The following is a 144,179-nucleotide window of genomic DNA, read 5'->3' on the forward strand; positions in this document are numbered from 1 at the left end:
TAGAGGCTTGTTCTTTCAAAATGAGAGTTTTAAGTGCACAATGTTCTGCCCTAAAATATTTCAATTCTAGCCTGAATTCCTATGCCAGTGGGGATTATGAGATCATACTGTCTGTCAACTCCTCTTTCGTCCATCTGTTCCCCTCCTCCTTCCCTTGATAACTTTTGAACCTTCAGGCTAATTTTCACCAAATTTGACAAAGCAGAGATAGGATGGAGGCTGCAACGATAATCCGTGGTGAAAACTTCCAGGAAAATTCCATGTCTGAGCAGAAAGAGAAATAAATTATTTCCTGCACTGCCCATTGCCCAAAGGCTGGTCCAGTTGAGCTCTTCACTGTTTTTGAGCAGTGGCTACTGGCCAGCACGCATGTAGCTCCAAACCAGCTACAGGATGAGCATATAGTCCTGCTTGCCCAGCTAAACAGATGGGAATGTAGGTTTTGTGAAAGGCCACGAGGGAGGTGGGACATCATATGAGTGTGAGTCTGCAAAGAGGGAGAGGAACTGGTCACACAGGGAACTGAAGGCATTAGTTGCAGCAATCCAGATAGACAATTTGATAGCCAAAAGACAGACAATCTTTTATCAGATGTGTCTTCTTTCGCCTAAGATGAATTGCTCTCAGGACAGGAGAATTTTAGAAAGTTTTCTAGGTGTTTAAAATTTGCTTTTACTCAGGTATTTTTTACATGAGTAACACTGATATTTATGAAATTTGAAAAAAACCCAATACTGTGAAGCACAAGCCTCCAAAATACTACTGTAGGACAAGTTGATTTTAGTAACTGACTGAACTGAAACAGCATAGTCTTATGAAATAAGCTAGTGAATGCTTTTGTTCCTTCCTCATCGGAAAGACGCAATGAACTTTATCTGCAAGACGATTTGAAAACTTCAGCTAGCCAAAATTGCAGCTGCATATCAGGCTGTAATCTGATGGGGAGGAATTCAACACTACAGCTCTTTTTACCCATGAGAACCCACTGCCAGTTCAGGGTTTAATTTAAAGGTGTCTTGCACAGACCACATTATACCAGAAATCAACATAATGCACTTTGCAGGCCATACAGGTGCTGATTTTGATCTAGAAAACCTCCTGTGAGTTAGTCTTAGCTGTGCTGAGCTGCAAGGTTGCTCGTTTCCCCGTGTTGATTCATTTCAACAATTGCATTAAGTGAGATTAGAGAAGCTGCACATTTAGGACATGTAGTAGGAGGGCTCAGCCACCCACATACAGACTGGGTCAATGTCTCATCAGGGTGAAATATGCAGATAACATTTCTGGATGCAATAAATTATTTCTTTCTAGAATAACTGGCCTTAGAAACCACAAGAAAAAAATGCCATTCTGAATTTAGTCTTCAGCAGTGCAGAGGATCTAATTCAAGAGCTATTAGTGGGTGAGCTGCTCCATAGTGGCAACCGCAATATAATTAAGCTTAACACTGTAAGAAGAGAGCAAGACAAATAAAGCAAACAGATACTCAATTTAAAGAAAATGACCTATGCAAAAATGGGGAAGAATGCCCAAAAACTTAAAATGAGCAGTACAAAAGCAAGAAGCCTACATATACCCAGAAGGCTTAAAAAACAGCGTACTAGAAGCCCAGGTAAAATGTCTGACACAAATAGAAAATGGCGGCCCAAACGTCCCCCCTGCACAACTCAATGAGAAAGTTAAGGAGGCTATCACGAGGCAAATAAGGAAGCCCAGAAAAACGTGGCACGCAAAGCGTAAACAGGAAATGAAGACGGCTAAACTCGAGGAGCGGCTGATAAAGGATGCTCAAAGCCTTAATTTACATGATGCTCGACCCAGAACCAGTCCTCACAATGCAGAAGAGGTCCCGCAACCATTGCTGAGAGCTTTCTGGTGGCTCCGTGGGCACCAGCAGCCGAAGAGCCAAGAAAACAGGGAGCATCGTAAGGAAAGGTATTAGAAAGAAGGGTTTTGTAGAAAACCTTGAGGTCCGTGTGCAGTCTCATCTCGGCACCTCAAGCAAGGTGCGGCGATGGTACAGAAGAGGGCAACTGAAATCGTTGAGGGAATGGAGCGCTTGCTTTAGAGGCCAAATTTTGGAGCTCTCCAAACTGGGGAAGAGAAAGCTGGAGGGCGATGTACTGGGGGTTTCTAAATTGCTATGAAGGCCACAGGTAAATGCACAGGTGGTATTCACCAAATCCTGCAATGCTAGAGCTGGGGGTCATTTGATGGGATTAGGGGAGGGTTAAAAAACAACTAAGAAAGTGCTTTTTTAAGCAGCAGCTAGTGACATTTTGGAATTTGTTGCCTTGAGAAGTTTTGGGGAGTTATGAGCAGGTTCAAAAAGGCATTAGGCAAATTCATGGACATAAAGTCCATGAAAAAATACTAAAAGGACTAAGCAGGGATGAATCACGAACACAGCAACTGTGGACAGAGGACTGGTAGAAGCGGCCACCATTAGCCCCGTCTCTCAGCTTCGGGGAGGCTGGTGGCCACACGCGTCTGAGTCCCGGTTTTGGTCCAAGCTGAGCAATGTCAAATCGTAGTCAGGTCTCCCCCATCCTCTCCCTCCCGGGAGCAACGGGCCCCAGAAAAATGACAGGCTACGACGGAGGGGAGCGGAGGGAACCGAACGGCGCCTCAGCCGACCGGCCCTGAGGTGAGGGACGGCCCCTGAGGTGAGGGACGGCCCCGCCGCCCAGACCCCGCCCCCGCTCCCTGTGGAGCCGCGTGACGTCACTGGTCAGCGGGCCGGCGCCGGCCAACCCCCTCCTTCCCCCCCTCGCCGCGCAGGCCCCCCTCGTCCCCCGTTAGCGCGAGGCGGGGGCCTCTGCGGGAGGAGGGAGGGGCGAGGAGCACGCGCGCAGGCGCAGTCGGCGGCTGGGCGGCCCTGGGCGGCGGGGAGGCCGCGCGAGAGTAGCGCGTGGCGGGCGTTTCGAGCCGTTGGCGCCCTAACGGCCGGCGGCCCCGCCCCCCTTCGCGCGGGGCTCGGGCCCGGCTCCTTCTCCCTGGGGCGGGGACGCTGCCGACGCGCTTCCTCTGTCTTCCCGCCATTTTCTGCGTCTCTCTCCCCCTCCCCTCCCCTCCGAGCGGTGGCTGAGGCAGAGCGCTGTGGTGAGTATCGGGCGGTGTGGGGTAGGGGCTCGCCCGCGCCGGGGGGTGGAGGGGACAGCCTCTCCCCTCCGTCTCCTCGTCCTGCCCTGTCCTGCTCCGGGGCGGCTCTTGGCCGAGACCCCTTTGGGGGGCTGCAGGCAGCAGCCGCCCCGGAGTTGGGACTTGGCCGGCGGGCGTTTGGGCTCCTCGGCGCTGGGAGGAAGCCCCCGAGGGCCCCGCTCGGGCGGGCGGGGCGGGATGTGGTGGTCGGGCGTCCCCGCGCTGCGGACGGGGATGGCGGGTGGCTCCCTCAGGGGTCCCAGGATGCTGTCGGTGGTGTCTGATGGCGGCTTGAGCGGCAGCGTCAGCGTGCCTTAATGGCCTGCGCACACGTACATAAAGCTATGTGCGCTCCCTTTTATTTATTTATTTTGGCGACAGCCCTTTTTTAGCATGGAAGGCAGAGGGCAGTTGGAAGGCTGCCTTGTGACATGAAATTTGCATAACAAAGTCTATTCCTTATATAATCTGTAACTCTAAGCTAAATCAAATACACACAGAATTTTAAAAGGATATGCTTACTTGTTCAGCATACATGCCCTCCAGGCCGGCTGGCAAAGCCAGGTGTTCTGGTGGAATGTATGTTTTAGAAACAAAGTATTAAGTAATGCTAAACTAAAGCCAAAACAAACAAACCCTGGGTATTACCAGAGTATTGCAGACAAGGCCTCCTGACTTTATTGATAATTTGTCCTATTTGCTGTCTGTTGCACACACTTTAGGATCCCAAAGCTGATTGTTTGCTGGGAAACAGCGAAACAGCAAACTCCTTTTTCTTGTAACTTTGAAGTTGTGACTATTTTCACAGGAGTATTTACACTGATCTTAATTTTATTTTTTTATAATCCGTCAAAAATACATCATTATGTTGAGATATTTTTATGTTAAAGGATTTCTTGTTCCATTTTCAGAGGAAACTTTAAGGTTTAGAGGACAAGATTCTGCTTGCTGCTGAAGTAAAAAAATATAAGCAAGATCTTGAAGTGCAGTGTAACATCACTGTAGTTTTGTTTTTAGGACAAGCTGAAAGCTCCTCTCATTTTGGAAGAGTTAAAATGATTGTGGGTGGGTTTTTTGTTTAATGTGAGGAAAACTGTACAAGTAAATCATTTTTGCAGGCCAATGAAGTACTCAATATTTATACCTGTTGCTTTTAAATTAATAGTAGTATTCTATTTTATTAGTAAATTTATGTGAATTAAGGAAAAACGTGGTTGCAAAGATAAGGGATTTAATTGGTGTAAAAATACGTATCCTGATTTGGTGAACAAAATATATTAATATATCCCTGAAATAAAAATTGTTTTCTAGTCTTTGAATAGCCACTCTAATCCAGAACAGCATTCAGTTTTCTGGTGTGATCTGACATTTCCTTTTTCCTGTGCAGACTCTTTTTGTTAAAATACAGAATATTCATTTAAAATGACAAAAAAATTACAACTGGAATAATACCCCAGATTTTTTTCATGTATTTGGATCTTTTCTGCTTACAAAAAATATTTTAACCATGAGCTGTGGAAATGATTTTGTGGAAACTCTTAAGAAAATTGGATATCCAAAAGCTGATGAGCTTAATGGAGAAGATTTTGATTGGTTGTTTGAGTCTTTGGAAGACAATTCATTTCTGGAGTGGTTTTGTGGAAATGTAAATGAACAGCATGTGGTATCTGAAAAAGAACTGCAAGATTTTGATAATCTTCTTCAGTCTGGTAAGCCCATTTTGGAAGGAAATGCACTGGATGAAGTCCTTAAAACCTTGAAGCCCATGGATTCAAAGAACAGTAGCCAAGAGGAGGAGGAGGAACTGAAGAAATTAGAGGATGAGCTTCAAACTCTTCAGAAGTTAAAGAAACTTCAAATTCATCGGCATAATAAGCTTCAAATGATGGTTTCTGCAAACAGCCATATGTTACAAACATTAAAAAGCAGAGAGGAAGCAGCACATAAAGATTTGAAAGAAGGACTGGAAGTGTTTACTGCAGCAAATACTAAGCTTAATAATGAACTGCTGTCTCTTACGGATGCAGCTAAGAAATTGGCCTCTTTCTTCACTGCTTCAGATTCAGAACAAGGGCCAGGCCTACATCCAGTGTTTTTTTCCCAACTTTCTTTGGACAAGTATTTGTCTCAGGAAGAACGAAGCACTGCAGCACTTACCTCATACATAAAAAAACATTTTTATCAAGGTATGTCTGAATGGGTTGAAAATTCACATGAAGGCAGCTTTCAGCTTGCGGATATAAGCAGGGAAGTTGCTTGTGACAAGACTAATGAAGTTTGCGAAGATAGTCAAGAGATGGCCAGGCTCCAGACAGCATATATTTGTGCTCAACATCAGCTAATTCAGATGCAAGCTAAAGAGCAGAGCATGAATTTGGCTATAAAATGTGCAGAAAGCATGCTGCAGTCCTTAGACAACAAGGTAAGCCACAAAAGGTAGAAGGTAGTGGAGTTTTAAACAGGCAGGTGTGTTCAACTGGATCTAGTAAAAGGAATTGCTGAGTTATTGTTATTTCAACTATTTTTACATAGAGAAATTGTACTTTTATGAAGTTTTAGTCTTGCTCAGAAAACTCCTTTTGTGAAGTAGCTCCAGTTTTTATAGTTAGAAACTCTTCAGTATGGCAGAGTATCTTTAATTCTACTTTCCAGAGTTACTACCTTAAAAAACCTGGAACTTAGTAGTACCTTTCTAGTTTAGTTTAACTTTGAAATTTCGAATTATAACTGGCTCTTAGATCTTTGTATAACAAAAAAAGCTTAACTTCAGTTGAAATTTTGTGGTATTGAGGAGCTAATATGATAAATGTATTCCTGTTTATATTCTGTAGCATAACCTTAAAGTTTTAGTTCACTGACTCTTTTGAAACTCAAGTATTTGTAAATGAATCTGATAGTTGAAGCCCCAGAAATCTCTTAACAAGTGAGTGACAGGCAGATATGGCTACTAGAATTTAAGAATGTGAAGAAATCATAACAGAAGGAAAAATAATAGCTTATGCCAGTCATGGAATAACTTGCGGCATCATGTCAGTTTGTATATTTTCGTTTATGGATGACTAGCATATACGACTTGATTGATTAGAGTCATTTGAAAAAGATTGATTCTGATAGCAGTGTTGATAGTCATCTGATTGAATATATAAAATTATGTTTGCATGTGAGATTTCAGTTAGACATGCTTGAAAGCTGGTTGCTGAGGAAAATACAGCTCTTCTATTTTTAACATGATAAACTGTTTCCTGGCCCTGCAATAGAATGAAATTACTATTTATTCAGACATGTTTATTTGATATCTAGTTGTAAATCTGTGTTTGCCTTATGTTGTAAACTTCTGTAAAACTGCTTGTGGAGTTTTCATTTAATTTTGTAGATACAAAAGATGCAGTGATTTTAATATACCATATATATGTGAATCTTGTGTGAACTGAAGAAATGTGTTAGGGAAGTGGCTTGGAGGAGACCATGAAGAAATTGACAAATACTTTGTTTTATGCAGGATATTGGAAAACAAGAAAACCTTGATGCTAAAATATCTAGTTTAAATTATGAAATTTCAACAATTAAACAAGATATAACTCAGATAAACAATGAAGAACTCCTTCCCCTTCTGAAAGAGAATGCACGACTTTTGAGTGCGCCAGTGGTGAAAGCTTACCTGGATCATCAGATTGCTCAGCAGGACCATTATGCTTCAGGTCAAGATGAAATATGCAGGCATTTGGTAAGACAGAAAGCATCATTTGAACTTATTGAGCTAGCCCATGAAATGGAGTTGAAGAAACATAAGGAGATCTGCTGTCGACTTGAGAATTTGGTAGAATCTCTGAAACAGAGCAATGATGAGTTGCAACAGAGACTACAGGTGATAACTGAGCGAACTCAACATGCGAAGCCAAGAAACATTATTAGTTCAAAAGATGGTTTCTCTTGCAGGTAAGTGTTATAGTCACTATTGAACTTTGACTTACTTTGAGATAATACTGGGGAGATAAAGGCTTAGTTTGCCTAAGCCTTTTCTATTGCTAAGTTCTTAGTTACTCACTATAGCTAGTTAGTATTTTGAATTCTCCAGAACTGAAGCCTTCACGATAGGAGACTTGCCTCTTGCTTATCCTTTGAAATTCTTTTCAGGTTTGCCTGAGGAAAAACTGTTCAGTTATCCATCTTGTTAATATTGCTGAAGCATTCCTAAGCAATATCCAGAATATAATGAAAGTTTAAAGCCAAACCTGTCTTACGGTGCCCTGATCTAGGACCTCTTGAAAGTTATTCTAGAACTATAGATGTAAAGAGCTGTTGGTAACAGTGGTTTGCCGGGTCATGTGCATGGCCTCATCAGCTTAGCCTGCAAAATCCCCCGTGTGGTAGAGAAGAGGAATGACTCCTTCAATATATGAAACATGTTTAGCTCATTTTTACTGCTTGATTTGCCATTTGCTTCAGTGTTTTGTCACTCATGTAGAGGTGTGGTTTTGTAGCTCAGATGATACAGTAGGAATGTGTGCTGTGTTGGCTGTCACTTCAAGACTCTACACCTTTTGATGAGGTGTATTGTATACTTATAGATGTGTTAATGTCAGACTTTTTCTCCTTCCTCAAAATGGTGCTTTAAGTGTTTTTTAATAATTGTTAAGTGGTAGCTGAGTATGGTGTTGCACAATGAATAACTGCAAGAATTAGGCAGTGTTAATTTCACTCCTGTTGTGTATTTACATTGGCAACTTGTAACATTTTTAAACTCAGTTACTTTTGACATATAGCTCTTCCTCTTATTAAAGCCAATCTGATTCTATATTGGGGCTCAATGAAAGTTTTTAATATGCAGAGGTGGTAGTAGCAACTGAGCAAAGTTATCTGTAATTGTATGAGATTCTTCCTGATGGGGTGTAAGGGTACAGTTTGGTACAGTAGGTATTGCTGCCTTTTGCATGACTCGTAACTAATTGGAGAATTCTTAGCAGTCTCTTCATAGATAGAAAATGGGAAATACTCCAGTAAGCTTGAAAAGGTTATAAAGATTGCTCTTACTTCTCATTGGTCATTGAAGTCTGCTGTTTTTCAGCACTTAAAAAAAAAAAAATTGTATCTTACTTTGCAGCCCTTGAAATGTTGGGAAATAGTTGGCAAAAGCACATTGTCCAATTCTATTTGCATTCATTGTGTACTTGCTAACTGTTACTTTAGTATTTCATTGCTGTTAATTTAATATTGAAATATTTTGGAGTCCTGTTAATCACATACCAGCTATATATGGATAGAATCACAAGATCAGTGGGAGATACAGTAGTGTAGTAAGAGTACCCTGAGCAGTACTGTCCTTTACTAGTCCTCGGACTTCTCAACATGAACATCTTCTCTTGATTAATAATAACAGGAGTGCTTAGGAAACTTAAAAATGCTTGTGTGTCTAACTTCATTTGTTACAGGCTATATCAGCTTCTGGAAGGAGAAAATAAAAAGCAACAATTGTTTAAAACATACGAAAGCCTGGAGCAGATGGCTCAGAAGTTAAAGCAGGACTGTGCTACAGTACAAGATCAGATAGCAGCATCTTCTCAAGAACAGTCTCTCCTTTTGTCCAAGCTAAAAAGTGATGTAGATAGCCTTCATGATGTTCTGTATTGTGGAGGAAATCAAATACAGCTCAGTAGTCGGGTAAGCCCTTATCTGGTTATTAAAATTATTGCATTAACCTGTGTCATTTTTTTACTGAGAGAAATGTCGTATGAAGGCTGTAGACACACAAACTAGCTCCCACATCAGCAACAGATTTATTAGCATAATGATGATGGGCTCAGTATTTACATTGTTCTTAGCAAATGTTAGATTTTATAAATGTTGGCAGGTGATAATTTTTTGTTTCTGAGCAAGTCATTGCATCTAACCTTTCATTTCTTTCAAAGGCATATATAGTCGTGTATTACTAGTAAGTTTATGGTGTGGGAAATATGTCATTTGGATATGGTGTCACTGGAAAATTTGCTTAAATTTCCCTTTATTTCAGACGGGTTTTTTTCCCCGTTACCTGTAATACCTGAATAGTACAGTTTGGCCCCTTAAAAAGCCTGGCCATGGGTGGCTCACTTGGACAAAATAAGAATATCAGAATTTTGAAGGACAGTCGTAGTAAGACAGTCCTGCTACAGAGCTCCCAGGTGTTGGGTTTAGAGCCTCTTTTAAATGGGAATAGAGATCGTAAAATGCAATTTGTTATACTTATAAAATAATTGTAGGTATCTCAAAAGTGGATTGAGGGATGTCTTCTGTTACATAATACTTCCTTGGTTAACTACATGAAAATATATTTAACACTTCCATCCGTGAAGTGAATTTGCAACATACAGAACAGTTTTTAATAAAAATGAAACTTTGTAATTGGAACAATATGTATTTAGGGATTACACGTTATTAAATCAATCAAATACCTTGCTGTTGATTCCAGTTACCTCTTAAACCATAGTGACATCTCTTTCTATTGCTACTGTTTATGAAGAAAAGTAATTCCTTTAATAAGGAAATAATGTGCAAGTAGATGACTGGCCTGCTTACACTGAACTATGATAGGAATGATAGTTGGGAAGATTGTAGCTGGTAATTAATGATTTAATTTTAAAATTAAATTGGCTTTGTTGTGGTGTTTTTTTCCCTTTTAAGATTTGACTAGATACAAAAACTTGTAATTGAGTGAAAATGTCATTCAACCGTCTATCTCATTGAGGGCTAGATTTTTATGTTCTTAACTCATCTGGTTTAGTAAACAAGTAAATGAAATTACATTTTCATAACCTGATGCAAGTACCATTACAGGGAGCTCAAAAGTTACATAGATGGAATGGAGTCACTTATCACCTGTGTTTCTATTCAAAAGAAACTGGCTTCCAAAAGCAAAAAACTTTTATGTTTCTAGTTCAGCTAGTGTATTAACAATATAAAGGTAATAATTTTTTGTCTTGTATTTTTTGTTAGGAACTTACTGAGCAGTTTCATCAACTGGAAGTTGATTTAAATAAACTAAATCAACTCCTTATGGATTTGATTGCTGACGTGAAGTCAAAGAGAAACTTTTTAGAGTCCAATAAGCTGCATCAGATGGAAAGAAATTTGTATGTGTATTTTTTCAAAGACGAAGACCGCTTGAAAGAGATGGTGGAAGAGCTTGAGCAGCAGTCTGAAGCTAAAGCTAGCGGTCTGGAAGATTCGAATTTCACCACCAGTGGAGTTCTTAATGTTTAAACTTCAGTGTACTTTTAAGAAAGGAAAGCATGTTAATGTAAACTGTCTACAGGTTTATGGAATGATAAGTATTAGCTGATCAAGGCTAACATTTATCTATCATTGCAATGTTATGTTTAGCTGCCACGATTACCAAGTTTGGACTGTATGCTGTTTTATGGCTTTTGGCATCTGCCCGGCAAGTTCAAATCTCAGTTTTTGTCAAAGTTCTTTGATATGAAGTAATATGTTGGTTATTTGAATGAATTACATTCAGGCTGCTCTTCTGCTAGCCTGTATGTTGAGTTCCACTGCACACAGCATAGCACAAAGAGGAACATTTCCTACCCTTGAGATAAGTTTTCTTGCATGCTAAGAACCTTTGATACGTGAACTGAAAAATAAATGTGGAGAAGGCATTCCAGATTTTGGAACATGAATGTAATGTGTTCCTTCTGAAGAGGAGAGTTCTCCAAGGCAGATATTCCGTGATTGTTTCCCTTAGAGTTCTCCAAAGAAGATTTGATTTTGTTAAAAATGCATTGGAATATGTACCAGAATCTGTCTCACGTATGAAGAACATCTGTTTTAAGACCATTCTGGTATCTCTTAATTTAACTTGCAGCCTATCTTCTCCGTTGAAACCAGTCTATACTTACACTGCGCTCTTCAAAGAAAAAGAATTTTAAATTTACTCTTTGGACTTCTGAGTTTGCTCTATTATTTATAATGATAGGCGTTTCAATTCAGAGTCCTGATGCTTTCATACTTCTGCTTTCATATCTATTGTTAGACAGTTTATCAAATTTTTATATAGCTTCCTAATACACCAATGGAACTAAATAGGCTTTTATAGTATGATAACGTCCAGTCTTTTATGTTTTGATGGGATCGTCTGTGCTTCCTTTCAAGCATTGTACATATTGATGAAGGTTAATAAATTAGCTTTAACTTCAGTAACAGTAGTGTTAAAACTATTTTAATGGCAGACTTTTAACTTACGTGAGTATAACTTATTTTTAGATGTTTAAATTTTTTTTAACTTACTGATTGGATGTCATTATATCTGGATTTCATGCTGCTTAACTCTATACTTTGTGTTTATTATTAAATGCCAAACACTGTAAATTCAGTTCAGTGTTGTCAGTATTTATGGTGAATCTGTGTGTTGGTTTTGGGTGTATTCTCATGCATAGTGTCTTGTTTATATCTAGTCTTCTAGGTTCTCATTTTGATATGCCCCTGAGGCTTTAAGGCTGCTGCTTCCCACATTGAGAAGTCAGGGAGTGTTTTTGCCCTGTGTACGAAAGAAGCGTTACTCTTAATTATAAAAGTTAGGAGGAGTTGTGCATGGAGAAAGCTTATACTTCTGACTCCTGGAATATCAGGGAAAAGAAAGCCATTCTGCCTCTCTCTCCCTTTTGCATGCTTACTATAGAATTTGAGCTAGATAGGTGTAGCCAATACTAATGCAGCCTGATGGATGTTCCTCTTTGAATCTGGACACAAATTTTTGTACTTGTAAGTATTCAAACTTGCAATCTGCCTATGGTGTTGAGCTAAGAAAAATATTTCCATCTAAGCGGAGGAAATGAGTTTAACCATCAAGTAAACAATGACTTGAAAGTCTACTCATGCATTGGATTTAGTGGAAGAAGACCAGAGTAACAGGACTCCAGTTACTACCTTGCGTAGGAATAATTTATTTAACACCAGTTTTTGGTAGAGCAATTGACTTGTACAGCTTGAATCCTTTTAAGTGTTTTGAAAATGTTGGTTATTTATCTTGTGTTTGTGTAAGTTTTATGCATTGTTCTGGTCTCACTACATAAAGTCAACAAAGGCATCAGTATGGACACCATTGTTTATAATTCTCCCATATGCATTGTATCTAGGGGTTCCCCAAGTATTTTGTACGTATTATAGAATATGGCTACAGGTCAACTTGAAAAGCATCTGCTTTTCAAAAAGGGATAAAATTTAGAACAGCAATATTGTGCAGTCAAAGCTTGTTGAGACTTTAGATGTTGTTGACCTGTTTCTTAAATTGACAAACTATACTATTTTAATGTTATTAGTATTTAATAGTACTTGAGTACATCAATTATACAAAGTTTAAGGAGTAAAGGTCTTATGTATTTTCTGAAACAACACGTCACTAATGTTTGTATATCATGATAGTAATACTTGTTTCTTCCATCTTGTGTTGGCACTATTTTGGTAGTTACTTGAAAGGGTTTTTTCTTGATAAAATCTGAGCACCAGTAACAGTAAATGTATGCATATGCTAGATACAGCCTAGTTTAAAGATGTTGAGGGAGGAAGTATTTCAGACATAAAGGATAATTCTTGTTTTATTTGTCAGATTTTTTATTAGAAGTCAGCTTTACTTAGTAGGACTGCTTAATTTTTTATTATTGTATTAAAACACTATTTCAAAGAAGTTTCACTTAGTGGGTTTTGTAAATTACTACAATTCGCTAATTTTTATTTACAATACTTTGATAGGCATGTCAGGAAGGAAATTTAATTTTCTGTCCAGAATGAATGGCTCAACATGTTCACTATATTTTGTTTTTAATTTCAACAGAATCGTAAGTGCCGATTGTTCTGTGGCTCTGATATGCACAATTTGTGTGTGTTCTTTGTTTAGGTTTAATCTTAAAAATGGAACGGTACACATCATACATAGGATGTGAGGCTTCTAAAGTACCTTTATCTGATATCGCTCAGAGGATTATGACAGCTTTGCAGTCTATTCCTGTAGAAGTTCAGACTAGCAGAAAGAATTACCAGAGTGAGTAAATCTTAGCATATTTAAGTGTTTCTATTTTCAGTTGAAAAACTGAAACCCAAACAAACAAAACAATATCAAACCTCTAGTCCCTCTTTAAAAAGGAAAAAAAGATGAGAGTTTAGGTTTCCAGGTTTAGAAAAGGAATTAAGCTGTAACTCTGACATTTGCTGGGACTTTTCAGATTAAATAACGCTATGTGAGTGCAAGGAACTAGGATATTACCAGTACCCTCAATTTCATTGTGGTTTTTTTTTTTTTTTATTTCCTGTTCCTGCTATGTAATATACAAGTAGATGAGAATTTCAAACTAATTAACCAGTACTGTGAATTAAATGTATATGTTAACTTGACTCTGGACTGGTTATTTATTTAAAGATCACTAGAGGTACTGGGAATTTGCCAGAAGGCCTGTGAACTCTCCAGACTCAAGTCTGTCCTTTAAACACATGTTCATTAGCAACTCACTTCTTGTGAAATTCTAGGGGGAAAAGTGAAAAGTCCCAGTGGTAGAGCAAATTAGGTAATGTTAAAAGTGCCTCAGCAGATCTTTGTCTGTTGAGCAAATCTTAACTCAATGTTGTGGATACCAGGGAGGTTTTGCAAGATGGAGTTTTTATTATTAATTCTGTGCATTTCATAGTTTGCCAGTCTTGTAGCTCTGTAAAGAAGCAGATAACGGAGTTTTGCTCAATTTCAGTTGTCTGTTTTTTCCCTGAGAACTAGATCCTGGAACATTATCTGGTTGATGGGATTGAAATCTAGCATTTGTTGAGTGCGTGGTGTTTGTTGCAGCCTCGGTTTTATGTAAATAACAGTTTAGGCTCTTCTTTCAGTAGTAACGTATTGGATCAGTGGAGCCTTATGGTGTAGCCATAAAAAGGGTAGTAGTTCATTGCTGTGTAAATCATTGATTCACATTTGAAGAAATATGGAATGGGTTCATTCTAAAATGGTACATTTGGACCAAACCCCAGATTATTTTAAAGAAAATCAGATCTCTTTTCTGCCTCGGTTTAATTGCCATTCTACTTCTCTTGCTACCTTGTCATTTTCCCTTCCTTAATTTTCCTGTGTAATGTCTTTTGTCTTAGACTGGGGAACTCTGTACTGTGCAATATATGTATCATGTTGTCCACTCTTGATCCATTCACTCTCTGTCAAGCTGTAAAATTACAGATTCTCTTTTTTTTTAAAAACACCATGAAGGTACCTGGTATCTTTAGCCAAATGACCTTGCTGTCGTCTTCGTAGTGCTGCTAAATCCTTATTCACTGGGGAGTGAAAGAGCAGTATAAGCATTAGTGGTGGCAGGTCACGTGACTTGCTTTTCTTGCTCTTGTTTTCCATGTAGTAATTACTCACAATTTTTTCTAGTGTACAGGCTTAAGAACAAATTTATTTGAATTGCTTTTAGGAAATTGCCGGTATATATAGCCTTAGCTGGTTAGGGTGGATCTGCAGAGAGGAAAAAGTTTGCCTCCCTTAAAAAAACCAAACCCCAAACCTGTCATGTTTGTTGGTCTGTTTCAAACTGTATTGAACTGTACTTTAGTAATAGAACTCTAAAGATTAAATTGTACTTAATGGAAAAACTGGTTGTCTTTAGAAGGTAAATACTGGGTTCAAATAGGACAGATATCTGCGATGTTGAATTAGTAGGTGAAATTCTGTGGTTATCCTGGCAGCAGAACTTGTAATGGTTCTATCTAGCCTTAAGGAGTTTGAAGGCAAGGATGGGTTTCTACTGCCATCTGGTGATACTTTTTCATAAACCAGCAATTTGAGGTTGCATAGCTCTTTACATAGCTGTCACTGTGTGCTGAAGGAGAGAAATGTAATCCTCATCATCATCTCTGAAGGGTGAATTTGACAAGAAAAAGTATCTAGCTGTGAACAATTAAAAGCACTAAATGTAAACTCAGTTACTGTCATTCTTAAATTATAATTCTATTGTTGTAGGAAGTGTCAAGCAAATAATACCTAAAATGTTTGAAGCTACGAATAGAGCTATGTCATATTTGCTATTGTAACAGCTTAGGTTAGAAGTCTGAGCTGGAGATAAGTAACCGATTATAGACATACACCAACATGAATCTGCATGTAATACTGTGAAGTAATAAGCTTAGTTTCTTCTGGAGACTAAGCTAGTTAGTCTTTGAAAATGCATTTTTAGTATTTTAAGTACAGGGTCCTGGTTTGCCTAGACAAAATTTTTTTAAAACAGTTTCAGTAAATAGAAATAGATCACCTTATGCTTTGTTTGACATTGGTCATCAGCACATTAGATTCAGAAAGTGTCCTGCTGCTGGTAATGCAAATTTCATAGTTAAATAACAGCAACGGAGCATTGTACTCGGTATAGACCAGGAGTTAGAAGGGGACAAAATACATATTTGGCCCATGAGGTGTCTTTTGGCTGGGCAGTAAAAGAATCTAGAGATAAAGGAATGCTAACTAATTGCAAACTCTGGAGAGACCTGTGCTTCAGTGGAGTTCTCTTTTTCCCTGTTCCTCTTCCTGTTTCCCTACAAACCTACTGATTTTGTAATTATTGCTAGCCTGTTGCCCCTTGTTCTTTTATTCCAGTCTTCTCTTACTTCTCCTGTTGGGGCTACTGGGCAGTATAGAGGGCAGAAAAGAGAAGGTATGTCCTAACTGTTTCATTTAGCTTGGTGCAGAGTCCTGAGGTGCATTTACAAAACCTTCCTTAAACTGCAGTATCTGTCTGCTTTCAGAGCTGTAGGCAAATACCACTGGTAGTTCAGTGGTGGGCCCCGGCTAATGGCTCTGGGCCTGGTTAGTGGTACAGAGCTCTGTCTTAGACCCAGCACTGACAGCCATCCTGCTTCTTGTGGTGCTTCTCATTATCTTACCTTTCTGTCAATTTGATAGGTCTGACTTCTCCTTGCTATCTCTTCTTGTCTGGTCTTCCAATACCTGTTCTATCATGAGGATGAACAATGTGAAAAAACCTCTGCAGATGAAGCATGGTCAGTTGTCTGTAGGGCATGATATGCTAAAGCTGTATATGCAAATAGTGTTTTACTGAAGAAAATTATTGTGGAATAATACTGCCTAATTCCAAGAAAACAGTTAAACTGTGTGAAGTGTGTGGAGTTCGGGGTTTTTTTGTTTTGTTTGTGTTTGTTTTTTTTTTAATTCTCACCCATGCCCCCAGCTTTATTTTGACCAAGATGGGATGTGTTTTCATGAAAGAAGGAAATATGCATATTTATGGTATTATAGTAATGCCTCTTCTGAATACCATGCAAAATGTTTGTCTGCTTTTTAGCAAATTTGAATTAATTTTTTCTTAATGCGGACAGACCATGCTTTTGCATATGTATATTTAGGAATCTGCAGGGCCCTTTTATTAATCTGAGGAAAATGGTTGTCATGGAAAATTTTATTGCAGTTGTTTTAGGTTTGGTAAAAGCGTCAGTATTGTAATGCTGTATGTAACCTAAGTTATGTGTACTGTTCTCAGATTCATTTGTATTGTAAAATGTTTTCCATTCTTTTTTTAAAGGTATAGAGAAGACAAAAGAAAATAAACTAGGTGATAAGGATGCACATCTGAAAAATGAAAAGGCAAGCGTATTGTAAGATTGAAGATCACTAAAAGCAGTCTTTTTATAGCAGGTTTGAAGTTGTTATAGACTGGCTCTTTCATAACAATCTTTATCACAATATATTGCATACACTTACACTTCAGATAACTTTCATCTTATTTTGCACTTGGCATCTATTCATCTATGAGAGTCTTGGCCCCGCTTTTATAGAAAGTTAGACTTTTGTGACAGATTGATCAGAAATAAATGAGGTTGCCACGTTTAGATAGTTACCAGGTTTAAAAATGTTCTCAAACTTCTGTCACTGAACAATCACTAGCACATAATCACAAAGTGAGCTGATTCATATGAAAAATTACTTTGTATTAGGAATTTTAATTTTTGGTTTAATCATCTCTCTGAATTTGGTGTAATGTGCATGTGAGTGAGTGCCAGCGCAAGACTGGGAATGGATAGCTGCGGCAGCCCCAACTCAGGCTGTGGATATAAGATCCGTTGAGTTGATCAATGAGTTGTGGATACTGCAAGTATACTCCTGTCCTAGCTGCATATTTCACAGCCTTCCTTACTCTGACTCTGGTGCATGTTGCACACTTCAGCAAGTCCATTCAGGTTGCTCAGGATTCAGTAAACTGGTTTCTTTTGTGGGGTGGGATACTTTCCTACAAATTAAATTGGCTCATAGGCATGCAGCTGTGGGTGCACATGGGTAGTAATGGAACCCCTTTTTGTGATGATGAAGTGCTAATTTTGACTCTCTGCATCTAGTGAAATTTTCCTACATCCACATAAATTATGAAACTACATCCTGGGAGTTTTCTCTACTTCCAGCCATGTCATTACTTCTAGCAGAAGATCAGTTCTTCCTGGAAGCTGCTGCTTCTCTCTGTGGTTAGTTGTAGTTCCAGCTGTATTATTCTGACTTGATAATTAAATTGCTTTGTTCTTATTTTTGAACCTCTAAAAGAGAATTGCTTATTCCTGATTCTATAATTACTTGACTATTCAAATTCTGCTGTGTTAAACAATAAAATTATTTGCAGTTTGACTGGAGAATACACTTGAGTGAATTAGTTGTCTTCCTATGGCTCTTAAACATTTGGGCCTTCTGTGATACTATTTTTCCACTTATGGTAACTTTTTATAGTGTTCATTTTTTGATTAGCATTGCCTAAGTCCAATTATTTTGTCTTCGTTCAGAACAACCACCATTCATTTTGGTAGTAGTAAAAGCTTAATTAGCTCCCTTTTTCTATTTACTTAGAAACCTGTTAATTGTACTTTTGCTGTAGAGTTGATTCTGTGAAGTATGTTCTCAAGCAGTCTAAGCCTTTTTCATCTTTTGACTCCATAGATCTGAGGTTTGGGAACACAGGAACTGCATTGAGGAATATTGCAAAACCAGGGAGAAAAAAAAATCATTAGCTTTGTTGTTCTGGCTTGCTCAATCAGTACAGATTGAGTAGAGATGAATGATATCCTTTGATCAATGAAAATTGTTGTTTTGGGGAATGGATGGGAGCCCTGCACAGCAGCAACTTGTGGTTCTTTTGAAGTTTGAAGGCCTTAGTTTTTGGAATGGTAGTGACTGCAGAGGTACTGAAGGAGACTGGCTGTGCTACAAGAGCAGAAAATGTAGTAAATATGAGAGGCTTCAGTTACTTTTCAATGGGAGTGGGTGAATAGTATGCTTATGCATGATGCTGAGACTAAAAATTAGGAGACAGCTGCGTTGTGGAATGGTTAGAGAACTCGCAAGAGAAATTGATTTTTATTTGATTCTGTGTGAGATCAGGTTCAAAATCTTTCTGCTGGAAGATCCTCTGACAGGGACTGTAATCTTTCGAAGGCATTAAAAGATAGATTAGTCGCTACAGGAATGCTTCATTTCAAAAATGGAAATTACATAAAAAGGAAGGAGCTTTTAAAAGAAAATATATGGAATTTCCTCTCCAAAACGGAAACTTTTGTAGGTAGTGTAGGGATTTATTCAAATCAGAATATTGGAGACTTAAAATGAATAGTAAAATCTGTCTGGGAAAAAGAAGTATGGCTAAGCAACAGTATGAAGGAGACTACTAAAAACTGTCATCATGCAAAAAGCTGAACTTACGAGAGTGTATTCTTTTATAGTTACCTCATTTGAGTAAGTTAAATGGAAATATACAATAGTATAGTCCAAATAAACTTTGAGAAGCAGCTTGCAAATGCATCGCTAATAATACATAATTTTTTTAAGTGCCTCAGGATTCAAAAGCTTGCCAGCTCCTGTAAGACCTGTTGCTGATCAAGGCGTAAGAGGAATATTGAGGGAAGATACAACTCTGTATATCTGTAAATAGTTAAACACCCATTTGCCTTGGGGAATCTTGGAAAGGTTGCTGGTTGCCGTTCCAGAGTCCTTGTTTATGAAATCAAGACAGAGGATCTATCTTGGCTGAAGAGGTTGTAGAAGAAACTAGCAAAATAAACAGTAAGGAAATACTAGGGCCAGTAGCATACCAAGGAAATTTCTAAAGGAAATCAACGATGAAGGAGTAGAATCATAACATTACCATACAACTTCTTGTTTGATCCTGGGACTATCTGAAGTAGGAAAGCTGTTCTGGGATTAGTGGATTAAACAGAATAGAATATAATACATATTAATACACCTGATAATACTTCTTCAGTGCAACTTTCATATATATTTTTGTTACGTCTTACAATCTTGTAGGTCGTTTGAAGAAAATGGAGAGATCCAGTTAACTTGGTGTACTTTTTTTTCCAAAGCCGTCATTATGGTCCCTTGCCAGAAGTTCTTTAATAAACTAAGCTGTCATAAAAAAGCTCTGAATATTGAAGCTAAAGAGGGAAATGAATGGTCTCTTCTCTCTTCAGACAAAGGTTGCTAATAACCTAGTCACTATGGAAGACAGGCTATTGGACTAGATGCATCTTACAGTTGTTAACGTGCCATTTTTAGTGTTGGACTAAGACTAAAAAAAACCCCAGTGGTTTTGTATGTAAGCAATATAAATCAACAAAATAATGTTTACTGATAAATACTTGAATTTTGTTTTATGTAGTGTCGTTCCCCTAAACTGACTTTGTTTTGTTTGCATCGACATTTTTTTCATAGAATATCACTTCCTTCAAAGCTTATCTAAATTAACTCATGTCAATTTATTTTTATTTGTCCTAATAAGTTGAACAATTGGTTCACTAAAAAATTTCGAATTTTTCCAGGAGATCCATGATTCCACAATTGCCTTATTAAAAACATCTGCCAGCCCTGAAAAAAGTACTGCTGGTGAGATAGTCAGGACAGTACATACCGATGAAATACTTTGCTGTCAAGATGCCAAAATAGCGAGCAATTACCAGGATTTAGACTTGCCAACATGGGGATATAGAGAAAGAAATCTTTCAGTAGAAGCAAAAAACCTGAAGGATGGTGAAAAGAATATAGCTACTCCTCTTAAAAGAAAGCAAGATGTGCCTACATGTTGTTCAGAGAAAACAAGAAGGTTACCTGTAAAGACCTATGCTTCTTCACATGAAAGAAGATACAACTGCACTTCTGGACAAATGGAGTCTTCTAAAAATTATCCTTGTGATATCAGGAGTCTGGGATGTGAAGAAAAAAGAGAATTGCTTGCAACTATAGAACAGGCAAAGGCTTTTGTAACTACTATGATATTTCAAGATGGTTCTTCACAGCTCAACTCGGAGCAGGTTAGTGAATGACGTGTTTTGCTTAGAGTCAGTTTTGTAGAACCATTTGAACTGTGCATATGACTGATAAACACAAAACCATGTTCATTGGGAGCCTAGAACCTGGACCAGTTTTGTGGTAAACCTTAATGCTTCTGACTACGTTTTATTTTTAGTTACCAAGTAAAACTTAAAAAAAAATGAAACCACTTGGGCTAAACAGGCATTTGTATACTTAAAGTGAGACTGTTTGAATTAGAATATTTTTCCTGCTTTTTACTGTGTTTGTCACTGGATTTTTGTTTCAAGGCTGAAACACTTGCATGCTCCTCTACTGTGTTAATGGTGTATGCAATAACTCTAGCGTACATAATATGTTTCATATTGTAAAATATTTGGGACGTTTTCTTTATGGGATTGCATAAAATCTGTCAGAAGAAACACTGTTGTAATTAATACTTAACAGGTCTTAACCTCATCAGTAAAAGGCGTTGTTGTGTTAGTGAAGAATGGGGCTGATCAACCTTGCCCTCCCAGTTACTCTTCAACTGACTATACTTGGAATGCTGCTAATGAAAATGATAAATTAATTTATGTAAAAACTGAATGGTCGTCTCTTTGGGAACAAGAACAACAGGACCACAAGAAATTTGCTTGGTGAGAGCATGTAGGAAAAAATACAGTTTTGCTTTACGTATGCTTTTAGCAACAGTGATGTTGGTTACATGCCATAGCCTTAATCTCCTTACACGTCAAGCTCATTGAATTTCATATTAGCTGTATTAGTTCTGTGTCAAGCCTGGGCTAGTGTAAACCAAATAAGTATAGTCTATTCCTTTGGGCTCAGCAGATCACTAACTGCAGCCCTGCAGAACTAGGTTGGGATTCTGGTGTGAGGTGTTTACATTCACCTAGAAATCCTTTATGAATAGCTTACAGCTATGTGGCACCAAAAAATATGATTCATCCAGGTTTCTCTTTTTTGTATCTTAACTTCCATTTCCTGAACTTCATTTCTTATCTAGTACGTTTTTGATGGATGTTATTACGGTGAACATCCTTTTTGAGCTCTGCTAATATGTTTAATTTTTTGAGCACAACAGGCTTTTTTAGTGGCTTTTGAGATCCTGAATGAAGTTTTCCTAATATTCAGTAATAATGTTACATCAAAATTACAAGATAGTTTTTTAAAGTAAATGCTTTATGTATCTGTCTAATAGTTGGACTAAATTTAAGAAAAAGTTGGATTATGTTTTAAACTTCCAGTTAATATAACCAAGATCCTTTTTTATTCCTTACTATTAACTTTGAAATAGTATCCCATTAAGGGAGAAATGAGAACTGAATCTGATTCTTAGATATTAATAGTCGAATTTTAAAACTTCATTAGAATGTTTTACAACTTCCAGTAATAACTGCTTTATTGCAAACTGCTGAGTTTGGGTTATTAAATCACAAAGCATTCATTTTAAAGTTGTTGGACTTGGTTGTTAGTTGCATCTCTGCCACTGCTCCACTGTGACTTGAAACAAATCACTTCACTTACCTGTACTTCTCCAGCTGTAATATCAGAGTTATATGACAACTAGTTTAATAACTAGCTGTTGGTTTGAATACAGGTTGTTCTGAATTGAGAATAACACATCAATAAAGCATGTACATATTAACAGTAAAAATTCAATAATAAACAAGTTGAATAAGTGTATTAGCATTTAGATGAAACCTATAAGTAATTATTTGTTGTAAGAGCGGTGCACTTGTTTAGTAGTGGATCTACGCTGTATACAATGATACCTTATGATCTACACAACTTCTAATATGTCCAAAAACTTGGTACTGTGGTTTCACACTACCAGAGATAACTGTGAAAGCTCTATAAAAAATTACTATTTTTCTATATTGCCCAAAATAGAGCTTATAAAAAAAGTCACAAATAATTAGTAAAATCTATATACTAATATCTATAATTGGTAAAATCTATTTAAAATAGTATGGATGTGGGAACTATAGACATTTTCAAAAAGCATGGAAAAATGTGTCAAAGATGAAGCATTCTAGATTTAAATAGCATATTAACACTAGGCAATTATGGCGATTTAGATTGTCTAGTAACTTTTAAATCATGATTTTACAATACTATATTAACTCAGAAGCCTCTCTGATCTTACTTGGGTATATTAAGGTATTACAAGGATGCAAGTTGCTGTTTTGGATTAAGATTGCATTTAATTTTGAGTGTCACCTAAGGATTTGTTTTCTTTATGAATGCATGATAAGGTATATCTGCTAGGATGTTCAATTTATTACAGAATGAAGCTTCAGGTATTATTGAATTGAGAATTTAATATTCAAATACAGTATTCTGTTCTTACAGGAATAGAGAAATGTTAAGTGTTTAGTATTAGGTGCTAATTAAATGTATAAAGTAAATAGATTCACTAAATCTAGTAGCAATATATTGTGTGTTAATGAACTACTTTTGTGCAGGCGAGTGTTGTTTCAAATGCTACATTGCAAAGTTCCGATTATTTGCTTCAACGCAAAAGATTTCCTGAGGACTTTACTTCAAGTTTATGGTAATGAAATTAGCTGGAAACAAGGTAATTAATCTAATCTGTGATCTAATCCTAAAATATCTGTGCTTGTGATGTTTCTGTTAAAATCACTAGGTGTAGAAGTAACTAGATTGGTGGTTAAGTAATATATTGGAAAACAGAGTTTTAGTACCATGCAAAAGAACACCCTTCATGGGGAAGGTTGTGACCAGAGGCTTGGCATGTCAAGATGATGTATTTCTTCTCAGAGTAGGAATTAAATCATTGAATAATTTAAGGATAGCTTCCAATGGGAACAAAAGCTTTCAACACAGTCCTGACTATAGCTGGAAAGGTCAAACTACTTCATGTTTCATGTTCCCTAGAAAAACTTTCTCTGCTCAAGAGAAAAGGCTAAAATAAATTCCAGTGGTGCTCATAGTTGTCAGAATTAGGAATCACTTGAATGGGTCCTTGGTTTTTTGACAGGAACAAATAAGACTCTTTCGTATGGATTTAAAAGCAACTACAAATGGAAGATATAAGATGTAAATATAATGTGTTTTTTTTTCTTGGTTCTACGTATTGGATTATTGCTGAGTGAATTACAAAAATAAGTGTTGACCTTTCAGAAAGGACCTTGTATATGGAGAGTCTTCAGCTTGTGTTCAGCATCTGAGAAGTTTCATGAGTAAATCACAGTAAACTGATGATGATTTAGAACCTGGTGGGAAGATCTACACAAAAGACACTTAGCCCTGGGAATGGGAAGGGGGGGGCGGGGAGAAATATCGTGATGGTACTGGCACTAGTGACAGTTTTATAACCTGTACACACAGGAAATACTAGATCTAGGTTAGATCCTATCTGATGCATAGGACTTGAATCTGAAGTTGCTAGTATCCAAAAGCATTCTTGTGTAGGTTTTTTTAAACTTTGGAAGTTGATGCTTCCTCACCCATTATTTCTGCTATGGTAAAAAACAAAACAAAACCCCTGCCTTTTTTAATGTAAAAAAAATTACATCATGGTAAATCAAGCAAACACTGAAATTTCTGTCTGTCATATTGACTGCAATCACTTGAATGATAGCACTCGTTCTCAAAATAGTGTACTAACCAATGGAATACATACAGATAGAATAGCCCTGACTAGTAAAATATGGCATGCTTTGCCATTGGGATCCAGTAATGTTTCAGAGTAGAAGGACAGGACTTGAGTACAATTTCACAATCTTGAGGAAAGTATGCTTTTATCAGCACAGATTCTTCACTTCATCCCAGCTTGACCCTGGTTTTGCTTCACTCCTTTCAGCTTTGTTCTGTCTTGGTTCTGTATGTGCCGCCTCCTCAGCTTGAAGGTGTCATCCTTGTTCCAAGACTGAATTGGTGGCTATAACTCATTGCTGCTACCCTCACCTTTGGTGAAAATTTTAGTTGGGAAGGAAGGGAGGGATGGATGGATGGGGGTTTGATTCTTTATCCTTTTTCAGCTAGAGACTGTCTTGTGCTCATTGTAAATAGAGATATGAGAAAAGGATCTTTGAGGTATCTCAGAGACTATTTGGTAACAGGATTCTCTTCCATGTATCCTTGGTAAGATGTAGTTGTTATTACTAGAAAAATCAGTGCTCATTTCATGGAGTCTTCACATGAGCTTGTGAATGTCCAGCATCTCACTAGGCAGAGCCTTCCTGCGGCCTCTGGGCATTTTCCAACAGCCATCAGCTGCAAGTGTTACTGCCCATCAGTGAGGCTGAGTTGCTTAGTCTGCCTCTTCACAGTGCATCATTTTTGTTCATGGCAAATATGTCCGTTACAGTTGTCAAAGTTTCATTTAATTCCTGTAGGGATTACTTCCTGCTGCAAGAGCAGTGGAAATCCCGGTGACACATCCAAAGTGTAGTTTTGGAGTGGATGCGGTTTGACATACTTTCTTAAGCTGCACGATTCCAAAGCTAAGACTGTCCTTCCAGTCACAGAAAGACTCTCTTAGTAGTACTGTTAGGATGGTATACTTGAGACAATTTCCGAGGCTGTTCCTTAGCATCTGTTAGTTTTTGAGGTGAATAGCTGTTTGCATTCAGAGAAAAGGATGGCAAGCTACGTAAAATCCTGGTATGAGACCATGCAGAGGAAGTATCCTTCAGTTATCTGGCCACTCCAGCAGAGCTCAAGCTGATTCAGGGACAAGATGCGTCCTTCCCTAACATCTGTTGAGCAGACACATGAAGCTCTTTTCAGCAACAGTTATATCAGTGGAAGTTAACAAGCCTGGTTCTCTTTAGAATAGTCCTGCAGCTGTAATTTGCGTTAGGGACATTAAAGTTTGCTTCCAGGTAACTGAGCCTGTAAGGTTGCATAGCATGGAGTTCTCTATAAATATACCTGTGGGTTGTCATTTGGACTTACTTGGGGGTTACTGAAGAGGATACTTAGATCTATCTTTGAATACATCACAAAGCATTCTAGTACTAGTTTCTTTCTCCTCTTCTTTGTAGTACTACAGTACATATGTTGAGACTGTAGTTCAAAGGGAAAAAAACCAGCACTAGGCTTGCTCCATCCTATGTATCTATGTGAACATGAGAGAAAGCGCAGTGTAAGCACATATGATCCTATAGGACAAAAGGTTCTGATTTGGGGGAATAGTGCATTGTGTACCCATATGTGAATTCATATATACATTAAAGATCTCAGAAGTCTGATTGTGAGGAAGTAAATCTTCTCTCCCCTGACCCCCAATAGCAATCTTGTGGATATCAATCAAGTTAACAGCAACAACAAAACTACCAGAGGGAGACACTCACAAGAAAAACTTCAGTTTGAAATTTTCCAGTGATAAGAAAGAGAGGCCTTTACAGTCAATCTTAAAAATCAAAGGTTTACTTATATTTTGAAACTTGGGGAAAAAAAACCCACAAACAAACCCCCAAAACAAACCCACAAAAAACCCCTGTTCAAAAATATTCAGTATTGAACTTACTCCTATGTAGTCATGATACTGACCATTTGTTATAGCTGTGAATTCAATGTTTAACATTTTCATAGGGTAAATGCTTGTCTGTTTATGATGTGCATCTACAGGAAAGATGGGCAAAACTTTAGAGGTATTTCTCAGCATGGGAGCTAATTTAAATATTTTGATTGTCAGAAATAACTTATTTTTGTAGTTGCTGATAGTGTTGTGTTAGATCCAAGGATTGCAGCGTGGCTGATAAACCCCAGCGACACAGTTCCCTCTTTTGAATGTTTAATACAGAAGTATTTTGAAAAGCCTTTTTCTGTGGGAACAATAAATACAGATACAGACACTTTGAGAAATGCATCAGTAAGTAGTTTGTTTTAAATTGTTTCTGGTTGGGTTAAAAGGGGAAGGAAATGATGAAAGAATTGCTTTTGCTTACAAAATATTGCAAAAAAAAGACAGATAATGCTTTTCTGATGGAAGAAAATTATTAATACTACTTGTTGGAAATTGAATTTTAAAGAAAGGGGAGAAGGGAAGGGTTCACTGCATTCTACCAAGATGGGATCATATTCTCCAGGAACAGTTGAAAAATTGTGCTTCAAAACTGTGAAGTTCAGTAACAATATTAATTAATGTATAATCTTTGTGTAGAATCTAATGTATGATGTGATCTTTTTTCTTTCCACCTCCCTGCAAACTGATTTCCAGCTTTCCTTTCCAAAATGTCTAGTGCCTTGTTCTCTAATTCCTGTGAACTTGTAGCCTGTATTTAGTTAATTATTATAAACAATTTTCCCAAATTTCACAGCTGGTAAGGATACCACATCATAGGCTGAGGAACATTAGGGAGTCAAATGTGAATCTTCAAGCATGTGTATAAAAAAATCTGTGAATTTTTACTCTAAGTAAGAGAGAATGTCTGATGAACTTCTTGAGATGTTATTCCCAGCACTATAGAAATGTCTTACTGTCTGTTGAAACTTAATTTACTGAATGTTACAAAATTTTGATATTTGTATTTTGGGGCATGGTGATCTACTCTGGACACAGCCTTCAGAAGTTGTTTGAATGGTAAAAAATAGGTGTGCAGCAACCTAAATGATGGCTTTTTTGGAAACCTTTAACTTTTCAGAGATCTTGCTTGTTCAGACACAAGTATTGTAGCATGATTGTAATAGGGCTTCTAGGATACAAATCCACAGATGTCAAGTGGGCTTAGAGCATGGGCAGAGGTCAGTAGTATCAGCACATACCCATCAGCATAGACATTTCTGAGAAAACCAGAGTCAGTTTCCTTTAAAACACTAGCTGTAAACTGCAGTTGTTCAGAAGCTACTTGATGATTTAAGCTGTTAGTGTAGGGAATGGACAGGCAAACAGGCAGAAGCTATAAACTTGTTGGTTATTTCTATATGTGATATCCCCTCCTGTGAGTCAGCATCCTTAATCTTCTCTCTTTCCTTAGCTTGACTCCGTCTTTTGTTCTTCATATATCATATTTATTCTTAGTTACCATTTCTCAATTTTGTCATCCTGATTCCCACCTCTGAGTTAAATATTGAAGTCCTCCTTCCTGCCCTACTTCAGGTCTAGTTTGCTTCCTTCCCCAAACCATCTCCAGTGCCTTTATGCTGACTTGTTCACCCAAGTCCTGGTTAATGGCTCCCTCTAACATCCTGTGACTATTCCCCTCCATTCCTTATGCAATTATTTGTTCCCTGGACTCTCCCACTTTCTTTTTGGCTTCTCTGTTTGCTCAGTGAGTCCCAGTTCTTCCTAAGAGTCCTAGCTCTTTGCCAGATTTCTCTCTTCAGCCTTCTTTCTCTGACTTTACTGGTAGGTTCCTAACAGTTGTCTGTACTCCCAGAGGGATCCATGCCAGGTGATCTATCATGTCTTGTGCCCCACTACTTCAGTTAAGCTCCCTCTATATCGTACTAGTCTTTTCCACCTGGCCTAGTACTTAGAAGAATGATTACTATTTTATTCTGTAGCCCACCTCTCACCCACACACCTCTCTAGCACAGAATATACACTACTTGCTGCTTGTCTGTATATTTGATGCTGTGTCAGAAGGCTTAGTAAAAGGGGTCATAGTCCATATACCTTGAAACCTTTGCTGAAAGAAACAGGTGCTAAACATCGTACTGCCTTGTCGTTGCTGCATTTGCTGATGAGAAATCTTGGTGTCAATTGAAGCCTGTCGTTGGGCTTACTTCCACCTCCAGAATGGGATCAAGTAAGCTGTCTGTTGCTGAAAGTGTAGTATTTCACAGACAGCTCATTTGTTCCAGTACCAGTGGGTATGGACGAGGTTTCTTGGAGACAGGTTGATGGCTTTTCACTGAAGTATGGGCCTGCTTAAATTAATCTGTCTGGGGTAGAGGGAAGTCCTCACTGATAGGACTAGACTGTTATAAAAGAAGGATGACTACCAGTGGATCTAGGTACTTCAGCGTTGAAGAGAGCCCTCTGCATCCTACCTTCAAGGGCCTACTGTTTCTCAGTCTTGCAGTCTTCAGGTCTGCTGTAGGCCAAGGGGAAGCCTGTACAGTAGGTGTCCGTATTGTCTACTCACAAATGACCAACACAAACAACGCTGAAGTTGTATAGGCTAATAGCCCTTGAGCAGATGGGGAATCTGCATGGGCTGTCAGTGGAATTGATTACCCCTGTTACCTCTTCTCTGCTGCTGGGGCTTTGCCAGGACATGCTTCCCACTAACAGACATCTGATTGCCTAGAATCTGTTCAGTTTTATCTGCTGTTATCTTGAGTCATATGGTCATTTCAAGATGAGAAGAACTATGATCCAGGCTTAAGCGTGTTCCGAATGACTGCAATGCTAGTGCCCCTTTGTTTTATGGTATGTGGTAGGAAAATACGTCTGCAGCAAAGATTATTGCAAAACTCGGGTAATTCTGTTTTTAGCATGAAACATAACTTCTTGTAACTAATAGGTGTCTCCCACGCTTCTGTTATGCTCAGCAATTCTCTTATCTTAAAATTAGTTGGACCAATATGATAAAGTTCCCATGATGGTTCTTTCCCAGCTGTGTACCAGAATGCATGCCTCTATAGCAATAATGTGTTACAATTTGTCCTAATATAAACTAATTTTCAGTCAGTTCTGGTTCTATTGTGTTTGTACAGCAACAAGTAATTTGGATTCCTTTTGCATTCTGTTTGGATCAAATAATGGATGAAGCATTGCTTTTGTCAGTCTGCATCTGCTGTAATGCTTTCGTTCCAGACTTCTGTATTTCTTCAAATAATGGGGCTGTTTTGCAAACAGTAGGCCAAAATTGTGAGTTTTGTGTACAAGGCAGATTTTTATACACTGTTTGGAGGATGGGTTATGTTTACCTCTTGATTTACAGCTGACTTTCACTGTCAGGACACAGGATCAAGTGTTTGGATGTATTGGTGTCTCAGTCCGTGCCTACCCTCAATCCCTAGAAACACAGGCAGGCAGTTCTGAGAGTCATCATGAAGACAAGGAGGAGATAATGGCATCTAGCTCAGGGAGCAATTCCTGCAAAAGACCCTGTTCAGATGGAAAAAGGTGTCCAGAGATACCTTTTCACAAACTCAGAAGGGTCCTTACCTCCCTGAAGAGAGAAGGAAGATCCTCCTCTGTCTGTTAATTTTAATATGAATTTAATTTTTATTTCTTTTAGAAAAATCCTTAATTTGGAGATCTATTTAGACTATATAGACCCTTCTTTAGGAAGGATTTTGAAGATTTCCCAACCACTTTAATTATTCTTACCTGCTTTTGCTTCAAAAGAACTACCGTTCTGGCTGGACATATTAAAAGCCCCGGAGGAATATATTTCTTTTGGAGCAGATTTTTTCTCCCAACTGTAGGTATTTTGTGAGAGCAGTAAGGTAAGAAACCTGTAGAATAGCGGCAGGTCTGTAGCAGAGAGACTTCTGCAGCTCATAGCATGAGGGTCCCTCTTGGTGTTCCATCAGCTCCAAGATAGGAATGCAAATAATAAAGTGAGTGTAGAATAATTAGGATTCCTTTAAAATACACATAGGGTGTATGATAAACCTGAAGATAGATTGCCTACAAGATGCCTAAGAAACCTTCTCAGTGCTTTTTCAATTGAGAAGCTTTCCATGTGATTTCACGGCCATTTGGTTTCCTGTCAATATATTCTTTTTTAAAAAAACTTTTCTACTGTTCTTGACAGAAAGATGTAATTCACTTGGGAAGCAGATTTTAAATTTCTTTTCAGCACTGTCTATGCGTATTAATTTAGTAGAAATTATCTCGGAATACCCTGTTCACCAAGAATTTAGCCAAATGTAGGTCAGTCTTCAGCAATGTGGCTATTGAGAAAGAAAGAGCGAGTGTTAACAGATTATCTTCTAAAGTGGTTAGGGTTCTGTTGGCCTCAAAACTGATCTCTGCTCTGATGAGTCCTCCATGTGATGTACATTACAGTCACGTTGTCAAACATAAAATAGTAAGCTTAGGCATCCTGCAGTTCTTGCTATTGTTGTTTTTTGGTTGTTTTTTTTTTTTTCCCCAAACTATCGTGGACAGAAATCTGCAATCAGTACTGCACTCTGTCTGGGATATTTATCTTCCATTCTGGGTTTCTCTGCTTGCTCAAAATTCCATAGTCTTATGGAGTTTAATGAAGGTTTTCCCTGTCAGACTTCTCTCATCAGTCTTTCCTGTCAGGGTTTTTTTTTCTTCTTTTTTCCTTCCCATTTATTATATAAAACCAGAACTATACTAGAATCTTTCTTAGAAATCTTAATTACACTTTAAAATAATGCCTTATGTCAAATGAATCTCATTTACCTTTTTGGATAGTCAGATGCTGAGCTCAGGGTATGGAACTCTAGAGGATCTCACTAAATTGAGCGAGCATAAATTGAAAGTAATGCATGCAGAGTAGTTTCAATTTAAGAAGAGATCTTGGAATCACTGTTGCCAGTTTTATGTTGGTTCAATGTGTAGCAGCTGCCAAAGAGCCAACAAAGTATAGGCACCATAAGGAAAGGTATTGATAACAAGAAAAGGAACATGATTTTTTTGCCATAAAAAAACCTTGGTGCACCCACATCTTGAAGACTGTTCAGTTTTGGACTCTGCGTTTCAAGAAAGGCACAGTGGGCTTCTAAAAGGTCAGAGGATGGAACAGCTGCTTTATAAAAAGGATGTGGAAATATTTGTTGTTATTTAAGATGGAGATGGAAAGACTGAATGGCACTGTACTAGCAGTTATCTAAATTATTATGAAGACAGTGGATAAAGTGAATGCAGTGGTACTATTTGGCAAATCCTGCAGTACTAGAACTGTGAGTCATTTGATGAAACTAGGAGGAGATGGGGAGATGGTGTTAAAAACTGATAAATTTTTTTTGTATGTGGTTAGCTATGAAATCTGCAATCTAGAGATAAACAAGAAAATCTTAAACATATTTTTAAAGCAATCAAAACCTGGACTGTCCCTTAGAGATGCTAGTCTTAACTTCATGAAAAAATTTTGTAGTCTGCAGATTAAGCAGGTTCCATTAAGCTAATTGTTCTATACCTAGCGCACATGAAAATAATTGATATAAGATTTTCTTTGTAAAAACTTTTATGTTCTCCTCCTGCACCTTATTCTTCTAAACTAAATAAACATGATTAATCTCTTTCTCTGTAGGTCATGTTTTCTAAACTTACTATTATTTTTGGTTCTCCTCTTTAGCCTATCTGACATTTCTTAATGTCTGTCTTGAAGTATTGTGGCCAAGTTCAGAAGTATTTATCAACACAGACTAAATGCCTCTTTTTACACAAATAACCCTTAGTTTAATTTCACTGGTTTATGTAAAAAACTAAGAACAATCATAACATGTCATACTTAATTCCATGTAACCTGATTTCCTGCCTTCAACACAGACCAGTATGTGATTATCGGGGAAGAGTACATGGACAGGCAAGCGCGTAACTTTAGTCCTCTGGAATGCTGTCCAAGGTTCTATAGTTTGTGGTCCAGGAATTTTATGGGACAGTGCTAGTGTTTTTGCACTTAATGGCTTGGATGTAAATTTATTCCATAATTTTGATTGTTCAGCCATCATTGAAGATACAGGGTGCAAGAAAGAAAATGTACGTCTGCAGCATTTTTCACATTCCCATCTTTCCTCACAGGAATTTAATAATGAAAAACAGCATTTTATTGTTTACATTTTATGTATTAGCCTGATAAACAAATTTAATAGGTTGACATTAAGTTTATTTTTAGTGACCATGTTCTTGGAGCTAAGGATTGTATTCTCAGTGTCTGTGTGCATTTCAAAATGGTCTTCTAGCCAACTGAATGAGGTGGCATGGCTCTGTGCAGAACACTGCTGGAACAGAAGGGAAGGAACTGAATAGTTCAGGCACAGAAGAGTGGCAGTACTGATAGGAGAGAGAAAATTGGAAGGAATTTTTCTTCATTTTACAAGTAGTAGTAGAATTCTGACTTCAAGTCAAAGGGAGTCTAGTGATACTATTTCTCCATACTCGGTCTGTGGAAAATGTAAATAAAGGAACAGGTAAAATCTTGAATATTCATGATCTGTACTGCTCTGTTCATGAATTCTGCTTGTCAGAGGTCTAAGAACATTACTCAAATGTTAAATATAATAGGAGACATACAGAAAAATATCTTGATATAGCTTAATCCCTTTTAAAATATATAGTATTCTGACTATTTTTATGTTAGCATTAAAACTTGTTTGTTTTTTTTTTAAATTTATTTATATCAGTATCAAAATGTAGGTGTGAACTTGGAGAAGCTTTATAATGTAATGATGGACCTTGCTCATGACTTACAGGTAAGATATAAAAAATAGTTACTCAGATGTAACTTCGGAAGTATTGTCATGAATTTAAGAGAGTGAATGATGTGCTTCTCATTCAAATCAGAATCTCTACTTGAGTTAAATAGAAGGCTTCAATCCTTACTGGTTTACAGTGCTGGTCAACATTTAAAATAAAGTTGCCAATCAAATTTGCCATTTTTTCCAGAAGGAGGAAATGGTTAGTCTCAAGGTTAATCTTTAGAAGAAGCTTTTCCTCTGCAACGGTTAACCAAATATTTAAATGAAGATTCTAAGAACAGGAAATGTTCAGAATATTATGACTTTTCTTTTGGCATTTTAAAGCTATATGAAACAGTCTAAAAAGTGTTAACAGAGTTAAAACAGAGTGTCACTGGGTTTTTTCAATGTATTCCTTGGGTACAAAAACTCTCAGCATATCTTTTGCTCTAGGTTGTATTAGCCAAACACCAGTCAAACCCTGGAACAGGCTTCCTAGAGAGGTGGTTGATGCCCCAAGCCTGTCAGTGTTTAAGAGGCATTTGGACAATGCCCTTCACAACATGCTTTAACTTTTGGTCAGCCTTGAAGTGGTCAGGCAGTTGGACTAGATGATTGTTGTAGGTCCCTTCCAAGTGATCTAATTTATTCTATTTTAGCCCTTATTGCAGTTCGGAATGCATCTTAAGAAGTCTTTTAGTGTTTTTTTTTTGTGTGTGTTTGTTTTCTCCCTGTAATCATATACCTGGAAAAGTGTCAGAATTTAGGGGTATGCTCAGGTTCTGATGGAAGGTACATCATAGAATCCTAGGGGTTTTCCTTGAAATTGATGGTAGGAAGTGTAGGGCTTAGACCATTAGTTGATGGAGCTGTATTGATCTGGATATCTAAGTGGCCCAGCAGTATGATGAAACAATCTGTGAAGGAAGGCAAGAGCAAAACACCAAAGGCACAGAAATACCAAATGCACAGAAACACTGAGAGACAGCCTACTGGAGGAGTTTTTAGACAAGTGTTGCTGACCGATTGCTTCAGTGGTTAGAGAAAAAACAGACTTCCTGTTCATTGTAACTAAATTGGGTACATACCTGTATCATCTTTTATTTTCTTCCTAATGAAGACAAAGTTATGAATTCTGAATGGTTGCTTAATTGTTCAAGTGAATAAAGAAAAAGGGATAACTGTATGTTCTGTTATAATGGATCTTGCTCTAAAAAGAAACCATTTAGAAAAGTGAGGTATGTATATTTATTACTATTCCTGTACAAAATGATTACTATTACAAAATGTGTTACTATTCCCCACAAAATGGAGTGATAATGGGCTACAGTATTTAGATACTGTAATTCACACTAAGTAGTATTTCATTCCACAAACAGTGTTGCCATATGAAAAAGGATTATACAGAAAGTGAAATACTGCTTACTGGAAAATAGATCCACATAATGACACTACTATATGTTTTAAGATTAAAATTGGCTGAAGAATTTATTTGTATCTTGCTTTACAGGTTCAAGGTTTGTGGAAATTATTTTGCACATTAGAGCTTCCACTTATCAAAATTCTGGCAGGTATGAAAGTTCAGTTCAAAATAAGAATCTTCACTATTTTCACACAGCTGCTGACTATGCTCAAGTAGAATGTTATACCTCAGAATAATAAATGTTATCTTAGCCTTGTAACAGCTGTGTGAGTCTAAGTTTCCATTTTACAGTCTATGAAGCATGTAAGATCGAAATTGTCAACTGTAAGTGTTCTCAGTACATAATTGTATTTACAGTGATGGAAACACACAAAATACATGTGAACAAAGAAGAACTGAAAAAAACATCAGAGATTCTGGGGGTAAATTTTGTCTTTATTTTTTCTTTTGGAAATTTTATAGCATCATCTTTCTGCTTTTACTGAGGATAAGTGATTAAAAAGAGGAGGAATCTTTTTGTTTTGTCATGTTTGCATAACAGTTTGGCGTTTCTAGTATTTTTATTATTATAAATATAACTAGTGATATTTACATTTTAGGATACTTCCATGTTTATTTAGGCAAGCAAAAAAGAGACATTTGCTTCATTAGCCTTGCCACAGAAATGAGATTGCTTTGCAAAATGCACAGGTCCTTTTGGGTTATGTGTTGTAGAGTAAAAATTGTAATGACTCTTTCTGAATGTACAGTTGTCAGTAACCATCCTCCTGAGAAATGATAGATATTTCTCTCTCTCTTTAAAAATAAAACAGTCTTTAAGACTTACGTGTTCTGAGAGTTCTAAGTTTGCCATTTCCCCATTGATAAAAATAGCTACAAGAGAATCCTATTTTGTGGCATAAAATGTGACTAGATAATAATAGTGGTCTGACAGATTATTAATTTACCAGAATAATTTGCACAGCTGTCTTTCTCACAGATCTCTATAGTCTTCAGTAACCTAAATTATTTTCCCACAAATGTTGGTACTTTTTAGTATAGTAAATCCCCTTCCCCCGTCATGAAGAAATATAGATTAAAGAGTATATAAGCAGTCTGCTAAACCAGATGTTGATAGCCAGCAATGATTGCACATTATCAAGTACCATATTTTTAAATAGAAGTCCAATATACTCATTAACCTAGGAAGTAGCAGATATTTAAGAAAATAATGATGTAAACAGAATAATTCTGATGTACTAATTTATAGTTGCGACTCAAAGAGCTTGAACAGGAAGCTCATCAAGTTGCTGGAGAACAATTCCTTTTGACCAGCAGTAGTCAGCTCAGAGAGGTAGTATTTATACTAGTATTATTATGTAAGTTCTGTAAATTGTTATTGATACAGAAGTATTATGAAGCATATAAAATTGTCCTTAAAACTTAAGAATTCTTTTTCTTTGATATTAATTATCTTATTTTCTGATTTTAATGGAGGACATCTGGCAATGTTGGATAATCTGTATTTGAATGTATTTATATAAATTATGCATTTGATTTTAGTAAAAATACTACTTAATAGCTCAAAAATAAAGATTTGATCTTTTCAATTTTGTGTTCTCTTTACTACGGTATGCTCTATTTTCCTTGAAATCCATTTTCTTGACTTAAGTTCAGGCACCAAATAATTTTCCTTTCTGTTTTCAGCACTTGAAACACTGAAACATTTCTCTTGTGTGTTTTTTCTTACTGTAGGTACTATTTGAAAAGTTAAAACTGCATGCCCTGTGTGAGAAAGTTCACAGAACTGAAATACAACAACTTGTGTCCACCTCAGAAGTTGTGGTGAGATGGGGAGGGGTTTAAAAAATATCTGCATGATTTAGCAAAACTTCTAAGATATATTCCAGTGAAATTGTCATTTATCTAAAGTTTTCCTAACAATCTTTATTTATTTTTGTATTGTACTAATCACACTTCATTTTCTTATGCCAGAAATGAAAGTTGCACTCTGTGATGGGGAGAAACTAACTAGCTACTGAAGCTAAACTTTAGCTATAAACCAGGGTTAAAAACTTTAGTACAAACACGCATGTATGGCCATCTTCCTCAAAGGAGGGAGACTTTCTTACTGGTCAGATTTTGATAGCTCAGTGTGACTGACTGGTTGGGTGAAAGAGACCACTGGTGAAAGAAAAGAACATTAATGTAAAATCTGCTGGTGAAGGAAATAGCAACCCAGACTTTCTCTTTGCCATCAGGAGATTTGGGGTAAAACCATGTTGCCATCCTCTTATGGACCTAACTCATTCATTCATGCTAGTTAAACGGGTCTGTAGAAAATTATTTGATACCTGTGGTTTGAATTGGGAGTTGTCACTTTCTTTGTATGGTCCAGTGTTTTACTTGTTGTGTGCATGAATTTTCCTCAGGCTTTTTATTTTTCCCTCTGTGGAGATGCTTTTTTCAGTAAGAGCAGTTGCATTTGGAGTCAGATCTGCAAGATCTTGGTAGAATCTTGTTCCCTTAGAGCAATAATGACCAAAGAGTTTCGATACTTTGATACATCTGTACAAGAGATGAAATGTATCTTCAGATTCAGTGCAATAAATACTGCACATATGAAGCTTCTCCAGTTCTTCTGTTAGTGTTGGAGCAGATAATTTTCAGCAATGCAGACGTTCATGTGTGATCCCACGCAAGTGCAGAAACCTGCCAAAAACATTTGTCTAAAAACGATGAAGTCAAGACCAAACTGCAGGCTTCTTGGTAACTTGAGGCAAATATGGATGCCCCTTCCTTTTCATAGAATCATAGAATCATTTAGGTTAGAAAAGACATTTAAGATCAAGTCCAACTGTTAACTTAACACTGCCAAGCCCACCGCTAAACCATGTCCCCAAGCACCACATCTACATGTCTTTTAAATACCTCCAGGGATGGTGACTCAACCACTTCCCTGGGAAGCCTGTTCCAATGCTTGACAACCCTTTTGGTGAAGAAATTTTTTCCTAATATCCAATCTAAACCTCCCCTGGCACAACTTGAGGCTGTTTGCTCTCCTCCTGTCACTTGTTACTTGGGAAAAGAGACCAACACCCACCTCCCTACAACCTCCTTTCAGGTAGTCGATAAGGTCTCCTCTCAGCCTCCTTTTCTCCAGAATAAACAGCCCCAGTTCCCTCAGCCGCTCCTCATAGGACTTGTGCTCCAGACCCTTCACCAGCTCTGTTACTCTTCTTTGGACATGCTCCAGCACCTCCATGTCTTTCTTGTCGTGAGGGGCCCAAAACTGAACATGGTATTCAACATGCGGCCTCACCAGTGCCGAGTACAAAGGGACAATTACTCCTCTAGTCCTGCTGGCCACACGATTTCTGATGCAGGCCAGGATGCTGTTGGCCTTCTTGGCCACCTGGGCAACGCTGCTGGCTGATATTCAGCTGGCTGTTGACCAACACTCCCAGGTCATTTTCTGCTGGGCAGCTTTCCAGCCACTCTTCCCCAAGCCTGTGGTGTGGCATGGGGTTGCTGTGACCCAAGTGCAGGACCTGGTGCTTGGCCGTGTTGAATCTCGTACGACTGGCCTTGGCCCATTGATCCAGCCGTCCAGATCCCTCTGTAGACCCTTTCTGCCTTCAAGCAGATCAACACTCCCACCCAACTTGGTGTCGTCTACAAGCTTACTGAGGGTACACTCGATCCCCTTGTCCAGATCATCAATAGATCATTTTGTTAACATAATAATAGTAATGGAATTCCCTCTTAGAAGAGAAGAAGCCTCTGTGTAGCTGCACCAGTTTCTGATTTGGTGCCACAATGGTACTGCTCTAGTTTACATGGGAGTCAAAGTACACAACTCATTGCTGATGCATGATCACCTCTTGGGAAGATAGAAAGGTAGTATTTGTTTCTCATGTGTGGAAGAGGAAATTCAACTTTTGGGCCAAGTGCCTGAACTACCAGATACAGTCTCTGAGGTAATGTCAACAGTATAACCATAAAAATCACACACTACTCAAGGAGAAGGGGGTTTCATAGATCAAATATGTAATCTTGGAGAGTGACAGAGAGCCTTGGGAGATGGGAGGGTTCAGTGAAATAAGAGTGCATGTCATCTTTTTGTGGGAACATAAGATTTATTGCAAGTAATCAAAGCAATGCTTTTATCTAGTCCAGTACTCTCTTTCCAACAACTGCTGAGACTCGGTTATTTAGAGAAAGGTAGGCTGAAACCTTCCAACTGATAAATACTAGATAATTAATCTTAATATGTTGTCTCTCCCTGGTAGCAAGAAAAAAACTTATGCTTTTAAATCTCCATTCTGGTACAGTTGTACCTATTTTTTACCCTGAACTGTTGTAGTTCCAGATATTTTTGTTGTACTTATAAATATCCAATCTCTATTTTAATAATGTCATTCTTTTTCTTAACAAAATGTTATGGCAATTTACAATCAAAGTAATCGGAAACGTGCTTTATTTTATTGCTTTTGGATTTGACAATTTCAATTTTTCTTAAAGGTGTCCTGGAACTTGTATTAGGGGATGAACAGGATAAATTTACCTGTTGGATTTTGTGTGTGTCTGTGTATAAATATGTATATATGTATTATTTTGTATGCTTTTATCATGTTCTCTCTTGCATTGATGCTGTCTAGCACAAAAAGTAAACAAAGGACCATAAGTAAGCACACCCCTCCCCCCCACCCCCATGCCCATGTTTTCAAAGTTGTTGTGGAAAAGTTTTTATGTCTGCATGTCTTTTTGTCCCTGTCTGGGACAGGAAGGGAAATGAAACAGGAAGGGGTAATCGCCAGCCTTCCTGCTGAAAGCAGGAAAGAATGAAGGCTTCATTGGGCCTAGGGTGAGATTGCTTGAAAGACTTTAGTCAGTATTTTGTCCATTTAGCTTGGCAAGAAAATTTCTTCCTCCAAAACTTATTCTGGTAAGATTGTTAAATAATATTACTTAACAGAAAAGGATACCAATAATTCACATTCTTTATTTTGCAGCTAAATAAGTTGCAAGATCTTCATCCTTTGCCTAAGATAATTTTAGAATACCGTCAGGTGAGCTGATATTTTTCACATAATGTAGTTGCACTGAAGCAAAGTTAGCAAGAAAGATAACTTATTCACAGCTAAATAAATTTTTAAAAGTTGGCTCTAATGTAAGTTCATTCAAATATTCATTTAAATTTTGAAGTTGTAGGTATTCTTAAGGGTTTTTAGATTTAATGTTTTTCTGTTTTGCAGTATGTTAGGTTATAGCTAGCAAACAACTCTTGCAAAAACAATTGAAAAACTTCACTGTTAAATTTGTCTAGTGCTATAAAGCATACTCTTAGGGCAAAACATTGTTTTTTTGAGTTCTGAAGAAATACTCTGCAGAAAGTGAAGGAGATAACTAGTTATGGGGTTTTTGAGGTGACAAGGCTCCTGAAAATCCAAAATGACCTAGTTAGTCTGCTTTCACACTTAATGTTTGGGTTTTCAGTGGATGAGTTTCCAAGATTTAAAAAAAAAAAAAAAAGTGTTGGCGGTTTTGTGTGTGTGGCTTTTTTGTGTAGTTTATTGACCTGGGGATAAGATGTAAAAGAATAAATTCCAGTAGTTCATTTACTAGTATCTGCAAAGACCTGGCTTTAGGGTATAACTGAACTCTTACCTAATTTATGCTAATAGGTCAAGCTATTAGTGAGTATACATCCATTACTTACTAAGATAAAAGTGTCTTTTAAAAAAAGTCTACAAAAGAATTTAATATGCATTTGGAAATTAAGGTCTTTAATTTGAAAAGTCTCTTATTTTTATAAATAAGCATTTATTTAAACTTTTATGTAATTTAGGTTCGTAAGATGAAATCAACTTATGTGGATGGACTACAAATGTGCATGAGAAAGGTAGAAGTATAAAAAGTAGCCTGTAAAATGTGGTATTTCAAATAAATCATAAAAGGATTTTTACTTTACTTGACTACAGGGATTTATTTCCTCTACATGGAATCAGACAGGAACTGTGACTGGCAGACTTTCAGCCAAACATCCAGTAAGTGAGCCTATTAGAAGAATTATGGTTTAATTACCATTAAAAATTAATATTGTTTATATAAAATATGTAATATTTTTAACACAAAAAATGTTGTTTTCATCTAAGTCTAGCAGTTGCCATATTGTATGTAAATGGTGGACAGAAAAAGCTTATTAAATGGGTGGTTTACTCTAGAACATTTAGTCTTATTAATATTTTCTGTTATCTGTGGATCAGAATTTAATATTATTACCTGAAGTTTACCTGAAGTAGAGGGGTAGAATTGTGAGCCATGCATGAACACTCTAGACTTCCTGGAGTTCATGAATCACTCCTTGTAAAAGATTGGTGAGCCCTGGAAGGTACCCTGGGGATTGTGGAAAAAAAGGAAGCTCTTTTCTTCTAGAATTTGGCTTCATGTCTCATAGCAGCGAAGGGCTAAGCTGGCTATGCTGTTGCTCGGAAGTCTTGCCAGATGCTTATATGGCTGTGACACTTGGGCTCTTTGTGCTGCTTCTCTTTTCTTTGGCTATAATGATCTCTGTGTACATGCTTGTGGCTGGAATGTGTTTTATTTTACTTTCTGGATTGCTAAAGACTTGGGGGTTTTTTTTGCCAAAGTGGCCTTTTAAAGGGCATATTTGAATGTATTTTATTATAACATTTTACTTGGGGTTTAGGAAATATACTGACCTGTGACTGTAGGGACTGGTGAGACCTTTTGCGTTCCACTTCTGTCACAGCCTGTAGCTGCGTGGATAAGTGTGCAGGACCTGGTATGGGAGGAGACAGGGTCGCAGACTGCTTCAGGGGTCAAGTCAAGGCATAGGTGGGGGAATAGCAGTAGAAAAGTAGTGACTGCCTACCTGTGGAAATGTTCTGTTTGGTTTAATCATGGCCTTTCTTAGCAAAGACCTGACCTCTGGCCCTGTGGGAGAGGGGGAATAGATGCAGAAGTGAGACTTGGCTTATGAAGGCTAGAAGGAATCCATGAGGCTGTTGTCCTTTTAACTTGTGCCCAAAAGTATTGTCAGTTCTTATCCATGCAAATTTGAGTGCTGTTTATCTCTCCATGCCTCATACTAGCCTTAAGCTTCATGGGTACCAATGTCATTAGAAGCTTTCTGAAGTTTTGGGAGAAAGGCCGTGGTCTTCTACAGCTCTATGCAGGAGTAGAGAGGTTAGACAACAGTTATGTTGTGACCACTTTGCATGGGTGGGCTCATGTGGCACCTTGCGAGTCCTGACCGGTATGGTGACTTTTAGAGTTCTAGCAGAAACCTGTCCTGGGAGGTTTTCATCCTCACAATACTGATGACTTCCTTAGCTCTTCTTTTACCAGTCTTCACAGTTCAGATTTCATTTATATCTTCCTACCCTCATGGTATATATTTCCATACAATTTGTCATCAAACAATTTATAGGAAGTGTTTGTGCTTTTTGCTGAGTGAAAAACAAGCGTCTAGGATTCTGAATTAACAATAGGATGGAGGAGTGTTACTGCTGCTCCTGCTTCTCATGCACCCAGATGGGGGAAAATGATGGGAGAGAATGGAAAAGATGATCATGAAGGTCACAGTTTGCTAAATATTCTGATGGGATGCACAGGCCTTTACAAGTCAGAGCTGAACAGACAGCTGTCTTGAACAACTGCATACAACACAAGATGACCTTTGGCCCATCATGCTAACAATGACACATGAAATCTACTTTTCTTAAAGCTTGTTTTTCTCCAAAATAATGCCGCTAAATTTAGCATCCAGGGTTGCCTACAGCTGGCTTTTCCTCATAAGGAAAAACATTGACATTGCTTTTTTTGTGCAAAATGTTTATGGAACTTATACCACCTGTTTCTGAATCATTTATTGATATGGAATATATACTGCCATGCCCAATCACTTTACTAAATGTTAAAGGATTAGGAAGGTTCTTGCCAGAAATCATAAATATTGTAGATATTTTTGCACTTATGTCCTGGTTTTGGCAGGGATAGAGTTAATTGTCTTCCTAGTAGCTGGTATAGTGCTATGTTTTGGGTTCAGTGTGAGAAGAATGTTGATAACACACTGATGTTTTCAGTTGTTGCTAAGTAATGTGTAGTCTAAAGTCAGGGATTTTTCAGCTTCTCATGCCCAGCCACCAAGAAGGCTGGAGGGGCACAAGAAGTTGGGAGGGGACACAGCCAGGGCACCTGACCCCAACTGGCCAAAGGGGTATTCCATACCGTGTGATGTCATGCCCAGTATATTAACTGGGGGGAGTGGGGACGGAGGGGATTGCCACTCAGGAACCAACTGGGCGTCAGTTGGTGGGTGGTGAGCAATTGCACTGTGCATCACCTGCATATTCCAATCCTTTTATTATTATTGTCATTTTATTAGTGTTATTATTAGCATTGTTAGTTTCTTCCTTTCTGTTCTATTAAACTGTTCTTATCTCAACCTGCAAGTTTTACTTTATTTTTTTTCTCTGATTCTCTCCCCCATCCCACTGGGTTGGGGGGAAGTGAGTGAGAGGCTGCATGGTGCTTCGTTGCTGGCTGACGTTTAAACCATGACAAGTTACTATGATGTTATATCAAATTTTAGCTGAATATTTGTTGAGGTAGTTTATTTTTAACTTTGTTTTAAAACGCTTCAAGGAGTGATTAAAGCAAAAGATAAGTGTAAATCAGATAAAGTAAGAATTCAAATAGGAGGGATTTACTCAGTTTTAAGGGGAAATGACAAGACATTAGGTAGAGAGCAGGATTTCTTTTTCAGATAAACTCTTCTGTGATCTTTCAGACAAATCCACATCTGGTGTAAGGATGATGTATATTTTTGGCTTTATGTGGGTTTCTCTCAATAGATAAGCTTATTCACATGAATTTTTATTACTTCTGTGTTGCAGCAACTTAAAGGGGGTTTCTTGGTAGAACTTTACTTCAGTGTCTCTCCATGTATACATCTGTTTTAGTTTAACTGTGCACTCCCTTTCTTCTCATTTGGTTTCTTCTACAATATGTGTGCTGCATAATTAATGCATTTTTCCCAAATAACAAAGTGTTATATAATAACATAGTACATTGTTAAATAGGGACACATTTGATATTGTAGTCTCCTGCTATAGCATTGTAACTGTCTATTTGCTACTCCATGAAAATCTGCATGTCTGAAACCTAAAAGTAAATGTATAAACCCTGAAATTCTTCAGTCAAACTATTTTGTCATATATCCATAGGCTAGTTATTTTTTCCACTCTATGATGGATTGCTTCTGACTATTAGGGGAAGTTAATTAGGTTTATTATTTGAATATGTTATTTTTAATTAATTTTTGTATAAATATATTAGTCTTGTCTACATTAGGATACTTTATTATACTGCATATAGATAACTTTCTTATTAAATATATTTATTACATTCATAAAGACTTGTTTATGTTCTCCAAACCTACCTTGAAATACCACTTTCAGCCTCTCACCTTGTAAAGCAAAAATAAGTCATGACAGAGGTAGAAAGGCATAAAGCCAATTAAGATCAAGCCTCTTTCAGAATGAGCAGAGAGAAATCCTAACTCGACATATAAAGATTGCATATAATTGGATGTTATAATTTGGTTTAAGGTACAAACTTCAGTGCTAGAATCGGATATTCTGTATTAAGGTCTCTTTCCTCCAGCCTTCTGCAGCAGAGGCAACTGAAATGCTACTAATGAGTATATGCTTCTATACTTCTAAACTAGAAGGTGTTTGTATCATTAAACTAAAAAGCATTAAGTGGTGGGTTTCAGGGGGCATTTCCTTCCTTTTAGTAACAAAAAGTTATGCTGAAGTTAAGTGAAATTTTTTACCTTCTTAGACCAAGTGAAAAAAAAAAAGAAAGCATTCCTATTTCTCCCCAGGAAAAATGCTTTTACCAACTTGTCCAAAAAGGCAAAGAAATAAAATAATTCAACCTGTCAAAGAAGCATGTTAGCCTTTAATTTAGAAAGCAAGAGTGTAATTTGAAAGAGAAGCTAATTAGGGTGTGTGGAATGTTAATGTGCTCAAAGAAGGACTATAAAAAACCTGAAATATTGAATATACCTCAGTCTCTCCAACAGATGTAAGTAGTATTTTCTGATAGTGAATGCATGATAGAGAATTGTATGCTTGTTTATTAGAAAATGTGTGTTACTAATAGTGTTTGGAGTATGAATAATAAATAACCCATCTGGTTTTCATTCTAATGGGAGAGACAATCTCTTGAAGCAGACACCTCTCTGAACAATTGCCATCAAAAACGAGTCTTTTCTGTCAATTAACTTAGCAAACCACTTTTTCTGATTATCCACAGTGTATTACTTCCCTTCTGGGCTGTCTTCTGGAGTGAATGAACTAATTCTCTCTGAGATAAAACTCAAATGTACTTTTGGAATAGTTTTGGGATCACTTATGAACAGCGTGGATGAGATGCTGCCTGTTTGTCTCCCTTTTGTAACACTATCCCAATAGGTTTTACATCCTCAACATACCCACATGCGCACACCAAGCAGGGTGGACTGTCAGAATCATGCTGTCAAAACTCTTGTGACAGTTCTCCAATTTCAGGCATTTTTGTCCCTGGCCTCATTAAGGCTATGGGCTCATCTGTGATACTACCAATACTTTTTCTGAAAGTTTATAGTCACAATTGGATTCCAGCAAAAACAGGATCCACAAGGTATTTCAGCAGTGGTGAGCTGCTGTACAAATTTGAAGTGTACTATTTTTCCCCTGTCCCTTTCCTTCACAGCTTTTAGAAGGCTTTGGCAGAGCTGATGCAATGTAAGGAACCAGACACCAAGTCTGGGAGCAGGGATGTGATCACATCTTCCCTTTTTTTTTTTTTTTTTTTTTTTTTTCCCCCCAGAAATAAACCAATGCCTTGGCTGCTTTTGAAACTGCACTATTAGGAATATAACTTTTGTAAACTAGTTTTCATACGCTGTCCTACTGAAATGAATGTTGACTTAAAGTGGACAGACAGTATGGATCTTACATTTGCATTGATCTTACTTGAGTGTGTTTTCGTTTGTTTTTTTTTTTTTTTAAAAGTACGTTCATTGGAAAGCACTGGGGATAGAGACAAGTCAGACATATTACAGGTTCATATAAAACATCTTGTCAAAAGTCTTCTATAACATCATCTAGGGTAACAAAATCATTTATAGGTAAGTATGCTCTGATGTGGGCTTTGCTAAAATAATGGTAGGTTGTCTTAACAGGGGTGAGAATGCCTATGCATTTTCTTGGACCTTTGCATCAAAGCAATTTAGTGTCATATTTTCTAGTCAGTGCAAACAACTATCACTCAGATGAGCTGATATGCTATTAGAGAAAGTCAGAGCGTGCATTCCATTTGTTATGGTTGTTCTGTGTTCTGAGAGTACCTCTTGTATTCAGAATGTATTTTTGTGCCATGCTTCTTTTCAGTATATTTATTCCAATAGTCGAGTCATATGCTGATTATGACTGCACTAATAGCACTAAAATAGTATCTCATTTTATGAGTATTTAGAGTTTTGATGTTTTTACAATCTCTTTTGTTGTTGCTTTATTTTTTTAGAAGTATATTTCAGTGAAGGCTTTGGCATTTAAAGAAACTGTATTTACAACATTGGAGACAGAAATTCTCTATGTCCTCTCTTCCTCACTCATCACAGTTTTTGTTTTATGATTTTTTACTTAAAAATGAGTGAATGAGCATGTTGACAAGACTTTAGTTCAGTTGCATCCATGATGAAAATTTATACTACGTTAACATTACAATAGAATTTTCTTAGTTATTGGTGTGACAACTACAGTATGAAGAGTCACTGTTAGTCAGTTGTATGAGTGTTAACTCATGCCTGATGCCTCAGAACATCATGATGTTGATTTAATATCCAAATGCAGAAATAAGGTTTCTGCATCACAGAACTTTGTTCTCCTAGCATCTTGAGTACACAGTGTCCTTTTCTGTGACGTATGCATGTCTTTAGCATTCTCTGTAGTAATGCTCCTTATTTGTATAAATTCGTTAATCTCTTGGTGAGTGTGGTGTATCCAATACATGGACTCCGTTTTATAGCATAGTGTTTTCCATTTCGCTCAGTAAAGCTTGAAGCATCATCTGGGCTGTAATTCTGTAGTAGTAAGAGCAGTTCAATCACGTATATGACTTCTATTTGGGATTATCTTTGTATGTATAATTGTTCCTGTGTGTTATTTAAAGAAAGATAATGTGTAGCCAGTATAAATCTGCTCCTATGCGGTAATCAACATACAAAATGCTTGCATTTTATTTATGCGAGATAAGATAGGGAGTCTGTCATTATTTCTTCTACAAACTAAACATAAGCACAGAAATATAGAGAGCAATTAAAATTACAGCTCAAAAATTAAAGATTCTGTACAACTCAGAATAATATCGGCTAAAGTATTTTTAGCACATTATGAAATATTGACCGTGGAGAATGAATTCCTCCTTCACTCTCCTTTAGTTGCTGGCAAAAAGCTCCTCGGAGAAGCTTAGACTTGTAGAAATGAGAGGAAAAAAGTTCCTGTAAAACTTTCCTTTGCTAGAAAGATGATGGCACTGCATCCTTCTACTTGTTTCATTAAAATTCAAAGATACTATGTATAAATTAAATTGTCAGCACTTGAGTGCCTACTGCTGTTGAGTGGGCTTTGTTAAGGTAGTTGGTTATATGCTGATTCATTTTATGCTTTGAATGGCCTTTGCTAGTGGCATTTTGGGAATGCTGCAGGTAGAAGCCAAAACTACGCACTGATCATGTTTTAGAAATCCATGCTGGAATATAGCTAGTGCTACTGCCAGGTTATTTTTCTCTAATATGAATGTGACTGGAACACATAACTAACAAGAAACAAAATTAGTGTCATCTTTGATCAAAACAAGTGGTTTTTTAGCTATGTAGCTTTCACTACCTTAGAAATTAAATGGTGTTTTAAAGTGAATTATAGTAATGTCTATTACTTAAGAGTATTCTGTTACAGAAGTTAACCTATACACTATGTTGTGTCTCTTGGAATTGCATTAAGTCTTATTCCATGTAATTTTAGAATACTTTAAGAGCAATGTTAGCATGGTATTTTGGTTACAAGAAACAAGTACTGCTATTCACTTGTAGTCTGTCACCGTCTTTGTTTTCCGCTGTTTATCCATACAGATTTCAACTCCTGGATGAGCACTTTTCTTATACTTGAGATTGGCATATGCTAGCATCCCCTGAAGTCTCAATGTGGTCACAGTCATTGTACCTCTGTGCTGAGGCGTTTAACAGATCCCATGTCCTGCTGAGTTCATTTTCACTGTTCTCATCTGTAAGACAGTTGCTCAGATTGAATCTTCAGCAATGTGCAGAAACGCATGTATGATCTTTATATTAGTTTAAATATTTGTGTGCCTATTTGTTATGAAGTTATCTGTTGGTACCTCTTGTGAGTTGATTAAGATTTTAGAAATTCTGCTTGAAGATTTTTTTTTATTATTATTATTATTCTTCATAATGAAGTATTCCATTAGTGGCATTTTTAGATATACACTTTTAGGAAATACTCAAAGCTTGGAGACTTATGTTCTGAGAGGATGATTAAAAAAAAAAATTACAGGCACACAAATTATGTCTTGTCTTTTATAAGCTCTCAAAAGTGAGAGGTGTTAGCATATTCCTCTAATGTCTGAATTCCTTTTTGCAAGGATAAAATATAGTTTAATTCTTATCTCAACATGGGCTTCACTATGTTTTAACATAACAAAAGTATTTAAATAGTTTATTTTGCTATATAGCGTTCTTCTAGTGTACATAGTTCTTCTCCCATTCTGTATCTCAGCAAAAATTAGTTCAAAAAATCTGAGAGTTCTGACAAGACAAAAAATGGAGGAGACGGAAATGAAGAATAATAAAAAGAGAATGGATTATAGGGCAAGATCAAAATTTAGGTACAGTGAAAGAGATGCCTTGTATGGTCCAGTTTTCAGACAGTACTGATTTTCAAAAGCTTTGTCGTTGGCATCCCAAAGAATTTCAGGAAAATTATCTCTGTAGTTCTACATCCCTCCTACATTTAGCTTTCTCTGCTGACAGTTCTTTTTTTTTCTGTGTCAATGAGTGGAAAATTTGCCCATTCTTTATTTCCGCAGAATCCTTTCATAAAACCTCAGGAAATTTCACCCAGGGTTTTGAAGATGGAAACACTTTCTCAGATTTGGAACAACAGCAACAAAAAGTAGTGGTTTGTATAAGGGGCACTGAAGATAGAATAGGACAGAGGTCATCTTGCTGACTCCCACATGGCCTCATTGTCCTTAGTTCTCCTGTACTAGCATGATCATCTGCTTGCTGTGGCTCTTAGGAACTTAAAATTAAGGACCACTTGTATCAAATCAAGAATTGTCCTTTCCTCACTGTGAGCGAAGAAAGAGACATTGGTTATTTAGGTTTCCTTTAACTCCTTCAGTGAGCCTCCTATTCACAGTCTTTTGTAGCCTTTTAAGAGGAATTCCCTGCTAACATATGCTCAGTAAATTCCTCAGTATGTGAAACAATCTTGTTTGAGATGCTAAATTTTACCCTTTTGTAAAACAACTGTTACATCTTTTCTTTAGAAAGTACATTCCTCCAGTCTGGAGATCTTGTAATTTTTCATGTGTTTAAAGGTCTAGTATTTGTACCTTTGGGCAATATTCCCTTGACACTGTTTACTTGAAAGCTATAATATACAGCTAATATTCAATTAGTGCAATATTTACTAGCTCCAACAAAGCATTGTTCTCTCTATCCCTTAGCACTGTTTTTTTACCAAAACCAAATCATATCTTCTTGGAGTTCATCCCAGAGTTTAGTAGCCTCCCGTGTTAATGAACATTAGTTTAACAGAGCTTATGTTCTGAATATAATTTTCTTTCAGGAAAATGAAATTAAATAAGTAATTGAATTTAGTCAGTTTATATATGGGAAACAAAAGCAGTCTTTGTCTCTTTGACAGATGCGTACTCACTTGCTGTGCAAAGTTTAGTAATCTATCAGTATATAACGAAGCATATGGGCTGAACCCATGATTTGACAAAATAATTTGTCACAGAATATGTCAAATCAATAAGTTAGTAAAATTAAATATTTTTTGTTATTTTAAAAATCACTTATCAAGTCCTTTCTCATGTGCTGCTACAACATTACTACTTGAGGTCATCGCCAGGTCTGAATTTCAAAGAATATGGCAGAAAAAGGATTGGTCATAGGAAATCAAATACAGTCTTCTTACGGCCAACTCTCTAAAGTAAGAAGTCAGTGGTTTTGGTTGCCCTTTTCTTATCATAGAATCATAGAATGGTTTGGGGTGGAAAAGACCTTAAAGATCATCTAGTTTCAACCCCCCTGCCATGGGCAGGGACACCTTCCACTAGACCAGGTTGCTCAAAGCCCCATCCAACCTGGCCGTGAACACTTCCAGGGATGGGGCATCCACAGCTTCTCTGGGCAACCTGTTCCAGTGCCTCGCCACCCTCACAGTGAAGAACTTCCTCCTTACATCTAATCTAAACCTACCCTCTTTCAGTGTAAAACAGTTACCCCTTGTCCTGTCGCTACATGCCCTTGTAAAAAGTCCCTCTCCAGCTTTCCTGTAGGCCCCCTCTAGGTACTGGAAGGCTGCTATAAGGTCTCCCCAGAGCCTTCTCTTGTGCAGGCTGAACAACCCCAACTCTCTCAGCCTTTCCTCATAGGGGAGGTGCTCCGTCCCTCTGATCATCTTTGTGGCCCTCCTCTGGACCCGATCCAACAGGTCCATGTCTCTCCTGTGCTGAGGACTCCAGAGCTGGATGCAGTACTCCAGGTGGGATCTCATGAGAGCAGAGTAGAGGGGCAGAATCACCTCCCTTGACCTACTGGTCATGCTTCTTTTGATGCATCCCAGGATACGGTTGGCTCTCTGGGCTGTGAGCACACATTGCCAGGTCATGTTCAGCTTCTTGTTAACCAATACCCCCAAGTCCTTCTCCTCAGGGCTGCTCTCAATCCATTCTTCTTCCCTTGTATTCACTTTGAAAGCTGCTTAAGCCTGCGGGAAGGTGATGAATTACTTCTAAGTCTCCCACTTGACTGACATCTAAAACATTGATAATTCTGTGCTGCTGGGTAAAGCAAGAGGGGAGTGCATTACCTTTGAAAGATTGTTCACTGCTGAAAAACAGTAACTTATACCAAAAATGAAGAAATCCTTTACCAGAAGTCTATAATTCTGTGGTTTTTGACAAGGAAAATAAATGTGTCTAATTTTTAACTAGCCACTAGGTGGCAATTGCAGACAAGTCAAGATTTGCTTAGGAATGCATGTACACATACATACCAGACTGGTATTGCTATGGTGACCTTGTTCATTTTCTTATTTTCTCTATTTATGGAGCTACATGCTGTATTTTAAAAATTAGATCTTCAGACTGTCCTGGAATTGTGTCTCATATAGAAGCCACAGAAAATAACTGTTTTTTCTTTTATAATAATAAATAGATGCTGCTATGGACAATAATTAAATATGGCAATTTTCCAAAAGAGAAATCAGGAAGGGGTTGTTCTGGGTTTTTTTTTCTGCTGTGTAATTTCTTACGAGTTAGTTGCCACCAACTTTAGAGGTGCCAGACAAATTGAGTAAATTTGCTGATGTGAGTGCCCTCAGGACTGCATTGACTACTTTGGGCAGTGTGCAGTTTTCCTTGCTCTTTCTCCAGCAGCTTTGGCCTTTAACAAAGGAGCAAGCAGAGTATTGATGGTTAAGGAAGTAGCTCACTGAACCTGTTCTTGCATTTCTTCTCAAATTGATTAACTGAGGTATGAGTGCACAATTTACCAATAGGTGCTGTCCCAAGTAAACCAAGAAAAGAAAACTGAAAAAGAAGGAAAAGGAGTGAGAAAATTTTGAAGCAACAAATAAGCAGGGGAAAAATCCAATACAAGAATAAAAAGAAAAAAGTAATTAGATGTATAGAATATAAAACTTAAAGGAGTTGTCATCTACCTATCTGTTACCATTGTGATGAAGTCTGGTCTTGCAGACCAAAGTATTACTTCTGCTCCAGAAGTAATACAATGCTAGTCATCAAACAGATGCCATGAATTTAAAAGCTTACTTTGTGTTTCATTGTGTATAGCTGAGTACTTGTTCAAGGAGAACAGTTGTGGCCTAATTATTTTCGTAAACTTTCTGGAGAAGATACTAAGAGAAACTCCAGAAACTTTTGGACTTCTAATGCTTCAGTTTTTGCTGGAGTGCTACATTTCATGAGATAATCTAGAATTTCATTGCTCTGAACTTTTTTCGAACAGAAGAGAAAAATCTGTGTTTTTCTCAAGTATTAGGAAAGAATTGATTTCCTGAAGCAACAGCTATCAGAGTAATTAAATGTGACAGGATCACAGTCCCAGTAATTATTCTTGCTTATAAGAAATGCAACTGGTTTTTGCTATTTGCTGGTATTGGTAGTCACTGTAAAACAATATTTAATTCTTCTATTGTCTTTATTTTGCTCTAGTGTTTGGCACTTTGCCTTGCTGTAACAGCAGGTGGATTAGTCGCCAAATCAAAGGAGAGAGAGAGATATATATATATGTTATAACTTTACCTGGTCTAACTGCTTCCTTACATCTGTTCAGTCTAACTCCTTGGCTGTTTTTGATCTTCCTTTGTGACACATCCATACTGTATATATTTATGAATGGATACTATTATCTCAGTAGTAAGTTTTGTCTCTGTTCTATTTTTAAATAAGTCTTTACATCAGTGCAGGAATTAATTGGAATCAAATGTCCAAAGACTAGTCTGCAGCCACCTCTGCGCATTCCCATTTATTTCAGTAACTTACTCTTGGGGTTTTTTGGTTTTTTTTTTCTGTTCCCCTCCCTGCAGTTTGTAGGTCTTCAGACAGACATGTTCCATAGATATTTAAAAATGCACATCTGAGCAGTTAGTAGATTAATGAGCTATTTTCTAGTAAAAAAGAATATACATATGGCTATAGATGTGTGTGTATATATACACACACACACACACACATCTATTTCTAGGGAGTTACCAGGGTTGACTGAGGTTATTTGCTCAAAACATAGCAATTTATGCTACTGAAAATGTATATGAAGAGGAAGAGAAAGGTATGGGTTAGCTGAATCAATATAAATAACTGAAAGGGGAATTTAACATAGGAAATGTGATCAACAACCCTACTTGACATAGAGTAGGAAATAATTAAAATGCACCACCAGCCTCTGTGATTAGGTGAAGTCTAACTAGACTGACTTCAAAGGTAATTTATCTAATATATATCTGTATACTGTAATCCTTCAAAAGAACCAAAATAACGTACTGGTTTTTAACCTAGGAAGGAATAAAAAGATCAATTGTAGATGTAGAATTTTGGATACCAAAAATGGAAAGCTCAACAGAAAGTGTAGCTGACTGAGAATAAGCTCATCAAACTGGGAACTGTATATTATTTGTTGGATTTTGTTTTCATTGGTAATTCTAGTCTTGTTTGATACAATGACTTTCCTTATGGATTAGAGCATCCTTTTTGCAAGGCTTGAATGCTTTATGAGAAAGCTGTGTTTGCGAGGCTCGAACAGAGACGTCAAGAGTCAATCAATTCCGAGTCTCCTTGCCAAAGTGAAGTCTGTCATTGTTTCTGAAAGGCTCTGTATACAGCAGTTAACAGCATAGGCAAGAATCTACACTGTCTTCACCTGAAACAACAGGCAAAAATAGAACAACTTTTAATAGAGGTATTTTCAGAACCAAGAAAACAGATTTCTAACCTGTGCTAAAACACCACAGTAAGGAATGCATCAGGATCATCAGTCAGGATGGATTATAGTGGCAAAAAAATCAGATTATGGAGGTAAGAGAAAAACAGACTGCTGATTTCTTTCCAACATGTACAGTTTTAATCTAGTGTTCCTAGTAAGATTTTTTTTTTTCTGCCATGCCTATGGTCCCTTACCCAGCACGATGTTTTCTGAAGAGTTTAACTAAAAAACAGTGATCCAAGAACCATCTAGATGCTGGGAAAATGTGTTAAGCAACTGAAATTGTAAAAGAGGTGATGAATTGATGGAGTGCTAGGTCTCTGTGTGGCAGGTCCATTGCCAAAGAAAGGTGTCAGCTTTGGACATCCAGGAAAAAGACAGTCAGTCTGTGCTTCTCATACCCAAATTGACTCTAGTGCAGATAAGATTCAGTGCTTTTTTCTTTTAAGTGTGGTAACTATATTACAAAATTTAATCTTTAATGATTTAATGCGTGTAGGGGGAAGGGTGGGTGGGAAAAGGGGTTTCACTGACAACAAAAAGGTGAAAAAGAAAAGGGTACAACTGTAAGGTTGTATGTTTTTTTGGCTTTCTACCAGTCATGACCTGAGGTTCAACACGGCCAAGCACAATGTCCTGCACTTGGGTCACAGCAACCCCATGCCACACCACAGGCTTGGGGAAGAGTGGCTGGAAAGCTGCCCAGCAGAAAATGACCTGGGAGTGTTGGTCAACAGCCAGCTGAATATCAGCCGGCAGCGTTGCCCAGGTGGCCAAGAAGGCCAACAGCATCCTGGCCTGCATCAGAAATCGTGTGGCCAGCAGGACTAGAGGAGTAATTGTCCCTTTGTACTCGGCACTGGTGAGGCTGCATGTTGAATACCACGTTCAGTTTTGGGCCCCTCACGACAAGAAAGACATGGAGGTGCTGGAGCATGTCCAAAGAAGAGTAACAGAGCTGGTGAAGGGTCTGGAGCACAAGTCCTATGAGGAGCGGCTGAGGGAACTGGGGCTGTTTATTCTGGAGAAAAGGAGGCTGAGAGGAGACCTTATCGCTCTCTACAACTACCTGAAAGGAGGTTGTAGGGAGGTGGGTGTTGGTCTCTTTTCCCAAGTAACAAGTGACAGGAGGAGAGCAAACAGCCTCAAGTTGTGCCAGGGGAGGTTTAGATTGGATATTAGGAAAAAAATTCTTCACCAAAAGGGTTGTCAAGCATTGGAACAGGCTTCCCAGGGAATTGGTTGAGTCACCATCCCTGGAGGTATTTAAAAGACATGTAGATGTGGTGCTTGGGGACATGGTTTAGCGGTGGGCTTGGCAGTGTTAAGTTAACAGTTGGACTTGATCTTAAATGTCTTTTCTAACCTAAATGATTCTATGATTCTATGAAACCATAAAAAAATGGAAATTTCCATTTATGCAATCAAGTAGTTCTTACTAATCGTGTTGCAGGTTTACCAAAATTATTTATGAAGCTTGGCTCTATATTTTTGCATGCATTTTTCATAATCAAGACAATACAGTTCTTTTTCTCAGCTTGCATTTTAAGACATGATATACCATCTGACTGCAATTTCTGCAAAATATTTGTTTCTGTCCTGAATCTTTGAATTTTAATGTTATGCTACAAGTGTACTTTATATATTATATATATATTTTTTTTAAAAATGCTTGGGAATGAAACCAGAGTCTTTTCTATGGTTTTCCACTGCCTCATACCACTGAAGGCTTCAGTTCTGTCTCAGTCAGAAATCACGTGAAATAGAGAGAAGGCAATGGGTTGGCACTGGGATACATAGATTAATTGGTTACAGTAATGTTATAAAAACAGAATCATAGAATCAGAAGATAGTTGAGTTTGGACAGGACTGCTAGAGATTGTCTAGTCCAACCTCCCCTGCTCAAAGCAGGGTCCACTAGAGCAGGTTTCTTGGGACCATCTCTAGTCGGGGTTTGAATATCTGCAAGGATGGAGGCTTCACAACCTCTCTGTGTAAGCTGTCCCAATGTTTGACCACTGTCACAGTAGAAAAGTTTTTTCTTATGTTTAAGTGGAATTTTCTGTAATTGTGACCACTGCCTCCTGTCCTGTCATCGGGCACCAGTGAGAAGAATCTGGCTCCCTCTTCTTTACACCCTCTCATCAGGCATTCTGAGCAGAGGGGAAGGATCACCTCTCTTGACCTGCTGGTGACACTCTTCCTGATGTAGCCCAGGATGCTGTTGGCCTTCCTTGGTACAAAAGCTCATTGCTGGTTCATGTTCAACTTGTTTTTCACCAGGATCCACAGGTCTTTTTTTGCAAAAAAGCTGCTGTGAACTCTATGACTCTTGAGATGCCTCTGAATCGCAGAGCAGCCAACTCCTCCCAGTTTTGGATTGTCTGCCATCTTGCTGAGGTTACACTCAGTCCTGTTATCCAGGTTATTTATGGAGGTGTTGAGCAGTATTGGCCACTGGGGTACTTCACTAGCGCCTGGCCTCCAGCTGCAATTTGTGCCACTCATCAAAACCCTTTGAACCTGGCAGTTCAGCCACTTTTAGTCCACCTCACTGTCCACTTATCTAGTGTGTACTTCGTCAACTTGTCTATGAGGCTTTTATGAGAGATTGTTTTGAAAGCCTTGCTAAAGTCAAGGTAAACAACATCTGCTGCTCTCCATACATCCACCGAGCTAGTCACTTCATCGCAGAAGGCTATCATTGGTTAAGCACGATTTCCCCTTTGTAAATCCATGCTGACTACCCCAGATCATCATCTTGACTTTAATATGTTTGCAAATGTTTTCCAGGATTATTTGCTCCATCACCTTCCCAGGAATTGAGAGGCTGATGGCCTGTGGTTTTCTACATCCTCCGTGCCCTCCTGGAAGAAAGGAGTGACACTTGCTGTCTTCCAGCACTCAGGAACCTCCCCTGATCATCACAGCCTTTCAAACATAATTGAAATTGGGCCCTCGGCTTCATCTATCCCTCTATCCATTGGAACCTCTGGAAATGAATTTTGGATTATGGTGGTTTTTTATAAGTTTATTAATTTTTTTTTTAATCCAATGCTAGGGTTTTCTTGTTAATTGACCACTAGGATAGCTTGATTCCCTGTCCCTGCCCCCCCGCCCCAACCAATGAAGAGAAGTCTTAATAGTTAACTTTCACAACCAGCTTTTCCATCACACTGTTTCAAGTATATTCCTTCTTGTCTGTTGGAGCATAACTGTTCAGAGAGAGCAATTTTGTTTCTCTATAACTTCTGACAAGATGTGGATGCCCTTTTCTAACAATAAGGGATAACAGTCACGTCTCAGATTGGATCTGTGAAGGTTTTGCAGAAATATACCTGAAATTAATACATAAAAGCAAAAATACAGGCTCTATTATGTAGTCCAAGGTGGTAATAGTCATTTACCAAAGGCACATCAATCTACTTTTGATACAATAAAGCTGTCACCTAATTTTCAACTCAAGCAGAGGAAAGCTTTCCATTTGGAAGACTCTTCTGAGATTGTCTCCTTATTTCTTCATCCTTTTAAATATCTAAAGTACATTTATCTCATCAAATTTCATAATCTAAATCTTAGAAAACATCACCTCCAGGGGAATCTTAGGTCAACTCGTTGTAAGTATGTTACATACAGATAGATTGAATTACCCACTGGAGATTCCTGTCTTCATCTACTGACTACAGAGGGATTCTAGTCAGCTAGTTTAGACCAGTGACTAGCCTAAAGACGTCTAAAATTAGATGAGAGGAATCTATTAAGCTACTGCAATAGCTTAAAGATGAGCATTACCACTTTGATGTTTCTTGACTTCTTTTCTGAAGATTTATTCAAATTATGAGTTGTTAACTAATTTACAAGTGAAAGTACATTTTGCATTTGCAATTATTTACTAGTTTTTCTCAGAATTATTAGTAACACTTCTAAAACTCATTAAAAGCAGACTTTCTCCATATGCTGTCAGTGAAAACAAGATAGCAATATAGTGATTTATTTTTACCATTGTAGATAGATTTTGAAATAAATTTTTATTTATTTCACTTTGTTCAGGATTTTGAAGCTAATGAGTTAAGGAACAATAATCAGTTGTAATAACTATAAACAACTCTTTAACCTGTGCTGGAGGTTATCTTATTAAGTACGTGTCAATACCAGTATAGAGCCCATAAGAAGTCCATACAATGATCTCTACCATTAAAATTATTCAAGTCAGAATTAAAATGTTGTGATTTTGTTCTTTAAATGTGTAAAATTAGGCTCCCACATTCACGTCCAGATGCATAATAAAGGACTTAATTTTTTTAAACTTCTGAGGATCTACTAGCTTCCATGGCCACTTAAACTGCATATTATTCATACGAACAAGCACCGATCTTCCCCAACTTGTTATTGATAGAAATCAATACTTATTGATAGAAATCAATATTTATCAATAGAAATGTTAGTTTTGTGCACAGATTAAATAACCACTTATTTCAAAATATGGTTAGTAGCATTACAATAAGCATTGCCATAACTGTTTTTTCAAATGTTTCTGGAAACTGAAGAATAAAATACTAAAGATGGCAAGTGTTTCTTCTAGCTCAATCTTTGTATTGATGGATTGAGAGGAGTGTTCCTAGTTTATCCATGCTGTGAAAATATTATGTATATTATGTATTAGTTTCCTATCTCTCTCTCTGTATGGTGCTGTGGTGGATGTTCAACTTCAATACATTTAATTGTAGATCTTTAAGGGTGATACTAAGACTAGAAATGATGCTGTTGTGTTTTGGGGGTTTTGTTCTTTTACTTCTGCTTTAAATTTCCATAGCTTTTGCAGTCTGATCACATCCCTCTTAAGTTTAAAATAACAAATTTGAGTTCAAAATTACATAGAAAATGGTCATTCTGATTTGGAAATTATATAGCACTATTCCCATCTCCTGAATTCACAGTATTACATAATATTAGTATGCTCATCTAATTCCTGAACCAATTGCAAATTAATTGTGTGGAATTAGGAAAATTGAGTTTGATGCACATTATCTCATCATGTGTTACCTTTGTAGATGAAGAGGCATAATGACATAAAATAACAGAAGAAAGCTATCATGTGTCATCTTTCATGCTTTACTAGAGGTGTATGAACCCAGATCTTTAAAGAAAAATCTTCTATTGTTCCTAGTCCTGCATGTTTGTTGATAAACTTAGTTCTCGCTTTTAACCTTGACTGATACGCTGTAGTTAAGAGATCCTTCTTTATTTTATCATGCATTTCAAAAAAGTGGGAATAGACATTAGAAAAATTTCTAGAGGCTGAAGAAGAATCTGTTCTCTTAGCTTACGGCAGGGTTTATATGTATTCTTTTCTTGAAAGTAATGCACCATATCTAAAAAATACAGGCTAAAATAAGAAGAAAATTATTTTTAATGGGTTATTAATCATGTTCTGTGGTACATCCAGAGCTCAGGATTTGGAAAGGCTGCCAGTGAGAAATTGTTCTTAAAAGCTTCCAATTTTCAAGGAAGAAGAAATACTCAAAAGTATCAATAGTTACTCTGAAGACTCCTTTGAAAGGCAAAATGGTTAATCTTATTTATTATATGGGAAAAACTTGTTGGCGTTATTATCACTCATGATCTTATGCTGCTTATAAATTGTTCATAAACATGTTTTCATAAACTTTAACTTACTAAGCATTTTTATTCTTATTTGTAGAACATTCAAGGTGTCTCTAAACATCCAGTTAGAATTACAATGAAACAGTACATAAAAGGTAAACTATGTTTTTATTAACATGAAAAGGCAATTTTATCTAATTATTTTACTGAGTTCTATTATATTTTAAATCAGACCAATAGCTCCAGCATTAAAGAATAGAATATATTATTAGTGCTTAGTTATACATTAAAATTTAAACCAATTACTTCTTGCTGGTTGTTCCTGCAAAAAATTTGCTATTTCAGCACTAATCTAAATAGTCACAAACTTTTAGATTTGTTTGTTTCTCTCAGCTATCTTACTGTTCTGTTTTCCAGATGAAATTATGCTTCTTAACTCCATTAAATATCCTGGGGATGATTTTGTGTGCATTCAGCTCATAAGGCTTTTCCCGAGATGTTAAAGCTGGGTCATTTTGATCAAACTCACAACTAAACACCAATAGTCAGATGTGTTGTTTTTGATAACAGAAGCAGATTTAAGGCAGATGATTCAGAGAGAATCAAAGTAAAGTCTAGAAAAGCATGACCCAAGTGATAAAGAGAGAAACCCACAATAGTAGACCCAAATATAAGAGAGAGATTTACCAACATAAACTCTCCTTCTTGAATGCCTACAGCCACAGCTGGGAAATGCTGCTCATTTGTTGCACTTGGTTCTCAGATAAGGGCAGGCTTGCCTTTTCACAGCTGTTCACTCCCTGCATTTGAAATAATACAGATCATAAAACAGGAGTCTGTTGAAGACAATGTAAAACTTTGACAGCAGTTTTGTTTTATCTACCTGTTTCATTTTTATAAGTATTTTTTAAAGGTTATTATAAAAAAATGTGTGAGCAGTGGCTGTGTAAACCTGAGCTGCCATGCATAACTGTGGCACATAGGCCTTTCTGGAAACAGTCCAATCAATTTTGTTAATGATCTTATAATATGTGCTTCTCAAAAACATTTTTCTAAGTTTTTCATTCCTGTATCAAGACACTTATTTTTTCCACTTTTATGCTGATCAGATTAATTCTGTTGTATTTCAAACCACCATCCCTTTGTATACCAAGACAAGTGGTATTCCCGGGATGCACTGAGTTTCTAATACCTTGTTGATGTGTATTATTGCTTTGTGATATTATAGGGGATTTCTGTCATTAGAATTTGGATGCCTATATCAGCTGTATGTTCTCAATATTATATGCCCCTACCACCTGTAACTCAGAATTTGGTTATTAACACATTGCTGTGGTATGTTCGAAGATAAAATATATTTTTTTAGTTCATCTCCGTGGACCCTTCCTTATCTGAATGCCTCCTTTATTAAGTGATCTGTGAATAATGTTAGTTATTGTAGATATTTGTTAGCTAGTGTTTTGGGAAGGATTTGGTTTTGATAAAGGAGAAGTACGCAGTACTGCAAAGATGGAAGAGATAAAGACATTGTCCATGACTGATAGAGTAAAATAATGGTGGCGTTGGCAGTTGGTGCTCTGCTAGGTTGCTTACGTTGCCATTTGTGTGGTTTTGTGTGTTTGGTATGTCATTTACAACCTCCTATGGTTTGCAACACAATATTTTTGGACTGGGGTTTGGGACTTAAATGTCTATCTCCTCTCTAGGAAAAGAAGAGGAAATAGTAACTATTTCCCCAAGAACATTGTTTGTTTCAAAAAAAGGATATACGTTTTTAGCAGCAGGTAAGATACTATTTATTATTATTCTCATACATATTAATGTTCGCAGTTCTGTTATCTCTTTTTCCCCTCTCCTTTGGATGACATTATATTTTAGAAGGCTGTCAAGTCCCTTAGTATCAATTAATATTGTTATATGATGTATACTCCTTAGTGTGCTTTGGAAGTGGATGATATGTAAGCCTTGTCAGTAGAAACAAAGAGCTAATAAGATTAATTGACACCTGAAGATAATGAAGGAATCAGACACCTTGTGATCTGTAGCTGGAATATAACTTCTTTAGATGAGCTTTTTACAGGCATCTTTTTTTTGTGTGTGCAAGGAATTGACTGAACAGTCCAGGCTTACATTTCAATTTGTAATAGTTTGGTTAAAATGGAGGTATATTTTTATTTTAGAGTGATAGATTTATTTTAACACTGTTTACTAGATTTTTCCCATATTGAGTTAAGGATCCTTGCTGACTTGTCATCTGAACCAGAACTTTTGAAACTATTCCAAGAACCTGAAACCACTGATATCTTTTCCACACTGGCTTCTCAGTGGTAAGAGTAAATGTTGCTTTTTTTTTGATAGTAATTAGACAAAATAGTAAGAATAACTTAAACTATTGTACTACTGTGTAGTGATAACAAAAGACAGTATTTTGCTACAGTATCTATTGTTAATACTGTTTTAACACCGTGAATTATAATTCCTTTCTGTCTGTCTGAGTCTTTTCTTCTCCACTGTGGTAATTACTGTATGTCAAAATGTTGCAATCCAACTGACCTGTATGAATGAGCCTTGTGACTAAAGCTGGTGCAATAATATATTGTGAACAGTGCATGCTGATAACTGTCTTACTGTATTACTGTTCACCAATTCTATTTAAAAATCCAGAGCAGCAGTTAAGTAGGTTATCCATCTGAAAAATTGCAGAACAACTTTCTGCAGTAAAAGTACCAGCATTTTTGAAACCTGCTTGGTTATCCAGTAGAAGTATTGGAATCAAATTATGTATGACAAGAAGTAGATTGACTAGAGCTCATGAGATTCTTTTGAACTCATAGGGTTTAGTGCTTCCATCTTGTGATGGATGATTTGATACTCGGACAAAGTGGTGCTAGTAATAAAAAAACATATTTCTTATCTTTATTCCCAAATTATTATTTAATGATCTCTTCAGCATGCAGATAAAAAGATTAACTATCAAAAAGAAGGAATATTAGTTACTTAGCTGTTTGAAGGCATTTCTTATTACTGTTTGTATTATCGTGATGCCTAAAAATCTTCCTTGAGACTGGGACTCCCCTCATACTCTCAGTGCATGAGCATTTGATAAGTGACAGGATAGATGTCAAGAAGCTTAGAGTTTGAACAGATAGGTCAGGAAAAGATTGAATAAAATGCTATAACGTATAAGTAGATTGAACAGAATGATGTCGTGTAAATGTCATGCAATTTTCATATTTTCTTTTTGTTCCTCTCTCTCTCTTTTTTTAATTTTTTATCTCCGTTTTTTGTTGGAAGATTGTTAGCTGAAAATGAAAGCAAAAACAAATATGATGAACTCATCAGTCCTGATCTAGCTCAATTCCTATCCTACAGTTTCTAAATTTTTGCAGGCATAGCGTTCCCAACCACAGTATTTCCTACTCACTGCAATATTTGCTAATATACTCTGAAGTAGTACAAAGAAGCAAAATGGAGTTCAAATTATAATTATCCTGCTACCAACAACTGAATCAGTGCTTGAGGCATGTGCATTCTAGGAGAACGCAACTCAAGGTCACAAACATCCCAATGAATGTAGCTATGGAAAGATCGCCTTTCTCTTTAGAGTCACTTAGAAGCTTCTATTGATATTATAATCAACTCTTAGCTCTAACATGATATCACTAGAACCTCGTGATGGAGTTAAATCCTTATTTTAGTTTGGAGGTATATTGCAAATGTATGCATGAAGATGAGTCAAATTTTGTCTCAACTCTGGGCAAGGCTCCAGAAATACCATTCTATTCAGCAGCCTCACAGCTCTTGGCAGCCATCAACCTCTTATAGTTGCTACACAGTAACTTTAAATTTAATGAAATATTACAGGCAAATATTTTTATCAGACAGAAGTGTCATGATGTGTCTACAAAATCATTACATAATGATTCTGCTGACTCTTCTTTTAAGCTTCAGGAAAGCTAATGCTTGGAATTAACTTTCTATTGAATCTATTATATGACTTATTAATTACAGAAACATGAAAGGTGTGTTTTAATCTCATCTAACCTTGGACATCTGTTATATACCTGGAGAGATGCATTTGACCTATTGTTGATGTCCCCTGTGTAATAAGATCAATCACATATTAAAAGTGTTGACTTTGCACTCTTGAGAACAAAGTAGGTCTGGGGTGACCAGCTCACATGTAGACATCTGTATTTGTTCTGACAAATTCAGTTCCTCCTATTGGATGAGTTCCTAGTGAACTCACCTTGGGTTTTGGAATTTTGTCCTTGATTTAATTAGCGCCAAAGAGAAGACATAAAATCACAAACTTCACAGATACTTTCCTGTTCCAGATACTTATTCGTGTCTTGTAGTCCACTACTAATAAAAAAAAATCTTTAGGGCAAACAATTATTCATTCACTTTATTGTAGTTGATCCACTGAATTGGTATTAAAAACAAGTTATGAGAAGAAAGAGCAAAATAAACAACAAACCTTTTATCTCCTCTTGGTCTCCTGATTTTCTCTGGGTCTTAATCCTTTAAAATCTGTGCAAGTTATATACGAAGTGACATACCAAATGTTTTATGCTATTTGAAGGAATTGCACATTGTTGCTATTTGTAAATATTTTCTAATGCATTTTTGACAATTGTAAAACCTTGGCAAAAAAAGTTTTTTTTTTCTCTAACAGATCTATAAGGAATGAATTAGTTTCTGAAGCTCCCTCTCAGAAGAAAAAAATTAAGTTAGTGTCAGTGTCTGATAGCATTCCAGCTTCTGAATGTATGTCAGTTGGTATCTTTTAGCAGGTTTTCTGCATCTAAAAATCCTCAGACTAATGAATATTAAATCATAAACAGTAAAGAATATATTATTGGACAAAAATCTGAGCCACACCCCAGAGTCCAGCCAAGTTTTATACCAGTTTATTAACTTTTTTTTTCTTTCCTAAGCTTCATGGCTTCTCCACTGAAATGTGGACCTTCGGGCTAAAGCCTGAATATTTAGCCTTAAGGCTAAAGCCTTCTATCTGAAATCCAACCTTTTGAAAAATCTTTAGAGGCTTCTTATAGCATTTGGCAACAAATACATGTGGTGGGTAGTTTCTGCAAAGAGGTTAGCTGTATGAGTTTCTGATTGAATTAACATCTTACGTATAAAAGCTTTCCTTTCATAATTTGGTTAGGCATGCTCTACAGTGATGCAGTCTATCTCTGGGACCTTAGAGATGCGTCTCTCTTGGAAACCTGTTGGATCCATGTTTCTATTAAACATCATTTGTATGGAATCTTTATACTGGTCAACAGTGCAGTGTAGAGATGCATAAGTATGTGTCAACCCAAACTGTCTATACATTACAGCAAAAGGCTTAATGGAGGTACTAACTTTCATGCTAAAATTCAGTGTCACGTGCAACACCGTATCCAACCCAATAAACCTAGCTGAGAGGCAATCCTCTCTACAAGACCAGTCTGTAATCTTGTACTCATGGCTAGCTTACAGAGATAGCTCGTTTCAGAAGTAACACAGCCTCCACCGGTCAGGGCTTCCCTGCACTATGCTCAACTGTTTGCTGTAGATATTGCTTGCTGTAGATAGTTTTTTAAGTATTGTGTGTTCTGTTTGACAAAACTGTCTTGAAATTGATATTCAGAGAAAACTCTCAGAAGCTGGTGTTAACTAGTCACTTAATGGGAGTTTCTGGGTAATGTCATGCCTTGGTCTCATGTGTTTTATCCTTAAAGTGCTTTTTTCACACAGGAATAACGTTTGTGGAATTTTATTCCATGGAATTCATGGAATAAAATAAAAATGGCATCTGTTGGCCACTTTGCAATAGAGTTGCTTCTCTTGGCTTTTTTTGTCAGTGAAAAGTCCAAGCTCATCTCTGCTTTGTACATCCAGTATATTTTCTGGTCATCTAACATAGTTACCCCAGCTACAACTGAGATGATATAAATGGATTTTAATGTTCGCTTGTATATGCTTAGTACTGTTCCTACTCTTATCCTATCCTGTCTGTAATGATGATCATATGCTATTACCAACATTATCTTAAACCAAGTACTGTGTTATGGCCTATGAAAAGTAGGCCTTAAATGACAGGTCAACACCTGCTGTTACAAGAACACCAAGAATGCATTACATTAATGACCTACTTGCTACTGAACTCATAGTAAAGTTTCAAGGCTTGCCTAAACTTCTGAAAATTCATGATATAATGGATTCCAGCTACCTGCAAGTTCACCTTGTGTTATATTGTCTTGATGTCCTATGACAGTTACAGTCCTTTGAAGGCCAAATCATCATTCCAGTGCTGAAGATGATGAGAGCTGTCTTGGCAGCTGTCTGACCAACCAAGTGACCTAACTGCCATAAGACATCCAAATGACAACAAATCTTAGAATGAAATTGCTCTCACTTCTTTAATCTAGCTTTTACACAGTGAATGAAAAATAAGTAATTGTATTTAAAATGCTGTTGATGGGCATATCTTAAAATCACGTTCAAAGATAGAGGATGAAAAATAAGTTTAGTCTTTTAGGTTGTCTGCAATTTCTTTCTTAATTAGAGGCACAGTGATTACCAGTCTCTTTCAAACTGTTCATTTGTCACCCTTCTCAGTAGGCTGTTGTTCCTCTGTCACAGTATATGCTCATATTGACCATATTGAGTCAAAATCCAGGAAAAGTATCTTGATTTAGCAAAGCACTTAAGCACACCATAAACACGTGATTTCGTCCTACCTGACTGATGCCTACTGTCCTGCCTGAGTGCTTTTCTGAATTGGGGTAGTACTGCTTCAGAGTTCCTATGACTAAAGCATTAAGCTATACTTAAAATAATTGGATAAGTCCTTTCCCTTGCTTCTTTAGAATCTTCCGTAGAGAACTGGAGATCCCTAGTAGTGATGAGTTCAGCTGCATCCAGCAGAGCATAGTGGTACCCTCCATCAAGGGTCCTGAGCGCAGCCTAGCCATACAAATGCGACTATATTATTTATGGCTCTGGAACTAGCTTAGTCATTTTAATCTTGAAGATGTTATCACTGTGTTCCAATGTTTAATCCAGACATCTCTGATACCTGCAAATTGCATTTACTTCCTATGTTTTAGGTTTCTGAACCTGAAATAGAATACAAACCCCAACGTTGGGTTGCCAAGCTCCATGTACAGTGCCAAAGCGTGCACCTCAAAGGGTGAAAAAGGCTATATGCTGACTGCAGAGCTATCTAGGAGAAGTTAATGAGAAAGTCTAATCACAGAAGTTTGCATTTGAACTCCTCTTAGAAAGCTGGAACAGAATCACAAGGACAGCCAGTGATCCAAAGGCTGTACCTGAAGATACCTGCTAGATAGGTAGTGTTTGGAAAAAAGTGGGCAGGATTCACTCTTTTCAAGTGGCTGTGATGCCCAGCTTTTATATAAGAGCTAGGTGCTTGGAGACCTTAGTTCAACATTTTAAATCTTAGAGTGTTCAACCCTACATCTCTCTCCTCCCAGGAAAATACAAATCAAGGTTAGACTTTGTATGTTGCAGCTGATCCTGTTCAGCAAATATTGTAACATTGAAATAATTGGATTTTTTTAGTTGAGAGAAGATATGATTTAGGAAAAACATGCTAAAAGTCTTCAAATATATAAAAGGTTATTGCAGAGAGTTGGGCAGAGAGTGAACTAAGCATAATGAATGGGCTTACACTGTTGTAAGAGATGTTTCAGTTAAAGAAATCTTTTGAATACTAAAGGTGTATAAATATGGAGATGGGTTACCTATGAAGGCTGTGGGATTCCTATCACTGGAAGGAATGAGACAATTAGACAAATATTTCCAAGGATAGCTGAGGTGACTTCTTAGTTGCCTATGACACTATGATTTTATTGCAGATTGCTTAGAGCATTCAGTTGGAAGAGGGATTTCTTTATTTCAGTCCCGTTTCAGGGATTATTTGGTTTTTTACTTAATGATTGTCTAATTCTGTTTATTAGCAGTAGCTACAGGGACAAAAGTCAAAGATTTACGACTCTCACCTGAGTACTCTAAATGGAATAGTGTGTCCTTTCATGTTTGCTTTCCTTCTGAACTCATGAATTATGCTTTTTGTTGTTGTTGTTGTTTTGGGGTGGCTTGGGGTTTTGTTTTGGTTTTGGTTTTTTTTTGTGGTTTGGTTTGCTGGGGTTTTTTTTGCAGAGTAGTCCCATTTCCATGTGATCTTGGAGGATGCCAAACCTAGCTTGTGGTCTTGCAATTAGACCATGCTTTAATTGCATGTCACCAGGAGGCAGAGTTGTGGATGTGAATCCCACCAGGTGAAGAGACAACTGAGTTGCTGTCCCTTAGTAGCCAGGCAACTGTTCCAGGGTGGTACCTCCTCCACCTTATACTAAGAAAAAGCCAACAAATCCAAACCTGATAGCGAGAAGCTATCAGTGTGAATAATGAAGTAATCAGATTACATTTCCTAGATTGGGTCCTACAGGAATCACAGAGGAGGTCAGGTGGGCTCAGAGTGGGTCTATGATGAACACGTGCATAATGTAGCACTTTGGGAGCCTATTGAACTGTCAGGAGGGAAGAGTTCCCTGAGGTACGCAGAGAATTCAAGGACATCCAGGATTAAGGAGCCACTTAGTGGAGTGAAAGGGGTCGGTCACAGTTTTGGATATAGGCATCTGCATTAATTTCTTGAATTTTGTCTAGGTCTCACAGTTCCTTATGGAATTGCCAGTGTAGATTTGTGAGAGATGAATTTCCACTGACACTGTGTAATAGAAAACAGGCCAAAAAATAAATGTAAGGTTACTGCTCTGAGGTGAGCGTCATCCCAGTGGCCAATTCACTTAAACTAAGTGCGTAGATTGAGCTACAGGTGTCTGCTTTATATTTTAATCTGCAGAAAATTATTACTGGGTTATGCTTTTATCTAGTGAGTGGTTTCTAAGGCACACATTGGCAAGCATCAACAAGATATTGCAGGTATGTTTGCAGCCTCTAATCTTCTTAGTTTCTGTTTAGATATGTTTGTGTTATAAATGTCCTAGCAGATTTATGGAAACATTTTGCCCCCCTTTCTAAATTATAACTATGAACTAGAGATGTTAAAACATATAGACTATATAACCTCATAAACCAAGAGGTTCAGAGGAAAAGACCCTATAAGTAGGTTAGTTACAAATGGATTGAAGTGAAAATCCAGTACTTCTATATTCAGAAATTTAGGTATGGGAATACCGAGGTGATTTATAGTCTCTAGGAACAATACTAGCATATGAAACAAAGAACATTCTCTTGACCACATTATCTCTCTGAGATTAAATCAATGCAAACTTAATCTAGAAACATTATTAAATGTTGTCTTTTCAAGGTAAATATACCTTTTCTGTAGATGATATTTACTATTTGAGAAGGGGAGAGATTCAGAGGGGTCTTCAGTAAATTGTTTACAGTATGGTCTAATTGCGAGCATAAATCTATTACTACTGTAAACTGTGTATTTTCATTTCTGTGAGAGCAGAAAGGTAATTGTCCCTGTGCACAAACTTTTTCATGCAGTGATAAATTATCTAGGCATTTTCTGTCATACATTCTGTATCATAGGTTGTCTGTTGAGCCAGTGTAGATCCAGTGTCATGAAATCCATGTTGGTCTGTGCCTCAGAAAATTCCCTTTCTAGATAAGACTGTCAGACAGTTGTGACTTAGTATTTTAGCTTTTGTACACTGTAACTCCTTTCAGTTTGGAAATCATAATATGTGAATGAGAGAACACACAAAAGGTTTGCCCATATGCAATCAATTTTCCTTATATTCTGCAGCTAAAGAATAACAGAGTAGAGAAATTTTAATAATCTCTATTAAAAATATTTATGTAGTACTTTGTAGTACTATGTAGTGGAGGAATATCTCTAATACTGATAGTACTATCTAGTAGAGGAATATCAGTAATACTGTTCAGTATGCAGATGTATTGTATATTAAAAGATAATTACCTGAATAATCTGATAACTGCTGCCATTCCAGTATGAAAACAGGCATTCTCTTTAAACTATTGATTTCTACCTCTGAACTATAATTTAACCTGTACACATTAACTGCTGATGGTGAATTAAAGTAACAAGGTAATTAGTGGATACTGTTAAGGGTGATATTTACTCTGATTATACCAATGAAAGGACAATTTGTGACAGCTGTGAACAATGCTTACAGTCAAGGCTATGCTTGAAAGAAGGCTGGAGAATTTGATAGTGGTCTAGTTGTTCCTGTTTCACTTTGAGATCTGAGTTTTGTAAAATCCAAACCACAAAATATTCCCTTCTCTTTCATCTGTCATCTACTTACTCATATTCATGCTGTTAGTGCCTTCTTTTGTGTGATGATGGAGAACAGCATAAATACATGTCCTGCTTCCAGGTACTGAATTTACCTTCAAGTAAGTACTGGACATAATAATTGTTCACCTGAGTCTATGTGGCTTTCAGAGAGTTAAAAAAAATGGCTGACCAACAAGAGGACATATCTCGTTATTCCTTTGTAGCAATGGCAGTTAATATCTAAAATAAGGAAGTGTGTAGCTATCATGAAATTCCAAGGGATTTATAAATTATTTACCACTCATCATTTTAAAAAACATTCCTTTCCATTTTTGTAGTGTGGGTTTGGTTGGCTGACGATTTTAAGACATGGAAGTGTCTTTAGCTTACACTATCCTTGCCAGAATCAGAGGAACCTGAGCACCTGATTTCCAATAACTTTGGGAACTGCAGGCTGTTTATAAAATGTGCTGAACATAAAAGTCTGTGTTTTCTCAGCTGTTGTGTATGTGGGATCATGGTAATATCTGTTTTGGTAAGAGACAGACATGCTAATTTTGGAAATTACTCGAGCAAAAGCCTAGAGAGAAACGAAACACAGAACTACTTGGGATTACCATATTGGAAGGACAAAAGTATTTTATTTTTTTTTCTTTTTTAAAGGTAAGTTCAGCCATATTTGAATAAAAAGACCACAGTGCAGAAGGGTTTGTTTTGTTCTTTGCACACTGTCTTCCTCCAGGAAGTGGGGAAATTTTCTTTATTTACCACCTGCCAAGCAGGGGACTCAAGGACTGATTACATCTAATAATGGCAAGGTGAGCCAAACTGTTGCACACTAGCAGTTGGTACAGCAGGAACTATGGCAAAATAGGGACTCTTGTTTTTCCAGCCACTTGGCAATTCAGGATACTTCCTGACAATAGCTCTATCTGTTGATATCCTGCTGACTTCTGAAGAACACGGGAAATAAGCAGAAGTATTTTGGATATTCCTGAAATAAATCAAAATAAGTCCTCATGGGCTGAATTATACAAAAATATAGCGTACTGGGTCTGTTTGAAAAAGATAAGGTCAAGTATGCACAAATGCTTTGTGGTAGGCTGACTAAATATATATACACTTGCCCATACTGGTTTTATACAACCTTGTTTCAAATACATTCTCTGTATCAAATAGATTAAAGATTCATCCTCAGCAAAATGCTGTCTTTTTTTAGGTTACTTCATATAAATGTATGGTATAGCAGACATTGAATTCAGTTACGCTGCCTACTCCCTTAAATAGCAAGAGCAAAGGCCAGTAAATCAGGAATGAGATAAATAGATTTTTGAGAAGCGAAAACCACATCCATAGCTAAATGTTTTTTAAAGAGATATGAATATTTGTGCTTCTGTGTTAATTTTATGAAAATATCAACAAGCTCATGAAAGAGTCATTATTAATCAAGAGATATCACCTGGGTGTTTGTTAGGTCATTAAGGAATAATGAAATACTCATGCTTATCCAGGTGGACTTCTACCGAGGAGACAGGAAGAGCTTTTGCTCTCTTCCTGTCACTGTTAGCAGACATATGGTTACACGATACAGCTACAGGGTTGCACAGCTCCCTTTCCCCCGGTTAGAGTTCTCTCAGTTTTGTTCACTGTCTAAATAATGAGATACACTAGCTTAGGACTCTTAGAACTCCATCTAAAGATTTTTTAGGTAGCCCAGGCTATTTCATACACTTCTAATTAGATATTAGAACTTGTAGTCTCTTGGATTTGTTTCTCCACTTTTTATGAGCTTAATGTCAAGTCTAAAATGCATTTTGGTTAATTAATTTCACTGCATACATTGCAAAAGAATGAAATCTCTTCTTCTGGAGTTGCAATGAAAGAAGAGACACTCCACACCATTGAGCACATACAGGAATGTGAAACTGTGTTTTGCAGTATTAAGACAAATTACAAGCATACCTGCTCTTCACCATGGAGTACTTAAGGTTACTTCTAGAACCCTGCCTTTGAAGAGAGTGGAGAAAAGTTTTCATGTGTATTATATGGCACTCCCTTTAAATAACTGTAACTAAATATCCCTGCTGGAGTCTCCATTTAGAAATATATGACTGTGTTGTGATCTTTCAGCTCTGAAGTTTGGCTGTGTAACTCAGCCAGTATTGATTCGCTGTAAATCTGGAGGTCCTAAACTCAGTGCTACCTGCTAGGAGTCTCACTAAGGGTTAATGTAACATTTCTTTCATTATCATTGGATTACCTGGTTTTGTACTACTGTTACCATTTTTTTATTACTTTAAAGGCTTCTGATTATTTTTCTTTTGTGAAATAGATTCTAAGGAAACAACTTTTGCAGTATTTTTAACTAAATAATTGTTAGTACTTATCCATTGTCTCATTGTTTATGTATCATTTCTATTCTGATCAATATCTAAAATATCTCTCATTTTGTATCTTGTATATTTCTTTTTTTATTCAGAGTATTACTGATAAAAAGTGAGGAATCAAGAATTTGTTTAATATCTGCAGTTCAGAGAGAGAGACAATTTCAATTTGAATGAGAAGGCATGCTCTTCCAAATCAAGTCACATTCAGGGGCAGGTGTTCTGTGGCAGAACATCTAATTGTGGAGATACTACTTGTTATGAATCTGGTGTTTAATAATAACTTATTTGGTAAAGTACTTGTGAGTGAGGCTGTACCACTTGCAGCTCCTGCATCTGCATCACTGCAGATTTCTTAGGATTGTTCTTGAGAAATTTTTTAAACCTATGAGGTACTATAGTATAAGCTTGAATTCCTGTGAGAATAAATGTGGTCCCTTATAGTAGGAAAAGGTGCTGACAAGGTGACAGCAGTTATTAAGAAACAGAGAAGCATTCAGAGGAGAAGCTTTCAGAAAAAAATAAAGCAGAATCTCTCACACTGCTGGTTAGTGCTTTACGCTTGGTTAAGAGTATGCCTAGTCTTACACAGGAATATAAGACTAGGAGGACCTTTTTGGTCATAAAACTGTTGCAGGTGACAATGTCGTAAACTCCCTTTCATACATTGATAGGGTCTCAACTTAGAACTAGTTTTAACCTACATAATACTATTGAAGAGCTGTTGAATTCTCCATTCCTCTTCTGGCTAGAAAACTCCTTTTACTTTCTACCTTATATTTATTCCTAGAGTTCATATACCCAAATTATTCTTGCCAATGTTGTCCATTAGCTTTATTGGCTCTCCTGGCCCCCCAGTGTTTGCTTTGTATAAATGCTTCAGGAAGGCAATCAACTGTGTTCTCAACCCTCATTCTTTAAGGAACAGGACAAGCTTTCTTAGGGTATTTGTCATAAAAATACCTTAATAAACTAGTGTTAGGAGCAGCTAGTTATGACTACATGGAATTCCATATTTGTTAATCTGTATTTCTTCTTGGCAAGGAAGATGAGCCTCTGTGGCACTGACTGACTGTTTCACTAAACTGCTTTAGTTACCAAAGCTAGCTTTTTTAGCTAGCTCCAAAAACTCTGCACCAGAGCACAGTCTCAGGAATACTTGTATCATGGTCCAGAAACATAACTTTATTTTGAAACAGCCATGAAACTGGGCTAGCAGAATGATGGATGAAACAAAGAAATAATGACTTGAGAGGCTACCTTTACTCTAATAAATTTAGCACCAGGGATGTTCCTAGTTGCTGGCACTCAAAATCTGGGTTGGTAAATTGGTCCCTGTCATGGTCGTGGCTCTGGACCAAACAGTTCCTGGGCACAGTTCCTGAATTATCATGGGCCAGGGATTACTTCCACCTGGCTGCTGGATGCAGCACCATGTTTGGATGGTAAGAGAGTTTTGAAGGATGGATTATGTGGTGATGTTTTCCAGTTAGCCCCGAATATTTATGGGCAGGTTTAATTTCTTAATACTGACTTAATGTCTCTTTTCACATGGTTGCTTTATCTTTTTGCCTATTCAATATTTATGGGCAGGTTTAATTTCTTAATACTGACTTAATGTCTCTTTTCACATGGTTGGGGTTGTTTGGTTTTTTTTCTATTCAATATTCTGGTAGCCTACCACTACCAAATTCGTATTTCCTGAACATGATAACCAAATTATGTTAACTACCCCAGATAAAATCTCACCAGCATATTGTACAGCAGTACTAATATTGTCCTGTAATTGGAAATAGCTCACTTGACGCATCCTGAGATCGCATTTGTTTTTCTACAGCTAAACCACACTGTTTCCTAGTTGTTCCATGATAAATTATTAACATCTTTTCTGTTTCTAATTCCTCATCCCCTACTTTATACACAAATTCTATACTTTAATAATTCTTATTTGCAAAAAAAATAGCTTGCAGAAAAGCAATAGTCTCTATTATTCTTTAGACTCTGTGAAAGGGTTTATTTCTCAAGCTGTGCAGCACGTGGGGATAGGATCACAATTACTACAGTCTGGAGTGGGGAAATGGTGTCAGGGTGCTATCTGATTTTGTTCTTCTTTGCTGTTTTGGAGAAGAGTTTGTTACGAAATAGGTTGGAAGACAAGCTCTAAGATCTCTGTATATTACCTTTCTGTTTCTCTCTTCTGTCCTGTCATTATACTCACTTTGGGATTAGGCAGTCTCTTACATCTGCTTGAAAACATTGTGATATCAGCTGTAATTGCATCCTCAGGTTATGTCTCTAGTTTTGGCCTAGGAGTATTTAGCCTGGTATGTCATTAATGGTAAAGTCCATTACTATTAAATTTCTGTAAGGCTAACAGATTAAATCATTGTTCTGAAAAAGCATCATTATTTAAATCAGGCTTGTTTACATTAAGCAAAAAGCACTGATTCTAGATTGAGATTTTCATCCCTCTCAATAAACATCACTTGTGAAATATGTCTGTTTCTTAATGAATGATTGTAGTAACTGTTATATTTTTGCATAATAAAAGAACTGTACTAAAGGGTACTCCTCAAAAGATTCTGACAGGAAACACTTGAAAATCGTGGCATTTACAAATGTGCATGATAACTGTAATAATTTTTGTTTTGCCTTTGGAATACTTTTGTTAGGTAGCTCTGCTTCCACAAATGAAGGTTTAAATATATATATCTGTATATATATTAGAACTTTTCTGTTGAGCTATAGGAGACAGATGTAGGTTTTGGCTTGTGATGTTTAATTATTGCAGTATGTTTTTTCAAAGGGCATTCATGTAGTGGTTTAATTAGTTATTGCTTTCTCCACTTACTCCCTTCTACCCCCTTGTCCCATTCCTCCCCCCCAAAAATAACTCCTGTACATGCTGAAATTTAGCAAAAGGGAGGATGTTCACTTTGCCTTCTCAGAATCAGAGTTTTAAAACATTTTAAGCTCCGAGTTCAACACCTCATGGGTGTTGGTGTGGAATATTTCAACAGTTTTACTTTTGCAGCAAAGCAGTTGCTATCTGTTTTGCAAGCTCACTTGCAATAGTTGATATTAATGAAATTTAACACTTGTCTTGCTTTGCACTCTGACCGACTGTCTGTATGGTGGCTTATGGAAATTTCACCTTGTAGTTTACAGTCCCTTGGAGAAGTGCAGCTGTGACATTTGTTTAGACTAGCAGATAATAAGGTAGAGGGAATAAAGTCTTCAGGAAGCATAATGGCTTTTGTTTTTAGAAGAGCTAAACAATAACTTTAAATAAACCAGGTTGTTAACTACAAGTTTAACCAGACAGCTTAATTTTATGTCACGTTAGAAGCTTATTATTATTGCACATTAAATGCTTTCTTACCATTCTAGAATAAATGAAAAATAAAGTTTTGGAATTGTCACCACCACAACTAACACACAAACTAGTGAAAAAGCAAGCTCTGAGGAGGTTGGGCAGTCCTCAGTTGTTTTGTGGTGTCTGATAACATTTGGCTTTGCTAATTTCAAGGAGAGGCTTTCTTGTGTATGAAAAGCTTGCTCCAAGTAGTCATCTCCTTCTAGAGTGACTTTGATAAAATGCAACATTTTATGAGCACACTCCAGAGCTTAATAAAATGTTTCCGTTGATTTCATTTAACTCAACTTTAACTTCAGTGTCAAGCTAAATCTTGATGAAATCAAGAATGCAAAAGCAATTCATTCTTCACTTTTACTTTTGCTTTTAATTCAGTGTGATCGTAGGCATAATAGAAATTTAAGCTGCAAGAGGTGCTTTAAGTGAAGATTGAAAGAGATGGGATATGAAGTATCTTATCTGTCTCTGCAGAGCCCATTTGTTCAAGACTCTCATATATAGCATGACTGATTTCTTCCTATTTTGATTGCCCTGTCAAGATATTTAAAAGTTGGCTTCTTATTTTTTTCTGAACAACGTAGGTGCAGTTTGATATAGTGTGACATCTCCTCTCTTCTTCCCTGCTTGTTTTTCCTGAGCAAACCGTACATTGTTGTAACAATATTGTAGCTCCATGTTTTGTTCCACATAATATCTGAGATGGCAGTTGCATCATCTTTTGATTATATGTTAAGAATCTGTTTCCTTCTGTTTCACTTTTCTGTTATTTGTCTAAAGGCTGCTTTGAAGATCCATTTATTTTTTTTACAAAGTTATGAGACTTCTAACAGGTCCAAGATGGGTAATTATTTGATACTCTGCTACAGCTACCTGTATCATCTCCCAAAATGGCTTTTGTTCCTTCTTAACTGTTTGAAGCCTCTTACAGAAAAGCTTGAATAGTACATGTGATAAATGAAGAACTCTAAGAACATTAATTTACATTTGGTCCCTGACATTGTTTTATACAGATGGCCCCTGAACAATTTTTATGTCACCCAATTTGTATAGATCCCTTAATCTGTTTGTATAAACCCCTTAAACTGTTGATGTTCACATTGGCACCTGAAGCTGGGAGTTAGTTACCCTGACTTCCTTTTATTCTGTGCTCGTAGACCCAAAGACCCTTCAGTAATCACATGACTCAGAAATAAATACCATGTGTCCGTGTCATTCACTATGTAAGAGAGACTATGGCTGTGAGAAGAAAGCCCTTTTTTTTTGTTCGTGAAGAGGGAAAAAGGTGAAGGTTGCAGGGTAGGATGTGCTCTTTCAAGCATCTTCATCAATGTCAGGGACTTTCTGTTCTAACTGACAGATGTCCAGAATTGTGCATTTTTAAAGAAAAATCTCTAAGTGACCTTTTTTGTCAAGAGCACTGAAAATAACTGCTATCTAATTTATCTTTTCAGTATCCAATATCTGGGACATCAACATGCAAGTAAATATCTTAATAAAGGTAATGGATCACTTTACTCCCAAATGAATCTTTCGACAAATTGTTACTGATGATAGCTATAATTTATGACATGACCTTGTGCAATTTCTTTATCTGGTTTCCTGCTACTTTAAAATGTAGCAACAGAAGACTTCTGGACCACAGAGCAAGCTGCAAAGATATGTTTTTATCTTCTGTAAAATACATGAAAGATAGATATCATGCTCTTTAAAAGAAGGTTGAGGACTAATGAAATAAATCTTCATGCAATGAACTATAGAGGCTACTCAGACAAAATAAATTATTTTATGATTAACCATTGGAAGGACTTTTAAAATCCTAAAGTCCTTCTGGAGTCTTGCAAAAGAGTTTTACAGGGGTTATAAAGCTTTTCCTGGTGCTAAATAGATATAAAACAAATTAAAATGTAGTTTGGTAGGGTGGCATACAAAAAGAGGAAAAGAGGCACAATGACAAAAATGTTGCAGAGCTGCCTGTAGTATAGGAAGGATGACATCAAGCTGACAGTGCTGTATTTTGTTCATTCAAAGAAGTTGAACACAACTAAAAGCTTTTATAAAAACCTCTAAACTAAATAAAACATAAATTTAAACTCTGTGAGTGTGAGGTTGTGACCCTTTCCCCTCTGTGTTTAAGTACGTGACCCCTATCTTTACATGGGACATCCATTCCAGAGATTCTCCATCATGTGCAGTGGCCACTGGAAGACAGCTCTGCCTCTCCCAGTGCCAGGTGGGAATAAATATATGTGAAATGGGGACCCTGTGTGGTATAACCCTTTAGATAAGGAGGAGGTGTGAGCAATCTGATGTACTACTAACGATATCTCAATGCCCTAGTTTATTGATTAATTTATTGGTGCATATCCTTGGGTGAAGAGTTTCTTTGAGTTATTCTGTAACCTTATGTCTCACTTATGCAAACTGGGTTACAGTAAAAATGGGATTACAAGCATTAGAAGTGCTTAGAAGTGACATAGATAAAGAAATAAAATAAAAAACTTTATATATACTTAGGTTACATCAGAAAGGTCTGTCTTTCTATCTTTGTTAGCTATTTCACCTGCTGTTTCCCTTCTGACAAGATGTTAGTCTGCATTTCAGTCTTTGTGGATGCTTCCTTTTTTTAGAAAAGTATCTTAACTTTATTTCCACTATTCTGGGCAGTCTAGACAAATTTCATTTTTCGTCCTGATGTCTTTATGCTCTTCTTATGAGAAAGACAATCTAGCTACTTTTTGTTTAGAACATAGTTGTATAGATGCCTCATAGTTATAGAAGGCATATATATGTGGTTATAGATGTGGTTTTCACTGGACATTCTGTATCAAACTATACATTAAAACAGTGTATGATAAAAATATCTAGATGGGCTAATTGTGTGTACCTTATGCCTGACTCTTGATTGACATGTGAGGCAAAAGTAGTGATCTATTTTGATATGACAGTGGCTTCAGAGAAACCATTTCCCAACCTCTTCATTTTCTATATTTTGTAACAGAGATTAACCAGGCAAAAGTTGTTCCAAGATTGCTTCCACGTGTTACTGTAAAAATGCCTGAGACAATGTATGCCTGAGCCTAGTCAGCATTTTCCATTAGTCATGGAATAGCAGCTTTCAAAAACATTGCTTTTTCTTGTGCATTGCATTAACAGTGAGCAGACCAGGTTACGTGTAGCCAATCTTTTCCGTATGTTTAGGATGCTCACATACGTTGTGGTATATATTCTGCTTGCCTTTAGGTATAATAAGGCCAGTGTGATTGAAAAAGTAAGCTTTCAGAACTTACCTCCTACATGATCTATCCAGTGGCAATACCACTGTAAAACTGAGCTTTTCTAAAGCTTGCAGTTGTCACTAATTACATAAATTGTCTGTACCAGTTTCATATGCCAACACAAAGTTCCAGGCAGAAACTTAGAAAATACACAGCCCTCATCTGCTATTAAATAGCAACAGGTGATTAAAAATGAGAGATTTATATAGTTCACTGATGAAATGAAAAAAAGCTGTAAAAGCAGTCAGATGAACGAATGCATATTCACTCATATGTTCACTCATTTATTGGACATTAATGACCATGTATAAAATGAATTTAATGGCACTCCATCTCGTTTCCCACATCAACAACTCACAGCTAGGACTTGGATTAATTGGCAGATGCAGGAGAGCGGCCAAGAGCTTTGTGGCTATTATGACTGAGCTTAGCTTGGCTGGAATGTAGTGCAGATCAAGGCAATGCATGTCTGCCAGATATTGTGTTTGAGAAGTTTGTTCTGCCTTTTCCTGTACATAAACAGACGACTTCCGTCACCATAGAACATTTCCCAGAAATGCTGAAATGTCTTATCGCATTCTTTTAAGACTGATTTCCTTCCATTTCTACCTGTTCTCAAAGTTTTATTTTGGCATTGCTCAAACTTTATGCACTGTAGCCTCTCTGATTTTTTTAGTGTTCATATACTTCATGCTGTGTGTGCTCATTTCTGTATACTAAAATTTGCGTTACTTCTTTCCTTTTAATATTCAGTACAGGCTAAAACCAAATCCATCCAGATCTCTACTCTGTATTAAATGTGTTATTCTAGTTTATAGTTAAGCTTTTTTTAAATTACAGATATGATTGCCATATTTTTCTTGAGTATAAAGAAACTTGGTGTTAATATGTTTTAAAGACTTAAGGCTTAATTAGCAGAAACTCCTTGAGATGTCCATTAGACACTATTAATATATGAAAACATACAGTGAATTTTGGAGAAATTATAGAAAATATTCAAAATATCTCTGAAAAAGTAATAAATTACATATGCCCGTTTTTCAAGTTTCATATCTGCACTGTATGTTTCTTAAAATAATTTGATGTTATCCTTCGTCACTGTTTCACTGGAAAATTTTTCTCCTTTTTTTTCACTCTAAGAATTAGGCAGCTATTCGCTTTTAGGCATACAGCCCAGTTCTTAGTAGAATCACCTTTTTAAAGAGTTTCTATATCTCTACTCTCACTATGTTTGTCAACTTTTCTACAGTTTTCAGCTGTACGTTGTTTTGCTGTCCTCGCAGACCTTTCCAAATTGTTTAGCTCTGCTAACTCCTTCCAAGGATTGTAAGATCTGTTAACCTGAGCATATCTTCCAGCACTGAAGTCCATTTTTTATTCTACCTAATAGACATGTATCAAGTAAGGTACTATAAAGCACAGTACTTGGAAAAAAAAAACTAAATGAAGAAAGGTAGAGGACAAACAAATCAGGCATGTGGAAATAGACTGAGACAAGTATGCAGGCAAGGACAGGAATGTAGGAGGTGAAATATTGCACATTTGGAGATGGCAAGTCAGGAGGAATTTGAAGATGATGGTAATATTGATTATGAACTTGAACAAATAGTGTATTTGAGAAAGAGAAATGAGAAGTATGTCATAAGATGGAAAAATATGTTTCATGCTAGAACTAATAATTGCATTTATATTTTTTGTAGGGCTTCAGAAATTGTGCTATTTCCACAACAAAACCTGCAGCAAATTCTTTCTTTTGAGCTTTTTTTTCTGCATCAGTTTCTATTACACTGCATTAATGTTCTTCCTGTTCTTCCGGATGTACATACAGTACTGGGTGAACTGAAGTCTGCCTCCATGTCACTGTCTGGGCCTAGCCGCTACATCATACCACAATTCAGCGCTGAGTATTTTCATGCATTAGATAGCTTGCTTAGTGATAGTAGCTTAAAAATTTCTTACACAAGTAAGCAGATAACAATGTCTCTTTTTCAATATCATGGTATTCCATGATAAGTCCAAAGCCAAAATAAAAGTTTTACCTTTAAATAGGTTCTCACAGTACCCATTAAAACAAATTAATTATCACAAATATAAAGTTGTTTGTAGAGGAAACAGGCTGAAGAAGGGGGCCCACTGCGGATTTCTAACATGGCTGCTGTGCTTCTGAGAAATTGTACCTCCACCCCACCCCAATTTTGTTATTCAAAGGAATAGTCTTCACCTCAAACTGCAGGAATGCCACTCTGTATTACAGAAGGAATCAAGTATCCTAGGTAGAAACCAATCATTGTCAATACAAACAGAAAAAAATGTTCTCATTATTAGAAAAAAAAGGAATACTTTTGATTAATGACTTGTGTTTGCTCAAGCACTTGTGATTTATATGGCAATTTTATACTTTATTATTCCAGTGTCTTGAATGCGGTACATAAATTTACAGATATAGAGTGCTAGATGTAATGCCTCTCTGCCAAGTGCTCGCATTTCCCACTGTGACACACTAGGTGTTGACTGACCATTTTGGTTTTACCATTATATTAAAAGAAATATTTGACATAAAGCTCTGAAATTTTAATTGCTTCTCATGTATTTCATGGCTAACCAAAGATCAGGAAATGTTAAGTGACTGTTGTGATTGCCATGATCACATGGTGCATGTACAGCTGCACCAATAACTGTGTTAGGCAAGGTTTTATTGTGATCGCTTACAGTGGAAACACAGGATCTTCCTCCTGACACTGCCTATCATGATTACAGCAATAAGTCTATTTCTGTTTTTCTCAGTCAGCCCTGTCAAGTTGAAGCTTGGATAATGCAAAATCATCCTTGAAAACCTAGCAGTGGGTCTTGCTGTGCACATAATCAAGTTCTAGTGTCTTCTTTCACTGTTAAAGCTTCTCTAGAATCACCAGTCACCCCCAGCAAGACTTTTGCCTTGTGTCTTCCCCGGTACCATGATCTGATAAGTATGTATGTTCCTCTACAGATCCCCATGACTTCTTACCCACTGTGTTAATTTCTATTATAGCCATTCTTTTTCAGAGAAGTCAGCAGCTAACATACCCCCTACTGGGAGCCCTTGGCTCTCAGTTGCCTCAAGCCCCAGACTTCAGTAAATCTGCAAGTCAACTCTATTGCTGTACTCCTATGTCTTGCCTTCTTCAGGCCTCTAGTTCAAATATGCAGTATTAGGAAAGCAGTATTATGTTGTGTATTGTTTCCCTAGTTTCAGCGTTCTTCATCTCAGAAAAGTCCTCAGGTAAGATATACTCTCTTATCAGATTCTATTTTCCCTCCTGGTTCTGGATAGATGCTTTCTCAAGTGTATATGTAGCTTTATGCCAGGTTCTTCAGGAAATTCCTGCAGACTTTCTGCCAGAGGTTGCTTCAGGAAATCCTTAATGATGTCTGGTTTCCTAATTCTGCACTTATTAGCTCCAATTGCCACTTTGTCCTCTTATTCAGGTACATTTGGGAATCTCAACCTACTTCATTCAAAAGAGTCATGAACTTTTGACCTGGCATAACTAAGGCAGCAAACTATAAGTGTCTCCAACTACTGGAACAATTGACTTAAGTGGGAATAGTCTTCATTACAGATGGAAAACACTATGTAATAGATTATCCAGTTCTTCGTGTTTCTCAGCCTTAAAACGAGCAGTGAAAAGTCTGTTTTATCTTTGAGCAATTAGTAGCATTCAAAGGAATAATGTGAGCTTCTACAAAACCAAAGGCTATTTGCCCAATGAAGGTTTGAAATCATATTCAATTTTATTTTTCCTCTTCAAAAAATCTGTACTGCCATAAGGACTTACTTAAATCTCATTGCACTCAAGGTCTACCTGTTTATCATTCAGAGACCCTAATTATACCAGCACTGTGCATAGGCTTGGCTAAAATCAGTGTATCAGCCAAGCAAGCAAAAATTTGTGGCTCTGCTGATTTTCTAGGTGTTTGAATATCATAATAATGGTGAAAGACTCTTCTTCAAGAAGATACACAGAAATATGCCATTTTCTCAAAGCTCATCAGCCAAAACATTCATGACAAAGCATCTTTCATGGCAAAAAACCTTCATAAGAAAGCATAGCAAACTTTGCTTTTAAAAATGCAACCAAATCATTATGAACAGACTCATGAGGAGACTTATTCACAAATTGTGCCTATGTCATCAAGTATCTCTGATAGGAATTCATCTCTGTGTTCCAAATACAATTTGTGTAGGTATTTGTTTTCAGAGTGTGAGTAGGTGATCAAGATTTTCCCCAATGCACTTCAATTTAAACCAAATGATCAATATTCTTTGGTGTTTTCAATTGTCAATAATGTCAGCATTCTTTCTGAAGCTTCATTTTGATAAGGAAAAGTATAGGTGGCACATACTTGTCAGTTGCAGAGTCCTAGCTTTTTATTTGCAAATTGCTAAATCCATTAGCCTTTCCATAGGACTGTTGGTGAGTGAATGGGAACCAGGAAGGACCATACTGCTGGGAGTAAACTAGCTACACTCTCTAGTTAAGAAACAGCCAGTGCTTCTGTTTTATGAAGCATCTCTATTGTGGAGCTCTGTAAGACATATGGAGAGATTCAGTGCATGCTGTTATCAGTCATTATTCTTGATAAAAGGTTGGATATTCCTATTAGTGAACCCCTGATATAGCCTTTGTTTAAATAAGCTTTAGATCAGACTTAGGCTTTGAGTCTCTCTATTTAGCATGTCTTGAAGTAATGCTGTTGCTGGAAAGATTTAATTTTTCTCATGGGTCAATATTGAATCCTCTTCAACCTAAAGAACTACTAATATAGTAGTAGGACTTTTCCTAGCCAAGAATTTGATTAAAAATAAAAGGAAAGGAGAAGACGAAGATTAAAATTAAGGGTTTCTTTTACTATGGACTATCACCACTATAAAAAAGTTGTGCATTCCTGGCTGAAGACAAAAGCCCTTACATCCTTCTGTTCATATCTTACAAGTATGTAGTTATTAAATGGTTATTGACTTTAATACACTTTCTGTGGGGACAACAACTTAAATTAGTTTTAACTGAAATTGTATGATTTGTTTGTTTGTTTAGGAAGGGGATTCCAAGTGAACAAGTGAAACACGCTGATAGAGAGCAAGCAAAGCGTGTAGTTTACTCAGTGGTTTATGGAGCAGGTAGGCATTTTTAGAAAAAAACCCGGCTACAGTAGATTCATACTTTATACATAATTTATACAAGTAGACTGAATTTCTAAAGGTGAATAAAAGTTTGTCAGAATATTAAATTTTTATTTTTATCAAGGATTTTTAAATGATCTACCCAGTATCAAAATTACCAAATTAATACAGCCACATTGAGGTGTACAAAGATTACTCTGATTTTGTGTTTATTTGCTGCTGATGTAACTGAAGCATTTGTCTTTATCTAAAATGAGTTTACTTTTGAGTGGATTTTGCATTCTGTCAGTATATAGACAGAGATGAGAATAAATACAATGAAATTAAAAGATCTTCAATATTGTCTCAAAACACATTCATAGAACCACAGAATGGCTGAGGTTGGAAGGGACCTCTGGAGGTCACCAGATCCAGCCCCCCTGCTCAAGCAGGGACATCTAGAGCCGATTGAAGGGGAGAAAAACACTTCAATTTTAGCTCTCCAGAATATCTATTTTATGCATAGGGGTGTAGATTATATACATATATATAAAAGAATATATATAGACACACATGTATTTTTACATTCAGCTGTATTGCATTTTAAACATCTGTGTTTAAATTCTATATTAAAAAAGCCCAGGACTAGCTCCCTGCAATGTAAATTCAGACCTTCCCATGCTGAGACTGGAATCAAATCTCCTGTTTGCAGCCTGAATGTTTTCATCACTAGATTATTTTACAAAATGCAAGCATTAGCACCCCTGCCCCTTGGTCCATGCAGGTGCTACACATTTCCTATCTGTTCCCTTCATTCTGGGTGGAACAGGCAGATACCTGACTTAATCAGACTGAATCACCACCATCTGAATGGTCTGTAGCTCTGTACGTAGTCAGTGGGGAAAAGGAAATGCCTCAGTTACTGGGGCTAGAGTCTCCTTCAGTAGAGCCTATGTCGTCTGTGCATGCTATAGAGAATTTAGATTATTAGATTAGGCAGAGTATTGGCATTCCCTCACTTGCTTTGTACCAGGCACCACACATTTCAGTGCAGCAGTGCTTGATTTAAGTATCTCCATTTACTTGTTTGTGCTTTGTCTCCCTCTCTCTCAAATGAGGGCAGCTGAAGCATCTGAAAGATAATAAGATGCTTCAGTTCATTGGTAGTGTGATCAGATCCTAATGAAGACATAACATGGAGTGATATCATTAAACTATTTAGATGGAAACTGGGCTGACAAAAAATAATTGTTAGCTACCTGAAATTGATGGACTGAATTCTACCCACCGTTTGTCTCCCTTCAAAAGATGGCTAACTTGTCATTAAGGAGACATTTTGATACAACTGAAGAGTGTGAATAATATTTATTTCACTTCTTTTGGGATTGAAAAATACAGAGACATTCCCTGAGGAGCTTGCCTATATTATGCTTACAGGAGTTAATGAAAATCTTTCATGTAGTAAATAGTAATTTTTTTTTCTTTTTGTTTTCTTAGCTTTAGGTTACATTTGGTTCATATTTTCAAGGTCTTTTCTATAATCCTGGAGGATAGAAAATAGTATAATAAAGAAAGAAGAGTCTCATTATGTCTAGGAGTTGGTACTTCAATAAATACAGCAAATATTGAGAGGGATGACAGTATTATTGTCTTTTGCTTGGTTTGGAGCAATTCAATTCACCTGCTTCTGCCCCAGTCATCTTGTAAAACTAAAGTACAGACAACTTAAACATCTGTAAAATAAGGAGTAATTCCATTCAATGGCAGTATATTCAAGCACTGAATTGACACAGAGGGATGTCAAGGTATTTAAATGAAAAGCAGAGAAACTAATGATATTTTCAGTTTTGAAAGATGATATTACAGAATGGAAACACTAAAACTCGTAGGCTGCTGCTAACAATTCCCCTGACACGGATAACTCAAGGAGAGTGCTCAGGGAAGCTTTAGTCCGCTCCCGAGCGCTGCTTCGCATGGCCTATGCTCCAGCATTGTGGAACATGATCTGACACAATTACGAGGCTCTACATTCCTCTCTTTTTGCTTCCCAGGAACTGCATTTCCCTGGAACCTTTCAGACTTCCTTTCCGATGTTGTGGCTTATTTTTCCTACTATTTTATGCAATACTTTGTTCTGTATATCAGTAGTTCTTTAAATGGATAACATGGACAAACGTAGATGTTACAGTTCTCTAAGGAAGCCACAGCAGTCTCCTAGCTGTTAACAATATGTGCTTTAGCAGATAGATTTGTCGTTTGCTGACTCAGGAAGAAAATGCAAATTAATTAGATGTCAAATAAAAGTACAGACCTATAGTAGCTGAGCAAGGGTCATCCTGGATGTCTTGTGAATTTCTTCTTCTAGCACCTTGTCCAGACTAGTATTCCTGCAGCTCAGTGCAGATCCTGGCATGACTGAGAACAAAATGCTACAGAATTGTTCTGAAATGCACATCAGACTGACAGTGATGGCATTTAGGTGGCTGAAATCTTCTCTCTTTCAAAAATGCTAGATAATTTTTCCTGACAGTATTACTGTGACAATAACTATTCTATGCCTTTGGTGCCTTGAGAGATCGCCTCTCAGCTTATGTTATTTGCGGACACAGTGCTGGGTTTGTGTTGCTCTGCAGCTGACATAAATATATCTGTCTTTCAAACCTCATATGACTAATGTTGATGCATGTTTTATTTTTACTGGAACTGTTTGGTTTATAAATGTGTTTAAACTGTAGCTCTTAATTTATATTTTCACACTCTGGAAAACTGTCTTCAGCTTTTTTCCACCTTCTCTATAAATGCTCTTAGATCCAACGTTATATATATTGTGCACCTATATCCCATCCAAAAGCTATTATTCCTTCCTCTCTCTGTTGAAACACTTTTTCTGTTTTTTTCTTTTTCCAACCCTTTTATCTCACAACTTGGACCCAGATTTTTACAGGCATTGAGGAGCCGAAGACTGTTCGAAATCCATGGGACTCCTAACGGCCTTTCTAAAATAAGGCTTTGTCTGATTGCTTCAGCAGTTAAGTTGTTCTATGACTTCTACACCAAATCTAAAGAAACTCAACCAGCCACATTGCCATTCTCTTTTAGATCTTCATTCACATTTGTGTGTGTTTGAAATTGATTTCAAATTCTTTATCTGCTCCTCAAAGTTTGCAGATTTCAAGACTGAGCTAGTAAAATGATACTTAAAGTAACAAAGTTATTCTGTGAACAAAAGAGATTTCAACCACATTATAGGTATAAATTATAACTAGGAATTTCTTGATTACATACTTCTTATATACTTCTTATTAAATATATTCTTAGTCCAGTAACTTCGGTAAAACATTCAAGCTCAAAGTTAAACATTTGCTTTGTTGAAATATGATTGTAGTATATCAGATCCATCCTCCACTAATTGTGAATGTAACAGTGCTATTGTATGTAGTGGATTTTTGTTCTGCTTTATTGCATAATAACGGTAATTTCTTTACCACCAGGTAAAGAACATCTTGCTGGCTGCCTGGGAATTACTCCTCTTCAAGCCAGCCAATTTATAGAGAGCTTTATGCAAAAATACAAGAAAGTACATGAATTTACAAAGAAAACGATTGAACAATGCCGAAATAAAGGTAATCCAAAGTCTGTAAGCATATTTTTGTATACTGATCAGCACTGTGTGACAGTGGTGAAGACAAAGATTCAGCTTGACCCAAATTCAGATAGTTACAGGACGAGAAAAAAGATGGAATATAATTTCTTGATGAATCAGGTTTTTTTCTTTTTTAAACTTAAGAGGAGCTGGTTAAACCTGTCTGCCTTTTCTCAGAAAGATGCTAACAGAATAAGACATCTGTTCTCAGAGTGAACCCTACTTAATGTCAAGTTACACTGCATCATTTTGAAATATAATGTACTCCAACACAAAAAAGCCCAAGGAATCTTTTACTTAATAAATATGCTACATGGCTCCTGGACTGTGGAAGCTCAGCCATTTAGTCAAAGGACCAATTTACAGAGCCAATTTTTTTTAATGTATTTTTTTCTTTGCGTCAGTCAGACTTTATGTTCCTGAAGTTCAGGTGGTATCTGTGATGACAGATGTGTGCAGAGTGCTTCCTGGAGCCAGCAGCTGCAAACTGTTCTTGCATCAAATTTGTTGCTAGCCTACATATTCATTTATATTTAGTGAATCCTAGGAGTGCAGTAATTTGAGGAGAGAAAATATAGCTGCTTGAAATATTGCCTTTTAAAAGCTAATTAGCAGAACTGTCAAAATTGATTTATTTTGTTTCTTAATAGGGTGTACAGTACTAAGACATTTTGTAGAAATAAGTAGTAAATTTGCAATGTAATATTACCCATCACTGTATGGGTGAGCGTCATGACAGAAACATGTAACTGACTTCCAGTCATGAAAATGGGTAGTATTCCTTTTTTGTACTTTGTAGGGCTTAAAAATCTACTTGAAGCATGAACTGTCATTGAGTCACGCAGTTGCATTCCTTTGTTCATTAATATTACTAAAGAAAAGTGAAGTTACTGAAAATCTATTTTTAGCTATAATTAAGCCCAACGTAACATATCTAGCAAAATATTACACATTTATTATATATTTTTCATCTATTTAAAATAACATAGCATTCTTTTCTTAAAGGTGAATGAATTTCAATAACCAGACTTCTGCAGTAAAGAATCTGGTTTATGAGTTTAGTAGACAAGCGTGTCATAACTAATGTCCTTGATTGTCATCGAAACACGCTTGTCTAATTAGTACTTACTCCTCCTCTCACTCCCATTTATCAACCATTTTTTTAACCATTAATGGCAGAAGAACAATCTGATTTGGTTGTACAAGCTCAAAAAATCTGCAGCAGGTCAACATAATTTAATATTTTTTCTTGTTAATCCACCTCAGATTCCAACTTTCCAACAAAAACATTCCAACCTAGTGAGCTCATTATAAGGTAACTTGTCCTTACTTAACTGCAGTTCAAAGGTGAACAGCACCCACCTGACTAATATTATTTAGGTGTTATGAATGCCTGATACTCTGTGTAGATATGATAAGCATACAAATAATACTAATTTGTGATTAAGATATATTTGTTAGTGTATTAGTATGTTTTATTATATTGTTGGTTTTTCATGAAATTATCAACATATTAAAAAGACTACCTTAAGACCTCATTCAAATATGTGTTTGCAGATTAATCTTTGACCACAGAAGCATACTCTGCCACTATTACATGAAAGATGGTATTTGTTTGGGGATGCTAATCAGCTATGAGTACTGCAAGGGTGATTCTGTTGTGGAGACACACCACACAGGAATAAGGATATTACAGTAAATCTATTTTTCCCTGAGAATCCTTTATTTCAAGAATTCCATCTTTAGATACTGTTCTTCATGGAAAATCTTAGTTAAATTGAGAAGACTGATTTGCCAAAGAATATCCTAACCTCCAGATAATTCATCTCCTTATCCCCAAACTGGTGCTTTTAGTATCAGCACTCCTGGAAATACACTAATTCACAGAAAGCTGCATTAATTCAGCAGAACCATCTTCATCCCCTGCACATAAGTCTGGGTATGTGTTGTCCATAGTAAGGTCATAACTTTGTGTTTGAAGAGGTATCCTTACCACATGGTTGCCAAAGAGGAGACGAAACTCCAGCAGTCTGAACTTCCATGGTATCTAATGACAATTCATGGATAGTCAAGATGATCAGAAGTATAATGGAAGATTTTATAAAGTTATATTTTTAACATGGATGCTTTTTCATTTTTCTTAAAATAAGAAGTTTAGTTTTGAAGATAAGCTGAGATAAGGTTTTGTGTGTGTTATTTTGACAAGACGATCCTCACATCTCTTCCTCTTTCAACTCCTCTCACTTGCTCTCCAGAATAGTTGTTTTGGCAAAATACATCATTAGGCATAACATAAAGTATTAACTGTGTTTTCATGTGTTTCTTTTAAACCGAACCCCCCCATCACACTAGAGTTAAGGAAGTTTGGCTGTGAAAGGGACACAAAAATACCACATAAAGAAAATGGGAAAAAAATTATAACTTTGGGTTTTTTTCCCCCAAAAATATTTGATAATTTTGAGAGATATTCATTAATGATTTAATTACTCTACAAATTGATTTTTCTTTGCTATTCCCAAGTAAACTATTCATTGCATGGAAAGCTCTAATTATGGCTGCTAATAGATAGCTAATTCTGCTAGGTATTTATAGTTTCATCTCCCACAGAGAGAGTTTGCTGGTATATCAGTAGACATTCCTAATAAAAGTACAGCTTTAATGAACAGAAGTTTTCCTTGTGTAACATGTACCAGTTCTCTGAATGAAATAATTCTTGGTCCAAAAATACAATAAGCATTTACAGTTTAAATGAGAGAAGCTCTGACTATTTTCAGAGCGCAAAATATTAAATTGACTCAGGCAGCACATAATTGTAAAAATCTATATTATCTTCAGAAAGAATTTTTGACATTTAATTTTAATCACTCTAAGAATACTAATTTGTATTTAAATCCTACAAGGTTATGTGGTTTCCATAATGGGACGTAAAAGACCACTGGCTAATATCAATGCACAGGATTACAAACTACGCACTCAAGCGGAGAGGCAGGCTGTCAATTTTGTTGTTCAAGGTAAAATACTGCATGCCTACCTTCCTACTTACCTACCTATCTCTTTATGTCTGTTTGGCTTTAGTGGACACAACTCTGATAATCTCAAAATGAATGAATATTCTAGTAGTCTACTAGAGTAGACTCCTGAGGCATGAATTTTACTATAAAAGAGAAGTTTAAATGATGTATTCTATCTATCTTGGATATGGCCAGTGAACACTATCATAATACTAATAACAGTATCAATGTTATACACTGTAGTGCTCTGTGTAATTAAATATAGCTATAGATACAAACTATGTGTAGAGAGAATACCTAGAATTCAGTGCTTCAGATGTATTGTCTTAAAACATTTTTCTTTCTGTTTTCTGATACTTTGTTACTTCAAAAGGGTTTCTGTGATTATGCTGCTTACAGATTCTAGGTTTTATTTTTCCAGATAGCTTTAGTTTAAGATATATACAACATTAAAAGAACCATGCATTGTTATTATTTGTTTTGAAACCCAACTCATTCTTTGTAAGGAAGATTCAAACTAAATTCTCTGGAGGGCAAAAAAAAGTGTTTTTTCACAGAAAAACATTGCAAATTTGCCATATAGATTGGAAATGTAAAAATCAGCATGAAGTGCTCAAATGTTAATCTGATGCATTAACATAGTCTGTTTAAATCACTTGGGGCTCAGTCGTGTACAGAATTTAGCCACCTAAAGAAAAAAATAAAAACTGAGCTAGCAGTCCAAGACTGAGATCTCTCCTACCAAGCCACTCCTTTGAAGAATTATTTTTTTAATTGGATGATGCTGACAGGGTTTTTACTAAGTTATATTGGAAGTGTACAATTTATAGGCAAGTAAAAAGTGCTTTCTAGACATGGTGATGGCGTGCTTTTAATGAAGTGATTTTCCTTTTGAAAGGACCATGTGTTTTTTCTTTTTTTTTCCTCTCCAAATATTATTCATTTTAATGTTTCATTTTCAAAATGACTTAAGTATTTATGTCATGTTTGACACTCCTTATAATCAGTAACTGAATTTAAGTATTGTCTCTACAAGGATATGTACAGAGCTAGAATTCTAATACCTACCCTGTTGCTTGAGTAATAGTTGTGCTCAAGTCATGGCTGCCTTGCTGTAGTAGGCACTCAACTGTAGAATTTTAAAATATCTGTATAAAATCTGCAGCAAAGCCTGCACGTTCGTAACACTGGGCGTGCCTGCACAACCTTCTCCAGAGACTTGTGTTCGGTTTACCTGGGTTTCCATCCAGCTGGCCAGCAGCCCTCTCCAGTTGAAGGCACAATGCTTGAGCTAATACAGCGAGTCCTGCTGAGTGTACAGTGTAGCATTAATAAAGCTACACAGCCTTCTGAGCAGCACTTGCTTATGTCCATCTGTCCAAAGAGCTTGGAGGTGAGGCAAAGCTATCAGAGGACTGTCTATGAAACCCTTACTTCTATGTAGCTACAATAAAAAGATTATCATATTTCATTGTCTGTTCAAATAATACTGAAGGCCAAATCTGATGAAAAATAGTGTAACTGTTATTCAAAACATGTAAAATTAGAAGGTGTGATGAAGCATAGATTAAAATGTCTAAAATACTCAGTATTCCCAAATTTTATAAAAAATTTCATTCTAGACTACAACAATCTAACTTCAGGATTTCAGCTATGAGATAATATTTTAAGACTGTAAAAACTTCCTAAATTATGCTAAAACATTTTATCATAGTTAGCGTGCTAAACTGCATTTAATGTATGTGGTTTATAATTATATCTAATAGTCTAATTAATTTAAGCAGTTTGCATTTTTGTTATGGTAGCAGCAACTCATAGCAGAAGACTTCTTCTAATGCATGACACTAGAGAGGCACGCAGAGTTCCAGCTTACAACTGGATTTCCCACAGTTCTTTCACAGTGTTTTTTCTCTTTTTGAATATTTCCCAGTTCAATAGTCTTTACTAATGTACAGCATAATATTCTTCAGTTATAATTCAGCTCTACCTAACTGCATAGAGCAAACCATTTATTTTAATTTTTATTATTTATTGATATTTGTGGCAAAATCCACCAGAAGAATATAATTATTTTCTTTTAAAATATTTAGTGTACCATAAAAATAATATCTCATAAAAAAATAATTTGAGAATTCTTTCATATTTTGTTATTTTACATTGTTTCATGAAGAAGACATATAGAACATATAACATGCTAAATTATAAGTTTATTCTCACAATCACTAAGAAGATATTTCCTGACGTTTGCTGAAACATCCTTTCTTCCTTTTTATATCAATGTGTCCCTTTTTGTGTTGTATTGAATCAGTTTGACACATCATTTGAACAGGAAAGCGAGATAGGTATTAGAGGCTAAATTCGCAATTAGACATAGCCATCTCAATAATCAGCTGTGGATCTGCACTTGGTATAGTTAATGAGTAAAACAGCCTCAGTGTGGGATTCAAAGGAGGCAGTTTGTCATAGAAAACCATGAAGAAGGAAGAGGCATTAAGTCTAGCTTCTCGATCTCTTAGATATTCTCTCTTAGCCAAAAGGATCAACCATGTCCCAGGGTGCATCAAGCACAGCATCGCTAGCTGGTCAAGAGAGGTGATTGTCCCACCCGACGCTGCAGTGGTGCAGCCCCACCTCGAGCACTGGGTGCAGTTTTGGGCGCCTCGATATCAGATGGACACCAAACTATTAGACTGTGTCCAGAGGAGAGCGACCAAGATGGTGAAGGGTCTCAAGGGCAAGACTTAGGAGGAGCAGCTGAGGTCACTTGGCTTGTTCAGCTTGGAGAAGAGAAGGCTGAGGGGTGACCTCATCGCAGTCTACAGCTTCCTCAAGGTGGGCGGCAGACGAGGAGGTGCTGATCTCCTCTCTGGTGACCAGCGATAGGATACGAGGGGATGGAATGCAGCTGCATCAGGGGAAGTTCAGATTGGACATTAGGAAAAGGTTCTTCACTGGGAGGGGTAGTCGGTCACAGGAAGAGGCTCCCCAGGGAAGCGGTCAAGGCACCAAGCCTGTCAGAGTTCAAGGAGCATCTGGATGACGCTCTTAGTCATATGGTTTAGTTTTAGGTAGTGCTGCGAGGAGCAGGGAGTTGGACTTGGGGATCCGTGTGGGTCCCTTCCGACTTGAGATATTCTGTGATTCTGTGATTCCATGATTCTGTGGTTATCTCCCAGCAGAGTACCCTTACCATTTGCCTACCTGGCTGTTCTTTATCCCTCCTGTGCAAGTTGAACCATTTGGAAGAAAGAATGGGAGTGTGAAAAGGAAGATGTCTACCCTCTAGTACATTTAGGATATCTGATGGCACAAGGAGGATTATGGCTTCCAATCCATACTTAAAGGATTGTTTCTGTATTTTATCTGATAAATCTTTATGTAAAATGTATTAAACCCCTGTTGCGTGGTTCAGAACAGACCCCTTCACCAAACTGCAGGCCTGGAGAATCTTTCTGCCTCTTGATCACCAGAAACACGTAATCTATTATGTAACATGACACTGTTTTATGCACCACTGCTCTTAACGCTGTAATGTAATGAATATACATTACAAACACATGGAAATATGAAAAAGCATAAAATTAACTTTCCAAATGAAAATGTAGTGCTGAAACAATGTTTTAACCTTTTGTGACATTAAATTTTAATTGATTTATAGGTAAATTTTAATTCCAATTTAGTGTTAGATAATTTCAGACATTTTTTATAAAAAGCAATTTTTCAACTCCTGGCCATGACTGACAAATTCACCTTTAATTACCACATAATTTCATATTATTATTTTCTGGTTTTAATTAACATGTAATTATTTAGTTTGTTATTTATTAGTCTTATGATCTGTTTCACATATTACATGAATTGAATCTGCCAGTTTTGCAAATTCTTATAATTCAGAATCTTCAGATGTTTTCCATTCCTATGCTATAGTTCCAAGAAGAACATTTTCCTTCTGCATGCTTTAAATTAAAAGCAGATCACTTTCTTTCATAGGATCTGCAGCAGATCTTTGTAAAATGGCTATGGTGGAGATTTTTACCTCTGTTGTCATTTCTCCGACTTTGACAGCCAGGTTAGTAATGAATGACTGCAAAACTGTTTGATTTTAAAACAAAAGTAGTTGAAATGAATGTGTTTCTGGCATTTTAAGCAGCTGTAGAAATATCATGTATGCCTCTGCATCTTTTAACAAGCAAGGACTTGTGGGATGGTTTTATACATTCAAAGTTATATCTTTGTGCTTAAATGGTTGGATCTGTAAATCCATCCCAAGGCGATGAAGTGCCCTGGGGCCATTTAAACTCAGTCAGATCTAGTTCAGTGGTAGTTCCGCGTCTTTGAAATCAAGCCTGCTGATCATATCCTTCCTGTATTTTGAGTGTATTGTACAATGGGAATTGAACATTCAATGGGCTGGGAAAAAAACAGGAATCAGGAAACCAGTGGTCAAGCAAAATAAATGAACATTTTTTATTCTTGTATAGATGGCTTTCCTTTGCTAAAGAAAAGCTAGGTCATCATGATTCTCTTCTGTTGTGACTGCTCATAGTTGGTTAGGAGATCACAGAATGTCCTCAAGATTTTTACACCACTAGCAGAAATAATCAAGTCTGCTTTTCCTGTAATAAAGGATGGAGAGGATGGTGCAGAGAGTCAGTGAGCATTATTAATTGCTGCAACAGAAAGATACTTTGAAGGCAAACATGCAGAAAAAAACCCCAAACAAATGGAATCTCATCTTTTGTAATGCTGTAGTAAACAATCCAGTAGAACATGAGTTTTTGCGGTAGAAGTTCAGATAAAAGCAGAGATAGCAGGTAGTGCAGAACATCAGTGTTTCTGTTGTCATCCAGAAGGGGAAATCATAAAAACTTAGCTGTAGCAATCATATATTAAGAACTTCAGTGGGAGTTTAGGTCAGTAAAAAGTAACAGGGTTTGGCCTTCCACACATATTTTGCAATTATGTGTAATATCTAACCCTATAAATACTGTGTATTTGTGTGTGTATCATTTACACACAGCAGTGTTATTTGATCAATGTTTCAAAATGTAATTTCTAATTACAAATATAAATTGCATGTGTTGAATTCAAAGGTAGAGTCACTCCTATGCCAAAAATAAAACTTGTTCTGAGTAACACTCTCAAGTGTTCTTGCAACTTTTTGAGCAAAATACCATTGAACTATTACCGAAAAAGAAACAATAAGTGGCCTTCTAGTGCAAATCTGAAATGGGATATGGTTCTTTGGTGGAGATACTGCATGTGTCCAGACAATGATACATTTATGTATTAAACGTTGGATGATGGACTATAACATATTGCATTGTACATTTTGGGGCAGATTCTCTGTGCTGATTATAATTCTTTCTGCTGCCTGAGTTGTACAAAGGTACTAGAATCTGGCAGCTGTGGCCTGGTTGATAATTTCTGTAGCAGGCGTAATTTTGAGTTGGATTAGCAATAGAGCAGCTGCCTTCTGGGACAAGCAGCCAACAGTCTTTAATGGAGGAGGCAAGTGGAGGTGGTGAGAGGGCAAAGGACATACTCCCTTCTGCAGTTCCTATGTAGCATGCAGATTTTTAGGTTCAATAACTACCTGTTTGTTGTAATTCTGAGTAAACCAAAGCTTTTTGTGACTAATGCTGTGTCTGATAAAGCTCGTGAATATTTTCTTCTCTCAACAGAAAATTTTATTTGGGTTGTCCTTTCTCAAAACTATTTGTTTCAAAGAAGTAGTGTCACCAAATGGCTAAGAAGGTAACAGACAAGGGGAAATATTGATTTACATGTTGAATTCCCTTGTGCTGTGGAAGCATAGGGAAATGGCTACACCAGACAACAGAAAAGTATCACTGCCTATCCTTCTTATTCCTGTCATAAATGTCACAGCTGGGAGAGACCAAGACTGCAAGGGCATCTAAAAGAGACAGACTGTTTTAAATTGGAATTTTGAACTCCTGCCAGCCATTAACAACTGGATGGCTTTGCTAAAGTAGAGCCTTTTAATAGTCACTAATGGCTCCTTGCTGTAATATTTAGTAGGTACTTACAAGCCAGGCTTGTCAGAAAAGCACAATCAATGCCTTTATAAATTCTGTGAACACTCACCTGGTTGGATGGTGGCATTTGAAAGCATCACTGTCGTCTTGCCAAAAGAGTACAGGACTGAAACTTGAAAATTTGGGTTTCCACTTGTCTGTCAGGTGACATTCAGTTACTTGTTTTTTCAGTGGTCTGTTTCTTGATTTTCTTAGCAGTCAGATCAGGATAATGATCCTAACATCCTTTGTAAAGTGCTTCAAAAATATTGTTAAAAGGAAGTGTATACATAATTGGTGGTGTTGTAACAGTAGGAATGCACAGTAGCTCTTCCAAAATGAGAAATATAATCAATCTCCTATTATCATCACATCAGATCATATTCATTCCAAACATAGCACACTACTATCTTTTCTTCTATCTTCACCCACTTGTAGGTATTTTTTTTTCTCTATCAGAACTTTGGAAATGGGGTTTTCACTTTGAACAGCATATCAAAGAGAAGTATCTTTTATATATGCTTTAGAAGTGAATATGAACTCACTTTTACATTGGGGGACAGTATCCTATTAGGCATAGCCAAGTAGGGGCTAACACTTAACATTTTGTCTTCCTTACCTTGGAAATGAAAAAAAAAAAAAAAGTTAATTCTAGATAAGGTCTTACATTTTTTAGTGTTAGTTTGCAGGTATGTTTGCAGACTTCTCCAGTGACAGCACTGTATTCATTTTTCACACGTTGTAAGCTGTTCAGCTGTGAGCAAACTCTGACCCAACAGTATGAAACTTCATTTTTGTAGGACTAGTAGTCAGTAGATTCTCAGTTATTGTTTGCACATATGATACTTCATTTGGAAGTCAGGGAAAGGTAATCAAGTTACATTTTCATGATGCTTCATCAGAGAGGCCCTCTTGATGAAACAGTATATTCCACTGTGAATGATCAATGGCTGTTCTATCAAGTAGCAGTCTCATTTTTCTCCTTGTGTTTCTTCATCTTTTAATTCAAATGCCAGCCTAGCAAATTATGCTGTTGACAATAAAAAGTCAATCAGTTACTGGGAAATAATTTTACAGAAATGGGGAAAAGTAGCATTAAATGCAATAAGTATGATAAAGAACTGATATTAGTATGGGTTAACTACTGGCATCAGTGTTAACATCTCTGCATTTTGTGTGGCACTGAGGAGTAATCAAAATGGTTTCTTCAGACTTCTTCCATATTACCTAGGTCTTTTTTAAGATGCTGTTCTGCTGCTGCTGGCCAAGTTGCTTACTGAAAATGTGCTGCTGACATAAATTATTCAAGTGCCAGCTTTTACCTGTCTCATACAATTCACAGAACCTCCACACAATGTTTCCTGCAGGCAGATGATAGCAAAGAAACCTCTGAAGTGAGATCAAGGCATACAGTAGCAGCTGAAAGAAAGATTTATGGAATTCATGAGAGTAGAAAGGTACTTGGTGAACTCAGATGGACAGCTGTAGTTATTTTCAGTGTTTCAAACGTCATTGCAGTGGCAAGACACATGGAAACTTGGTGAGAAAGAAGGATGCTGGCAAATTGTGGAAGAATTGCTGCCTATAGCAATTCTTGTAAAAATTATGACTTCGTAACCTGAAGATGCACTGATGTTACCCAAAGTCTACCTGGTGCTACATGGACTTCTTGGAAAGTCTTTAAAGATGATAATATCCCAACAACATGCAAATTAAATTTAACAAGTCTACAGAACTATTGAGTAATTTGATGTGAGTCCAGCAATTCTGCTTTCTCACCAATTTATTGTTCCTTCAGCTCTGGACCTGTGCCACAAACACACAGCTTTATTTCTCAGCATGTCCGGAACCCAGTTAAAGAGACAGGTTCAGCAACAGGCCAGATATAAATGAATGATCCGAAAAGGAGGAGCCACCAGCAAATAAAAGGAAAAGGCATGATCTTATTTTCTTGATCCCAGCTCCTTTTCAGCAGCAGTGGATGTTCGAGGTTTTGTATGTCCTCCTCAAGGAACAAACATTTTAATCAACCTAATGATTTTCTGAGTTGTTGAACTGTAAATGCAGCTTGCTTCTACACAGATAGCTAAATTAGTTAGAAACAGCCCTAATCATCCCAGGAACAAGCATTGTGTTATGTGACCTGGATTTTTTTCAGATACAAATCATGTGATAAATCACAAATGATTCATTTGTTGGAAGTGGTTTCAGTTTTAGTTAGACACAAGAACCTAGAGGCATTTTCATAAGGTGTGTAGGGATTGAAGCATTAGTACTTTATTGGCTGCTTATTGTTTCTCAGATTCATAAAAAAGGACATACTAATAAAACCAACTTCTTGATTACATCATAGCTTCAACCAAATACATTCAGTAAACTGCTTAGTGCTGCTGCCATGTGTGATGATTTTCTTTATTTCTGGACATAGAACTTAGGTCCCTTTATCTGTTTCCTGAGGAACTAAAGAATTGTTTTTACTCATGTTTCTTCTGTACCAGTTATCCAGAATTTTCAAGTAAATGCTTATTGCTGCGGTACTCTGCCCACACTTTCCCAGTATAGGGTTGCATATCTGCTCTAAAGTATTAACTCTAGCAAGTTTGGCAACTTTATCCTCAGCCTAATACTGGAGAAATAGAATCACAAGGAAAAGATAAAAGCTTTGGATTCTGCTTGAGAGGAAAATAAGATTTTTGTTTCACAGACGTATGCTTTTGTTTCAGTAGAAGGAAACATCCTAGATCATATTGCTATGTCAGAAATGACTGTGACCTCTCCATAGCTGCTGTCCCAGTCCAGTATGTAGCTCTTTGCTTCCCACAATGACCAAATAAGTTTGTATTTCTAGGCGTGCTGACTTAGAAAAATCATTACTTTCATCAAGTATTGAAAGCAGTATTTTGCATGTATCCACAAGATGGTGAACTATTACCTGAAAACTTCGTGCATAATGAGCCAAATCAAGTCAGAATGATTAATTCTGTATAGAAAGAGCTAAATATATTTCATATGCTTAAATATCACAGCCAAAAAGGGCATTCATGATGTAGCAGGTTTTTCAGGGTTCCTTTATGTCAGTCGTTCAACACAAATAAATAATTTTCATTTATAAAAACCTTTGTAGGTCACCTTTTAGATTGGTATGTTTTAAAACACTTTGAGTACATGCAAAAATTCTACTCTCTTTAATTAACCATCTGTTGAGTTTCCTGCTCTTCATGATGTAGCTGCTGAGAAAACAAATTTCACAAGTTAGCTGAATTTTTATAGTTAAAATGTTAAAATGTCAAAATATCCTGGTCTTTATTATGGAAACACTGAAAGAGGTAACTTAAAGTTAATGCGGGTAACATCTATGCAGGCATGATATATTTTAAGCTATAGCTTTTATACTACCACATTAGAAATCCTTATAGATGCAGCTTCAAAAGAAACTTGAAAAATCTACAAAATGTTACAAAATTATCATAGCCTTGTTCCTTAGTTATATGACAACTTAATAGGCATTCTTTCCACTGGAATCTGTGTACTTTTATGGGGAAACTGTGATGCAATTAAATAACAGGTAGTATTAGTAGTATCAGAAAAAAAATAATACAGTTTTAGTGTAAGGAACATAATGATTTCTAAGAGGAATTGGATCCAACATCCATCTGGTCCATTATCACGGAGTGTGGCCAGTAGCAGATGCTTCAGGAAGAAGGTGTAAGATTTGTAGCAGGATAGCCTGTCTGTCTGCAGATTTTCATCTTGCTGTGATTGTGGGGATGAGTCTAAGTTCTGAAACAGAAGATTTAAGATTCTTCCCCCAAAATCATTGTATGTCATCATTTCTAAATGTTCTTGAAATCCATACAAGTGTTTGTTACATGAGCAACCATTCTGGCTTTTTCTGGCAATGTGTTTCATTACATGCCTTTTAAACCATTATTTTATTTTATTCACTATGAATTTATTAAGTATGAAAATTTATCAAATTTTCAAGTCATTAAGTTCTTGGGTTTTAGTTACAGAACATAAACCATCTTTTCTTTTGTTATTTTTTTTTCATATTTCCCCATTTATCTGATTTCAAAATACCTTATTGTTTTTTACAATTTTTTTCTAACCACTTAACAGCTTTTATGCTCTTTTGGGAATTTTTTTAAACTTATCATTATATACAAAGCTTTTAACCATGTACTCTCCTATCTGCAATTTTGAAGTCTCCCATTATGCATTTAGAGGATTCAGATTCAAAATGAATAAATGTGATGTTACTAGTTGGATGATTATTTTATTCATCAAAAAAGGGGATAACATAGGATGACAGACAAGGATATTAATATTTGGGATACAAAATCTGATAGTGTTGTATCAGAAAATGGTATTAATTTCAATGATCAGGGAGATAGTGCTTTTTTAAATAAGAAGAAAACCATATGTGAATAGAAAATGATGGATTTTTTAAAGTATTTCTAGAGTGTTTATTGTGCTACCACGTGATCATTAATACCCTTTTTAAAGTAGTGTGCTTTTAGTAACTTTTTTAATGTTTATACATTTTTTACTGTACCTATATAAAAAGTTAACTATTAACATTGTCTTGTGTTCTTAAGTAATGCATTATTTATTATTTTTTTAAGTTTAACTAGAATTTTTACTCAAACAAATAAGCTATGATGGATTTTAAATAACTTATCTTTTTTGCTCCTTCTCCAAAGAGAATCCTTTGGCTTTAGGAAATCTCCTGTTTAGTTATGATTTAATTCTCGGTGTTTCTTCACATTAGAAAGAAAATGTGTAATTTTTCATGGAGGTTTTACATTTGAGTACTCTAGCTCAGAATCAGACAACCTGATGGTGCCACACCTTTTTTTTTTTCTGAGATGTGGAGCTAACCAACAGGAAGCATCTTAAACTATTTTAGTCTGGGCTCTCAGCCTGGTTCTTAGTCAGAATAAGGTGCCCTGAATTCCTTATAGAATCATAGAATCAATTAGGTTGGAAAAGACCCTTAAGATCATAGGTCTGTATTATGCATGACAATCGGACCCTCTTATTTAAAGCTTTCCCAGTTACCCAATTTTAAACCTTACTTTAATTTATTTTCTGTTCAAACTCCTGAACCAGGTAGCTCGATGTAGTGTGTGAGCTCCTCTCAGGTATTGTTTGAGCAATATACTTAGCACCTTACAGGTATGGCTTCGCCTGTCTCATTCCCTTCCTTTGTGCTGCCTGTCCTTAGTTAGAGCTCCTGTGGGAGTGTCGGGGGCTATGGTGAGGGAAGCGAGCAGAGACAGCAATTGAGATTGAGGTGAGTTTTGAGGGGTCTGGAACAGGCATGTGGTGGGTCCAGATTGCTTGCTACTAAAAGATGGAGTAAATTAACCAACGGTTAGTCTGTAAGAATTCATTGCTGGTTTATATTTTGCATTATCTTCATGCAGACCGGTCTGGAAAACTAGACCATGTTATGCTTTGGGTGTGTCATTAACAGCAGTAAAAATTTCCCTGGTGATACAAAAATGTACAGAAGGCTGTTCTCTGTCTAACTTCAGGTATCCAATGTAGGTAGCTGTTATAGGAGGTGGTACCCCCACAAAGACAATGCATAGAGTTGAGGTTTTCCAGATGTCAGTTCGGAACATCTAAGTCAGAGCCTACATTTGTCCCTTGACTATAGAAGGAGCATGAATTTAATTAGATTGAGCATCTCATGGCACATTGTAACAGCCTGAAACACTGCACGTGGCTGTTAAAAAACAGCTTCCAAGAAAGAATACTATGATGATTTTGTCTTTTTTTCCTCTATCCTACACTGGCCTCTTCTACAGGATATTCCTACAATAGAGTCTGCAGCACGTCATGCCACAGCGTTCTCATTTGCAGTTTAGACAAAATGTTGTTTCCTTTAATGGTAAAAAAATACAGTTGCTCACCAATAAGGTAATAGCTGTTTTGTTGAAGTCAGTTCAATAGTGTACTTATTTCTAGGCAACACATTTGAAGCAGTCATGGAAAAACTTGCAATTCTGTACTTTAGAACAGAGAGGTCCAGATCTGGAATATATTGTTTTACAGTAACAAACAAAATCCTCATTTGTTCTTATATTAGACAAACTGGCTTGGTACTGGGAAAAAATATACTATAAGGAGACAATATGGCCTCATAAATAGAATACTATGAAAGAAAATCTTTATGATAGTTTAATTTGTTTTGGCATATATAAGTCAATAATATAATTATGATATAGTAATGACAACTGGGTGGAACCATTGAAGGCCTGAGAAGTTTAGTCTCTGTGTTGTTTCATAGGAAACTGAATGAATAATGAATGTAGTGTTGAAGAGAATAAAAAATATTTTCTTTTTAAAATTCTATAGTGCAGCATAATAGTTTAAGGATATTGTGTGCTGGGCACACTAAACTGATGTCAAAAGCCACATTCAGACTGGCAATCACAGTAATACTTCTGCATTTGAAGGTGCAGGTTGTAGCAGTATCTCCATTCCACACCACAGACATACTCAGATGCAGGTCATGTTTCTCAGTAAAAAGAAACCATGTGTGTACTCATCAAAAATGGTGCCTAATCTGCAGGCAATCAAGAAAATAGTTAATAAAATATTAGCCTGTAAATCAAAGGCATTCTTATAATCTGTAGAACAACAAAAATACTAGTCTCTGCCTGGTTTGCGGTTTCTAATCTAGTTTACGATACCTTTTAGCAAGAGAGAATGAGAGAAGCTTGCTATTTCAATATTCCTTCAAAGTGAAGATGATTCAGTTAAGCTATTAAGCAAAAGTATAGGGTTTTTTCCAAACTTCTTTCACTCAAGGTATGCAACGGGTGGGTGGGTGCATGCACTGGAACAGTGAAAGCTATGAATTTTGAATGTATAAATTGCTTTGATTTTTTCTTTCATCGGTATTGATGTCAAATTGAACACTTCCTTCTGTGGAAGAGCATATTGCATGCAAGTATTATTACTTTAACAATCCTGAAAAAATTCAGGTGGCCTTGTACTGTAAACCTGCGAGAGTAGAACCCGTTAAGTTGGTGTGAGTTTGATAAGAAAAAGAGGTAAGAGATCATAACAAAAAATCTAACTTGTTTGATGAACATTAAGGAGGAAATAGGGTATACTATTCCATTTCTTGGAATCAAGCTAGGAGATCAAGTTTAGCATTAATTAAAACTTACGTAATGTCTTTCATTTGAAAAGAGAAGTGTATTAGAAATACTTATTTCTTAGATCTCGCATCTCTGAGATAAATATTCCATTTTCTAATTGAATGTGTATTGCTTAGCAGGAGAGTAGCAGAGCTAGACAGAGAACCAGCAATGCTCAGTTCTAGTTCTGTATTTTAGCAGACAGAATATTGTCCTGAACTTCAAATTAATCACTAGATGTTTAAGATGGGGTAGATGTAATTCTGCAACTCTGTGCAGTTCCTCAGTTAACTGGCAATATAACGGAGCCAATAGGCTGTGCTACTCAGGATGATAAGCATTGAGAAACAGGGTCATTTAGCCCAGATGGAGACCCAAGCTAAAATAGCTATGCTGCTTTCAGTGGATGAACTGGAGCGTGTAGAGTTGTGTCAAGTCTGTATTGTGCTGTCCAGACAGAAATTTTGAGTTCAGTTCATGTTGCTTCCACAGGTTTTCTGACTCACATAAGGTAGCACTGATCTCTGGTCCAACCCTGCTCCTCCTGAACTCAGTTTTACTTTTAGCATGGAGATGAGGTGATCAGCTGATCCAATGCTGAGTGGTTTTGGAAATCCAATTCTTTTTCCTCCATTCTTAAATCCTGATAAGTTTATGATAAAATTTTTAGTGTATGTTGTAAGTTCTTCTAAGAAAGGACGTTTCCTTACCTTCAAATATTCAGAATATATGGTGCTCTAATCCTGACTGAAGGCATGAGACACTACTCTGGTACAAATAATAACCAGTCTATCACATTTTTATTGCACTGGTTTAATCAATGCAATTATTTTCACTTATTCCATTGATTCACAGTATATTCATATTTAATGTTCACAGTTCTTTCTGATTTATATCTTTTTCCATGTCATTTCAATGATTACGAGGAATCTCTTGCTTTAATTAATTTACTTGCATTGGAAATTACAACTTTTCATGTAACTGTATTCTCTTGCTACAGATGATCCTGGTCTTTTCATCTATTTCTTTTTGTATCCTGTGTCCCAATTTCCTATTAGAAATATGTTAATCTGTTTCACTCTGCTTCTGACTGTGTTGTAAGTGACTAATAATTTAAGATCTATTATTAGAGCTCACCACACTGTTAGTCAATGTCACATTGTAATTTAAGGCAGTGTGAAACTATCTTAGGATATTTTCCTGAAAGCTGTGAGAAGTTATAAGTAGTAACCATATTGATGTTTCAGCCATTTGTAAGGAATTATTTACTTGAATAACTGCTAGGTATTAAGAAAAGTCTAAAATGGACATTTAATTTAAATGTTATGTACAAATTGCAAAGCAATTTGGAAATAGGTGGTACAGTTTCATGACTTAGACTCCCAGCTACAATAATTAAAGAAGTAATAAAATAAACCTAGTAGGAATACAGTCTAATCAGATATGCAGTATTTTTTCTTCCTGAGTGAGAACTACACTCAGGGATTATATGTGCTAGATTATTCTGCCGTGGACTTGATTCATTCAAATATATTTATTATTTCCTTTGTGAAAGTACTTTTGCACCCAAACCATCAATTTAGGGTCCTATTCTGTAAGCGCTGAACAGTTAAGTCACAGTCCATATGCAAGAGACCTATCAATACAGAACTAATACAGACAAAGAGAAAAATAAAGCAGCAGTATAAACTCATTACAAAACAGCTCTAACTGAAGAACTCAGGTACATGTAGTTGCATGGCTTTCAAGATGTTACTGCTTTCAGCTGTACACTCTGTCCCTGTGAAGGCAACTGTCCTGATAGCAGAGGCAACAGATCAGGTTGTGTGTCTGTGCCTACATTTTCATTCTTCAAACCACTTGTTTGTCAGCATGAGGACACCTACTTTGCACTTAAGCGAAAAGATTATTTTCTGGAAAGGGCTCAAGTCACTGGCCAACTAAGAGTGAATATTGGTATACCGGTGAGCCAACTGCTCTTACTATTGACCTAATTTGCGTTAGTAAAACTGCCCATTTGCAACCACATTTATTCTGGCTCAACTTGAAAAAAACAAGCTATATTAACAAAACATAGCCTGTCTCTATAATTTCTTGCAATTTTCTGCAAATTACGTTGGTTTTAAGTAATGCCTTGTCACGTCATCAAATCCTTGAATGACATTTATAAGCTAGCAAGCACAGTTTGGGTTTACAATCATGGCCTTTATGTTTTCAGAATACGTGGAGTGGCAATCCTTTTAACTCCATTAATGATTTTTTCATTTTCTTAGGATGTTTATTTTCACTTTAACATATCCATTGTACATGTGACCCTTAGCTGATGATATGAATGGAAAGCACTGTTAGAAATTTCTTGCGTTTGTTATCTAAAGTCTCTGAAATTTTTCAGGTTAATTGCCCAGATTCATGATGAGTTGTTGTTTGAAGTAGAAGATTCTCAAATCCAGGAATTTTCAGGTAAATACAATCTCTCTTGCTCTTTCTCCCCTACCCCCTTTTTTTCCCCTATAACGTGTCATTTCTCAGAGGATAAAGAATTAATGTAACAGGAAGAAGCACATTGATTCTCATGATTAAGAAAATGTATACTAAGCAGATTTTTCTGAATGTTTTCCACCACTGGCTCTTATGTAGATAAAATGTGATATACTCCTCATCTGGAGTTGATCAACATGCTTATTTGTATTTAGTTTTCTCATCAAGATTCCCTCATCCCATGTGTGAATCCTGTAAAGCTAAATAGTAATACTTTCTCCAAGGTTTCAAAGGGTTTTAGAAGGAAATCAGCTTAAAAAGAATGGCTTGGAAAGTAACTTCCTAAATACTTATGACTTACATAAAGTATGAAATTCTTAATGTAAGAATACAATGTACTGTAATTTCCAAGTTAGTTTACTGCTTTTTTTTATATTAAGAAAACTTTATGATGGGACTTTCAAGGTTAAGGGTTAGTAGAAGTTTCTGCCTACGTCTTTATCCTCTCATCTGGCTTACTTCCAGACATTATTTCCTAAGCCAGAGTTTGTCTCAGCATCTGGTACAAATTTAGCTAGCAAAGGAGGGCACATAGGAGGCTGTTGGGTCTCTTCTCCAGTAAGTAGTGGATTTATTCCTGTAGGCACCAAACATTTATTCACAAACTTTGGTCTAGTTTGAAGGTCAACAATACCTTTGGCTAAAACAATTAGAATAATTTTGCAAATATTTTAAATGAACCAATACAAGAAATGTCTTCCATTATAACCTAAGCATCTAAGAAAAAATTAATTTCACCTCCCTGTGTTGCGTTCATTTAAACAGTATAATTTGCCATATTAGTCTCATTTCATCACTGATCCCTCTTGTGAGTATTAGTTCATAATGAGAACATTAAACCTCCATCTAATCAAAACAAAGAACCTGGGAAATATTTAAGTTCAATGTATTAGGGGCATTGTAATGAATTAGGTTAATATATTAACATTTGACCTCTAAATACAGGAGTTCAAATCTGGTTTAAATTTTAAAAGCACCATGCAATTTATCAGAGATTGCAGCATCTACTCAGAAAAGGCCAATGTCTAAGAGTGCCATAGTTTCAGAGTTAGAAAGTGTAGTATATTGAATGAAATCTGTAAGACAGCATAGAAGGATTTTTATTATCTTATTTTACATCAATTTGCATTAAGTATAGAGCTAATATTCTACCCAAAAGACAAAAATTATTCATGGTTGTTTATACATATAGAAAATCACAGCTTCTACCCTCATCGGGTCAAATTCTGATCTCCGTTACTAGTATGAATTTGTAGTAAATTCAGCAAAATCAATACTTTTCCAGTATAACAGAAAAAACCTCTAGCCATCGTATGAATAATAGTAATAAATTATCCCACTAGAGAAACATGATGACTAGAGGCTTTTTTCTGAAAACACAAAGAGTCCAATTCAAATACTCAAGATGTGTCTGCTCTACACACCACAGTGTAACTAGTTCGTGTATCTCCATGTCTAGCTGCAGTGTGTAGAACAAACATACCTGTAAATTCCTTGTTCTGCTCCAAAGCTATCACCATGTAATTGAAGTTGCTAAGATGACCTTTAGGAAATGGACCTGGGCAGTCTAGAGGTCTGAGGTACCTTGGAAATTGTCATTGCACTTAACATAGGCTGCCAAGCTTCAGTGTTCAAGATGGAAGTTTGTTTCATTCTGCTAATCGAGGACTGATTTTTAGGTTTGTCTCTACTTTGCCCTAAGAGGCAAAGAAAAGAAGAAAATTCTGCTTTGCAGTAACTTTCAGATATACTGGCTTACCACAAAACAGAAGAGTGATAAAATGTATTTTCCTTAACACTAAAGATCAACCTAAGACATCCGTTTCCTTCTTCATTTCTTCATTCATTCATTTTCTTCCCCTTTATTCATCACTGGTGAGGCCACACCGGGAGTGCTGCATCCAGTTCTGGGCTCCCCAGTACAAGACAGACACGGGCAGACTGGAGAAAGTCCAACAAAGTACCACAAAGATGATGAAGGGACTGGAGCATTTCCCCTGTGAGGAAAGGCTGAGCGAGCTGGGACTGTTCAGCCTGGAGAAGAGAAGGCTCGGCGGGATTGTCTTAATGTATATACATACCTGAAGGAAGGGGGCATAGAGGATGGAGCCAGGATATTTCCAGTGGTGCCCAGTGACAGGCCCAGAGGCATAGGCACAAAATGAAACACAGGAGGTTCCCTCTGAACATCGGGAAACACTTTTTTACTGTGAGGGTGACCGAGCACTGGCACAGGTTGACCAGAGAGGTTGTGGCGTCTCCATCCTCGGAGATATTCAAACGCCGTCTGGACACGGTCCTGGGCAACTGGCTCTGGATGTCCCTGCTTGAGCAGGGGGGCTGGACCAGATGACCTCCAGAGGTTCCTTCCAACCTCAGCCATTCTGTGATTCTGTGTTTTGCAAATAGTTTTACTACTGGTAAAAGAACTAATCCAAGTTGTCTTAAAAGTGACTGAAGCTGGCTCTTCCTTCAGTGTCATTAGCGAGGATTTTGCTTGACCTGAATAGGCAGAGAAAGGGTGCATGTGCACTAGTATCTAACTTCCAGTCAGAAGTATGATGATGAAGCACATCTCCCTATTGTCCCCAGTCCATGGTGTGAGCCGTTTTGGTTCACATCACAGAGCAGTCTGAGAGCGGTTGACCTAGATTCCTTTCAGATGAAACTAAATAGGAAGACTGTTTTCTCCTAATCTTTTCCAATTATTTCAGGAGCTGCTAACTAAGATAACAAATTAGGTATGTGAGTTTTAAACAAAAGAATGAGTGTCAGTAGGATGTGTGCTCCTAATTCACTTTAGTGCTTTGAAAGTCCAAATACCGTTTTCATCCCTTTACCCAAAGTTCTTTCTCCCTTTTTTAAGTCCTTACTCTTCTTACTTTTATTTGCCGATATTCTTTAGCTGTCAGCTTTGTCTTTACATATCTAATAAGCTTTTGTCCATTCAGAAACTTTAAATTACAGAATCTGCTGACTTGCAGTTTCCAGTCTGCAGCTTAATGATCCAGAGAGAAATCTCAGTTGTACAGTCACAAAGCTCAGTAAAGGGAAAGACGTGGACTTAAAGCTAAAGAGTAGTGTTTGATGGTTTTAATGGACCACAGTTCAGTGCTGTTAGTTTCTTGCATTTAGTGTGATCCAAGAAGCACTGGCCTACTATTCAGCGTGTTTGCATTCTGATTCCAGTCATGCTTCTGATCTACTTTTTCACAAAAGCAACAACAAATATATGTGTCTCAGTTTTCTTGTTTGCAGAATGGATATGAAATCTTAAAATACTTTTAAGATTTATAAATGAAGAACATAAAGGTAAATAGTATTATTTCAATTAGATTGTACCACAGAACATAAGCCTTCTCAGCAGCATTTCCCTTATGGAAGTGTCTCTTTTGTATTGTTTTACAACATTAAAATGTGTATTTGCTTCTAAGACTCTCCTGATGGAGGCTGAGAATTGCCACAAGGCAATCATAATGCTGATATTTTCTCTATTCCTGCTTAAGACTTCATAGGCCACCATAAGAATTTTCAGTACTTTGCAGTATACAGAAATCCAATTTATAGTGCACCTAATAATCTATGCCCAACAGATGATTTTGAATCTCTTGAATTTAATAAACAAGGGGCAAGCAATAAGGTGTTCTTTTTTTCTAATATCTACTTTTGCTCAAAATAACTGCATGTAACTTAGGTGTTATCTGTATTTTGGAAGAATACCTTCTTCAAACAGAATCCATCACCCACAGTTTTACAGTGTGCATATGGTTCACTCTGAATGGACAAGGCAAAACATCATTTATTTATAACAAGGCTTTGAGTGTCCAAGCTTTGACATACTTTGAAATACAATAAAGCATGTACTACTCTGAATTGTGTAATTTTCAACAAAGATATGGCATGTTATTTGCCTCAATTCTCTGTTTAGGGCAAGAACAAGACAGCAAGAGAGCTTTTTAAAACTCCTCATTTTCTATTAAAGGGTGCCTGGAAAGATTAAATCAAAACATTTGGCAGAAATTGGTTTGGTTTTGGCAGAAGACTGTCAGCTTTGCCATCAATAATCTGCCTGGTTTCTAGCCAGCTTGCCTGTCTGGCTTCCTCACATCCTGAGCTCTCCAGCAGCCCAGGAAGCAGAAAGGCAGATGATATTTTGGGAATGCTAAAAACTGGGCTCTTGGATCTGAGAGAGCTCAGCATCTCTGAATTCTGAAGTCTGTGTAATCAGGTAGATACACTGTCCCCACATCAAACTGTGAGTCTGGCTGGGGACTCTGGAAGGGTATTCAGGAATTGCAGAACCCAATCTTTCATTTTGTGGAGACTATTTCTGAGACTACCTCTCCATGCTCTGTTTCAAATGCCTCTTTGCCCTTGGATTATTCTGAATACATTACTGCTAAAAGGAGGAATACACTTTGGGGTGAAGAAATGCAGAATAATTATTTATTTGTTACAGTACAGGGTTACCCATAGTTACAATTGTAAGATCTGGCTTCTGATGTGTATTCCATATATACCTGGTGGATTTGAAAGGTGAACTTTGCCAATGATGATTACTGTGGATTGTTCCCTGTCACTATGCTTGCTTAACTGCATCCATTAGTGAGAGGCATAATTAAATGAAAGACAGTTACTACTTGAAATAACATATTTTTGTAGAAATGTGTGTATTCCAGTACTTTGTGTTCAATATCACAGTGCATTAGGGCAATTTTTAAAGGTGGTTTTTTTTAGAACTCATTTATAATCATACATCACTGATAGAATTAAAGTAGTTAATTTCTGCATCCGTTCTTGTATTTGGTACATGTAAAAAATACAGTTTTAGACAATTTTCCTGATATTTTACCAGGTATAAAATATTTCAGCTGAAATACTTTAAATGTAAGAACACCAAAAGGACCAGTCAAAGTAAAAAAATCAGAATAAACTAAGCCTATTTATTTTGATATTAAGATCAATTAAGATTATTATTACCTAAAGAACAGTATCTTAGATTTTTTTAAAATTTGCCACTACAAATTTTTGGCTTATGTACAAATTCCATGAATTTTCATTTTATTCTGCTACAGTTTCCCACTTAATGGGTACTGAGGCAGCTGCATAAAAAAGTGCACATGTTCAAAAGGGGACTCAAGTAACAGAAGGACAAAAGAATGAACTGTCATCACAAGTTAGTGACATTTTCTGTCCTCTGAGCTGCCTTTTTCGAACTTGAAAAACACTGGTGCATAAACTAAAGATGCCTCCAGATAGCTTTCAATTTGCAAAAATCCGTATTCCATAGATCATATGTCTCGCCAGCTTTGACATGTTTCTGGAGTCATAATTTCATAGGTGAGTGAGCTTGAAAAATGTCTTTGATTCGATAAGGACAAATAAGCTTTTGTTCCACAGTAGACGTGTGTCTTTGCTTCTATTCACAACACTTTCAATAAGCATATTTATTCTGGCCGGTATCAATAAAATCTAATATATGTTAAAACATATGTTAAAATTTCAGTTCCTCTGTGATCTCTTCACTTTGCTGTCACCATTTTTTTTAATACATAATATTTTAACATGACAAACTTAGCACTTACAAAGCATTCCAGGATGAGTATAATCAACAGATCTCATAATTGCTAGCTATGGGTTTTGAAAGATAAGTTGCAAACATTGGGAGAACAGCATTTTACAGATGCCATTGCAGTATATGGCTGGCTGCATAGGAACATTTTAAAATTAATAATTTATGTGCCCTAGATATACTAGATTCTTGACTGAACAGAAATAGTCATTATCCCAAAAGCCTCCAATCTAAATCTTAGAAAAGAAACAAAAAATTAAGAGTGGTGGAGACAGATCTATTTAAACATTGTGGTCACTTTTGTTAGTGACCACACTCTGTAATGTATATGAGATAAAGAAAATACAGTTGTGTATGTCTGTATTGTTTATTTTGAGCCTTGAGAAAGAGGAGAGTTTTCAAGGAGATTTGAGAGAGTAGTGGGAGAATCAGATATTATATACATAGGACTAAAGGGGACCTCTCCTGCAATTACATACCACCATGCCATATGGTCTCTTTTATAAATGATCATCTCCATATGAAAAATTACTCCCACTGGGAGACTGTTCCAGAATTTCATCTCTTGAAAATCTAGAACTTTAAATTTCCAGCCTAGATGTATTCAGCCAGTTTACCTATTTATTTTTGTGTAAAGGCTGTCATTTAGTTTAAATGCTTCCTTCTTCACTGTTGACTGTCTTAACCGACTACTGAACAGGAATGGTAATCCAGCTGCTTTTTCTTGATATTTCTGTTATCATTATATATTTATTATTTCATTCAAAATCTGTTGTAAAGTAGATGTAGGCAAATCTTTTGGATACTTGCAAAGGTATGATTTCAGAAAGCTGAAATGCAGGCAAAACAACTTCAGATTGCTTGAAATGAATGGTTTTACTATGCCACCCACCAAACTCTGGGAAGAGATGGAGAAGTCAGTGTGACATGGGAAAGAGAACAGGGAGTCAAACTCACACAGAAAAAAATAATGAAGAAAATGGAGCAGACCCATGGAGAGTTTTTTAATGGGTTGTCAAAGTGAATGAGGAACCATTAGGTTTGTTCACTGATGTGGCCACTTTAATCTGTGCTTTTTAAAATTAAGAGCAGTTAAGAATGCAGCAGAATTCTGATTGTGCCGAATGCCTTAATGTGAAAACTGCGTGAACCAACAGAGAAAGGTGTTGCAATCATAACTGCCATCATGAATCCCCTTTTGGGGATAACAGTTGTATGGGAGAGAACTAGTCAAATTCAGAGGTCTAGAGAACTAGGGGAAAACTGGTCTAACTCAGCGCATATGCAGACAGCACCCTTTATCATACTGCTCACATCTTTCAACCCATGAATCAATGCCGCTGACTCATTGGAGCTCTTTTTGTCAAAAAGACCTATTCCTCCTGTTGCCCTGATGCTCTATTGCTGTATGTTTGTCTAACAGCTCAAAAAATGTTAAGTTGCACAGAGTTGAGTGTGCCCTTCATAAGTGCTTTAGTGGAACATACAGAGCTGAGTAATTCTGCATGAGAAGTGTGGAATCCAGATGTTAGGCTCTCACAAAAGCTTTGTGCAGTCGTAGCTGAGTGGGGAGCTTACCGACGGAAAAAATGTTTACCCAGGGACTGACTGGCAATCCACTTAGCCTTCTGAAGGCATGCCACCTGGTTGAAGTGCCCCGACGTCTGCTACATTGCTGACCTCCTGGAGCTGGCAGCTTGTTTAAATTCAGAGTGGGCTTCTCAAGATGGATGCAGTCCAACACTCCTCTATTAATAGCCATGTTGACTTGGACTGGATTTTAAATGGATAATTATTTAGGCCAGCACTTCCCCTTTCACAATGTGTGGTTGCAATGTTTGTTTGTTCTCACCAAAAACAATGCTATATCCTACACCGGGCCATGAACTACCTCAAATCTAACATAAAGCAAATACAGAGGTGTTGCTGTACATAGATGTGTCAACAAATGTCTCGTTTTCCTCAGCCTTGGCACTTCAGCCGCTGATCTTTTGAGTTATTGCATAATTTGGACTTCATGGAAGATCTTATGACAGCTCATTAGCACGCAAGTCTGAGTGAGCCAGCACGGTCTGAGCACTCCACTTCTGTGGCAGAAGCTAGTTATCCTCATCGTTATTGTCAAGCCAGCCTCAGTGTCACGGATGTGACAGAAAACATTGCATACTCCTCTTCATTGCTGGCATCATTAGAAAAGGTTTCAGCAGCAGCCAGAGCAACAACCATACGCAGGTTCCTAGAGTTCTTGTTGCTCCTTTGCATCTAACCTGAGCTGCAAAAGAACTGTGATGCGCATCGAGGGATAACTTCAAAGAAAGCTTCTAAGTAATCATGTGGTTTCCGGTCCAGCAGTTATCGCCACATATTGCATACCCTGGTATTTCTCAAGTCTGAGGCACATGACAACATGTATTCCTTAGCCATCCTGTCAGCGCAATGGAGGTTGCTCAATAACTTTTATTCTGGGGCTGCCTGGAATTCCTATTTCACTTTCACTAGCCAAAAGTTACTTCTTTTTTAAAAGCGATTTATCCATTGAATCTCTCTTTGTTTTTTATTAGAACAATATTGTGTTGCAGCAGCTTGTTTGTCAAGCGAAACGCTAATTGGCAGGACCATGGATGACATCTCTGATCCCAAATGATTGATTAGGAATAATTATAGATGCATTTTTACAGTAACAGTGAGCATAGTGTTATGACATGATGAGTTGTTAAGTTACATAAATCGTACTAAAGTTTAATTGTTTAGATTCTTGATAGCTCCAGTATAACACAGGGAAGATTTTTTTTTTTTTAAATTGACTCTGATCTCTTTACTTTGAAGAATAAGATATTTTAGAGAGTTCAGACTTCTAGTATATTTTTTCCTAGCTTATTTTTTATAGATTGAGTTTTGTGGCTGCACAAGAAAATTAAAATATATAAAATGTCACCAAACATATAGTTAAGAGTACTGAACTTGAAAGCTCAGAAATACAGCACTCAGACATGGTGTACCTCTATATAAAATACATTAGTGCTGTACTTCTGTATTTATGGAATATAGAAGTTAAATAATTCTCCAAATTTCACCCTAAAATTCAATTTAAAATAAGGAATTGAACCTTCCACAAGAGATAAAATTTAACTTTAAAAAAAAAATCTGAAGAAATGGTAAATGGTTAAATATTTTTTTTATGTAGAAATGTCGGTATTATGTAACAGAATATAAAGCATGTGATTTTTTTTTTTCCTATATAACAATTCTAACATGGAAAATAAAGCTGTAGGGTTTCAAATTTACCTTACAGCACTGGTAAAAAGAACAATGGAGTCCCTTCAGCAAACGACAGCCTTGGAAGTGCCACTAAAGGTAGGGACAATTCTAGATTTCCATTACCATCTCTGGCATGCTGAGTTTTGTATGTTATTGTCATCATATTAAGAATCTAGAGACAACTATTTTGCCTTTTACTTCAACAGTTTCACTTTCATATTTGAAGGTAATTGCTTTTTTAAATGACTATAAAAATTCTAAAGGAAAATAACTGAAAGAAACTCAACCTCCATTTTGGAAAGTGTGATTGTCATCTACTCTTTGTCTTAGCAATGTAGTATGGTAATTTCAAAATCTATTTCATTCATTGCCATGGAATTTCTCTTGGGTGTGGTAGAGTGAGAAATATGTGCCTTTAATAGGCTTTCTAAATGTGCCAGGCATTCATTACTGCTGAAAAATTATTGCAAAAGATCTTTCTTCAGTAATTTTCACTTAGAAAATTGGTCTTTTTAACATTTCCACGTGGATGCCTAACACATAAAGCAGACAAAATCATTGGTCACTGTTTAAAGTATAGGACATCATCTACTGGAACAACATCTGTAAAAACTGAGTAGATAGATAGCTACACAGCTGTTGTATCTACCTGTGTATTGGACCTAATTGTAATTATTTTATGAAATAATTATATTTTTCTCTCTACAAGATGGGTACCCTTCACTCTAGCCTACTGCTCAGCTTTTGTTGCTTAATAAAGGGCTATAGTTCCTGGGAATCCCTAAACTTACTAAGTGAGCAACAGTCCAAGGGTTTGCTGTTTCCTAAGGAATGGAGTACTTGGTGTTTCCAGATCACTCATTCAGCAGTATAACTGAACAAGATTTGCGGGAAGAAAAAGTGTATTCTATTTATTTCAGAGATGGTTACAACATACAGACTTGCACTAATGGAAATGGTTGGACAAGAAAACTACTAGATAAGTTCTAGCTTATATTTCTTCCTCCAGATCTTCTCTATCTATTTCAGCATCCCAGCCACTTTGTGAGGCTTTCTCTGGAGGTCTTGCAGTTACGTATTTCCGGGTCCTTACGAAGCCCATCTTTCCCACGAAAGCTGAGAGAGGATGAGGAGGTGTATCTGAGATCTAAATTACTCTTTCTCCTTCCCACACTGGAATCTCCCCCTCTCTGTTCACTTAACCCTTGTAAGAACTTGCACTGCTGTTCCCCAGATTTGGTCAAGTGAGACCTTTTGGCCATACTGGGATTATACATTTCTTGCACTGACACTCCCAAGCTTTATAAACTGCATTTCTATAGGTTGCTTACATTGTAAGCAATGTTACTTTGCATTGTACACCTGTGCTTGCCTAGCTTCTTCTGTTACAAATTCCTTGAAAAATGAACCAAGACTGTTTTTCAAGGTATACTACATCTAAATATTTTTAATGACAGTATTAGACACCTGGCACTTATGCTGCTGTAAGGTTATTAAAATAATCAAATATGGTGTTACTGATGGTATATAAAGAGAATAGCAACACCATAGTCCTTCCTTGATAGTTTTAGGAGACCAGTTTTGGTGACTTTGTCAGAGACAACATTGTTCATACTTTGCCTGAGGAAGTCATTGCCATGAAATAAAATATGAACAATTTAATAGGTTTCTAAGAAAGACAAATGTTTACATGGTTAATGAGAGTGTTCATAGTTACATGGGCAGAATATCGTTTTAGTGTTATATATTTCACACTAACCGTTAACTGGCAGAAGATTTTGATGTCCTTTGGACAAAATGGGACACACCATCTTAGAACACAGTTTCTTTCACCTTTGCCTAAGGTGTCTAGTATCACACACTGACAAATTCATCTCGATGCATTAGCAAATGGATTCAATATGTCATTCCTATGAGAATAGTAATTCTCTGTTAAACGACAACTACATTTTAATAGCTGAAAAGAAACACATTCTTGGACTATAGGTAGTTGTCTGGGGCTTTCAAAGATTAGGGCGTTTCAATAGGCAGTAGAAGTATTGGGAGACACATGTTTTATTAACCTTGTTTTGGTCTCCTTTTTCTGAGCAAATTACTGTAGAAGTCATGACATACTTTTACTCCTGCTGCACATTAGACTACATGCATCATGAAGATACTTCATCTTCCTCTGAAGAATCACGAATGGATCAATGGCAGGGGCCAGATAGAAAACATAAAGTATCAACAGCTTGATCTCAGCAAAGAAATTGAGAGTGATCTTTTAAAAAAACCTATTTTTGTTCATGTTGTTTACCCTTCTATACAGTAAGAATATGTCTTTTAGGATTAGGGATGTTGAAGATAAAAAGATTTTTGTGAAATGCTCCTGCTTTCCTTCAGCACACGTACTTCAACTAAATATGTATTATGTGCTCTGTTAATATGAATATTATTTTTAATATGGAGGAAAAATGTCACTAAAGTAGAGCGCACATACAGTCTTAATAGGGAAAGACTTCTTTTTCTTCTTTGAGGAAAAGGATGCTTTATCTTTGAAGTAGCTTCTTTTCCAAAATATAGTCCTTGCTAATGAGGCAGCTTTCATGTCAGAAAATCTACTGTGTAATAGAGCACCAGTAACTGCAAAACAAACTGAAATAAAACCAAAGCAACAACACAAATACCCTAGAATTGGAAAAGTGGATGGTAAAAACCACCTAGTATCTTTATGCATTACTGACAAATTGCTGATTATAAACACTCTGATTTTGTAGCTCTTTTGAAAAGCGTAATAAGATGAATTTTGCTTTAGCATATTCTTTGCAATTCAGTAACATGTATTTGCAATTTCAAAACTGAAGGTTAGTCTTAAGGTATTTTAATCAAAATTGTAGTGATAATTAAGTATTAATAGACATGAAGAACATTTCATATTGGATAGGCATTTAATCTAGAGCAGTATCAACATCCAAGGGGAAAAGCAAAAATAGTAATCTTGCTATGTGTGATGTGTTTGTTTGTTTAAATTTTTATTTTTTTTTTTTCTGACAGGTTCCCTTGAAAGTGATTCTTACCACTGGGAAATCATGGGGGTGTATGACAGAATTGCAGGAGATGTAAAGCAGTCATCGGGGATGTTATTCAGTACCCGTACACCTCATTGGCCTATGCTGATTCCTCACTGAATCACTAGGCAACAGCGCTGCTGGATCTTTCATAAGCACCTAATACTCTGCATGTGAATTTTTTTACTTCATTTTGTCTGTAGCCCTAGGCAACAGCAGTGAGATAAAACTGGTTTTTACCAGTTCATTGTGTTTCCTTTAGCCAAGGTAACCAGCAGGGAGCTGCTTTTGTTCAGAGCTAAATTACTACATGTAAGAAATGAAGCAAGACAATATTAACCCTTTGGGAACACGACAAATATATTTGAGTTAGATGGATGTTTAAACTTTAATGTTAAATATTTTGTGAAGTGTCTATGTAAAAATACTTCTAATCTGGCACTATTTGAACTGTATCAGCAAGGGCTGAACTGTTGTGTTCAGTTTATTTTATATTTTGTGAGTAGAAGGCAGCTGCTTGGTTTGCATCACGCATTAAATGTCATGTTCCACAGACTTAGAAAAAGAGTTCTTTGGAAGTGAAGAGTCTCCACCTTAATTTATATTTAGGATTTTGGAGCAAAACAGGTAAACAAACCTGGATGCCTAAATGCATTAAAAATAACCAGATTGTTTGCAATTCAATTAGTTTCAAACTCAGTTTGTACACTGTAGTGTTAGCATACTTTAGAGGAAGTATTATAGTCTTGCCTGATCTATTATTTTTATTACTGATGTAGTGCTAAATATTGTTTAGATAAATTTTAGGATTCAGCCTTATACTTTTTAGGATTCAGGCTTCTACTTTAATGTTTGGATTTGTTATTGATATTTTTGTTTTCTGTAGAGTTTATTCTTTAAATGAGTTTGTTTCATAACATTACTGGTTGCTGAATTCTGCCTCTGTGCTTGTGGAATATGAAACTGTCCTCAAAGTCTACTAATTATTTAGAAGTCAAGCACGAAACTTTCAAGAGGCATTCAGTATCTTTCAGCATTAGACCTCAAATGATAGAAGTAATATAATTCGAGTTTTAAAAGTGTATAGTTACAAATTTTGCAGCAGTTTTAATTTGTATCATTAAACAGTTCTGCATTGTGCTAGAAGGCATTAAACATTGTTTTCTTATGTTGCATATTAATCATACGTAACCTGTCAGCTGAAGTGAGTCAGTCGTTTCTAAAAATTGATTCTTATAGTTATAAAATTAGCAGTGGTCATGTAAGCAAAGTCAGAACCTTCTACATATTAATTGGGGGTCGGCTCTTTGGTTGGAGAAGAGTCCAGCCTGCACCAGGTCATGCTAGCAGAGGGTCTGATTCGACCTTTCCGGCAGAGAAGAGGTTGCATGAATTTTCTTCTGCTTTTTGCCATTTTCAAGCCTTCTGTGTTTGCAATGGCACTGAATAAGTGTGAAATGTTCTACTTTCTCATCTGTTTCTCTCCTCTTGAAGACCTACTGTTTTCACGAGGCCTGTACTAATTAAGCCTTGCTTCTCTAAGGCTACATTGCTAACCTTACTACTATAGGAAAGAAGTCAACATTTTTTTGTATGTTTCCCAACTGATTTCCGCCTTGTGTACGTTTCTTAGGATGCATGCTTTTAAACTAGATAGATAGCATATTTTTCAAGTCCCGAGCAATACTAGGCATACCTTTCAGCCTAACAAAACACAAGTACACACTTAAGAACATAAAGAATCTTGATCCTGTTCTGAGTTGACATCTGTTCAAATATGAAGCTGCAGAAGAGCAGAAGTCACCATACAGAACAAATTTTCAAACACAGCCCTTCACAAAAGACTGTCAGTCACAGTTCCCCAGACACATGCACTTTGTATAGGTTGTCATACAGTGGGCAAAGTCAGTATTTTGTTCTGCTTGTGTCACAGAGAAGGACTGTGAGCTCCTCTGGGCCCCAGGTTTGCCCCTTCTGGTTTTACAACTTTTCTTCCTGGTTTTAAATTTCCAAAGAGTCAGCTAACAAAAGGAAGAGAGCCAAGCAGTAAGAGCACCACTTTATCACACGTGTCCGAGGGCTCATTCTGCATACACTGGTGTGACGGCAAAAGGCAAACTGGCATAATTTTGGAGGATTGTTGATGACCAAGATCTCAAGACTTGGTGCAGTTTGTGTCCCCACAACTTGCAGGATGCATACCATAAACTCAGGATATCTTTCCAGTGCTCCAGATTCTCCAGTAAAGAAACTGTGTTTTCTTCTAATTGGAGCCTGTGAGTGAATTAACATATATAGATTTATAGCATAGCTAGGTGGAGACCAGAGCTCTTTGATGTATGTGCAACCAGTGTCTGCTGTACTGTGAATTGCAAATACTGGGATGTGTTCTCCAATCTTTTGGTTCTGTTCTCTTTGGATAGCCAGGTATCTAGTCTTCACTATCTGCCCTGTGCTACTGCTTTAAGATATAGATTTTGTGGATTATTAGATTTCTCAGACCTCACTGAAGTGCTTTGGCTTCAAAGTTCCTCAGTTTTTAACTCATAAGATCACAGATATTGAGAAGAGTGCTGAGTCTTTGGGACAATTTCTTTTACTTTGCAATCCATTCCCACTGCCTTCCATCCTATAGGGCAATACAGATTTTGGAAACAGTTGTATTTTTCAAATTATGGAATTGCAGAACTATATATCTCTTTAGCATGGCAGTAATCTCCTTGAATAAGCTGCTTAAGACGATAGGGTAGCGTTTGCAATTCATTTCCCAACAAGGTCCTCTGGACAAGGCGTCAGTTTTAGCACACTTGTCTACTGATCTGTGTATAACTATAAAATCAGGGCAGTGCAGTTTTTCCAAACCCTAGGCAAGCTACCCCGCAGCATACCTGAATGTAAAGAGCCATTATAGGGAAGCAAGGCCAGTCCTGACCACAAACTTCCTCCCAAATAAATACAGGTAAAAATATTCTGTATCTGATGACTGCCAGGAATTGCTTTTGGGTGGCACAATAATTTCACACCAGGGAACTCAAGACCCTTATTATAATAAATGACCACCTTTTCAGGTTATTTTGGTTCTGTGTGAAAGGGACTGTAAAACATGGGTAGGCTGGAGCAGGAGCAATCATAAGAGCCCTTTTCAATCCTTAAAACTCTCAATTTGATCTCTGAAATTATTCCCTTTTTCTCACAACCTATGAAGAGGTACGGGAGAGCAAGAAACAAGACTTACGTTTGAAGTGCAGAACCCTACAAAAGTACTGATCAATGAGTGTGGGAGATCACAGAATAGATGGGGAGAGGGGAATAGCTGGCTCTGCTTAGCTTCAGTTATCTTTTGTGGGCAGAAATTTCATTAATTGATTCTCTGAACACAGTAATAACCCCTTTTGAACCAATTTGTGTCTTTGGGTTTAATTTCAGTTGTGTCTTTGGTGACCTGAATTTTCCCTTAGATCATTTGTAAATCTTTTTGTTTGCCGTGTGGAGCGGTGGGGAATGAACACTATTTGAAAACACTTTAACTCAAAATGTCTGTGAGAAATGGAACAGCACAGCTATTTGCTGGCATTAGCATGGGCATAGCATGGCCAATACATATCCGCTCAGGACTTGAATCTTTTAATGTCCACATAACACTGTGGAACGGCAGGACTATGATCTTGAATGTTGGTCCAACTTGATAATAACCATAGTTCAAAAACTGGTCTCAGATTTTATGTAAGCAAGACATTTTGAATGTGAGGGGAAAAAAAAACCTCAGTTTTTGAAAACTGAGAGTAGATTAAGAGAATGAATCTGCTAGAGCATCCAGGACATCATTTGGTTTTGGTAATGATTAAGAAAAAGCCCTTAAAAGTAAACTAATTTCATTTTTGGGAGTCAACAGAACCTGTTCATCTTATTTTCTCGTTTAATCCTATTTGAAAAGGAGGCCAAAGAATGGGTGGGAGGTTGTATTATGCCTTCCTGATATACTTCCTCAATGGCCTAAAACGCCTCTTCTTGCTTTGCCATTAGAAGATCAGACTGGATAAATCCTTGAGTAACCTGGTCTTGACCTCATAGCTCACCCTACTGTGAGCAGGAGGTTGGACTAGAGACCTCCTGAGGTCCCATCCAACCCGAATTTTCCTATGAGCCTGTGTCATTCTTCAGGTGGACAACAGCAGTCATCTGGTTGAAAGACAAAACCAGAAATTCCCTTCAAATATTCGGCTGTACCTCATTAAAGTATACAGTGCCGTACCAGAAGAAACCCCAGAAATGTTTTGGGATTTCATTCCTCCTTCCCACCTGTGTTGCTTCATTCTGTGCCAGCATTTACTATATTCCCTGGCTCATGGGCTCTCTTTTGGCTGGCATACTTCCTTTTGGTATTAGCAGGTTGTCAGAAACATTCAGGGAGTAGAAAGGAATCGGTTCTTATTTCTGCCATTCTGCAATAGTTGTAGTAGGCAGGGTGTCTCTGGGATTTAAAATAAGTTTCAATCATGTCCTGTCTTTGCCTTCCTGGGAAATTTCCCCAGCCCGATCAGCTCATCTCTACTGAAAACAGTGGCCTACAATCAGCTGGTTCTCTTGAGACATCTTTGAAGGGCACTTCTACCACCCAGTTTTGTAAGACCCTCTCCTGTTATCAAGTGTGTCTTTATTATCCACTGTAAGTCCAGGCAATTTGTTATCCTCTCAGCTTGCATTTTGAATTCTAGAGGTCCAACTTCCAGCCAACGTGTACACATTTTTGGTGCATTTTTACAAGTCACCTTCTCCATTCAAGGCTAATTATTTGGATAATTTTTAGATTCTTTCTTCCTCAGCTTTTGCTACCTACACTGATAATTTAATCCATTGCCAACCTTTCCCCTGCGTTTCATAGATACCGTTATTATTGGCAGTAAAACTCTCACTATTAATTGTCCACGAGGTAAAATGGCATTTGGCATGGCATTTATGCATTTATAGCATTTTGGAGACTATTTTCTGGCTAAATCTGTTTTCACTGTAGTTGTTCATTTCATGATCCATTTTTCCATGGTATCAAAAATTGACTGTAGAAATTCTCCCCCCCCCCCTTCATTTTTTGGCAGATTCATCTGCTGTGTGCACTGAATTTCTCACTTCTAATTATTCAAAAGTGTCATGCATCAGATTACAATCCCATTTTCCAATTTGTGTGTTAAGTGGAGAACTATACTTGTAGGCTCCTGAGAATCAACCTCCATCCTCCCCACAAGTGGATGCTGCCTGTTACGCTGCATTTCTGTACAGAATTGGCTGAGGCAAAATTAAATATTTCCCTGGATTACCTTGGCCTTTTTGCACTGATCCATTAGTCCACATGCAGCTGAGTCCAGAAATTAGTTAATTGCTAATTTATCCTAAATAGCTTGTTGGTATCTGGTTAGATGAAGAAGACAAGTCTCCTCAGGACTTCTGCCAGAAATTTTTTTTTCCTTCTCGTTTAAACTCTAAGCTGTGCCCCAAAGCTAGCTCAGACTGATGATTGACTCCAAACTGCATGTGAAGGACACCTATAAGAACTTCATTTCTTCACAGTGAATAAATTCTGCAGCAGTTTGAAAGCTGGGCCACCCTACTCGCCTGCCAGCAATCCCCATCTCTGTTTATCTTCCCATCCATTCAGCTGAACTGTGATGTTAAATTAAATAAGCTTCCCAGGGAGGTTTTCCTTTAAATATAATGAGCTTTTGTAACACATGAGCTGGGAGAAGTCAACATCTTCCCTCGGAGCCTCTGTGGGTCACAGATGAGGTTAAAAAAGTGTTGTAAATGTTGGGCTCTAGTCAAATTCTCTGGCCATGTTGTGCTGCTTCTGATACTACGGCTTGTGATACAATTGATTCTTCTTTTGGACCTGAATTTTTTTTAGTCCTTTCATTTCTTCTCATATGTGACCTAAACCTTAACCTTCTCCTGGCATTCTGCATATCCCTTAACACCTTCCATTCCCCGGTAATCAGGTTGCTTGTCCCCTCTTTAATTCATCTTACCCCTCCAGTCTGGGCCATTCATTGTTCAGACATTTGTAATTGCGCAATAAACCAAAATATTTTTCTGATAATGAGTCATCTCTTTCTTTTCTGGGAAGCTTCTGAGTCTTGTTTATATTGCTTTTATAGAATTTAAATCTTCCTTTAAATCCTTCTGGCCAACAGGCTTATAATTCAAAAGGATTTTAACACAGTGGAATAATAGTATAAAATGAATAAAAAGAAGCGATTCAGTGAGGATGAGTGCAAAACATCACACATAAGCGAAACCAGTTAGCTACCCAAATGTAGGCAACGTATTTCCCAAAATGTAGGGAACAGATAGTTAGGTATCAATTTCAGGAAAAGATCTGGAGATTTGCAGGTGTTTGCACAGTGATCAAGAATAGTATAATCAATCCTTCCACTCGCTTCAGCCCCAACAAGGGCTCAGTTGAATGCTCTGCCCAATTTTCAGAACTGCATTTCAGAAAAGATGTGGAGCAACAGGAATCCTTAGGAGAGCAACAAGAACGAGCAGATCTATAGACAATATCACCTGTGAGGAAAGACTGAAAGAATTTAAGTCATTTAACCTTGAGAAGACTGAGGAGAGATCTAAAAGCAATCATCCAGTATGAAATGGGCTGTCATAAAGATGGTAATAAACTGCTCTATAGGTCCCCTGGAGATAGAATGAGAAGATAGGGGCTTAAATTTCAGCAAGGTATAACGAGGGAAGATGTTAAGCAAGCCTTTCTAAAGAATGCTGGTGATAATTAAGCATTTGAATGGACTCGAACAGAGCTTTTGGATCTTTATTACTATACATTGTTAGAACAGGATAGACAAACGTGTCACAATATACTTATTTTTAGTTGATCCTGCTTCAGGACAGAGACAGTAGCTGAGCAGCTGTCGTGGTTTAACCCCAGCCAGCAGCTCAGCCTCACACAGCCGATCCCTCACTCCTCCCCGGTAGGATGGGGGAGAGAATCGGAAGGGTAGAAATGAGGAAACTCATGGGCTGAGATAAAGGCAGTTTCATAGGTAAAGCAAAAGCCGCGCACGCAAGCAAAGCCACACAAGGCATTCATTCCCACTTCCCATGGCAGGCAGGTGTTCAGCCATCTCCAGGAAAGCAGGGCTCCATCACGTGTAACGGTGACTTGGGAAGACAAACACCATCACTCCAAATGTCCCCCCCTTCCTTCTTCTTCCAGCCCAGCTGTATACGCTGATCATGACGTCTTATGGTCTGGAATATCCCTGTGGTCAGCTGGGGTCAGCTGTCCCGGCTGTGTCCCCTCCCAACTTCTTGTGCACCCCCAGCCTGCTCGCTGGTGGGGTGGGGTGAGGAGCAGAAAAGGCCTTGACTCTGGGTAAGCACTGCTCAGCAGTAACAAAAACATCTCTGGATTATCAACACCGTTTTCAGCACAAATCCAAAACACAGCCCCATAATAGCTACTATACAGAAAATTAACTCTATTCGAACCAAAACCAGCACAGCAACCCATTAGGATCCTTTCCAACTCTAGTTCTGGCTTCTGGAGTTAAGGCCTTGAGAACAGCACATGTAGGATCAGAAAAGGTGTCATTGACTCTTCAATGACATCAGCAAATCAGACCCTCAGTTGACATTAATGCAAAATGATGATGCTTCCAGTACCACATACATTACTAGATCTGGACGGGCTCTGTACTAAGTAAAAAGAAGGCAAGCTCCCTGCCATACCCATCTTTCAAGTTGGCCTTGCTTTCAACTGGGACTTGGAGGTGGTGACCATCAGAGATCCTTACCAACCTCAATTATTCTGTGAGTCTAAGTAGCTGCCAGTAGCAGATCAGAAGCACCCTGCTTTCCTGCTGAGTTACTTCCAGCTAGAAACCCACCCCGTCCAGCTCTGCAGTCTACTTGGATGACAGTGTCAGGTTCTAATTTGCGTCAGGGAAAGAGTCTGTAATGATATTTTTTAATCACTGGGGTTTTACTGGGGTGGAGGAACTGGAATTTTCTGATGGAGTCTGTCTCAACTAGTACAGGTGGATTTTTCTTCATACTGAAAAAAAATGGTTAAAGATTTTCTTCTGACCCAACATTGATCTTTAAAGTATCTTATTCTTTTGATCAAGCAAAAAATAGTAGCGTTCAAGCTCTCCAGGCCTCTCTTTGTTGTTTCCCTTTCTTCCTGCACATTTCCTTACATGCCAGTGACTGTTCATTGCCGGTTCCTTATGGATAGCGTGTTACAGGAATGACTGCAGCAATGTGTTGCTGATCAAGCTTTACTGGAAACTTGGAAATGGGGCACATCTTGATCAAACAGCTCTTGGACAGGATGGGTGGTCACTGGCTGAGGGCTGGTGACAGCGGTCCCCTCCACAAGTGTCAGGGAGGCATCTTCAGCCAGGTAAGGTGAAACTCCCAGGGACACCGGCACTGGAAACTTTTATCTCTGACTTTGTATGTGACTTGCTGTTCAGCTGGTCGAGGTTTTGACACATTCCCTTACCCAGTGTCACCCCTTTCATATGTAACATGGTAAACTATATGATTGTTTAAACACGGCGAAGTACAAATTAGGGTCTTTTCCCTAGACACAAATTACAAGGTCGTTAAGTCATAAAGACAGAAAACACTATTCCCAGGTTGATTTGCAGACAGTTTCTTAAGACTGGGCAGGATATTTGTGATCATCAGTCTTCCATTAGAAATTGCTGGGTTTCTTTCAATGTTGGGCAACACCTAAATTTCTTAAAATATTATTTCTATGTATCCTAATATGTTTAAGGTACATGATTATGACTTTAGAGATTCCCCCCCCCCTTCAATTTTGAGAAAAAAAGATGCCTCTGCAACCTGCAAGCTCAAATCACAAAATGGGCATAAAGGCTCATAATACCAAATACAACGCGTGGTGCAGCTAGTAGAACTCATAACATCACTGTGAGACATCCACATGTTGATTTTTTTCTCTCGCTTCTCACTGAACTTTTTCTGTCTGAAGACTTTATTCAGAACTATTGCTGTCACTTCATTTGGGAGCATGGAAATAGCAAAACTACACTCCTGTGACTTATTCAAAGGTTAGCATGAGGCTGGGTCCTTTGAAAGCCATCAGGACCTGAGAGGCACAATCTGAAATGTATTAGCTTTTGCTTCCTCTGTATGCAATACAGTGCACCTTACGTTTCTAGTTGGCCATAAACTGCATTTGTGTATCCCACCCCAGATGCAGCACTCCATTTCCCACTCATGCATTTGGTGCGTCCATCCTTGCCAGGCAGGGAGCTATTCCAGTTTGTAAATGACCTACTGAACTGGGCAATTTATCTTTGCTTATCTTAAGTCCAGTTTGGGTCAAATGAACTACTGACCCCTCTTTTTATCAGCTGTTAATATCAGGATTACTGAGCATTACTCAGCCTGGCAGGAATAGCAAGAACTGGCAGGCTGTTAGTGTCACGTAGCATTTTTAGGATCAGATGTATACTTAACACTCCATAAAATGCCTAAGACCTATCCTGTGTTTGCCAGCCCTCTGAATACCTAAGGAGCCTGCACAAAAAACCTGTGCACAGGGAAGTGTGATTGTTTCTGCCCCTCTGGAATTTAAGTGCCGCCTTCTGGGATTTACCTCCTTACAACTGATATTCATGGCTTTTCGTTCTAACACTGAGGAGGCAGTTCCTTCATTCAAAAGGCAGCCAGAGCAATGGATGTTGCTGCTGCTCCTGTCCTTTTATCTACAAAGTGTAGGAAACATTTCTCCCTGAAAGGCTTTCAACATCCATCATCCACGGGAATGCATGAACCACCAGATTACAAAATGTTCTGCCGAGGAGCTTTCTGTGCTCCCTCTTGGGGCTGGCCACTGTGTATGAACTAATCAGTATTCGCTCTGCCAGAGAGAGAGCTCAGAAAAAAAAAGAAAAAAGAAAAGAGCAGGACTGTCCAGCCTCCAAGTTACCATACCCCACAGAGGAGACTCTCTCTCCAGTCTCCAATCTGGGGAATGCTTCATGGGTTTAAACATGTCATTGTATGTAAATCAGAATTAACTCTCCGTTGTGTAATTGCCCATAGGTACAAACCAGTGAAATGCACGTCTTTCTTTTGCCCTTGAGCTAGAAGGCTTTTTCCTTTTAACATCACTCCTGCATTATGCATCCTCCATGTCCTTCTTCGTGCTCCACACTAATGGTACAGAGACAGGGGTGCACTTTCTTGTCCTTGCTTCCCCTCCATCATCTTCTGCCTCAAGAGTGAGCATTTAAGCTATTTTTGTGTGATCTCTTGGCCTTACGACTCATTTCTAGTTTCCTTATATTTCAGTTCTTTCAATAAATTATCTTAGCAGTAGGTGTTATTCACTCCCCATCCCACTCTACCTCCTGCTCTTTTTTGCTCATTGATACTTCTGTACCTAACAGTTGCCAATGATGGTTTTTTTTTTTTATTTCTTAGCCCAAGGACATTCTTTCCCCAGCAACAGCAAAGTCTCTTTTTACACTTGGGTTTTTTTCCAAATCTGCCAGCTTAAAGTATTGTCCTGTTTGTGATGCAGTTAAACACATTAGTAATAGTGAGGAAACTGTGGAATTGAAATCCTTTTACTGCCTACATGAACCTCACATTGTAGACTGTTTAATCTCCAGATATTTCCTTTCCCTGCCTTGGAGAAATGGGGAAGCCATGTTGCCTGGTTCATAAAGCTATTGGACTAAAAGTCAGTTTTGAAAACCCTTCTTGATACGCAACTGAAAAATGTGGGTTCCCTTCCCCAAAGACTAGTGATATGAGAGAATTCAGCTGGTAAAACAGAGGCTAAAGGAAACCTGCATGGAAAAGACTCAACTCAGAAAACATGAAGATGCGTATGTTTTTGCTTCCCACGATTAAGCAACAGAAAGGTTTTGCACCCTTTGGTACTGATATAACTTTGAACTTGGACATCAGTGGAGGCATCCAAAGTCTCAAGCCTGCTTTGTAGCTTTAGCATCTGGAAGAGGTTTAGAGAAGAACCAGAATACACCATTTACAGCAGTTCTCTCAGCGTGTATCTTGAAGCGCATCACAATTTCTCGCCTGAAGTTGTTTGAAACTTCATCTCAGCCATCAGGTCTGTAGACCACTACTTTTCCAGACTTCTTACTGCTTACAGGCCAAGGCATTCCTCCTCACAGTATGCATTGGGATAGATCTTGGGTTTTGCTTACAGAGAACTGACGTTTTCAGATCAGTTCCTTGTGGAAAGATTGAGTGGTCCTCTTGCTCCATCGGTGTATGGCACAGGAATGTGAAAATGCAGCCCCTGGCAATGATGGTAGTCAGGACACAAGCATGAAGCTGTTACCAAGGCAGGCTGTATAGATTTTTGGGATTTATGGGAAATGATCTTAAATTTCTTGTTTTCCTTAGACTCTGACATGCCTCATCTCTATAGACTGTTTTGGAGTCACTTGCACTGACTGTGACCTTTGACGGTCCACCCCAAAAGACTCCAGTGCCAGAGCCCAACAGATTCTTCATCTGTTTGTAAACCAAAAGTGAGGGCTGGAAATTGAACCAACCCATCTGAAGACCTGGACTTGTAATAATGTAGGTAGAAGTCATAAATAGGTTTTATCAGACTGAGCAGGATAGACAAAATGCTTGGCATTTACAAGTTAAATGTCTAACCCTGGTAGCACTCCCAGAAATAATAATTAAGTAGGAACTAAATGCCTTTATTTAATTAAAACATTTTACCAGGAAGATAACACTGATAGGTATCTCACTTCAAAGAGCTTCATGTCCCAGTAAACTAACCAAAAAGTTACTGTATTGAATTTCAGCAAGTGCCTCCATGCTCGTAACAAGAATTCATCCTCCGCACAGTGTCGGTAGCTCAGCGGTGTTGCAACAGCAGCGAGCACAGCGTGGGCTGCAAAAGCCATTCGTGAAGGTAAGTACTCCAGTAGTAGGAAGCTCTGCACCGTTTTACTTCCCTGCTGTAACACCTCCTTTGGATTCCTAGACCCTGAGGAATCCCTTGAAAGCCTCACTCCATGGGTATTCCTGAAGGAAAGGAGGGAAGGGCGGCAAAGATACTCCAGCCCATCTCTTACAATGCATGCAGTTGGCAGAGTTAACCTCACCACGTGTCAGGGAACTGCACTCTGAAGACTGCACTGCAGCTACAATCCCTCTGGTTTACAGCATCTTGTTCAGAGCTAGATGCACTAGAGTGAAAGTGGCTTGAACTTGCCTTCATCAGCTCTACAACATGTAAATCATGCAACCTTTATTAAACTCATTAGCAGTAAAGTGAATGTAAACAGATGTGTGTAACATTCTCTAATTTAGTGGAAGGGGAAAAAAGAAACAATCATCTTGAACATTGTTCCTTACCTTGACCTCATTCTTCACCTAACACAAATTTTATACAATAATATGCAACACTACAAGCACTAGCTCTGTGGCCTCTGGCCAGTCACCCGACTGCTTACAGAATGAGCTTTATAGCCTGCAAATAAACACGTAGTTGTTTACATACAAAGAGTGTTAGGCATAGCACATTGGTGAAAAAATATTTCTTCAGTTTAATCATACAACTTTTACAAATAGTTTTCTAAGAATGAGTTTTAGCGTACAGGAGGAAAAATAAGACAGACTTAGATATATTATTCTATACTAACACACTCAATGTATGTTAAATTCACAGCTCTTACAGATCTGACATGGCCTTTTGTAGGGCCTGAGCTTCTGTGCTGTTTTCCCTTAAGACTTCTTTACATATGCAAAAAATACTGAAAATCTTTGTGGAAGCTCTGGTGACAAATCCTTTGACACTGTGACATGATGAAGGAACAAACCATCTCAATGAATAATTTTGCAGTTTATTAGCATATTGAAGTGTTTTGATTAATTTTGCTTAAGTGAATGACAAAGGAACTGTTTTATCGTGTACCCTGCTCATTTCACTATTATTTGTCCTATTGAAATCTATCTTTATTTTTAATTATGCATCGGCAGGGCACATTCCTAGGGCCAGAGATGTCATGACACTAATATTAATTAAAAGGCTACTGTAGATACTCATGTGATTGAACTGTGCTTCTCAGATGTTCAGAGTCTAGGAAGACAAACAATCCCTTAGGGGGAAAAGATATTTACTTTTTAGACTACATGACTTGCAAGTGCTCAAGCTATCTGTTTGACTTCCTCATATTTGCTATGCAAACATAACATATAATAAACCTAAATGACTCAGCATGAGAGTAAAGAAGACAACAATATTGCTTGCCTCTCCAGCTTATTAGCTCTCCCAAAGCAATGCACACAATCTGGTTGGGCTCACTTCAAGTCATCTAAACATAGGGTGTCTCAAACGATACTACATCCTTATGTTTAGCCAGCTGAATCATGTCCTTTGTATTTCTACATTACTATTCATATCAAAATCTATTGTGTTTCTGTTAGAATGAGACTGAAAAACTAGCATCTGCCTTCACTAAATGCAGTATTTCTGCAAGTCACAGTGAGGGAATCTTGCCAGCATGCCCAAAATCTCAAATACCGGTTTTAAACACTGCATAGACCTGAAGCAGGAAGGGGAATTGCAGTCCTCCTCCCGATGGCCAGACTGAAGGCGTTTGTATGTGATAATCATCGGTATGATCTGACATTTAGGAGGCTAATATTGCAAAGATAAGAAGTTCAGATCTAGCATCAGTGAAAAACACCTCAGCCTTGTGAAAATTTAATAGCATATCAAGGGCATTTTTGCTGCAGTTTAATGTGCCTAAGTGCCAGCCATGCAAGTTTTTGCTGCCTGGGAACCAAAGTAGCACAACACCTACTGGAAATTGTTCACATTATTGCGTTTGTAGAAATTAGTTTTCAGTGTGTGTGGGGGGGTCCCCTCTTTTTTTTTTTTTTTTTTTGTTTTTTTTTTGCAAGGGTTTTCATTTTTTCATTTGTTCACCTTTTTTTCAGCTCCCCACCCTTCCCAGGACACTGATGTCCCACTTAACATTATCTGAAATAGAATCTGATGAACAGAGCTAATTTTTTTCTGGTATGTATAACAAACACCTACATAACTTAATGGGAATGGAGGTAGCGGTAGGTTAGTATAATTTTCCCTGTCATTTGAACCCTATTCACCACCCTTCTCAATGCAAAAGGAGTATCTCCGGTTGGGTTCTTTATTACAGTGGACTCAGTGGAAGAGGTGGGTGTATAATATACATCTGTACATTCATAAGAGAAAAAAATGGTAGCTTCGTTATAGAAATACACATATTTTTATGAGTCGTTAGATTAATTGACATACATACACAGGCTAATAATAATGAAAAGCCTGTTTTAGGCCTCGTTCTTGCATTAGAGAATATTTTGAACAGAAAGCTAATATTTGCAATGTGAAGCAGAATCGCATAAAATGTAATGTGGTTTTTTTTTTTCTCTGTGGTTAACCTCAAAGTTATTTTAGGTGATATTTTGCTGGACATACTGCACTAAAATGAAAGGAAGAACTGCTTCTCTGTCATGCATTTGTTTCTGTGTATATTCATGATGGAATTTACTTACAGTATTAGCTGGAGAACGTTTGCCTTAGGGCCTTCACAGTGGCAGACATAATCCTGCTCCCCGAGCAAATGCCATGCATTCAGCTTTAAGAGGCTTGGCACAAAGTGTCCTGGTTTTGGTTCCTCTCACCCACCTTCTGAGCTGAAGCAAATTTAGCTATTTGTGCAGTTTTTACATGCAGCATGAGGTCATTTTTCAAGGCAGGGGGCTTTTGTCACACCAAAGCAGTCCAAACAGGACTAACTACAAGAACCTCTTGGATTGCTCAGCTCCTCTATAACCATGAAAAAAAAAAAAAGTAAAAAAAAGAAAATCCTTATCTGAGGAGAACATCCAATCCTAAATTCATTTTCTGCTGTGATCTCCTTGGGTTTGAAGGCTCGACCTCCCCCTTCTAATGACTGCAGTAGCTCTGGGACCTCCCAGTCTTTAAGAGCAGTAGGAGGAGCTCGTCACTGATGGGACAGCAGAATGGATGGTTCTTCACCTTACATGCTAGGCAAAGGCTGAGAACAAGCATTTGTAAATGTTTGCTCATCCCTCCCTCAGACACTTTGATGCTGCTAGCGAGAACAGCCTTCCCTGTGACCCACCTGGTAGGTCCAGGTTCAGTACTGAACCTTATTCCTCTTCCCCTTGGTGCTCTACCAAAATGTCTTCCTAGTGTACAACTACTTAAAGGTTTTTTTAATGGTCCACTGGCTTCTGGCTTTTTCTTCTGTTCCTTGAAATGTTCCTAAAGAAGTCACAATCTGTAAGACTAAGTATCTACTTTTTAATTTGTTTTCTTTACCTTTTCACAAAGAGAGCACAAAAGATTAATCTTGGAAGCCCATCTCATCACACGACCATTCTCTCCTGTATTTGAGAAACAAGGTCTTTTCATCTTAGAAGGCTGTAGGAGCTTCTTTTTTTACAAAAAAGCCCACCAGATGTAAACCACAGTTGTCCCTAAACAACTGAATTGGAAGAATGATCCTGATTTTTTAATGGCTATTATTCAGGGTTGGTGCAAGATAAAATATGAGTGATAATATATAACAAATAAAGAGGAGTCAAAGGTAATTCAGTTTGCTGTAGTCTTCCTTTCTTTCATCCCACTACCTCTCTACAGAGACACACAAAGCAGCTGTTTGTTCTTCTTTTCCTACTCTATCCGTTCTTTCCTGTTTAGGAAAAAAAAATCTAAAAGTAATTAGTTTGTCCTATAAATATTAGTGGTGAGCAATTGATTTTCACACTCTCTCTAGTAGATGAAGCCACAATGCAGCTAACCAACGCAGCAGGAGCTGGACCAGACTAATGACTGACTGAGTTTTTGCAAGTAATTTGTCTTTACCACAGCACCAAACCTTCTTTAACAACCAGAAGCATAGTTCACTGTTAAGGCTTTAAGCTTTGGTGACTGAATACAGTTACCTTTAAAGCCCCAATGAATATTTGCCAAAAAAACCTGATACGGTTTGTCCTTCAGCTTCCCTGAGTTCTCAGGTACAATGAAGCTTTTCTACAGAGACATCATGTTAGGATTTATCTCACCTTAGGTGTTTCTAGGACAGATATCTACTGCTGGGCTGGTCTAGACTCACCTTGGCCTGGTCGCAATGGAGAGAAATGAGCAATTCTAGAGCCTGATTCATCTGACCCTGCCTTTGAGATCCGTATGGAAGATTCATCTCTCTACAGTGCTCATTCCTCTTCTGTTAAACTGACCTCAGGTGTTGAATTTACTTTATTGACTTTGCAAATGCAGCCAAGCACAGAAAAAATTAATAGGTTAATTTCTTGACAAATTTGACATCTTTTATAAGAAATTGTATTAGCAAAAATGATTAAGATGGACCATGGTCCATCTTCTTCCCATACCCATAGCTGATATTCCAACATTTTATACGTAATTGCTGTTGACAGGGCTGCTATAGCTCTACAGATTTCACCTTGCAGAAAGATCAACCTGGAAAACTTTGCTGAGAAGAACTGCCAGGGCCTGAATGCATCCTGGCAATAACACATAAGCGCTACGCCAAACCGTGGGCTGTGAGGACTTCAGGGAGCCAAGCAAACATCCTGCGGTGCCTTAGCCTGCTTGATGAGGAGTCCACTTCGGAAGGAAGCTTTCTCCAAAGTCTTTGCTTCCCAGAGGAGTGTGGCCATACCTTGAGATCATGGGGCAGAAAAAAGAAGCTGGTTTGCTTTGCTTCTTTGGCCAGTAGTGTTGTAAATAACTGCAATAAAAAATAATCTTGCGGATGGGACACCTTCACCCTCACAGGAATACATGAGTTTTTCCTATTTATTAAAATGGAAGAGCTGGTAACTGTGGTGCTTACATTTGTTTAAGGGGGGGTGTGTGTGTGTGTGTGTGTGTGTGTGTGTGTGTGTGTGTGTATGTGAACGAGGGAAATGCTTAAGGGAGTAGAGATAGAAATGTAACAGCAAGCTCGGTGAAAGACTCCAAACAAGTGATGGAAACTTCAGGTTGACTCCTGCACGCCCTCAGGAGCACTCCAAGCAGACTCAGGCTGTTGCTAGATTTAGCAGCGGTTCCTTTGGCTGAAGCCAAGTAGACATGTGAGAGCTTTCTGTGAGATTGGCAGGTGGTGGTGGGATGGCTTGTAAAGGGGAGCTGCTGATGAAGTAGAAACGCAGCCTGGAGCAGCGAGGCTCGATGTCCTGCTACGTGACCAGACCATGTGTCCCACCGTGGTGGGCATACTCACCACGTTCACTGCCACAAGTGTGTCGCATCCCAAATATACCCTGCTTGACATACTCAGAATACAGCTAAGCCTGTACTAAAAGAAACACAACCATAAGGCATAGGGTCACGTAATCTTCCTTCCTGCTGATCAGCCCTTGCTGCTGAGATAAGCATAAGGAGGTTCAGTTTATGACTCCTGGTGAAACCTAGATATGAAATGACCCCAAGCCCTGCGGCTGTGGGGACACAGAGAAGACTGGAGGGAAATTGTGTTGCTGGTTTGCTTTGGCTTTTTCGGAGGCATTGAGGTGTATATAGGTGGTGGGTGTGCTGGGGAGCCTGCAACAGGGAAAGGGATCATGAGGTCTGGTCTCTTCTAGCACATGAGGCACATACCTGGGAACACAGGGCATGGGGGCAAAGTCCTTGTCCCCACGAATTTTAATTTTTTTATCTGAAGCAAGCCACTGTGAAGGGGAAGAAAAGGAGACCAGGGCAGGGATGTGTGGCCTGTTAGTGGAGAGTTAGAGCCCAAATAGTGGTTAACTGGGGTGTTTTAAGACACACAGCACACTCGTAATACAGCTTCTAAAACTAACACAGCTTTTGTTGCCACCTTCCTTTTATTTTGCTAAGGCAGTTTTAGTGGGAGGGGGGTTGTAGCTTGGGTATAAAATAAAGCTTGTGCACATGCATGAACTTGCAGCTGTTTCCCCCCAGAACCCCCCCAAATCCCACCACATATCACTGTCAGTCCCAGAGGTGTATTATATACCCCTCCTCTGAGTGAGATACTGCTATCGGGTGTCTGCACATCTGGATAAAGCAGACAAGCAATAGGGGCTGGATCCATACGGTAAAAGCATTAACCTTATGCTCCACGTTGCTGGCTGACTGCTCAGCCAGATAACCCTGCACGTCCCAAAGCCTCAACCTGCACCCCTGGGAAGGTGATAGCACCCAGTGCCCTTGCTGGGGGTGCTGCCTGGGTGATCTCCAGAGCCGCTTTGCCAGGGGGTCTTGCTGTTGGGTGGCAGGGCTCTCCCGGCAGCATTTATAACCACCACCAAAAAATGCTTTTCAGGAGCAAACATCCTTAGAGGCCATTTCAGCAGCAATCAGCTTGTTCCAACCATATCTAATTGGACCGAAGGCTGGAGCCCCCGTTTCCCCTCCCCAAATCGGAGGCCAGCGCTTCCCTGCCTCACAGAGATGCTCAAGAGTTGGTCAGAAATAGCCTCATGGAGGTCCAACACACAAACAGCGGGGAACGGCCCATTTGTGCTGGTTTTTACTTAAGGAAATGCACAGGCATAGGGAAGAGAAAGGGGCTTGTGTGGCTCGGGGGACACCCACGGATGCATCTCCACCACAAAAGCATCCTCACCAATAAAGTTCACTCTATGGCTTCATGTCCTCGGTGGCAGAAAAAAAGACACCGCAAGGTTTTGTTTTGTTCTCTGCTCCAATGGGACATTTCTCAGGTGGGCTTTTGGTGTCAGTGCTCAACTGGCAAATGGAGGCACGGGGCATCAGGCAGACCCGTGGCTGGTGGCCAGGGCTGGGCACGGTCCCATCGCAGGGCAGTGCCGGCAATGCAATGCCCAGGGGTGGCTCCACATATACTATATGCAGCTCCGAGAACGTTTATGCTTCTGAATGTGTTAGCATTAGCCAGTGAGCTGGAACAGCGTGGAAATATAATCCAAGGACATGCATGACACATAAAGATATCCCTATTTATCAATGAAAACAGGAACGAGTGGTGTTTGCCCGTGCTGGAGCAGGAGCTGGAAAAGATGCAGGCAGCGTCTGCACTGCGGTGTCAGTAACTCGACAGCAATACAGTTTAGGAAAAAACTGACATAAGTTTTAGATTTTATTCATTCGTACATTATTTACAGCAGTTGCTTTCATATTACAATTCTCTTTCATCTTTTCAGTTTTCACTTATAAAAAATTAACCAAATAAACCTTATATAACCAAATTTATCACAGCAGGTCTGGTTAATTTTCACAGTTACAGCGGCCATCAGGAACAGAACTTAAGTACCTACAAGTCATTCGTCCAGAGCACCTCGCCTGACCCTGCCCGAGGACACCCTGCTGTCCCTCGAGAGCTGGCCGGCTCCCGGGGCTCTGCCGACGGAAGATGGAGAGACCACGCCGCGTCGGGATAACGCTTTGTAGGCTGGAGCTCAAATGCCTAAAGCACTCCAAGGGCTAACTTGCACACACGTTACCATGTCCTGTCACGCTAGAGGAACTGCTTTGTATCGATATGCCTTGACGGTATGTGAAGAGCTTTCCAACAGAGCTGACTCCTGCTTCCCTCCATAAGAAAATTATATTCATTAATTCTATTTTCTGCTGTTGTTGAGCCCCAGTAGTGCAGTAGCAGAGTACACTGGGGTATGAGAGTGCGGCAATGAGCATTTACCTTCCTCTGTGTGACTCTGACAGCTCTTCCTCGTGGTTGTCTCCCCCACCAGGAACGGTATTTGCAATAATTCACCCTTAAAACTACGGTGAAAAACCTGCGCTGCGTAAGGACTTACAAAGCCAAAGAACGATTCAGGCGGAGGGATCCCACATGGGCAAATTCTCTGCCAAGGTGAAGTCCAGTCCCAGAGACCGATGGCCTTTCCTAGTACTTAATCCTGCTCCCCAGGTGCAATAGCAGCACTGACGCCAGTGTGTTCCTAACGGTATCATCTTCATTAACTATCTCCCTGTGCTCTCCCCCACGTGCTCATTTGCTTTACAGTGGTAATTATTGCTGTTTTAAAATATGTTCATTTTTCTTTGAGGACTTGTAGCCACTTCCCGTTACAAAGTACAGTACATACTATGCTGAACATAGAAAACACAAGACTAATTTCACATTGGTCTTGTACAACGGTGAAGAGATGCAGAGTAAGAGGCTGTTCGGGGGAATCCGAGTTTCTATTTAGGCATGAGTTTAGCCTGTAAGCCATGAACTTAAAAAGCCACTGCCTTAAACACAAGCAGTTCTGGTAAGCAATTTAGCTCCAGGTTTTTTTTTTTTTTTCAACCGACATTGGACATTTTCCAAATGCATACCACACATCTGCTTAACACTACCAAAAAAATATTTTTTTTCCTTTACCTTTACCGCATTTGTCTCAAGAAGACTTTTCCTTTAATAAAATAACACAAGCACACAAACTGCTTAAAGCTAACGGCCCAGCACAATCATAAGTACAACTCACAAAGCAACAGATGCTTTGTTAAACCTAATTATATTTTAAAAAAAGCAAATATACATACTACAAGTCAAAAGGACTAAGCTTTGGAGGAAAAGAAATTGAAAACAACGTTAGCTATATGTTTATTACGCTTACACAGCAGTAGCTGCTTCTGCATTCAAACGTGTTACTCGTAAATAAATTTACAGTTGCATTATGTATTTGTTATGCTCTTGGTCTTAATAAGTCCATCTTCTACTATTTAGATGTTAAAAACATATGCTCTCCCGCAGCTGACCATCATGTAATACAAAGACAGCACTGAACAGCAATTTTGAACAGTCATTAAACTCCAAATGCTGACTTAGAGTTTGTTGTTTTAAATGATACTGTGTTTTAACTAAACTGTTATTCAAACTATTCTCTTATTTTATTTTCAGTGAAAGGTACTCCAGATGACCATTCAGGTAGCAGTTTTGGTGGAAGTTAAGCATAAGCTCTGTGCATAGTCTCTATTACCGAGGCATGCAAGAGCACACCATTTTTTTGCTCAAGATTCTGTGTGGATCTATTTTGAGGGAGAAAAAGAGAGAAAATTATCCTTTTGCATTTTAAAGCTTATTTAACAGTTTGCATCCCTTCGTTTTCTTTATGCGGTACAGTATATTCCACCGCAAGACTCCAGTTAGTGTGGAATTAAAATGCCTTTATTAAGCTTTAAATAGAGTGCATACCAACAGCATCACACTAGCGCTAATGAAACACAGGCTCCCAGCACATCGAAAATGAGATTGTTAATTCAGAGGTAACCGAAGCTGGTTCCTGCCTTTGTGTGTTTGGCAATTCGGAAATCCCTGCAGTCAGTCTCTATCCATTTGCACCTCAGCCAGCAAATCTGGCAAATTAAAAGGCAGCAGACCTGCATCACGGATGGATATGGTTCAGTGAGCAACGGGCAGCAGCAAGAATTGTGACAAGGTTTTGTAAAACCACAGTTCCCTTGGGAATTCTGACCACAGGACTTTGTTCTCACAGTTGGCTACAGCAAGAAAGGGGCCTGATCCCCCCCAGGCACTGAGCACTTTCTGCTCCCACGGCATGCATGCGGCACGGGTCCCCAACGAGCACATCTGAACCCCAACAGCCACCTGCCGACCCTTAGTGCTGCTTCTCCTGCACAGGGACTATTAAATTCAGACGTCGTGACCTAAAGTATCATCGTCATTTCCCATGGGGACTAACACAGGGGGGAGATGACTGTCCAGGTCCCAGCCCTCGGGACAGACGTCCCCACGGTCATTTCCCCCCTGCATTCGCTGAAGGGCCATGCTGAAACGAGTCAAGATGCAGAGCTGGCCCTTGGGATTTTAAGAATTCAGGTGCATCCATCCTGCATATAGCAAAAGAAAAACGACTTGTGCCCTGCGAGCTGTGCCACTGGCTTTGGGGGTGCAACTGCCTCTGCAGCATCGCCAACGCTGGTCCTGCTTCTGCGCCCCATGCCACCCCCATTGCACGCTGCCAACCAGCTCAACCCCGCAGTGCTAAGAGCATCCTTACAGTTTCCAAATAACACTGTTAAGTTCATCTTGCTTCCAACAAACACCTTTTAAAACAAGCCTGCTTCTCCCTGATGGGGTTGACTACACCACCAGCTACCTCCTTCCACGGTGGCCAGCCTGAAAAGCCCCACAGCCAAGGTACCCCGTGGTCGTGCATCTCTCCTCCCCGAGCAGGCAGTGCCCCACGGCAGCCCCGAATTCCCTAGCTGCTCCCTGAGCCATACGTGCCACAGAGACGGGAGCGGATGGACCGTGCAGGTGAGAGCCCAGCTCCCGGTGCTCAGTCCTGTGCGTGGGTACAGCCTGCATGCAGCATGCTCGGGGAGAGGTAAAGGCTTGCTCAGAAATACCGTCCCACATGCTGCACAGTAACAGCGAGGTAAGGGAAGAGAACAGCTTTTGGCTGATGGCAGTGCCCCAAACTTTACTGCTTCTCCCAGCAGAAATGAATTACAGCTGCCGTTTCTAAGCATCTTGCAGGTGCTGTCTGCTTCACAGAGGGAAAACACAGCATGGATTTACGACAAATACCAGTTCAAGGGTTTCAAGTAAGATTAGAAACCACTTTCTTTGTTCGTTGGATTGCTCAGCATTATTGGCCTGGATCCACTCGGGGCCAAGCTTCCTACAGAGCTTATTGCCAAATATTGCATGTGCTTGAGATGCCAGTTTGCTCAGGGTGTGCAGGGCATTCCCACTCACTCCAGAGGGAATGGCCCAGGCTGTGCCAGAGGGCTGGGGCAGCCCCCAGGCTGTGGACCTCAGCTATGGCAATGCAAAGTCTCCCCCGCGCACCACTTTTTTTTTTTTTTTTTTTTTAAGATTTTTGGACATCAAACCTGGTGCCTTCCCCAGTGAGCAAGGGCTCTGCCCCAGTCCCCTCTGAGCAGAGGCCACTCGAGCAGTGCCCACTACTGCACAGGGATTAGCAGAAAAAGCCACAAGCCTAAGGAGAAAGCTGCCAGGCAAGGAAACTGCATCCTCAGTGCCACCGCACGGCATGCAGTGCAAGGCCAGTGGGCTGTGACAACCCACGTGCACAGCAAAGTAAAAGAAGCAGGCACCTGGCACAGCTGGGGGAAGTTCCTTCGCATCTCCAGCACATCCTCCACCCAAATCTGAAGCGATCTTACTAGCCATGACATATACCAGCTAAAGGTAAAACCCAAGAGATGCTCCACTCTTCCCCACACTCCAGCTAGGAGTGTCCTTGGAAGGAAAAACCACCTCCCAACTCACACTGATGTGAGTCTCTGTTGGAATTAAGACTCGACAACTGGCAATAGGATCTCAAGGAGTTTCTGGCAGTAGGTCCAGATCACAAGCTCTTTCGCTCAGGACCAAACCCACAACCATCTTGTGCTGCTCTGCACCCACCCAGCTGCTGAACTGGGATGGGGAGAGTCAGGAGGTGATGGTCAAGCCCGGAGAAAGGTGGATGGGGAAGGTCCCGATGCAGTGCTGTGCCCTGTGCCGATCACGGCTATCTGGTGCCGGAGAAGCAAGAAGGTCCCCAAGGGGGGCTGCAAAGCCAGTACTGGGGGGCACAAGCGATGAGCTGTGGGGTCTTTTCCATGCAGTGTTGTTTAAACCAGCGCACCCTGAAAGAGGCAGAGCAGACGAATGGATCCGCTAAAGGCGGTTCACCCTCAAAACGTCACCCCGTGAGCTGCACCATGGTCTACCGGCACGCTGGCCCAGGCAGCGGGGGGGCGAGGCATCCGGACCCCGGGGAGGGCAGCGGGTGAGCCTGGCATGGTCCAGAGCCCAGGGGCCATGCAGAGCAGCGACTTTCTGGCTCCAGAGCTGAGCCTGAGCCATCACATTTAGGGAAACTTCCCGTGAATGCAGATGAAACGACAGTATCACTCGATGCTTTTAAGCCCAACCTTGTCTAATCCTATTCAGAGCCGCTCTGGGTGGGAAAGCGGCAACAACGCCGGAGGTCCCGTACCCCCGTCCCACTGCTGCTACCAGGGATGCGGCTCTGGCAGCCACGTGGGCTTCCCAGTAAAAACCAGGGCTGGGATCAGTGCTGTTTCACCCACCAGCCCTCTCCATCTTCCAAGGAAAGCAAAACTCAGCCTACTTGGCAGCCAGCCCTTTCCTTCGGAAACGAGCTGTCCCGGCTGGAGAGCTGGGAGCAACCAGCTGGATTTTTTCCAAAGAGCCCTGTCACAAAGCAACTGGCAGGAGCGTTAAGGGAAGAAATTTTCTCAGCAGCTACCGACCAAGTGGCAACGACTCAACCCTTATCGGTGCATCTCCGGCATCCGGCGTGCCCGGGGAGGAACGCAGACAGCACCCCGAAAGCTGCACCTTTCCAAAGCACCTCTTTCCCAAGCAACTCAACAGGTACTACGATCGGATACTGTAATATCGTCAGTTAAGGTTTACATGTTTTAAAAGAAAATACTGGTAACCTGATGGTACTTCTGCGTCTGTGGGATCTGGTGGGATTTATTCCAGGTTTGGCTTTTCTGACAGGATGTGGAGTTTTATTACAAAGGCACAGGTATCAAATAAAACCAGCAACATTCTTTTAATTAAATATCCCAATAAAAAAATTAACGCTCAATTTAGGCTTTACATATTCCTCCCTTATTAAGAGACTAGTTTTTGTTTTTTTCCCCTCTGGAAAGGTTTTAGTGCAGTGATTATATAGCAACAGAAAAATAAACTAAAAAAGGCACAAACTGTTTTGTGGTTTTTTTTTTTTTTTCTTTCAACTTTTGCTAACACTTTATATTTGTCTATTTTACTTCGGTTAATAAATCACTGAATGCAGCAAGAAAATATTCTGCCAATTTCTGTACACTATACAAAAACCCCTACCAACAGTACATTATTTCAGCTTCAGGAGAAATGTACAGCATAGAAAGACTTTTAAAAATATAGTGCCCCATACAGAAATTTTGTTAATTAAACTCACGGTCTCTTGCTACAGTGCCCTTCACCGTCCTCATTTCCCCCCTTATTGCTGGGACACACACCGGGACCCTGCCCCTCCGGCTCCTTACAGGCTGGACCGAGCCCGAGCCCAGCACCGAGCGCGCTGCCGGGGTTGTGCCAAACGGCCCCTCCATCCCCGGCACTGGTGCCCAGTCCGCGGCCCCAGTGGGGATGGGGCGAGCCCCCCTCCCCGCTGCTCTCATCCAGCATCGCCGGGCACATCTCAGTGCCGGGAAAGCTTTCGGCTGGAGAGGAAAGGGCACTGCTCGGTACGAGCGAGACCCGGGCAGCATCCAGCACGCGTGGGTCCGTGCCGCTGCCCCCCTCCCCGTCCGCCCCACGGCTCCTCTCCTCTCCGCAAGCCCCACGCCGGCTCCCTTCTGGGGCTCTCCCGCTGATGCTTCCATTGTGTTTGCAAGCGCAAGCGTGGTTAACGCACGCTCTACCCTTTCATCGGGTTCTTCACGATAGGTGGTGGTTCCCCCCCCCGCCCCCCACACGCATAATACTTTGTAAAATAGTAACTTTTTTTTTTCACCCAGGAACTAAATTAAAGGGGTTTTCCCTTTAAATGTACTAACAGAGCTGAACCCCTCCACCCACCCCAAATGAAGTGCAGCCAGAAATGGTTTTCTGTATACTTCTGATACCACTTTTTAAAAATTAAAACCTACCGATCTTCTTTCCCCCCCAAGACGTAATTCATGCAAAGTTGCTATTTGTTTAAATAAGTTATAAAAGTTGATATCTCAGGCTAGAAGAAGCTGTAGTCTCGGTTATTCTTTAGTTGGCAGGCACTGTACATACATACCGGGTACAGACACATGCCGAATCTGCTTTGCATTGCTTTTTGCATTGTACAATTCACAAATCTGACATCATTAAAGCAGTTAATTACCTTTGATGGAAGGCTGCAGTGAGGCCATCTACATTTATCAAACAAGCAGCTGGATAAGATAATAAGTACGCTCCCCCCCGCCACCCCGGTGCTCCCCAAAATGCTATTATCTGTCACACGTTGCTTCTCTGAAGTGGTTAGATTTGGTGCGCACATTAATGTGCAAATGTGTTGCCATAGGAACTGCAGCCTCCATTACGCCTCAATGACACCATTCAGCAAAAGCCAAAACTAAAAGTAATAACAACAACAACAAAAAAACCCCCTTAAAAATAAAATAAAAACAAACAAACGAAGAACCCCAAAAGGCAGCAAAGAGAAAGTCCAACGCACATGCGGAGTCTGGCCCAGGACTGCAGGTTACGCATGGCTACAGAACAGCGCAGGAGATATTTAGGTTTGATCTTAACTTCACACTATGGTACAATGGGGCTCAGAGTTCAGCCGGTCCGAGTCTGTGCTGGCTTAGGAAGGAGGGGGGGAATGGAGCGGAGTCGTGGTTACCGGATGCACCCAGGGTCTCTCAGACATTTGGCAGAATGAGGCACATCCAAAAAAAGTGCAACACCAGTGCCGTGGTGGCAGTGCGATGTGTTTGAGTGCGTGCACGCGCTTTCCTCTTCATGCATTGTAGCAAGCGGGTTGGGGTGGGGTGGGGGGGTTTACCCCCCACCTTTTCTTTGAAAACTATTAACCAGTAAATAACGGTAAGACGAATGCATATTCTACTTACTGGTGCATGAAATACTGAAAACTGCATTCAAGTAATATTTCCGCGCTATCATGAATGCATCACTATGTTATCTTACATTTGGAAAAGGAGAAGACTATGTACACCAGAGCAGTGGTACTATTTTGCAGTTAAGTTTCTGTGCTTTACGGAGGTACCTGGGAAGGAGAGGCCGCCGCTCCGCTCCGCTCTGCCCCGCCGGGTCGCAGGACTCCCAGCACCACCACCTACAG

General features: G+C 38.1%; 2 protein-coding genes across 2 annotated transcripts; both read left to right on the forward strand.

The window, feature by feature from the left end:
- Positions 1–4,570: 4,570 nt before the first annotated feature.
- Positions 4,571–11,450, forward strand: HAUS3 (HAUS augmin-like complex, subunit 3). Its single transcript, XM_010577267.1, has 4 exons — positions 4,571–5,563; positions 6,641–7,077; positions 8,571–8,799; positions 10,111–11,450. The coding sequence occupies exons 1-4, from the start codon at positions 4,649–4,651 to the stop codon at positions 10,375–10,377; spliced, it is 1,848 nt and encodes a 615-aa protein (XP_010575569.1). The 5' UTR covers positions 4,571–4,648; the 3' UTR covers positions 10,378–11,450.
- Positions 11,451–13,023: 1,573 nt separating this feature from the next.
- POLN (polymerase (DNA directed) nu) lies at positions 13,024–117,372 on the forward strand. The gene is made up of 24 exons (XM_010577280.1): positions 13,024–13,153; positions 16,683–16,750; positions 19,957–20,442; positions 20,888–21,078; positions 22,909–23,021; positions 26,128–26,285; positions 32,690–32,758; positions 34,254–34,314; positions 34,524–34,588; positions 35,416–35,499; positions 35,901–35,990; positions 39,161–39,217; positions 39,997–40,050; positions 40,130–40,195; positions 58,679–58,736; positions 60,288–60,365; positions 60,794–60,908; positions 82,989–83,071; positions 86,545–86,676; positions 89,597–89,707; positions 93,698–93,776; positions 105,295–105,362; positions 114,305–114,366; positions 117,304–117,372. Exons 1-24 carry the CDS (start codon positions 13,024–13,026, stop codon positions 117,370–117,372), a joined length of 2,547 nt encoding a protein of 848 aa, XP_010575582.1.
- The last annotated feature ends 26,807 nt before the right edge of the window (positions 117,373–144,179 follow it).

The sequence above is a fragment of the Haliaeetus leucocephalus genome, unplaced genomic scaffold (assembly GCF_000737465.1).
Source record: "Haliaeetus leucocephalus isolate CR32 unplaced genomic scaffold, Haliaeetus_leucocephalus-4.0 Scaffold51, whole genome shotgun sequence".
In the NCBI taxonomy this organism is placed as follows: Eukaryota; Metazoa; Chordata; class Aves; order Accipitriformes; family Accipitridae; genus Haliaeetus; species Haliaeetus leucocephalus.

Excerpts from the sequence above, each read along its gene's own strand:
- POLN (XM_010577280.1), top strand. The coding sequence starts at position 13,024 with ATGGAACGGTACACATCATACATAGGATGTGAGGCTTCTAAAGTACCT. Across the intron at positions 21,079-22,908 it reads GACCACAAGAAATTTGCTTG|GCGAGTGTTGTTTCAAATGC; the intron begins GTGAGAGCATGT and ends ACTTTTGTGCAG. Across the intron at positions 40,051-40,129 it reads TACAAATGTGCATGAGAAAG|GGATTTATTTCCTCTACATG; the intron begins GTAGAAGTATAA and ends ACTTGACTACAG.
- HAUS3 (XM_010577267.1), top strand. The coding sequence starts at position 4,649 with ATGAGCTGTGGAAATGATTTTGTGGAAACTCTTAAGAAAATTGGATAT. Across the intron at positions 5,564-6,640 it reads TGCAGTCCTTAGACAACAAG|GATATTGGAAAACAAGAAAA; the intron begins GTAAGCCACAAA and ends TGTTTTATGCAG. Across the intron at positions 8,800-10,110 it reads AAATACAGCTCAGTAGTCGG|GAACTTACTGAGCAGTTTCA; the intron begins GTAAGCCCTTAT and ends ATTTTTTGTTAG.